Source organism: Cydia strobilella, chromosome 2 (genome assembly GCF_947568885.1).
Source record: "Cydia strobilella chromosome 2, ilCydStro3.1, whole genome shotgun sequence".
In the NCBI taxonomy this organism is placed as follows: Eukaryota; Metazoa; Arthropoda; class Insecta; order Lepidoptera; family Tortricidae; genus Cydia; species Cydia strobilella.
In genome coordinates, this window is record NC_086042.1 from 3,053,286 (window position 1) to 3,175,496 (window position 122,211).

The 122,211-nt window shown below is 38.4% G+C and overlaps 4 protein-coding genes and 1 long non-coding RNA gene across 7 annotated transcripts; 4 read left to right on the forward strand and 1 right to left on the reverse strand.

The window, feature by feature from the left end:
• The first annotated feature begins 1,123 nt into the window (after window positions 1-1,123).
• LOC134755365 (fatty acid 2-hydroxylase) lies at window positions 1,124-54,339 on the forward strand. Of its 2 annotated transcripts, none has more exons than XM_063691907.1 (6): window positions 1,124-1,439; window positions 40,020-40,239; window positions 40,609-40,778; window positions 48,120-48,246; window positions 53,068-53,187; window positions 53,611-54,339. In XM_063691907.1, exons 1-6 carry the CDS (start codon window positions 1,155-1,157, stop codon window positions 53,697-53,699), a joined length of 1,011 nt encoding a protein of 336 aa, XP_063547977.1. In that variant the 5' UTR covers window positions 1,124-1,154; the 3' UTR covers window positions 53,700-54,339. The 2 variants fall into 2 exon arrangements, with proteins under 2 accessions (XP_063547977.1, XP_063547976.1); XM_063691906.1 differs by lacking the exon at window positions 48,120-48,246 and adding an exon at window positions 47,979-48,105 and having other exon boundaries at window positions 53,611-54,050.
• A 5,504-nt stretch (window positions 54,340-59,843) lies between these two features.
• On the forward strand, window positions 59,844-79,388 carry LOC134750011 (peroxidase-like). The gene is made up of 13 exons (XM_063685074.1): window positions 59,844-60,332; window positions 62,830-63,073; window positions 65,781-65,894; window positions 66,774-66,868; window positions 72,689-72,862; window positions 73,307-73,500; window positions 74,061-74,262; window positions 74,561-74,758; window positions 74,975-75,158; window positions 75,934-76,152; window positions 76,388-76,451; window positions 78,400-78,598; window positions 79,179-79,388. The coding sequence occupies exons 1-13, from the start codon at window positions 60,128-60,130 to the stop codon at window positions 79,370-79,372; spliced, it is 2,286 nt and encodes a 761-aa protein (XP_063541144.1). The 5' UTR covers window positions 59,844-60,127; the 3' UTR covers window positions 79,373-79,388.
• A 7,196-nt stretch (window positions 79,389-86,584) lies between these two features.
• On the reverse strand, window positions 86,585-97,892 carry LOC134755376 (leucine-rich melanocyte differentiation-associated protein-like). Of its 2 annotated transcripts, XM_063691923.1 has the most exons (5): window positions 97,702-97,891; window positions 91,847-91,990; window positions 89,991-90,101; window positions 88,719-88,868; window positions 86,585-86,872 (listed from the first exon to the last, which is right to left on the reverse strand). In XM_063691923.1, coding segments are annotated over exons 1-5 (642 nt in total). In that variant the 5' UTR covers window positions 97,704-97,891; the 3' UTR covers window positions 86,585-86,637. The 2 variants fall into 2 exon arrangements, with proteins under 2 accessions (XP_063547993.1, XP_063547994.1); XM_063691924.1 differs by lacking the exon at window positions 89,991-90,101 and having other exon boundaries at window positions 97,702-97,892.
• Window positions 97,893-99,333: 1,441 nt separating this feature from the next.
• Window positions 99,334-107,786, forward strand: LOC134750017 (CDK5 regulatory subunit-associated protein 3). The gene is made up of 9 exons (XM_063685085.1): window positions 99,334-99,423; window positions 99,506-99,919; window positions 100,822-100,974; window positions 102,375-102,599; window positions 103,181-103,306; window positions 104,992-105,147; window positions 105,671-105,852; window positions 106,164-106,335; window positions 107,637-107,786. Exons 1-9 carry the CDS (start codon window positions 99,418-99,420, stop codon window positions 107,706-107,708), a joined length of 1,506 nt encoding a protein of 501 aa, XP_063541155.1. The 5' UTR covers window positions 99,334-99,417; the 3' UTR covers window positions 107,709-107,786.
• A 7,426-nt stretch (window positions 107,787-115,212) lies between these two features.
• LOC134755408 (uncharacterized) lies at window positions 115,213-115,760 on the forward strand. Its single transcript, XR_010129037.1, has 3 exons — window positions 115,213-115,361; window positions 115,467-115,634; window positions 115,668-115,760. It is a non-coding gene; the product is annotated as an uncharacterized LOC134755408 (long non-coding RNA).
• Window positions 115,761-122,211: the final 6,451 nt, after the last annotated feature.

The following is a 122,211-nucleotide window of genomic DNA, read 5'->3' on the forward strand; positions in this document are numbered from 1 at the left end:
TGACAAAAATAAATTTAAGCGAACATTTATAGTCCAAGTAAAACATTTGGGAAAAAACAGTTGGTCTTATAAAAGTTCCTAAGTAATAGTTTAGGAAATGATCATTTGTCGGATTGTAAGTTTGTCAAATGTTTATATGGGAAAGATTGTGTTGACAAAACGAGCAGTTGGTAAAACTTGCTTGGAAAACGAAATTTGGTCAAAAAAAAATCGGTAAAGTAAAAAGATCCCGAGTGACAGAGATAGTTGATGATCGCGGTTATTAGCGCGAGCCAGGAACAGATTTCCATGACCAATCGCCTCCCGGGCGATAACTCATATAGTGGTTATGGTTAACGGCTATGTGATGAACCCTCATGGACGTCAGCTGCCGCTCCGTTGGTGGGTTGAGGAATGGCAGCCACCGAAACAGACAATTTTTTTTGTAGTCGCCTCCCGTTTGATACTTTGTCAGATGGTAGTTTAGATGCTATTGTGAATTTTAAAAATCGTCAGTTAGTCGCAGTGGTTGCATAAACATGTAATAATTAAGCGATTTACCTTTTTATGATAGTGATAACAAAATCATGAAACTTTGCATGTAGCATTCCAACAGGCGTTTCAATAAACGCCTTACGGAATACGCATACTCTGCAGACATATATGGTAAGGCGCGTATACATGTTCATGCGACCAGCTGACGGTCTTTCCACCGCTATACAACCGGCTGACAGTTTTCTTTATTTATAATCTAAACTATCATCTGACACAGTCACAGTATCAACCTGGAGGCGATGACTGACGATATATGCTCCTGGATCGCGGTCTACCTGTAACGGAGAAGCTTTGCTCACGTTTTGAGCTCACTTGGTCAATAATAAAATGGCGCGAAGGGCTATCGCCCCACAGAAAATTTAAATTTCGCGCCTTTTTCTACTGACAAAGTACGGTGTATTTTACTGCATATTTTTAGACACCATATTATTTTAAGTGCCTACTTTTAACTGACATTTTAGCATTTTTATAACATATTTCAAAAAACTTTAGCATATAAAATAAATATTTTTTTGGCACATTCTAGACATTAGTCTAGCATTTTTTCAAAATCCGAGTTGGCAACACTGATGTCTAGTCTTCAGTCGGCATTCGCTCGCGGTGGTCGGGCCGCTTATACCATGGAGTTCCCTATAAAACTCGACGATAAAAACTATGACATAAAAAAATTCTTACGCGACCACCCCGGCGGTACAAACACACTTGTAAATTACAAAGGGAAAAATATCTTACAGGCTATGGAAAAATTTGGACACAGTGTTAATGCTTATCATATGTTAAATGATTTTAAGGTGGAGAGTGAGAAAGATAGTTACTTATGTGGTGTAAGTGAGAATGGTAGGATTATCACTAAAGAAGAGGATAGCAGGGATAAAGAGGAGATCGCGTATTTAGAGGAACTGGAGGTCAGTTAGACACAAATATGTTTTTCTCAAACGCAATGAAATGTTGACATTGACACTTCAAATTAGGTTTAACCTTGGCGTGCATTTTGGTGATTGGCGCGCATACGACTCATTTCGCATGCTGCGCATCGCATATACTTTAATCAGCGTGCGCGATTTTCAAGGGCGTATCAAAATAAGATCAACAGTATCAACACCGTAACAAGGCAACAAGTTGTTAAATTTGAATTGGGCTCTAGATAACAGTTCTATTTTTGAAATAGTGACAACGGCCCGTACACACTTATGCAGCTTGCTGTTCTTAATTTGAACATCATTTTGTACTTATGGTGTCACACAACACAAACACCGGCCAAGTGCGAGTCGGACTCGCGCACGAAGGGTTCCTTACCATTACGCAAAAAAACGGCAAAAAAATCACGTTTGTTGTATGGGAGCCCCATTTAAATATTTAATTTATTATGTTTTTAGTATTTGTTGTTATAGCGGCAACATAAATTCATCATCTGTGTAAATTTCAACTGTCTAGCTATCACGGTTCATGAGATACAGCCTGGTGACGGATAGACAGACAGACAGACGGACAGAGGAGTCTTAGGGTCCCGTTTTTACCCTTTGGGTACGGAACCCTAAAAAGTGTCTACTTGTGTGTACTTACTTAACCAAAATAATACGAGTCTAATTTAGTAATTTCTGTGATTGGTACCAGTATATTCGCCAATACCACCTCCAACGTAGATTTGGCGTGTACCTAGGGTACAGGGTACATATACATATATGTATAGAAATTGAGGGCATTCTTTTTGAAAAATATAAGTTCCAAATTTAAGGTCCCAGCTTTACCTGTAATCTGGGGGCACGGTAGTGCGCGGTAGTGCCCCCGCCAAGACGAGCAAAGCGAAGCGCAAGGGCACAACTCGTTTTTAAGGGTTCCGTAGCCAAAGGTTAAAACGGGACCCTATTACTAAGACTCCGCTGCCCGCCCGTCTGTCTGTCGGTCCGTCTGTCACCAGGCTGTATCTCATGAACCGTGATAGCTAGACAGTTGAAATTTTCACAGATGATGTATTTCTGTTGCCGCTATAACAACAAATACTAAAAAAAATATATTTAAAGCCCATACAACAAACATGATTTTTTTTGCCGTTTTTTGCGTAATATATATTCTGTGGTCATGGCACGGAAGACGGAAGTCACGGAACCCTTCGTGCGCGAGTCTGATGGCTCGCACTTGGCCGGTTTTTTTTTATTATACAGTTCTTGTAGTAACGAAACGGCCAAGCCATAAATTTTGACTAAGGTCACAGAATAAGTAATAGTATTATCATACAGAACGGCCACGCACCGCCCCACCCCGACTCGAATTACCTCGCCCCGCGACAGCAGATTGACGGCTGTTTGCCGGCCGCTCAGTACTGTTTTTAAGCAACTTACTCACACAATGACGCATGACGCGTGTACAGACGTGCCGTTCACACATAGAAACGCAAGTGATTTTTGATGTATAGCGTGTCCGCCCCGTGCTAAGGTGTAGAGTGTGTGAAGTTAGGGCTTGTAGAGTTAGAAGCTTGGCTCTACAAGAGATCTGATAACTTTTTGACAGTGCGAGCCTTATGGTTTCGTCTTGGCAACATTTTACATGAAAATGTTTTTGGTGGGATTTCACTTCTTTTTGTAAGTATTACGATACAAGTGCGAAAAGAAGGAAATTCGCAACGAGAGGCGATAAATTGAAACACGACCAAAGGGAGTGTTTTAAATCTACACGAGTTGCGAATTACCTTTTCGCACGTGTATTGTACAACGTTTTACAGTACATATGGCCCTTTAAATTTTCGAGATAGGCACGTATTGTACTAATTACCGCACTAGGACGGTAAAGTAGGCATCACATGTACTGTAAATGACGACCGGTCGGGCCTAGTGGGAGGGTTCCGTACTTTTTAGTACTTGTTTTTATAGCGGCAACAGAAATACATCATCTGTGAAAATTTCAACTGTCTAGCAAAGACTTATATAACTCCGTACAAGGCGTATTAAGATAGCCTCGGAAATCAAGAAAATTTGATTCTCGAACGGCGCCACCACGTTTTACCGCCTTTGGCCTATTCTCAACTAGATGGCGCGAAACAATTCAGGAAAATAGGCAAAAAAAATACATTCCCCCCCCACCCTTTATATCCGAAACTACTAGGTCAAACTTACATGAATTCGAACCCAGGACCTCTTGATTCGTAGGCATGGTCACTATCGACTAGGTTAGGAGGCCGTTTGTTATAGATTTCAGATCACACACATTCAGGCTCTGAATGCCACCAGAGTGCAGCACTAGCCTTTTTAGTAAACCATAGAGTAACTTATACATACTGTACATTTAACAGGTTTTTGACAAGTTTTCAGAGATAATAAAATATGACATTGATGCATCAATGTTTACAGAGGATCTACCGGGAAACACAAATCCGAAATTTCGCTATCTGCCTCTTTATCGCTCTTATATGCAAGAGTGACCGAGATGTTAGAAAACGAAATTTAGATTTTCTTGTTTCGCGATAGACCCTCAGATTGTGGTAATGGCGCCCCCTACGCAGAGTTTCGCGTAATAATCCCTGACGTGTTTGTGTTGGCTACGTGTTGCTACGATTAAAAGTGAACACGATAGGTGGCAGTCCCATCCCTAGAGCAGGCGATACAGACGGTCGCGTGATCTTTTATGATCATATTACCTTAATTGAAGTGGTGATGAGGGTGTATCCGGGGGTGGTGCTGTGAAATACCTGTAAAGCGCAGTCGGCATTGTCAGAGCTGCAAGAGATTTTCCAATGTTACATTCGCCTTTTGTCAATAGGCAATATTACGCGAAACTGCGTAGGGGGCGCCACTACCACAATCTGAAACTATCGTGACACAAGAAAATTTCTTTATCTAACATCTCTCACTCTTGCATATTCAAGCGAAAAAGATAGCGAAATTTCGGATTTGCGTTTTCCGCTAGGTCCTCTGTAAACAAACTGCCTTGGTGCATCAATGTAATGTTTTATTATCTCTGAAAACTTGTCAAAAACCTGTTAAAGGTACAGTATGTATAAGTTACTCCATGGTTTACTAAAAAGGCTAGTCCTGATGCACTCTGGTGGCAGAACATTGCAGTAATATGCCCTATTACTAGCGACCCGCCCCGGCTTCGCACGAATAGTTCAACTAATTTACACAAAACGTTTACAAATTATACATATAAACCTTCCTCTTGAATCACTATCTACACTCGGCGTCACGGAAATCGCACACCCACGGATTTTTGTTTCAAGCCGTTATAAACCGTATGTTGTTGAAGGTAAAGTATGAGTGTGTGGGTTCATTTTAAAGATAATTTAACCCTTCATTTAAAAACAATGCAAAAGTTACTAAAGAGTTAAAAAAAAGGCATTTTTTCAATAAGAAATAAAAATCGTATATTCATGCAAAAAATCAACAAATTAAAACACAATAAAATCAACAGATATTGGAATACAAATGCCTAAAACTAAACTTTAAAACCTAGTGTTGCCTCCTTTGGCCTTAATTACTGCCTCACGAGAGTCACGATGTGCTCTTGAGGAATAGCATCCCACTCCTCAATGACGGCATCTCGAAGCTGTTCCAGGGTCGCAGGTGTAGGATCACGTGACCGCACCTTCCGTTTTAGCTGATCCCAAAGGTGTTCTATGGGATTCAGGTCCGGACTCCTTGCTGGCCACTGCATAGCTGTGATCCCAACCTGATCAAGGTAGTCCCGTACAATCAACGCTGTGTGGGAGCGGGCGTTATCCTGCATGAATGTGAATCCAGGACCGACAAATTCGGCGTATGGAACCACATGGTCCTCCAGGATCTCTGTGATGTACCGATGAGCAGTCATGGATCCCTGGCCTCGACCACCACCAGTGCGGGAAACACAAACGAGCTCGGTTTCGCCGGCGAGGGAAATGCGACCCCAGAACATGCAGGATCCTCCTCCGTATCCGACGGTTTCTTCAAGACAGGCCTGTGAATAACGTTCCCCTTGCCTCCTGTACACTCTTCTGCGCCTATCGTTGCTGAAAAGACACACCCTGGTCTCATCGGAGAAGAGAACAGCCTTCCATTGGTCGACCGTCCAATCCTTGTGTTCGCGAGCAAACTCACGTCTGATTCGCCGATGCTCTGCCGTCAATTTGGGACCCGTAGCCGCTCTATGGGGCATGATCTTCTTCTCCCGCAACCTTCTCCTTACTGTAGAGACGCTCACCACCGTCCTCCGAACTGCTCGTAGCTGCTGCTGCAGCTGGACAGCATTGGAGAAACGGTCCCGTAAAGACGTCGACACAATAAAGCGGTCGTCTCTCTCGGAAGTGCAGCGTTGTCCTCCGGATCCAGGCTTCCTGGTGAAGTTTCCAGTCCTTCGGAATCGATGAACTGCTCGAAGAACTCGGAAACGGCTTATGTTGAGCTGCCGAGTAACCGCAGACTGCGTCATTCCTGCTTCCACCAGGGCTACTGCTTGAGCTGATGCTGCTTCCGTGGTATCCATTTTCTTGGGGTCTCCAGCTGTTCCGGTGTGACCTCTGTGAACCCTGGATGCCGAATGACCCATATCTCACTTTTACCCCCCCTTTTATACCTATCCAAGGTAACGCAAATAGCGACCCTTACAACGCGTATTCTAGGTGTTCTTTCAGAACGCCATAATTTCGTGATTATTATTATTTATTCCAAAAATGCTTTATTCATGCTTTAAAGCTTATTAATTGTACTTTTTAATGATATTAATATTGATAGGGGTATATACATATGATAAGAGCTGTGTTCGCTTGAAACAAAAATCGGTGGGTGTGCGATTTCCGTGACGCCGAGTGTATTACAAAAAAATCGCATCAAAATCCGTTGCGTAGTTTAAAAGATCTAAGCATACATAGGGGTAGACGGACAGACAGCGGAAAGCGACTGTTTTATACTATGCAGTGATTTATCTACTCAACTCGCCACTGATGATTTTTACCATTTTTACTGATTTGTATGTCAGGCAATTCATATTCATATTCATATTTATTTATTGCATCCATGGTACACAGGTGTTACACATATAATAGTTTCACATGGGCCCTGGTAGGGCAAGGCAATTATCTTAAATCTAAAGATTAATTTATATATGTACAATATATTTGACAGTCTTATTTAACTTTTAATAATTTCATAGTTGTATTACTACGTAGTCATAGTATCCATGTGCGAGTAGGTATCATAATAATATGGTAGCTTGATTTAATCAGAGAAAAAAATTATAATACACCTATTTTATTAGGTACCTAAAGAAAAATCTCCACTAGAAAGTAAAAGCGGATTCAGGAAGAAGATACAGGAAGGGACTTAAAGTAAAATTCAGGTAACATTTAATATGTACCTAAAGAAAAATCTACTAGAAAGTAAAAGCGGATTCAGGAAGAATATACAGGTAGGGACTTAAAGTAAAATTCAGGTAACATTTATTATTTATTACATTATGTATGTTGGCAGCGAGCCTAGCCCTACGTAGTGACGTCATTTGATTGTAGATTGGCGCCAAAATAGTTGGCACTCAAGGTAAATTATTGTCATAAGCTTATAAAACCTCCGGACATACTTTCGCGCTACTTTTTATGAAAACGTAAAAGGAACTGAAGTTCCGTGTTCCGTAGCTAAATAATCTTCTTCTTCTTCCCATCGCTTGTACCACGATTATTGCCACGGCTCGTGGGAGCCTGGAGTCCGCTTGGCAACTAATCCCAAGAATAGGCTATTCTGCATTTTTTTCAAATACACATATTTACAAATGTTCGTATAGCTTTGTTAGTCAACTGGTATTTTTATTTAATGTGCAAAAAAATTTTTAAAATTTAAACGATAAAAGTTTGCGTTCGCGCCAAAAAGGCAGCCACCATTCTTGTGGCCTTGTGACGTCATAATAGTAGCAGTGTCATAAAGAACCGTCAAATGTAAAGTGCAAATTGAACATATTTTGTTTTTGCTATAGTAACGTCACTCACGAGAAGGAATGGTGGGCGGTGTTTGTGGTCATGTGATATAAAGATAAGATAAAGATAGTTTATTATTCAAGTAGGCATCATATTAACAATGCGTTTTTTGAACGTCAAATTAAAGCTACGCCGGCTCTAACCCTACACCTCGCCTAGAGAAGACTTACAGATAATAAAACTACGATTTTAATTTTGAAATGAAAAATAAATCTCATGTTTTTATAACATAATAGTATTAAACTCAACTCATTTCTGTTCATAGTGTTCGTTTGTCTATCTTGATCTGTTTATTGTTTCATTCTCAATTGCTCAAAGGTTGACTGGAAGAGATCCCTTATAGGGATAAGTCCGCCTTTGTACATTGTATATATTTATGTTCTTTTATTGTGTTTGTAATCTGTCTTATGTACAATAAAGTGTTTACATACATACATACATAAACTCGTAATATCTATACTTTCATAATTTAATTTTGATACATGAAAACAAAGATTTAATATATACGCTAGATGACGCAAAAATCACGATTTGTATTGTAACCAAGCGTGCCGACTTCCAAACCGATTCAAAGACACCGATGCCCGATGCCCCTCCGCCCCGCTACGATTCAACTGTCTCGCTCATACCATAGATTAATAAATAGTTACTAGTAGTTACTAATAGATTTTATATCTGCGGTCTCGCTCGCTCACTCCCCGCTGCCCCGCGAACCACGCCAAAAATTACAAATCGACTAACATGAATGACATAGATTTTCTGACAGACGAATGATAAAGACAGACGAATGATGTTTTTTCTAACTTTTCCCATAAATGAAACTGATATTTTCAAAATTTATGGAACAAAATAGTACAGTACTGTATATAGGTATCTACACATTTAGCATCGTCGCCTCCCCTGCCACTATATTTCATGGATAGGGAGCGGCTTCCATGATAATCTATCTTATCATCCATACCTGTAGTGTGCCAAGCCATACAAATTTGACAACGCGACCGATATCTAGAGATAGTAAACATAGACATATGACTAGGACTAGGGCAGATACGACGTGTAAACAGTAACAAATTACTGATTATCTGTGGACTTTATCTGGTTGTAATAGAGTGTAAAATGGGCAGTAATTGATAAAACTATGTCATCCAACAACTAGGTATCCGGGTATCGTTAACGGTCTAATTACAAATTAATTTTGACCGGCATTCGTATAAGTTAACTAGTGCCTCTGCGACGTTTTCAATCAAAAGGTACCACATTGTCGCTTACCATAAGGACGAAAATTGCTTGTATCTTTATACGAAAAACTGTCAGAGCGTCCTTATGGCAAGCGACAATGTGGTACCTTTTGCTTGAAAACGACACATTTGGTGACACGCCTAATTCGGTGATACAAGTTTTGAAGCATGAAACCCAGTGAATTAGGGCCTTTTAAATGGGACCTCACGGCTTCGGCGGCTTTGCCGTGAGGCCCATTTAAAAGGCCCTAATTCACTAGCTTTCCTCGGTGTCATGCTTCAAAATTCAATGTTGTCATGTATCACTGAATTAGGCCTGTCACCAAATAATGCGAGTTTTCCCTAGAGCTCACGAGCACAATTTAAAACTGGAAAAATTTATGGCTCCGCCATTTTCTCGAAAAATTTAATCGACAAAAAATGTATTTTAACATCGAACCTGCTCACAAAATGTCACGAGAATGTTGAGAATTACGACATGTAGAGAAGAACATCCGGACATACGAAAGCATTTGGCCATTTACATAGGGTACATTGTCGGTTGTCAATAAGGCGCTATTCCCATATAGCTTCAATTTGAAATCAACCTTATCGACAAGCGACAATGTGGTACCTTTTGGTTGAAAACGTCACATTTTCCAAGCTCAAGCGGAGACTAACGCTCGGTCAATAATTTGGTGTTGGCAGTGACATACCTACGTATCAGATTAGCCGAATAAAATGAGGTGAAAACATGTTCTGCACGGATACGTTGAGCTATTATTGTCTATCGTACCTATCATACGTCACTGTCGCACATATTAGAACATGACAACCACGATGCCAGACGATGTAGATGTAGATTTAGACCATCATAAGTAGATACGTCCAAGACTATACAAGGTAATCGTAGTCTTGTGATAAGATCTATGTCGGACCTGGATTAGTTATGTAGCCTTTTATTGTTGTAAAATACCTAATCAAACTTACTTTAATTCGATATTTCCATTAATAGGTAACGTAACTTTTCAACATCTACACCTTATTTTTTAATTTTTAGCAAAAAACCGCCTTTAGGAAACTTGTTTTAATGTCAATATTTCGGGCAGACCTTAGCTTATCCACCGATAACCTAACCGCCGGTATCACCATAGCTACTTGGTAATTCGGTGATACTGCGTTATTATCTGTTATTGTCTGTTGTTTATCTGTTATCTTACGCTGAACTCACGATTTTGTGTTACTCGGTAGCAAAAATTGTTTAACCGTTGTGCCTTAATTGAAACCCTATATTAGTATATATAGCAACGCTCACAAGATTCCACTTTTCAACCCAGTCCAGACGAGTCAAGTTTTTGCCAATCTGATTAAATTGTCCAATCAAATCAGGCCGTGCAAACGCCAATTTGGCTCGCCTATTTCGACCGCCGATTATGACCGATATTACCGATAGAATGGAGGTGCGGACGCAAAAATAGCAATTATTTTCGTTTGGGGACATTTTTTTCATTTAGACGGCTCAAATCAATGTCTTGTTTGTTTGTGCTTACGAAAAAAAATACCACCATAAATCTAAAATTGGTGATTAAACTGGAGATTCACGCCAATTTCATTTCTGATCAAATCGGTCGATTCCGGAAGAATCCGTCCCGTTATCCCGTCTGGACTCCAATTTCAACCCACTCACTACTCTCGTGGTTAAATTTTTGGGTCTTTCGCTTCCTCGGATCTATCCTTTAGCGATAAGACCGCCTGTTGTTACCTATGTGATGTGTGTTCTTTTTCTGTATTATTTTTCATAATGTGATGCACAATAAAGAATATATTATCATTATTATGTATCTCCGTTTTAAAACTCTCGGGTCTTTCGAGCCCGGTCATATATAAGGCGTGCGAGGGGATATAGATCCAACACGTACAGGCCGTTTGGACAGATTTGATGTCATGTAGAACGCCTCCTGGAACCCATCACTCACGCGGGTACATCAATAGATACCCGTGAACCGGTTTCAGCAGGCATTGAAAGCTATTGTAGAGAATATGGACAGAGGAATACTGGTCTATGGTTTAAGTTTGGGTGGAAAAAAGACTGAGCTACTGCAAAGAAGTCCGGACACCTGCCATAACATTGCTTGCATAAGTTTTCGAGGCAGGCTGTGACTCGCCACGCGTTAGATGGGCACCTGATGCGCCATCGTAAAGACAGCCAGGCGCAACACCGGCGTGAGCGGCTCAGGGGTGTCGAGAGGTGTGCTGCGCTTTCTCCGAAGTTACTCGCGCCGTTATGCCCTTTAACACTTCCACCCTTGCAGCATATATAGCTCTTACGACTCCCCTCTGGACGGCCAATTAAGGCAAACCAGAGCCGAGAGCCCTGTGGGGACCTTGGGGTTTCCGCTCCGACCGACGAAGACACGCCGGAGACGGAGACCCTGACCGAATCTCTGGAGCACTCGGGTCCGTGGGGTCGTCGCTCCCCAACAGCTCGCCACAAGCTGCCCTACGGGCTTATTATTATCTTTATTTATCTTTCATCTTAGGCTAAGTTTTTATAATATGGATATATTTAAAAGTAAAACACAAAAAACCTAACCTAATCTAGGGTGCCGCCCAAGGCCAGCGGGGCTAGGCCCAAGCTGCCGGTGGTCAGGGCCGCAGAGAAAAACCGGCAGTAAATCCGCGCCGTGTCCAAGATCCCCGCCTTCTGCATCTGACCCCTGATCCAACCCCCTAGCGACTGAGGGCCAATGAAGGCTAGCCAGAGCTGAGAGTCCTGCGGGTCCCCTTGGGGTCCACTCCGACCGACGAAGACACGCCGAAGACGGAGACCCTGACCGACTCTCTGGAGCGCTCGGGTCCGTGGGGTCGTCACTCCTTATTAAACAACTGCTGTGTCCCCGCTTGTAAAACAAATAACTATTTTCATCATCATCATCATCATAAATTACACGATACACTTTATTCATGGAATGTAATAGATTAACAGGCCAATTCGAGTTTTAGTCATTCGATCTGTTTCCGATATGATACTGATCTGTCAGTGTCATCAAGTGACGTGTTTGGTTGAAGAAATGTCAGTTTTGACACTGACAGATCATCAGTATCACATCGGAGACAGATCTAATAACTAAAACTCGAATTGGCCAGTAAATCATAGGATAGGCTAGCCTCGAAATGGCAATTAGACGCGGCGCCTGTTTTTAACCAATTTGGTCGCGGCTGTTAAAGTAGGCTAATATTTATTATAGTTTTTTAATGGGCCTTTATTTCAGCATATATGTAGGTACTATGAATAATGGCAGGAGTAAAACTTCACACTTAGCTAAACTTATACTCTACGTTAAGTTGGCAGACACGGGTCGGGTCACAGGCCCTATATCTCTTGTCCGTTGGTTCTTTGCAGAACGAGCTTTTGGGTATCCACTTATCCAGGCATAATTTAGCAATTAAACGACTGAAGTGCTGTGAGGTCGCATGCAGCAACAAGTACAGCAGCCAAAAAGGTTGTTGCTCGTTTAGCGTCACCCAGGGGACACGTGTAGGTCGTACGTGTATCTCCAGGAGCTAGAAGCGTAGCTAGAGGATATGGAAAGTTTCCCTGCTGCTGCCTTTTGTCCCCCCCCCCCCAGTTACGCCACTGTGTATCTCTGATAAGTGGGAAGGGGAATGGAACGAAAACCCACCCGAAAGGAACCACCTGGCTTCTCATTAAAAAAAAAATTAAGAACCGGCCGCTCACGAGCGTTCCTCACTAATGTGGATGAATAGACTCTCCAAAGTGCGATTTCGGGGCTCCGGTGGAGGACATCGAGGGACATCGAGCACATTATTCGGTACTGGGCTATAACCGCGAAAATCGAAGTTCGCAAATTGCGGGCATCTTTCTCTGTCACTCTAGTTACGCCTTCATTGGAGTAAAAGAGAAAGATCCCCGCAATTTGCGAGTTTCCGTTTTCGCGGTAGGCAAATACGACGGAAACTCGGCAGACTTGTTTACCCTCGACAGTGACGTAATCCAATGGATACAGAGTCTTAAAATGTTTTTTATAAACGACTGAACTATTATGCCATACGAATAAATAAATGGCAAGTGAAACATGTTAGGTACCGTAAAATGGGGTGAGTAGGAGCAAAACTGACATTCAAACCTCGATAACATTTTATTTTTACATATGCAAACTGAATGGTGTATATAATAAGTGTTCCGGACAATCCGGACGTTTGTATTTTAGTTTTTATTTTATTTTGGGTAGTTCCATTTCATAACTTTGACGATAAACAGGAAAAACCACCTCACCCCGTAGTCCCTCGTAATTGGGGTGAGATGGGTTTTCATACAAAGGTGATTTTGGAAGATTGTTGGATCGTTTTTTTTTTATTATGAGTATAACTATAGCTCCATTTTAAATGGGAATACATTATTTTTGTAGCAGTAGCCCTAAAAGTCAACCCATCTCACCCCCCTTTGTTTATTTATTTATTTTGTTTATTTGTTTATTAGGATCACCAACAGAAGATACAATTTACATACTAGTATTAACTTACAAAAAGGGCCCATTTTTTATTGATCCCCCACTTACAGGCAATCACAGCATGCATTATTATATTAATTTAAACATTAAGTCAACAGTAACACCTAGAAAAAGACTTAGTATACATTACAAAAATCTAGAATAAATATATAATACCAATTAACAAGACACCTAATAGTTGATATTAACAATAATTAAGGTAAGTTAGCCGAGCTAGCTGAGGTTGTCAACAGACAATAATTTGTTTTTAAATAAGACTTCACTATCGTGAAACACATCCAAAGAAGGTACATTATTAGCATGCTTGTTGTATAGGCGAGCCAGACGAGGCAAAGGGGAATGAGCTAATAGGTTAGTTCGACTACGACGCACATAGAGTAAGGCACAAGGGTAACGTGGCAAACGAGACGGCACTTTCAGCCCTATCTGACTAACCATATGCATGCAATCAATCTTGTCGTTTAGAAGTTTGTGCAAGAACATTAGGTCCAGCAAAATACGCCTACTACTAAGAGAAATCAGTTTAAATTGTTTAAGTCTTGTGTTATATACTTGGCAGCCTGTTCCATAGCGATACGCAAGATGTCTAGTGAACCGTTTTTGCAATCGTTCAATCCTTTCAATATGTATTTTGTAACTTGGGTTCCAGATAACGCTACAGTATTCTAATTTACTCCTTACATAACAGTTAAAAAGGGTCACCATTGTAGAACATTCTTTGAACTCCCTAGCACATCTTAACACGAACCCTAGAGATTTAGAGGCAGCATTTATTGTCTTATCTATGTGACTCACAAAGCGTAATTTCAAACCTTCTCTCCCCATTCATAACCCAACTCTCCCCGCGAACCCTAATCACCCCATTTTACGGTAATGTATTTATTTTTTTCTACTCCAGCACTCTTACCTACTTATTTTGTAGTTTAAAATGACTGCCAGTGAGATTGAAATTTTCGAAATCAACTTCATAAAGGGGCCCACTGACTATCAGTCCACCTGACGATTTCGGCCTGTCAGTTAGAACAAAAATTGGACAGTTCCGAACAACTGACAGGCCGATATCGTCCGGCGCACTGATAGTGGGCCGCTTAAGAAGTGCGGCGCGCCCCGCTATCAGCTGTGTTCTTAGGAATATTCATACAATATTATGCAACTGCTTTTTTTTTAATTCTGACTTCTAGGTTGCTTGTAGGCAAAGATCTACAATTAATTATTTACTTTGATTTTATTTATAATTTTAGGTGTTTGAGGCTGTCTTAGAATAAGTATTGTGTGCAACGGTACATAAATTAGGTCTTAAAATTCAAGGGCCGAAGTTGACTAGTTAGAGGAGTTTTGTAAAGACAGGCCCAAGAACCCTTATTATGTACCTGTTGCACAAAATACTATTTCTCAAAAATGGACGGCAAAGTCGACGTTGCCGGTTAAAAAGTAGGTCGCGAAGTGCGTTGTTTATGGTCAGTCAAAAAATTAAAAAGTTAAAAACATTGCAGTCTCGATTTCGGGACTGCAATGTTGCATACAAATTCCATTATTTGTCGAGTTCCAAACTTTTTAAAAGTTGAAGTGGCTATATCAAATGCAGGCATAGGTCCATTAAACAGCCAAACAGATGATCAGTACTTATAATTATAATGTTGGTACCGCGACTATTTAGGTGTCTCAAATAGGTTGGCGTATTTTCAGCAGAAAAATACACTTCTATTTTTAATTAAAAAAATAAAACGGCGGCAAAGCAAATCTTATTACTTTTTTCTGTGAAAATATTTACATAAGAACGTTACTTCTGTAAAATATTTCTATTATATTTGTATTTATTGCGCCATTTTTGAGAAAAGCACTATATATGACTCGGCTGGAAGGCTACTTGCTGGCTTCGGATTCAATTAAACGGACTCCCAAGGTCGTCCGTTTAAAACGAATCCTCAGCCAGCAAGTAGCTACTTCCGAGCCTCGACAATAATGTACTATTGCAGTATTATATGGCGCTACTTTACCGCACTAGAGCGATAATTAGCACATTACGTGACTATGTCGAAAATTTAAAGGTCCATAAATATGAATAAGAATAAGAAAACATTTATTGCCACACAAAAAAAAAGAGTTATTACAGGAATATATTAAAAAATTTAAAAATACAATTGGCATGCGCGACATTTCATTAAGAGGCACACTATCAGTCGCGCGGACTATATCGGCCTGTCAGTTAGAACAAAAATTTGACAGTTCCGAACAACTGACAGGCCGATATCGTCCGGCGGACTGATAGTCAGTGGGGCCCTCTACAATTTGACAGCGTAGCGCCGATTTTCAGTCTGCCCCCTTACTGAACCACATTGATATGTATGCGGGATATTTTTTTTACAGAAATATTATGTAGATTAATTTTAGAATAACTAAATTAAATGAAAAATTACAAAGTTAAACTAGCATAAGTATTGAAATAAAACTATGAAAACGGATTATATCGCGTATATTGAATTTATAATACATCCCGCATCATCATTATTTTTATCGCGTATATATATATCTTTACTTGAAAATAATTGTAGTGTATAACTAGATGCTCGTGAAGTTGACCACCCCATTTCGTTTGCCCGCAAATGGCATATCTATATCGTTAGTTCATCGTTAGTTCACGTTTGTTCAGTAGGTAAAATCGTTAGGACCCGATTCCAAAGTCGATTTTTTTTTAAAAAAAAAGGGGGTGGCTGTCTTCACGCTAGCCACCCCAAACCACTTTTTGTTAGTTTTTTTGGTCTAGATAGCAAGATATTCGTTAGTTCATGATTGTTCAGGCATTGGAATCGTTAGGACCCGATTCCTTCATTTTTTATTTTTTTTTAAAGTGGGGTGGCTGTCTTCACGCTAACCACCCCACCCAGAAATCAGTCAAACTAACCATGTGAATCCATCGGGCGACGTTAGTTCACGTTTGTTCAGGCATTAAAATCGTTAGGATCTCAATAGATTTGCTATAAAAAAATAAAATCAAAAAATTCATATTGGCCGGCCGAGATAGTTCAGCAGGGGGGGCGTAACAAGCAATCGACACAGATACTAACGATTCTATGCCCTAAATAAGCATCTATAGACGATATATAACCGATACAGTACGGTAACTTGCGGGTATTCAGAACAGATTAAAAGATTTTCGTGGTTTTATATTTTTTTTATTCTATGGTGGTGGCTGTCTTCACGCTAGCCACCCCAAACCACTTTTTGTTAGTTTTTTTGGTCTAGATAGCAAGATATTCGTTAGTTCATGATTGTTCAGGCATTGGTAGCGTTAGGACCCGATTCCTTCATTTTTTTTTTTTTAAGTGGGGTGGCTGTCTTCACGCTAACCACCCCACCCAGAAATCAGTCAAACTAACCATGTGAATCCATCGGGCGACGTTAGTTCACGTTTGTTCAGGCATTAAAATCGTTAGGATCTCAATAGATTTGCTATAAAAAAATAAAATCAAAAAATTCATATTGGCCGGCCGAGATAGTTCAGCAGGGGGGGCGTAACAAGCAATCGACACATACTAACGATTCTATGCCCTAAATAAGCATCTATAGACGATATACAACCGATACAGTACGGTAACTTGCGGGTATTCAAAACAGATTAAAAGATTTTCGTGGTTTTATATATTTTTTATTCTATGGTGGTGACTGACTTCACGCTAGCCACCCCAAACCATTTATTGTTAGTTTTTTTGGTCTAGATAGCAAGATATTCGTTAGTTCATGATTGTTCAAGCATTGAAATCGTTAGGACCCGATTCCTTCATTTTTTTTTAAAGTGGGGTGGCTGTCTTCACGCTAACCACCCCACCCCGAAATCAGTCAAACTAACTATGTGAATCCATCGGGCGACGTTAGTTCACGTTTGTTCAGACATTAAAATCGTTAGGATCTCAATAGATAAAAACATAAAATCGAAAAATTCATATTGGCCGGCCGAGATAGTTCAGTAGGGAGGGTGTAACAAGCAATCGACACAGATACTAACGATTCTAAGCCCTACATAAGCCCGATATAACACCGACACAGTACAGTAATTTGGCGGCATTAAATAAGGTTAGACAGGCAATAATAAAATGCAAAAACTTTAACTTATGCTCCTAAGTCGACGGCTGAAAAAAATACTCAGAATCGGGTCCTTACGATGCCACTTGCAGAATAACATCATCAGACTATGCTAATTCACGATAGGTAGGTCATTTGCGGGCGATGAAAACAAATTTGCCGAAAAAAAAAAAACTTGAAAATTTTAATAACCCAACTTATGCTCCTAAGTCGACGGCTGAAAAAAATACTCAGAATCGGGTCCTTACGATGTCACTTGCAGAATAACATCAGCCGACCATGCTGATTTAAGATAGGTAGGTCATTTGCGGGCGATCAAAGCAGGTTTTGCGGTAAAAAATAAAATTTGAAAATTTTAATAACCCAACTTATGCTCCTAATTCAACGGCTGAAAAAAATACTCAGAATCGGGTCCTTACGATGCCACTTGCAGAATAACATCAGCCGGCCATGCTGATTCAAGATAGGTAGGTCATTTGCGGGCGATCATAGTAGATTTTGCGGAAAAAAATAAAACTTGAAAATTTGGATAACTCAACTTATGCTCCTAAGTCGACGGCTGAAAAAATACTCAGAATCGGGTCCTTACGATGCCACTTGCAGAATAACATCAGCTGACCATGCTGATTCAAGATAGGTAGGCCATTTGCGGGCGATCAAAGCAGGTTTTGCGGAAATAAAATTGAAAATTTTAATAACCCAACTTAAGCTCCTAAGTCAACGGCTCAAAAAAATACTCAGAATCGGGTCCTTACGATGCCACTTGCAGAATAACATCAACCGACCATGCTGATTCAAGATAGGTAGGTCATTTGCGGGCGATCATAGCAGATTTTGCGAAAAAAAATAAAACTTGAAAATTTGAATAACCCAACTTATGCTCCTTAGTCAACGGCTGAAAAAAATACTCAGAATCGGGTCCTTACGATGCCACTTGCAAAATAACATCAGCCGACCATGCTGATTCAAGATAGGTAGGTCATTTGCGGGCTATCAAAGCAGATTTTGCGGAAAAAAATAAAACTTGAAAATTTGAATAACCCAACTTATGCTCTTAAGTCGACGGCTGAAAAAAAAAACTCAGAATCGGGTCCTTACGTTGCCACTTGCAGAATAACATGAGCAGATCATGCTGATTCAAGATAGGTAGGTCATTTGCGGGCGATCAATGCAGATTTTGCGGAAAAAAATAAAACTTAAATACTCGTATTTTAATAACCCAACTTATGCTCCTACGTAGACGGCTGAAAAAAATACTCAGAATCGGGTCCTTACGATGCCACTTGCAGAATAACATCAGCCGACCATGCTGATTCAAGATAGGTAGGTCATTTGCGGGCAATCAAGGCAGATTTTGCGGAAAAAATAAAACTTTTAAATTTGAATAACCCAACTTATGCTCCTAAGTAGACGGCTGAAAAAAATACTCAGAATCGGGTCTTTACGATGCCACTTGCAGAATAACATCAGCCGACCATGCTGAATTAAGAAAGGTAGGTCATTTGCGGGCGATCAATGCAGATTTTGCGGAAAAAAATAAAACAAATACTCGTATTTGAATAACCCAACTTATGCTCCTAAGTCGACGGCTGAAAAAAATACTCAGAATCGGGTCCTTACGATGCCACTTGCAGAATAACATCAGCAGACCATGCTGATTCAAGATAGGTAGGTCATTTGTGGGCGATCAAAACACATTTTTCGGAAAAAAATAAAACTTGAAAATTTAAATAACCTAACTTAAGCTTTTAAGTCGACGGTTGAAAAAAATACTCAGAATCGGGTCCTTACGATGCCACTTGCAGAATAACATCAGCCGACCATACTGATTCAAGATAGGTAGGTCATTTGCGGGCGCTCAAAGCAGATTTTGCGGAAAAAAATAAAACTTGAAAATTTGAATAACCCAACTTATGCTCCTAAGTAGACGGCTGAAAAAAATTGGCTGGAGTTTATCGGTTTGAGTTACTGGAGGTTTCTTATGGAGGCTGATGGATGAGCTGTAGGGGTTGTTGTGGAGGCTCGTCGGGGACCACATGGTTCCCACCTCAGTACTCATCGGATGAGGTTGAGAAGAGTATACCTATGAGATGCGGGATGCACGATGAGTTCTCTTGTCGAGATTCAGTTGTGCCGCGCATCCACTGATACAAGCCACGGGACTTGGGGCCCTTCTAATCTCCCTGAGAGTGTTGAGGTTACATTCATAACAAGAGAATAGAGGTATGAGATTGAGAGCAGATGGAATTGTGCGCCCATCGAGTGTTGATTCCTGGTCAGTGCAATAGCTATTTTATACTGTGCTTTGTATACATAGAGATCCATGTAGCGAGGTTATCATTACATCCCCCTTGGAGTAAAACTCCGCTACAACTTTGCTGAAGGGTACAAGAAATGAATTTCAACGGCGACTAATTTTGTGTAGCCGGAACGAGGGGGCTCATTTCAAACAATTTATCAGTTAAATAATTTAAGTGTAACAAATTGATAGTAAAATAAAATTAATGTTAGATTTAACGATCATTTTTATTTTTAAGACCAAATGTTGGTTAGAGAAATTTTATCCTGAATAATAATACTATCGATTAGTATAATAAAATAGGGTGTTTGTTTTTTTTTTATTTTAGTTGGTTCGAGTCCCGTGCGAGGCAAGCGAGTTTAAAAAAATCTTTGAATGCAGTTTTGTTTCTTTTTAAAAATAAAGGAATGTCTCCTTTAAGTAAAATGAGCCAGCTTAAGGATTTAAGGTAGTTTCCCTCCAGGGCCCGACTTATCTTTCCACGCTGTATAATGATTTCAAATAAAAAAATAAAAATAGCGTCAAATACATCATGCCCAGAGCCCAGTCCATCATCTGATTAAATGTATTGCTGCAGGCGACTTTGACTTATAAATAGTTTTCTTACGGAGTAGTTGTATTTTGTACTAAGCATGATATCTTAAGCTGCATTATCAGCAACTGACCAGCAAGATGATTATTATCAGTGCGCTTTTTTCTGGAAATTATTTTTCATGGTTGCCTCCACTGGGTATAGGTGAAAAAAAATCTGTTGTTACCACTGTTACCAATTTGGTGGTACCTAGTGGGAATAATCATTTGAAACCCCATCACTGATTGATCTTCCTATGCCACCAATCAAAAATTGTTAGTGACAAGAAAGGGCTGTTTCCGTTAAAACTTCTTTGTTCTTTACTATACTATGCCAAGTCTTGAAATAAACAGGTTGCAGGCGTCCATAGGCTACGGTGACTGCTTGCCATCAGGCGGGCCGTATGCTTGTTTGCCACCGACGTAGTATAAAAAAATAACACCAAAACTTGTCACTACGCATTTTGTACTGATTATTATCAAAATATATTGAGACATTAAGTAGTATGATAGGCAATTTATAATAATTATTATAACATAACAAAAGTATATCCGACCCGGGTATGTACTTAAACTACGTCCAAAAGAGAGGTATGGGCACTGTGAATAACATCTCGCTTTGTGTGGTAGGGCACAGGACAGCGGATGTCATTCCAGATCTAGAGCAGAGCCCAACTGGGGAGGTACCTCCACCTTACAGAAAACCGCAGCCAAATAACACTAGACCCTACTAATAGTGTTGTGTTCCTGCCGGTGAGTAAGGTTGCCAGAGCTCGAGGGAGAGGAGTGTTAGGGTCGGCAACGCGCATGTAACTCCTCTGGAGTTGCAGGCGTACATAGCTATGGAGACTGCTTAACATCAGGCGGGCCGTATGCTTGTTTGCCACCGACGTAGTATTAAAAAAAAGTCAATGTAATATCGCACATATTTGGCACTAGTTGTAGTTCATTTTGATCTTAAATTGTACATTGTATTTTTTAACCTATGTTGACAGTGTATATGATCAGTAAATTCAGTACCTATAAATAAATCTATATGTTTCGCTATATTTATAATTCTATATCCTCCTATTGTCAGTAGGCAGGAGGGTTGTTATCTAAAAGGTATGCTATCAGTGCCGGATAAACCAGTGATCAAATAAAGCAGTTGCTTGGGGCTTTATGTATAGAAGGCACCAACATTTCAGGGAATTGGAGAGAGGAGCAAACTGTGGTGCGCAGATGATTAGAACTTATCATCTTCCTCGCGTTATCCCGCCATTTTGCCACAGCTCATGGGAGCCTGGGGTCCGCTTGACAACTAATCCTAAGAATTGACGTAGGCACTAGTTTTTACGAAAGCGACTGCCATCTGACCTTCCAACCCAGAGGGGGAACTAGGCCTTGTTAGGATTAGTCCGGTTTCCTCCCGATGTGTTCCTTCAGCGAAAAGCGACTGGTAAATATCAAATGATATTTCGTACATAAGTTCTGAAAAACTCATTGGTACGAGCCGGGGTTTGAACCCGCGACCTCCGGATTGAAAGTGCAGATGATTAGGACTAAAGGCATAAAAAAATTAAATGTATTGAATGATAAATAAAGTGAAACAAAATAGGTAAATAACTAATTATGTTCTATTGTCATAATTAGAATTTTTTTTTTAGTACTACAATAAAATTATAGAATAATAAACACTTGTCACTTTAAGTAAGTTAAATCTTGCAAGCAGATCTTGTCAGTAGAAAAAGGCGGCAAATTTTAAAAATGTAGGCGCGAATTGATATCGTACCAAAGAAAATTTGAATTTCGCGCCTTTTTCTACTGACAAGATTTGCTTGAACAACTATATGTTAAAATTGGAAATTGTACCAAAATATATATCGCTCTCTGTTTAGCACCTACATTATTATTATTATTACTATATACGAATGCACAGGCAGCTTAAAATAGCTGATACGTGCATATCAATGTCCTGCACTTGTGTTTTGTCCATTCGTAAAATGTTTGTAGAGTCTGTTTTTAAAGGAGTTCACTGAAGGCGCACTGATTACGGATTCGGGCAAACTGTTCCACACTTTCACTACACGGTTAGACAGGAAGTGTCGTCTTGGGTTGCTACTACTCTGCGTCCGTGCCAGCTTCAGAGAATGTCCTCTCAGTCTGTCATTCATATTCCGAGTGAAAATGTCACTTAACCCGGGTACGTTGTAGTGTCCTGTGAGTATTTTGTATGTTTCTATTAAGTCACCACGTTGCTTTCGCTGCTCCAAGGTTGTCACTGTTGTCAGGCCCAATTCCTTTAACCTATCTTCGTAAGATCGGTTGCGAAGAGATGGCGCCAATTTTGTTGCTCTTCTTTGGACTCTTTCAATAAGGTTGATGTCCTTTCGGAAATATGGATTCCAAATTTGGAACGCATATTCCAATAAGGATCTTACAACCCGGTCACAATATCTGTGCACCTGACCTCGTGACGTCATATCGGCGGTCTGGGTACGGTGTGAAAAAAAGTTTTTTCGAGAAATGTGGAGGTGTAGCGGCAACGAAGATGCTAACCGTACTGTCGCACCGGGGAGTGCGCGGAGAGGTGACAGGGGAAGCGGGAGAGGCGCCACATTCCAGCGAGGTGCACAGATATTGTGACCGGGTTGTACGTATGTTTTATAGAGTTTAATTAAAATATTCTTTTCCCCTCACTAGCTCGGAAAGTTGTCTTTTATCCTTTAAAACTAGCAGGGAAAAACGCATTTTATCCACTAGTGGGGAAAGTAATTTGACCTTGGATGGAGCGTGTTTAAGTAGCTTGACAGATAACAAAACGTAAAACGCTCATAATAATGATTCGTTTGATATTAATTATCATTAAACAAATGGTTTGAGAATCTAATAAAAAATACCAAATTTAGCTTTATTTAATGATTTTATGTCATAGACCTTAAAGTTCCATAAGAAACGTTTGTTTTTTAATAATGATGTTAAATATAATTCTGAACGCACAAGTTGAGTCAATGCAATTTCAAAACGCATCATTGACATTTCATACGTCAGAATTTCAACATTGTCAACAAACTTTTTACTTACAAACTTCTCACGTAAAATACAGAATTTCCAGTTTTTTGTTATAATATCGTAAAAAAAATAGTGATTCCAGTGACGAAGATGATCTAACGCCTGTGGATGTTGTACTTTCCTCGCTATGGTGAGGGGAAAAGTTTTGTGTTACACACGGGTGCAAATGTATTTTACTTCTCGTGTGTTGAAACACTCGCTACGCTCAGGATTCTATTTTAGAACCACTCGCTACGCTCGTGGTTCAACTATAGAATCATTTCGCTTGCTCGTGTATCAATTCCACACTCGCGGGTAAAATACAACTTTGCACCCTTGTATAACAAATAACTATATCCATATAACGGAAAGCTTTCTTAATCATATATAAAACAGAGTTAGCCTTTTTGGTAAAACCCAAAATGTGTTCCTCCCAATGTTAAGTTATCAGCTATAACGACACCAAGATCTCGCTGGGAAGCAACACTGCAAATTGTGAGAGAAACGAAATATACAGACCGATACATCGCAATTCATCTGCAGATGCCTCGCGGAGCGAAGCCGCGAACGCGAGTGTGGTCGATTTCGCAGATCAGCGAACTCGACTCCACTCTCGCGTTCGCGGCTTCGCTCCGCGATTCGCCCACGAGTGTGGAGGGATCTTAAAAGATATCGGCAGATGCCGTATCTGTGATGGGCTTTATTTGTTACCCACCATAAACCATACTATGTGCACCATACTCCTACTGAAATATACATGTATCTTCAAGTATCTTTCAGTAGGTGTAGCAGAGAAAGCGTCTTCTAGTATAAGACTGTCCCGTTCGGTCCATTCCCCCCACCGCACATGTATAAAGCCCCCTCCACACACGAGTGGCTTAAGACTGTCTTGTACGAGCAAAGAGAATCCATGACTGATCCACTTATATACTAAGCCCCCTCCACACTCGTGCGGGAATCGGGGCGCGAAGCCGCGAACGCGAGTGTGGAGTCTAGTTCGCTAATCAGCAACTTATAACCTTCTTATTTTATTTTAAAGCCTGGCAACCCTTATTTGTGACCGGATTTTTGCAGGCAACCCTATACCATTGTATTCGCAATAAAATTACCATTATTTTGATATACAATTCAAGCGTCAGACAGATGGGTGCAATTATCGATTTTAACTCACCCGTTTAAACACGGCAACCTCATAATAGTGACCGGAAAAACATAGGCAACCTAATTTATTCATGTTGTACAAGTTGTATACTTTCCATTGGAACTTATTTTGTTCGTCAGACAAATCGGTGAAATTTAAAGAAAAAAATATATTTTCAAAAATTTATTTAAAATAGCCTTGACCATATTTCTTTAGGCAACCCTATTTATTTATGTTTAGGAACATATTTTCTTTCATAAAATATAAGTTTCATCCGTCAGACGTATGGGTGAAGGTCGACCATATAAGCCGTATCTCCTACTAGTAGGACTTTCGGGATAAAATGTATCCTATGACACTCCCGTGATCAAGACGAATCTAACGATACCTCATACATCAAAATCCATCAAGCCGTTTAGGCTACAGGAGGCCACTAAGAAACAGGCATACATACATACATACTTACATACACTCGAAAAACATTACCCTCCTCCTTTGGCAGTCGGGTAAAAACCGAATGACGTCATCCCGAATACAGCTAGTGCCTACGTATATTTAATTTGACTCGCCGCACACGGACAGAATATTCGGTTTCCGTACGGAATGACAGGTGTGAACGGGACGTCGCTATACACATGCATAATGGCTTGCAACTGTCATTCCGTACGGAAACCGATCGAAAATTCCGTATGTTTGCCCTGAGGCCAGGATTACACTTGTAAGTTTTACTTACGTAAGTAGGGGCACAGCTATACTACAGAATGAGATATGAATATCGTTATCTCATTCTAGCAAATAGCTTTGTCCCTACTTACGTAAGTAAAACTTACAAGTGTAATCCTGGCCTAAGGCCCCATCACACGAGGGCTTTTTCAACGCGCGTTAAACAAACGCTTGAAATTGCCCGCACGCTAAATTCGATTTAACTACCAAGGCTTAAAGTTGAAATCCAACAACGCTTCATAAAACGCGCTACCGCTATCGTGTGAATAAATACACATGTTTCCATTAGTGTCATTCAAACGCTTTTTTAACGCGCGTTGAAAAAGCGCTCGTGAGTATGAGACCTAACGCAAATAATCGAATGTGTGCGCTATGGTTACAAAATTCCGAATCTGTATTCCCAATGAGGGCTAACGCGTATGAATTCGCCGCTAGGGGCGCTAGTGTGGATGGTGGTCTTCGCCAAGTTCGAAATGTCAAATGTCACTTGTCACTTCAATGACACCCGTTTTGACGACCGGTCTGGCTTAGTGGGTAGTGACCCTGCCTGTGAAGCCGATGGTCCTGGGTTCGAATGCCGGTAATGGCATTTATTTGTGTGATGAGCACAGATATTTGTTCCTGAGTCATAGGTGTTTTCTATGTATTTAAGTATTTATATATTATATATATCGTTGTCTGTGTCTCGTCATGTGACGAGAAAGGTATTAAGAATGAATGTGGAGGGAAGTACGAGGAGAGGAAAACCGAGGAAAAGGTGGATGGACTGTGTGAAAGATGATATGAAACTAACGCAAGTGAATGATGAGATGACGGGTGACAGAGATGTATGGAAGAAAAAGACATGCTGCGCCGACCCCAAGTGAATGGGACAAGGGCAAGCGAATGATGATATATCGTTGTCTGAGTACCCATAACACAAGCCTCCTTGGGCTTACCGTGGGACTTTAGTCAATCTGTGTAAGAATGTCCTATAATATTTATTTATTTATTTATGACTTACAGCTGTTCTTTAGTCTTTTGGACCACCATCAACAGAGGCGCCAACTGGTGAGCAAAAAAACGATAGCCCTCATTCGGATTCCTGATCAGGAAACCGAACGTCTGAGGCCAGCCTTACCGCAGACGTTCGGAATTTTCATTCGGTTTCCATACGGAATGACAGGTGGGAACGAGACGACGCTCTACAAATGCAAAGCGCTGTCTCGCTTGCACCTGTCATTCCATACGGAAACCGAATGACAGGTGGAAACAAATGCATAGTGCTGTCTCGCTTGTACATGTGATTCCGTACGGAAAATTTTGCGAAACGTCTGCGAGCAGGCTTAATCGATGATCGCATGAGATTTGCGTTACATTGCCACATTTGATCGATCAATTAAATTTGCTGCACCGTCCAACAATCGAACATGTCTCAAACCACACCAGCGTCGTAAGGAGAAAGCCATGTTGCCATCTCGTTCCGGCCCACCGCATAAACTCCTTTAATTAATCTGTGTTGGCCCAATACATATGTGTCCTAAAACATGAAGCGAAACCGTAATTAAATTTAAAATGCTCTGGTACACCGACTTTGTCAGTAGAAAAACGCGGCAAATTTAAAAAAAATGTAGGCACCAAGAGTTGACTTCCCATAGAAAATTTTAATTTCGCGCCTTTTTCTACTGGCAAATAAGCCCAGTACAGACGATATGATAAAATCGACCGATTTGATGATGAAAAATTGGCGTCATGGTGATATGATATTTGAGCGCTCTAAAACAAAATAAATAACTTCTAAACTGTCTATCCTAAAATTATAAAACCGGACAAGTGCGAGTCGGACTCGCCCACCGAGGGTTCCGTACTTTTTAGTATTTGTTGTTATAGCGGCAACAGAAATACATAATCTGTGAAAATTTCAACTGTCTAGGTACCACGGTTCATGAGATACAGCCTGGTGACAGACAGACGGACAGTGGAGTCTTAGTAATAGGGTCCCGTTTTTACCCTTTGGGTACGGAACTCTTAAACTAACAAGTGCTAGTCCGCCTCCGAATTGACCGAATCGAGCCAAATTGGCGTTTGCGTCCACCATCTGATTTGATCAGACAATTTAATTCCATCAAAAACATTACTCGTACATGTAAAATGATGCCCGTCTCGCAACCCAAAACTTCTACTACAAAAAAGTTTAAGGTCCCTCCACACTCATGCGCGAATCACGGCGCGAAGCCGCAATTCGCGCATGAATGTGGATGGCCCTTTAGAGATGTAATATGATACCGAGTCGGTTATTTTAGTCAGTGCCAGGGGCGTTAAAACGGCATTAATATTAGATATCTTAAATTTTTAATACGTATAATGACTTGGCCATCGCACGGCTGCATAATGACACAAGGATCATCAACTATTAAAAATAATTCTAATTGAACATAACGCTAGCGCTAATCACATGCAGCTTGAGCATTAATAGTACATTACTACAGAGGCCGGGAAGAAAGGGGTTGCCGGCCGAATAGAATATAGTTATGAGGCCGACAACCCGTTTTCACGCCGATGTATGTATAGTGCTTTTCTCAAACGTTTAATATAGGTCTATAGTTTGTCAAAGGACTGTCTTATTTCAAACATAGACAGAGAGAATCATCATACTATCTTTGTCTTACACTAGTACTAACACCCAAAAGACAAGGATGAGTAGTTTTTTTTGTTCTTATTTACTGACAAGATTTGCTTGACCAACTATATATAGGTATAATCAAATATCGTTTATTGTTTTTTTAAAATCTTTAGGAGTATTCCAGCGTAGCAAAACCGTCTCGTGTGATGCGGAAGGGTCCTGGATTTTCCCCAGGCTACCATCCCCCCACACAGTCCTACCGCTCTAATGGCCATAGTGCCATAGAGCCCGTCAGGTTAAAAAAAAAACACAAACAAAATGTTTTTTTTTTAATAGGCGTATTGGCAGAATGTCATAAACGAACCAAAAAGCAAATATTGTTTATAGTTTTTTTTAAATGGCTGAATGCCATGATACTGTGCCACAATTATATGTGAAATAGAAATTAAAAAAAGCCACTTCCCGGCCTAGGCCTGCCACTGTATGAAATTTCATTAGTTTCATTACAGACCTCTCGTCTAGCCGCGCCTGAAACGTGATACTTCCCAGCCTAATATAAAGAACGTAATATCAATATTATATAGCATGTTTGAGAAAATAGTATTTTATACAATCGTGATATAATAGAGAGCTTTTCAGTCGAGTACCGTGTTTAAGCAACGAAGCTTGCTGAGTAGCTTAAGTTAAGGTACGAGATTGAAAAGCTTGATTATATCACTATTGTATACAATACTTTTTCTACGAGACAAAAAAATAATAGTTTCAACTAGTACCTATAGAATCATATACGTAAGTAAACAAACCAAAAGTATACAGCTAAGATACGCGAGCTGCCGCGACCCGCGATACCTTTATACTCGTACGCGCACCGGCCGCCGGGCCCGGCGCCCCCGGCGGGTTGGTCAACGACACCTCCTCGTAACTCATGAGACCCTGGTACCTGCTCCGCGCTTCATAAGTCATAAACGCGCATGTGACACCCTTCATATAGCAACATCCATACCCTACGGAAACCGCTTAGCGTTGCTTGTTAGTCTCCATAGGCTACGGTGGCCAAAATCGAGAAAAAAACTGTCTTAAAACTGAATTTAGCAAGGAGCAGGTACAGTTACGAGGAGGTGTCGTTGACCAACCCGCCGGGGGCGCCGGACCCGGCGGCCGGGGCGCGAGGTATCGCGGGCTGCGGCAGCTCGCGTATCTTAGCTGTATACTTTTGGTTTGTTTACTTATATGATTCTACTAGTTGAAAGTATTATTTTTTTGTCTCGTAGAAAAAAGTATTGTATACAATAGTGGTATAATCAAGCTTTTCAATCTCGTACCTTAAGCAACTCAGCAAGCTTCGTTGCTTAAACACGGTACTCGACTGAAAAGCTCTCTATTATATCACGATTGTATAAAATACTATAGGAGTACGGTACGAGTAAAGCATTATATTGTGCGATTGCCAAGTCATTATATGTATTAAAAATTAAAGTTATCTAATGTTGATGCGGTTTTAACACCCCCCGGCACTGACTAAAATAACAGACTTGGTATCATATTACATCTCTAAACTTTTTTGTTGTAGAAGTTTTGGGATCTCATCTCTTTTTGTAGGCAGTCCGTCTTTTCGGGTACTACTTCTTGTACGTCAGCTACCACTTTTCTGAAAGCTCATACTCATACCCGTCTCACACTATACCTGTTACTCGTACTCGTACTCATACCTGTACAATACTCATAGTCATACCAAGCTATACTTGTATTCATCCAATACTCATACCCAAGTCCCCATCCCACACCATACCCGCACACTAGTGCCATATGTATGGTATGAACCTATACCATATTCATATTCTTACCATACTCATAGCCATACCATACTCATACCACAGAATAACTAATAGTACTACCATACAGAAAATTCACTTCTTCACAAAAGCCAGATTTAGGTATAAAATTATACCTACACTCGCCGCCTGCAAGCAAAATTGAAACTTATAACCGCGCACGAACCGTGAATATTCTTTGCGCGCCGCAGTTTTATGACCGAGCAGCGAGTGTCGGCACGGGGTTGTCACTTGACAAGTTTCTGCACCTATACCTACTGATTTATTATTTTTAAGATAAATATGTAGGAATTACAAACGTAGATTCTGTAAACATACAATTTTTAGCCGGAGATAGTATGTCTGATTCTCACGGAAGTAGGTATGCCACAGAAGTACTTATTCCTTTGAAAATATGTCGGTCAATATAGTCCGGAATTAAAAAAAAATGTTTTTTCTGCTTCCTTGTTCTTCCGTTTATTCAGACATCCGTAAACAGAACATTATCTTTTATACAGATTAGATCGCGATTTAGGTTTCGAAGCCATTGCGTATTTTCAATTTTGCGCGAGCGCCACGTGACACCACTATCGTGCGAGCCGAGCGGCAGCCCATACACCTGCCCGGGCGGTGCGCCGGCCAAATATACCTAAACTGCGCAGTGACACCCCCCTGCTCATACTATACACATCTTTATACACACATCGTACATCTTAGACCTTTACCTACTATTTGTTGGAACTGCAAAAGTAACTTTTTAATAGAATATATTCATATGGGAATACAAACTTACTTATGCAGTTCCTAAATATTTAAAACGAGACTGATATTGCTATATTCTTAGGTTTTTTATGGCTTGTTAAGCTAAAAACTACTTATGTTTAAAATTTGAAGCGTGTTGGTTGGCTAGAAGTACCTTAGAATTATGATGATCAGTGAGTGAGTGTGTCAGTGACAAAAATAAGGAACTTTGACGTGCAATAATTCTTAAACTACAAGTTCAAATTGAATGTTCTTGGGAATATATGTAAGCCATATTATGCCCTATATGTCACTGAAAATTCAGGGCTCCAGCTTTAGCCAGCACAAGATTACAGGACGTTGAAAATGGCCTGAATGGCTTCGAGAAAAGGATGGTACGGCCGTGCTTCTTTGTTTTGCTCGACTTGGCGGGGGCACTGCCGTGCCCCCAGATCAGATTGCCGATAGGTTTTATAATGTACAGAGTCCTTAGGAGCATGGGCTGCTGATGTTATTCTGCAAGTGGCATCGTAAGGACCCGATTCTGAGTATTTTTTTCGGCCGCCGACTTAGGAGCATAAGTTGGGTTATTAAAATTTTCAAGTTTTATTTTTTTCGGCAAATTTGTTTTGATCGCCCGCAAATGACATACCTATCTTGAATCAGCATGGTCTGCTGATGTTATTCTGCAAGTGGCATCGTAAGGACCCGATTCTGAGTATTTTTTTCAGCCGTCGACTTAGGAGCATAAGTTGGGTTATTAAAATACGAGTATTTAAGTTTTATTTTTTTCCGCAAAATCTGCATTGATCGCCCGCAAATGACCTACCTTTTTTAATTCAGCATGGTCGGCTGATGTTATTCTGCAAGTGGCATCGTAAGGACCCGATTCTGAGTATTTTTTTCAGCCGTCGACTTAGGAGCATAAGTTGGGTTATTCAAATTATCAAGTTATTTTTTCCGCAAAATCTGCTTCGATCGCCCGCAAATGACCTACCTATCTTGAATCAGCATGATCGGCTAATGTTATTCTGCAAGTGGCATCGTAAGGACCCGATTCTGAGTATTTTTTTCAGCCGTTGACTTAGGAGCATAAGTCGGGTTATTAAAATTTTCAAATTTTATTTTTTTCCGCAAAATCTGCTTTGATCGCCCGCAAATGACATACCTATCTTGAATCAGCATGGTCTGCTGATGTTATTCTGCACGTGGCATCGTAAGGACCCGATTCTGAGTATTTTTTGAGCCGTTGACTTAGGAGCATAAGTTGGGTTATTCAAATTTTCAAATTTTATTTTTTTCCGCAAAACCTGCTTTGATCGCCCGCAAATGACCTACCTACCTTGAATAAGCATGGTCGGCTGATGTTATTCTGCAAGTGGCATCGTTAGGACCCGATTCTGAGTATTTTTTTCAGCCGTCGACTTAGAAGCATAAGTTGGGTTATTAAAATATGAGTATTTAAGTTTTTTTTTTCCCGGAAAATATGCTTTGATCGCCCGCAAATGACCTACCTATCTTGAATCAGCATGGTCGGCTGATGTTATTCTGCAAGTGGCATCGTAAGGACCCGATTCTGAGTATTTTTTTCAGCCGTTGACATAGGAGCATAAGTTGGGTTATTCAAATTTTCAAATTTTATTTGTTTCCTCAAAACCTGCTTTGATCGCCCGCAAATGACCTACCTATCTTGAATCAGCATGGTCGGCTGATATTATTCTGCAAGTGGCATCGTTAGGACCCGATTCTGAGTATTATTTTCAGCCGTCGACTTAGGAGCATAAGTTGGGTTATAAAATTTTTTTTCCGGCAAATCTGTTTTGATCGCCCGCAAATGACCTACCTATCTTGAATCAGCATGTTCGGCTGATGTTATTCTGCAAGTGTCATCGTAAGGACCCGATTCTGAGTATTTTTTTTAGCCGTCGACTTAGGAGGATAAGTTGTGTTATATTAAAATACGAGTATTTAAGTTTAATTTTTTTCCGCAGTATGCTTTGATCGCCCGCAAATGACCTCACTATCTTGAATCAGCATGGTCTGCTGATGTTATTCTGCAAGTGGCATCGTAAGGACCCGATTCTGAGTATTTTTTTTAGCCGTCGACTTAGGAGGATAAGTTGTGTTATATTAAAATACGAGTATTTAAGTTTAATTTTTTTCCGCAGTATGCTTTGATCGCCCGCAAATGACCTCACTATCTTGAATCAGCATGGTCTGCTGATGTTATTCTGCAAGTGGCATCGTAAGGAACCGATTCTGAGTATTTTTTTTAGCCGTTGACTTAGGAGCATAAGTTGGGTTATTCAAATTTTCAAGTTATTTTTTTCCGCAAAATCTGCTTTGATCGCCCGCAAATGACCTACCTATCTTGAATCAGCATGGTCGGCTGATGTTATTCGGCAAGTGGCATCGTAAGGACCCGATTCTGAGTATTTTTTTTCAGCCGTCGACTTAGGAGGATAAGTTGGGTTATTAAAATACGAGTTATTAAGTTTTATTTTTATCCGCAGTCTGCTTTGATCGCCCGCAAATGACCTTACTATCTTGAATCAGCATGGTCTGCTGATGTTATTCTGCAAGTGGCATCGTAAGGACCCGATTCTGAGTATTTTTTTCAGCTGTCGCCTTAAAAGCTTAAGTTGGGTTATTTAAATTTTCAAGTTTTATTTTTTTCCGGAAAATCTGCATTGATCGCCCGCAAATAACCTACCTATCTTGAATCAGCATGGTCTGCTGATGTTATTCTGCACGTGGCATCGTAAGGACCCGATTCTGAGTATTTTTTTGAGCCGTTGACTTAGGAGCATAAGTTGGGTTATTCAAATTTTCAAATTTTATTTTTTTCCGCAAAACCTGCTTTGATCGCCCGCAAATGACCTACCTACCTTGAATAAGCATGGTCGGCTGATGTTATTCTGCAAGTGGCATCGTTAGGACCCGAATCTGAGTATTTTTTTCAGCCGTCGACTTAGAAGCATACGTTGGGTTATTAAAATATGAGTATTTAAGTTTTTTTTTTCCCGCAAAATATGCTTTGATCGCCCGCAAATGACCTACCTATCTTGAATCAGCATGGTCGGCTGATGTTATTCTGCAAGTGGCATCGTAAGGACCCGATTCTGAGTATTTTTTTCAGCCGTTGACATAGGAGCATAAGTTGGGTTATTCAAATTTTCAAATTTTATTTGTTTCCGCAAAACCTGCTTTGATCGCCCGCAAATGACCTACCTATCTTGAATCAGCATGGTCGGCTGATATTATTCTGCAAGTGGCATCGTTAGGACCCGATTCTGAGTATTTTTTTCAGCCGTCGACTTAGGAGCATAAGTTGGGTTATTAATTTTTTTTTCCGGCAAATCTGTTTTGATCGCCCGCAAATGACCTACCTATCTTGAATCAGCATAGTCTGCTGATGTTATTCTGCAAGTGGCATCGTAAGGACCCGATTCTGAGTATTTTTTTCAGCCGTCGACTTAGGAGCATAAGTTGGGTTATTAAAATACGAGTATTTAAGTTTTATTTTTTTCCGCAAAATATGCTTTGATCGTCCGCAAATGACCTACCTATGTTGAATCAGCATGGTCGGCTGATATTATTCTGCATGTGGCATCGTAAAGACCCGATTCTGAGTATTGTATTCAGCCGTTGACTTAGGAGCATAAGTTGGGTTATTAAAATTTTCAAATTTTATTTTTTTCCGCAAAACCTGCTTTGATCGCCCGCAAATGACCTACCTATCTTGAATCAGCATGGTCGGCTGATGTTATTCTGCAAGTGGCATCGTAAGGACCCGATTCTGAGTATTTTTTTCAGCCGCCGACTTAGGAGCATAAGTTGGGTTATTAAAATACGAGTATTTAAGTTTTATTTTTTTCCGCAAAATATTCTTTGATTGCCCGCAAATGACCTACCTATCTTGAATCAGCATGGTCGGCTGATGTTATTCTGCAAGTGGCATCGTAAGGACCCGATTCTGAGTGTTTTTTTCAGCCGTTGACTTAGGAGCATAAGTTGGGTTATTCAAATGTTCAAGTTTTTTTTTTTTGCGCAAAATCTGCTTTGATCGCCCGCAAATGACCTACCTATCTTGAATCAGCATGGTCGGCTGATGTTATTCTGCAAGTAGCATCGTAAGGACCCGATTCTGAGTATTGTTTTCAGCCGTTGACTTAGGAGCATAAGTTGGGTTATTCAAATGTTCAAGTTTTTTTTTGCGCAAAATCTGCTTTGATCGCCCGCAAATGACCTACCTATCTTGAATCAGCATGGTCTGCTGATGTTATTCTGCCAGTGGCATCGTAAGGACCCGATTCTGAGAATTTTTTTCAGCCGTTGACTTAGGAGCATAAGTTGGGTTATTAAAATTTTCAAATTTTATTTTTTCCGCAAAACCTGCTTTGATCGCCCGCAAATGACCTACCTATCTTGAATCAGCATGGTCTGCTGATGTTATTCTGTAAGGGGCATCGTAAGGACCCGATTCCGAGTATTTTTTTCAACCGTCGACTTAGGAGCATAAGTTGGGTTATTCAAATTTTCAAGTTTTATTTTTTTCCGCAAAATCTGCTTTGATCGCCCGCAAATGACCTACCTATCTTGAATCAGCATGGTCTGCTGATATTATTCTGCAAGTGGCATCGTATGGACCCGATTCTGAGTATTTTTTTCAGCCGTCGACTTAGGAGCATAAGTTAAAGTTTTTGCATTTTATTATTGCCTGTCTAACCTTATTTAATGCCGCCAAATTACCGTACTGTGTCGGTGTTATATCGTCTATAGATGCTTATGTAGGGCTTAGATCGTTAGTATCTGTCTCGATTGCTTGTTACACCCTCCCTACTGAACTATCTCGGCCGGCCAATATGAATTTTTCGATTTTATTTTTTTATCTATTGAGATCCTAACGATTTTAATGTCTGAACAAACGTGAACTAACGTCGCCCGATGGATTCACATGGTTATTTTGACTGATTTCGGGGTGGGGTGGTTAGCGTGAAGACAGCCACCCCACTTTTAAAAAAAAAATGAAGGAATCGGGTCCTAACGATTCCAATGCCTGAACAATCATGAACTAACGAATATCTTGCTATCTAGACCAAAAAAACTAACAAAAAGTGGTTTGGGGTGGCTAGCGTGAAGACAGCCACCACCATAGAATAAAAAATATATAAAACCACGAAAATCTTTTAATCTGTTCTGAATACCCGCAAGTTACCGTACTGTATCGGTTATATATCGTCTATAGATGCTTATTTAGGGCATAGAATCGTTAGTATCTGTGTCGATTGCTTGTTACGCCCCCCCTGCTGAACTATCTCGGCCGGCCAATATGAATTTTTTGATTTTATTTTTTTATAGCAAATCTATTGAGATCCTAACGATTTTAATGCCTGAACAAACGTGAACTAACGTCGCCCGATGGATTCACATGGTTAGTTTGACTGATTTCTGGGTGGGGTGGTTAACGTGAAGACAGCCACCCCACTTTTAAAAAAAAAAATTAAGGAATCGGGTCCTAACGCTACCAATGCCTGAACAATCATGAACTAACGAATATCTTGCTATCTAGACCAAAAAAACTAACAAAAAGTGGTTTGGGGTGGCTAGCGTGAAGACAGCCACCACCATAGAATAAAAAAAATATAAAACCACGAAAATCTTTTAATCTGTTCTGAATACCCGCAAGTTACCGTACTGTATCGGTTATATATCGTCTATAGATGCTTATTTAGGGCATAGAATCGTTAGTATCTGTGTCGATTGCTTGTTACGCCCCCCCTGCTGAACTATCTCGGCCGGCCAATATGAATTTTTTGATTTTATTTTTTTATAGCAAATCTATTGAGATCCTAACGATTTTAATGCCTGAACAAACGTGAACTAACGTCGCCCGATGGATTCACATGGTTAGTTTGACTGATTTCTGGGTGGGGTGGTTAGCGTGAAGACAGCCACCCCACTTTAAAAAAAAATAAAAAATGAAGGAATCGGGTCCTAACGATTCCAATGCCTGAACAATCATGAACTAACGAATATCTTGCTATCTAGACCAAAAAAACTAACAAAAAGTGGTTTGGGGTGGCTAGCGTGAAGACAGCCACCCCCTTTTTTTTAAAAAAATATCGACTTTGGAATCGGGTCCTAACGATTTTACCTACTGAACAAACGTGAACTAACGATGAACTAACGATATAGATATGCCATTTGCGGGCAAACGAAATGGGGTGGTCAACTTCACGAGGGTTATAACTAGCCTTATGAACCGATTTTGCATGTACAACCAGCCTTAAAGTTTGTAGTCTATGATTGTTCATTATTTTAGTATGTGGGTATTTTTGCACTTTGTAATTTTTCCTCAGTCACCCGTTGACCACGAACGCTGTAAAGGGTTCGAAACGTCGGGATGTATTATAAATTCAATATACGCGATATAATCCGTTTTCATAGTTTTATTTCATGAGTAACTATCGCGGTAACCGAAGACAATATTAGCATAAGTATTATTACGGTTTTATACAGTTTACAAAACTTCATACTATTCACATGTCTCAGCCAAAAAAAGTGTTTACATTAAATTACACGGTGTACTGTCGCTACTACATTGACAGTTACAAAAAGCGACATGGTTATTAGAAGTATAGGTTAGTAAATCCGACTTGCGAGACTATTTTTCATAACAATCGAATTAATTAGGTAGGTACTTGACATTGACATTAACAACTGGTTAAATAAATGAAGTACTTTACTGAATAGTAATAGATATTTTTTACAAATTTTCGTTCATTTAAACGTGCAGAAAAAATAACAAAAGTACTTTTTGTATGATAGAATACTTATAATATTTTTCACAAATTATAAAATATAAAACATATGCAGTGTCCTAAGCACAGCATTTAAATAATTATATCCTTTGTGGCAATTTGGTACTTTAATAATAAACTAAGTAGGCTTAATTTGCGTTTAAAGGTTGGAAGGGACAATTTAGCGCGCAAAGGCGGGGGCAGGTTGTTCCAGATCTTAGACGCCGAATATTAGAAACAGTCACGATAACCAGCTGTTTTGTGTTGCGGGGCACTCATTTTGTTTAGACGCTTACTGCGTTTCGTCCGTGAACGTCTTTCATCCAACGAAACTTATTATAAAGATATTCTGATTTTTGACTAGAAACTACATTGCATTTTAATGTATTATTATGGCATGCTTATCTGGGGCCTGTTTCTCAAAAGCTTGTAACTTGTTATACAAGCGGATGTCACTTATTGACAGCTTTTGTTAGAAAGGGACTTCCACTTGTGTCCTTTTTCTCTAGGTACAGTCAGCTGCAGAGAAAAGGCACCCCCCCTGCATACAAAGTTCTGTAAATTAGTATGGACGTGGGGTACCTTTTCTCTGCAGCTGACTGCTGGCCTCTAAATTCCATCTTACTTTCTAATAAGCACCAATTAGCTGTGCTTATGCTTTTTCGTCAGGAGTTTCTTTGGCTATCTGATGAGTACATCGTCGGCTCAATACAATAGAATAGGCTAGATAGGTATCTAACTAGCTAACTAATTACTGGTACCTATCAGTCGATCAGGTTTTTCTAAGGATCAAAAGTGGCTTTCCATTACAGGAGGGTCCTTATGCTTCAAGTGCAATAAGGTCGTTTTTATCTGAAATTCTGATAGAAAGTTATTGCACATGAAGCATAAAGGACCCTTCTCTGACGGAAAGCTATCAATGTATATGGCGGTGGGTTCGTGTGGCTTAAAATTGAATCGAATTGAATTATGCGTTCTAGGCGACCAAAGGGTGGGAACGATATGAAAGTGATACTATGTGTTCATATATTATGTATGCATAGTTTCTTCAGGCAGTATGGCACCATCGATTGCGCCTTGTTAAATATTTACCGCGGAAAACGGCAGCTGCGCCTGACCTTGCGCATCGATAATTGCGAGATTGCGGGAACTTTAGCGGCCCGCGATTACCCGCGCACCACCTGAGGGCCTACCGCGAACCACGTTCGACGTGTTGTCTCTCTGTCGCACTTGTTAATTCGTACGTAAGTGTGACAGGGAGGCAACACATCGAACGTTTCGCGGTAGACCTCGGAGTCACAGTCACAGTCCCTATACGAACGAGTATATCTGATACTCGTATAGGGACCGTGCGCGTTGGAGGTTCTGCCATCTTGGGGTCTCTATTGTTTGAGATAAATATTAGTCATAATTTGGTTTTTCTCAGAAACTCGTAACTTTTCAGTAAGTATTGCCATAAAACAAACCTAACCTAACCTATCTATAGGATAACCCGAGGAAAATCCTAAAAAGTTAACGGTTTCAGAATTATGACTAATGATAATATGACAATCATTACATTATGACTTTCAATCATTATGTCAAACACAGGGACCCCGCCATCTTGTGGGCTACGTCGGAAGCATATACTTCACAGTTATATAATTGGTAGAGTTAGACCAAGATAAGTCTACAGCGATTCTGATAGCCCAGCCTGAGCAAGTGTTATTTTAAATGTCAAACTTCTATGAAACTACGAGTATGACGTACAAATAACATTTGCACAGTGTGTACTATCAAAATCGTTGCAGACTTATCATGGTCTAATTTTAAACATTTTCGGATCACTAATTATCTAATTATACTCGTAATAGTTTTATGAATAGGTACTTTCCTAAAGTCTAAACATGATGAACTTGCCTCATTTTAATTTCATAGTTTATAGATATTTATAATGTCTCATCTCTTCTAATAACCACTACGTTATTGCCTAGTTTGTGACTCGGCGAGGTTGTACTCGTATCATGATGTCCCAAATATTAATTTATTTAAACGTCCTCCATCCAAAGTTTGATTGTAATTAAACGTGGCGACGCGGCTAGAGTTGCCATATGTCAGGATTTACTTAGGACACGTCAGGATTTTTGGTCCTTTCAGGTCCTGTCAGGATTGCGGAGAGACTTGGCGTGTGTCAAGGTTTTTTAGAATCCTCTAATAACCACTAGAAGCTAGCTAAAAGTTTGAAGTTGGGCAGAGGAAAGAGAAGGTGTATACTGTAGCTACAGTAGTAGAGTGAGACAAAGACAAGTCTGCAACAATATTGATAGCACACGCAGTGCAAGTGTTATTTTAAACGTCAAACTTCTATAAAATTATGATGACCATTTATGATGTATAAATATTACTTGCACTGCGTATGCTATCAAAATCGTTGCAGACTTTTCTCGGTCTAACTCTAGCTATGCTGTGGCGAATTAAAGGGCCAGTAAAGGATGACTCACGTTAGACCGGGCCGTGTCCGGGCCGGAGCTTCCGGCGCTTACTTTTCTATGACATGACAGGTGATCACGTGATGCTTTCCATAGAAAACGAAGCGCCGGAAGCTCCGGCCCGGACATGGCCCGGTCTAATGTGAGTCATCCTTAATCCACGAATGTTTAAAGAAATGACTGAAGGTGATGTCCGGACTTTTATCAGGATATTCCATTTTTTCACATGAGAACCCTAAACGCGGCTAGTGTAGACACTTGCACTTGGAGAATCGCAAGGCGAGTTTTGAGAATTGGAGTTTTTTATTTGTTATTGGACCGACCCTTGGTTAAATTATTTATTTAGTTATTACATATATACAAAACCGTTGTAGGTAAGTATTATTATGTTAAATGGAACTGTCGACCAAAATCATTAAATCACTGGCGCTGGTGGTTTTTAAGTTTGTTTTTTCTTTTAAAAATAACTGTTCATTCTTAACCTTAACCATTAAACCTATAAACCTTATTCATAATTAGTAATTTTGTCCCCAGGCTCGACTGGACTGGTCAAAGCCCCTCCTCTCCCAACTGGATGCCATTGCTCCAGACTACGAGAAGTGGGTGAACAGCGCCGTATACCGGCACTGTCGGCTTTTCAGCAGCTCGCTGCTGGAGGCGCTGACTTACACGCCCTGGTACCTGGTGCCGGCGTGCTGGCTCCCCGCTATACTGTGGCTGGGGCTCGGGGAGTACACGAAACATGTGGGCAGTGGTAATACCTAGTCTAAATTACGGTCTTAAACGAGTAGCTTGCTTATCAATGTCCCATTGAATATTGTATGGGGTATATAAATAATACTCCAAGCTTATGACACTTGTAGATCAAAATATAATATATGTCCGTCAGATATGTCTGGCTGAGGTATCTAACGGGGAAATTTGTCAACGTGTGACAGGATTAGGCACAAATGTGTATAGGGACAAGGCTCAATAGGGATATAGATTTTGTGCAGATCTCCATATAACTATATAGTCCTAATAATTTTTTTTTTTTTTATATTTTCGATTTGTGGAATATGCCCAGCAAAACTAACTAACTAACTAGTCCTAATAATTCTTATTTTGAAAAGTTTATTTCCAGATAGCAGCGATGCGTTGTCAATTCTTCAGTTCTTCTGGCACCTCGCGCTAGGCCTATTCCTGTGGTCAATCATAGAATACTCGCTACACAGATGGGTGTTCCACTTAGACCCAGGGAAGAACCTTACCATGATCAAGATACATTTCCTGATACATGGGCTACATCATAAGGTAAGAAGTTCCTGTGATGTTGTTATGTCCATGGGCGACGATGACTGCTTCCCATCAGGCGGCTCGTCTGCTCGTTTGCTGACTATCACATAAAAAAAAAAGTATTTTTGTTCGAAATCTCATAGGTTCTCATAGGGTCTCCTCCCGTGGACCATATATATAAAGGATGATCACGTTAGACCGGGCCGTGTCCGGGCCGGAGCTTCCGGCGCTTACTTTTCTATGACATGACAGGTGATCACGTGATGCTTTCCATTGAAAACGAAGCGCCGGAAGCTCCGGCCCCGACACGGCCCGGTCTAACGTGAGTCATCCTTAACAGAGTGAGTGAGAATATAACATGATGAAGATAACTTTGTATGGGCTACATAGAAAGGTCGAATTCTCATGGGACTCAGCTCTGAAGCTAACGACCTCCTAGTCTAGTCGGTCGTGACTTTTTTATTTAATATTAATGAAACTGTTGTTGTCGTATACCGTTTGCCGTCTAGACGTTTTATTCGTATAAATATATTTCTTATCGGTACAATCGTCCACCATCCAAACATTAAACTAAAGCCCATTGCTACACGATTGTTGACAAAGCTTCCTGTCAAGGTTACCTTGGTGATTTGCCACCAAATTGTACTGCGCCTCAACCAAGATCAGGAATTCAGGATGACCAGACCGTCGGAAGCTTGTCACTCTTGTCAGGAGCGTCCTTTATCAAATGTTTACACATTTATCCAAAAATTAGCGTTTCACCTACTCCTAGTAATAGGTAGGTAGATCTATATGTACATAGGTACCAACTATACTAACTAATACCAATACCTTTATTAATAGCAATAAATAAGATATATATATCTGGATAAACTCAATTTAAGAGTTCTATTCATAGACCGATTAAAATTAGATTGCCGCCAAGCGTTCGAACTTCGCATAGATTTTGATTTACTACCTAAATTCAAAACGTTAGAATAATCATTTATGTGGGTCAAACACATTTTAGAAAAAGGCACTTCTGTAGATAATATTATAAAACAACGACTCTGGTAGGTACATAAAATATGTTTTTCTGATTTGAGTTTCAACTGCTAAAAAAATAATCACCTTTGAAGGTGCAGCGTATAAATTGGCTTTTTATTCCCTTAACTTTGCAATGTCTACAGGAAAGACGCGAACGAGTTGAGCATACAAATACATACTATAAAATGTGTATACATAATTTTGACATTGGTGCAAAATTATAGTGTAATTTTAACCGTGAAACAGTCGTGAAATAAAGAAATCTAATCTAATCTAATGTATGAGTATCACCTATGTTGGATAATGGTGGAAACGTGAACTATAAAGATATAGGTCTGTATCTTGGGGCGTTGTTTTATACCTAAGATACTCGAATAATGGTTGACTCACGTTAGACCGGGCCGTGTCCGGGCCGGAGCTTCCGGCGCTTAATTTTCTATGACATGACAGGTGATCACGTGATGCTTTACCACGTTATCACCGATCAGCCGTCAAAGAAAATGACGTGTCGGACGCCACGGTCCGGGCCCGGCCACTTAATAAATAGTGCCCGGCCCGGTCTAGCGTGAGTCATTCTTAAGACTGAGACTCATGAGAGGTCCGCTCATGTTACATTACAATAATTTCTTTCATTGTTTAGGCACGAACGAAACCATAATAAAATAAGTAGAAGTAGTACAAGTACATAGTATTAAAAGTCTACATAGGCCATGAAATGAATGCCCATAAAAAGTTATACCTAGAGGGATTTCTTGGAACACACTTTTTGACTTCGTAGCTTTGTTTGGACTAGTTAGGAAGTGAACATATCAAAAGTCCTCGGCCGTAACCCTGGTGCTGGGGGGGAGAAAAACTTGACTTAATAAATTTGTATAAGTGGGCATGTCGCTCAGACGCATAGTTTCCAAGATGTAATCGAAAAACCGAAAAATAGAACCTTCAAACCCCGCTCCCCCCCCCCCCCAGCACCAGGGTAACAGCCGGGGACTTGATATGTTCACCTCCTAACTAGTCCAAACAAAGCTACGAAGTCAAAAATTGTGTTCCTAGCTTTTCCCCTATACCTTCTTATTGCTTGGCCTAACAGCGCAGACGCTTTTCTGTGGGCTTCGAAAACACGTGCTTTGAAAACGATTAGGTAATTATTGTTAATACTGTAACTTCTTTGTGCCCTATGGTATTTCACGAATAAACATTAGGTAGGGTAATTATTATCGGGCTATTATTATTCGCGACAGAACAGAAAGTCTCTGTTACGTGGTTCGTGGTAAAGGGTATATAGGTCGGTGCCAGTGTCATGCTTACAGCTAATAGGTATTTGTCAGTCTGAGTACTGACGTATTGGTACTGTTAATTTTTAAAATAAAGAAAAAATTGAAAAATTTACACCTCCGACAGGACTCGAACCTGCGACCATTGGAAAACCGGTCCAATCGCTCCTGTCAACAGCCACGGAGGCCTACCAGATGTGTGCGAATTCTTCCATCCCTTTCGTCAACGCCTTAAGGGTGGTTTCATTTTTCCTGTAATTAAAAAAATGAAGAGTAACGCTCACAGACGTTTCGGCTTGTGTTTATTAAGTGCGCTGGTGGCCTAGTGGTAAGAGCTTGCGACTTGCAATCCGGAGGTCGCGGGTTCAAACCCCGGCTCGTACCAGTCAATGAGTTTTTCAGTTTTTTTTATACTACGTCGGTGGCAAACAAGCATACGGCCCGCCTGATGTTAAGCAGTCTCCATAGCCTATGTACGCCTGCAACTCCAGAGGAGTTACATGCGCGTTGCCGACCCTAACACTCCGCACCCTCGAGCTCATGTACGAATGTTTATGTACGAAATATCATTTGATATTTACCAGTCGCTTTTCGGTGAAGGAAAACATCGTGAGGAAACCGGACTAATCCCAATAAGGCCTAGTTTACCCTCTGGGTTGGAAAGGAAGGTCAGATGGCAGTCGCTTTCGTAAAAACTAGTGCCTACGCCAATTCTTGGGATTAGTTGCCAAGCGTGAGCCGTGGCAAAATGCCGGGACAACGCGAGGAAAAAGGTGTTTATTAAGTCTAGATAAAGATAGGTACAGTCAAGTGTAAAAATATGGGTGCACACATCATACTCAAAAATATGTCCCATAGCTCTTATGTCAGCGAATTAAGAACTATGTGACATATTTTTGAGTAAGTTATATGCACTCACATTTTTACACTTGACTGTACTGTACCTATATTTTGCAACGCAAGCAAAAAAGTCAAGCTGTGGTAATAAACTGGGTACTACTGGGTAGGGGTAAATATTCTTATTTACTTTCAAAATATTATTTTGATTTGACTACTCTCATTGTATCGCGCTCGCTCTAATGTAAATGTGCATAAATGCATTCTAAGTAATGTAAAATCGAAATCAAACTTTTGTAGTGGTAATGCTATTCTAAGAAGTGAGTCATCAATAAATAGTATCAATACCATCGATTTTGTGTCTGGCTATGCATACTTGCATAGAGCACTATTGAATGTTGACGTCATACCTACTGTGTTAGGCAAAAATACGTATTTACTTCCTACTCTACTAATCAAAATTAGCAATAAAATTTGAAATTACGTTAAAATGTAAACAAGAGACTGTTAATTCTCTATAAGTAAATGTCACTCAAACTCACTCAAATGATTTATTTGTAAACATAAGTAGTGTTGGTACAAAAAGTATGTGAGAACGCTAGTTCATAGTACTTTTCATAGTGTTTCGCCGACACATTCCAATTAATAGTTATTTGTTATACAAGGGTGCAAAGTTGTATTTTACCCGCGAGTGTGGAATTGATACACGAGAAGTAAAATACATTTGCACCCGTGTGTAACACAAAACTTTTCCCCTCACTATAGCGAGGAAAGTGCAACATTTACAGGCGTTAAATCATCTTCATCACTGGAATCACTAATTTTTTTACAATAATACGATATTATAACAGAAAACTGGAAGTTGTGCATTTTTACGTGTCGGAGCCGGTGAGAAAATTTTTGTTGACAATGTTGACATTTCTGACGATGCGTTTTGAAATTGCATCGACTCAACTTGTGCGTTCAGAATTACATTCAACATCATTTAAAAAAACAAATGTTTCTTATGGAATTTAAGGTTTATGACTTAAAATCATTAAATAAAGCCAAATTTGGTATTTTTTATTAAATTCTCAAACCATTTATTTAATGATAATTAATATCGAACGAACCATTATTATGAGCGTTTTACGTTTTGTTATCTGTCAAAAGCTACTTAAACACGCTCCATCGAAGGTCAAATTACTTTCCCCACTAGTGGATAAAATGCGTTTTTCCCCGCTTGTTTTAAAGGATAAAAGACGGCTTTCCGAGCTAGTGAGGGGAAAAATACATTGTTGCATGCAAATACACTGAACTAAAAAAGAACATTTTATATTAATAAGTTATATAGTTAAAATCATATCAAGTTCATAATTATTTATTAAAATCAATTAATATTTTTATGTCAATTAGTCATGTATATTATATATAATATACTTACTTACAAGCTAATTTAAAGTGTCACGAAGAATCTGGCAACGAATAATAGCACTTAGAAATTAATAATTTATTCAAGTAATTTTCAAACAAGTGCAATGGTTTCATTCTTAGAGATATAGGAATTTTGTTAAAAATCTTGCTCGCCAGACAAAACACACTTTTCCGCGGGTCCATATTGGCTCACATAACATTACTTGTCATATTATTTTTCATAATAACGCTTTTTGATCATAATAATCATTTGTCATAATTTTTGTGCGTACAAATTTGTTGTATATAAATTTGTATTACCAAAATCATTGCTCATAATTATCTGTAGGCAGATTTTTTTAACAACATAATGTCATTTCCAACTATTCGTCACGACTCATAATGGTTTTTATAATAAACTTATTAATTATAAACTTAAATTGTATAAGTATTTGAAAGCATAACATATAAAGTATGGGTGTATTGGAACGTACACAGAGATTTTTAGAAAATTAAAAGTAATAAATAAAGCCAATTACATGTAAAGTTATTATTTCATAACTCATTTAATTTAATTATTATTATTAATTTTTATTAGTCATGTCCCCGCAACTTTTTTATTTTTCATGTACCTAGCCTATTAAGCTATTTCGGCCCGCTAAGGAGTCGACGAAGCCCCGCTTCGCGGGGCTCCTTTTTCCGCTCTGAGGAACACAAGAAACCTAACACTCCTCCTCGCTTCGCTCGTCGTCGTACCTATCCCGACTGGGACTGTATTTCTTTTTTGATAGCAAGTTGAATGTTGTGTGGATGCAAGATACCTGACAGTTTATAAATAAAACCAGATAAAGTTTAAAATAAATATTATATAAAATTTTGTTACTTAAAATCGTTATGTTAAAAAATTAATATGATATAAAATTTTATTATTTAAAATCGTTATATTAAAAGAATATATGAAAATTAACATTAGTATTACAGATATTTATTATGATTGACATTATTAACATGAATGATTTGGTGTTACGCTAGTTATGCGCAAAGACAAGTTATAAGTAATGATCATTATGATATAAAATTATATAACAAACATTTTCGGACTTCCAATAATCGAAGTCGCAATTTTATGTGAACTTTGGCGCACCCCTTTTCCGCATTAGTGCGCTGCTAAAAATACTGTACAAAGGTTGTCGGCGCGGTAGGTAATCTCTGTTACATATTTGTGACACTTGTTTAAATAAATTCTGTTTTTTTTTACAAATACAGCAGTTTCAAATATGAAGAGGCACGGTAGAGTCAACAGATTAAGTTTTTTTTTTAAATATGGAACACAGACCACAGCTATCCAATTGATGCAGACCACACATTGATCTTATACATCGTTTTTGTGCTTTGAATACGGTCTCCCTGTTGGTCAAATTCCCCCAATATATAAGACCATAGCGGAGGGTTGACCCAACATAGCCATGATATGCGGCAATTACTGATTAAATGCTTACTAGCTTAGATAATCTGTAAAGCGCGTATGCATATTTACTTAGCTATGTACAAATTTCCTCCGTATGTGGTTTCCAAGATAACTTGCTATCAATAGTTAGTCCCAAAAATTTAGTTTCTTCAACCGGTTCAATACTACGTCCTTGATAATTACAATTTATAGGCAGCACTTAATAGGCAACAATTTAATTCCTTTGGAAATCCATTTAGGTTTCTTGATTATTCTAACTTTAATAGTTTTATATGGGAAACACAAAGAATATAGTAGTTGAATGATATCTAGAAAGTCATTGTATGCTAAATTCGGGTCAGTACAACTAAATATATCCGTAAACGACAGGCAATTCATACTTTCTTCGAATCGTATTAAGTTTTGTGGACTCAAGTCACGCCTCTTGATTCGCCAGTATTTCAGAATGCAGCTCTTTTTTGCCGGGCATTTTAAAATTTGAGCAGTGTGATCAGACAGACCCAGCTCTACGACTTTGCCCTTACATCCTTTTATATTATGAGATGAGCAAAGTTGTCCGGGTATTAGTACTCTTTCGGGTTGATTCTTTAATTTCCAAGTGTAAGTCGGTTTAATTAAGGGTCATGTTGTTTCTATTTAGGACATTAATATTAAAATCGCCGCACAAAATAATTAGTTTTCTAGTATTATCACATACACTAGAAAGTATGAGAAAACTCCGCTTCTGTGGACCGGATTGCGGTTTTGTCAAAGTAAAAATCATCGGCTACAGACGTGGTGCCATATATATCACGAGGGTCTTCTTTTACATCGATCGACGGACTGTCCGTGAACGTGTTAAATATCAGGGATATTTAAAAAAATTAGCCAATAATTCTGCTTTTCTACTTACTGTACAAACTTGTACTACAACTAATGGCTCCATGACCTGTAGACCACACGGCTCTCCATGTCTCCACTATTTTGAAAAAAATCCATGAGTCGACAAAAAATTCATAATAATCATCAAAGCTGCTTACAAAATTTGAGAAATGTGACTTTTAGAGGACAACCTCGACAGCTATATATCTATATAATTTAGGTATGAATTTATGATAGCATTTTAGCCCAAGCTGTAATGGAAATCGCGCGCATTTCACGATTGCTCGATCAAGATCGTTGACTTTAGGATCTGGGAAATAAAAACAAGGCATCTCATTTCACGTTGTGTAATTTGTTTCGCAGATGCCATTTGACGGTCTTCGGCAAGTGTTCCCGCCGGTGCCTGCTCTTATGCTGGCTTCCATCATTTACCAACCAGTGTCCTGGTTCCTGAGTTACCCACTTATCAAGCTGACTGGTGGACTCATAGGTATGTGTTCACAGACGCCATTTGACGGTCTTCGGCAAGTGTTCCCGCCGGTGCCTGCTCTTATGCTGGCTTCCATCGTTTACCAACCTGTGTCCTGGTTCCTGAGTTTCCCACTTATCAAGCTGACTGGTGGACTCATAGGTATGTGTTCACAGATTTCATTTGACGGTCTTCGGCAAGTGTTCCCGCCGGTGCCTGCTCTTATGCTGGCTTCCATCATACCAACCAGTGTTCTGGTTCCTCAGTTACCCACTTATCAAGCTTACTGGTGGACTCATAGGTATGTGTTCACAGACGCCATTTGACGGTCTTATTCGGCAAGGGTTCCCGCCGGTGCCTGCCAGTTTCGTGTTTCCTGAGTTACTCATCATGTTCACTGGTGGACTCATAGGTATGTGATATCACATGGAACGAAATTTCCGTATTCAAAATAGACTCTTTCTTTATCACTCGTAAAATTTTCCTGAATTTCTGAGAACTTTAATGTACGATTCCCACCGAACGGGCGGCGTCGGCGCACATTTCACATTTGTACATCCGCAAGCCGGTCGGCTGCTCGCGGACGCGGACGACTCCGGTCGGATTCCATCGCTTCTGCTATGCTATGTATAGGCACATTGAAAATGCGCTCCGGCACGGCCACAGAAAACCGCCTGGTCTGTGGGCACGGCCCACCAGCCGGTCGGCGGGAATCGTACATAAGAATGCGCATCTTGATATGTCACCTGTAATAATTGTTTCACTAGCTACTGGAGCAAGGTGCAGCATTTGAAACGTAGTCCCATGTGCTTATTACTGATATTTCGAATTATTTAGATACCGCACCGCACTTGCCTCCGTTCTGCAACTTTGTTTGCGTATGTCTTTAAAAACTTTCAAACCCATTTTCACCCCCTCAAGCTCCATAGCTCTCAATCGCGATCCATAGATCATTATTGGACTCCTTATTACCTAGGTACTAACTCAGTTAGTACCTAGAAGTAACTACCAGATACTTAGTACTACTAAGTATTTGGTAGTTACTTCTTATCATCTATAAAAGTATAAGTATATTACGGCACTTAATATTCAGACTTGCGTGCAAATGGCCACGTTTTACTTTAGCTTCCAATTAACAAAGTGTCCAAATTGGTCTGCACTGACCTATTTTATTAGTTAGGGGATGATTTAATACTTATATTCAGTCAGGGTCAGGGTTGTTTTTACATATCAGACTATTTAGAGGTTTTGTGTAAAATCCTCACTGATATGCGTGTTTCTCCAGAAACATCCTGCCTTGCACAGTTAAACTGTAGAAGGAACTGTCGCCTGCGGTATTTCCGGACCGAAACGGCCTTTAAACTTTCAAGAAAAGAGCGTACTCTCATCTTAAAGGCTGGCAACGTACTTGCAACCCCTCTGGTGTTACAGGTGTCCAGGATGTCACAAAATTAGCATTGTATATATTATGTTATAGACGTCATGACATACTTTAGATATTTTTTAATAATAGTTACACTATTGTCTTAGGTTTACCTGTAAAAATAGTTGTAAGTGTGGAAATTAAATAAAATAAAATAAAATAAGTAATAATATTATTATACAGAACGGCCACGCACCGCCCCGCCCCGATTCGAATTACCTCGCCCCGCGACGGCCGCGACAGCAGATTGATGACCTTTTGCAAAAACAGTACTGAGCGGTCGCGCTCAGTACTGTTTTTAAGCCACTTTATCACACAATGACGCATACCGTGCGCCCTGTAACGGTGGCGATTGGTCTGCTCGTTTACCTCCCACATATATCATACGCGGAAATAAAAAAATAAGAGTTCTATTTGACAAATCGTTTAACGTAATTTCTGATTAACTAATTAACAATGTTGATTAGTTAATCAGAGATCGGCTATCAATTTACAGCGGAACTGAATCAGTTAGTTATCGATTTAATCAATGTCGTTTTTGGTGTAAGGTTATTTTAAAAGTCGTCCGTAGTATCACATTTTACTATTAATGCTGTAGATATTGAGTTAAAAAAAAATTAAACTGTTTATGTCTATAAAAAAACACATCACTACATAGTATACAACAAAGTCGCTTTCCGCTGTCTGTATGTCTGTCCTTATATTTATAAAACTACGCAACGGATTTTGATGCGATTTTTTTTAATAGATAGAGTGATTCAAAAGGAAGGTTTATACCTATGTATAATTTGTAAAGGTTTTGTGTAAATTTGTTGAACTACCCGTGCCAAGCCGGGGCGGGTCGCTAGTTACTTATATAATATTAAACTTAACTACTAATCTTAATATTGTCTTCGGTTACCGCGATAGTTACTCATGAAATAAAACTATGAAAACGGATTCTGCTGGACATTCTGATGTTTTGAAAAGATGTGTCCCGCCGAGTTTGTTGCCGGTCCCATATTGGGATACCCTCCTACAATTTAGGAGGGAATTAAATCTTCTCGGGTCCGTGGTGTAGGGTTGGAGCCGGCGTAGTTTTTATCGCGTATATATATATATCTTTACTTAAAATAATTGTAGTGTATAACTAGCCTTATGAACCGATTTTGCATGTACAACCAGCCTTAAAGTTTGTAGTCTATGATTGTTCATTATTTTAGTATGTGGGTATTTTTGCACTTTGTAATTTTTCCTCAGTCACCCGTTGACCACGAACGCTGTAAAGAGTTCGAAACGTCGGGATGTATTATAAATTCAATATACGCGATATAATCCGTTTTCATAGTTTTATTTTACTAATCTTAAATTAAAAAGATTTGTTGACTTAAGGAGTCTTATATTAAATATTTATACATATTTTCTTTAGGTTCATTAGGTCATATAATTAAGCGATTTCGGTAGACTGCCCTCTTGTTTTAATTAAGTATTATTTAATAAATTTAAATATTTCCTGCTTGTCCACTCGTTCTTCCTTCTATACGTGTTAATAATTCCTTTAAAAATCTATCCAAGGTACTCAGGATTATGCACTTCCACACTCTTTGCCGGTATGCCCGTATAAATACATTGTTTGTTTTTGCAACTTCAAATGTCGTCGGAAGGTTGGCTAAGTTACGTAATCGCGCGGGTCGTGTTTTTTTCCTTTAATTCTGTTATCTGATTGATTACAGTACTGGGTAACAATGGCTAAATCAACCTTTTAAAACACAGTTAACACTGCAGTATTTGAATATATTTATCTTTAGTTTAGTTATCTTTATGGTTCCGTACCTGAAAAGGAAAAAAACGGAACCCTTATAGGATCAAGCCCGGTTCACATTTGTCTGACGTGTCGTGTTGTGTTGTGTCGTGACGCATATCGGGTTCATACATTTAATATGGTTGCGTTCACATTTGTCTGATGCACGCTGCGTCAGACAAATGTGAACCGGGTTTCACTCGTGCGTCTGGCTGTCCGTCTGTCACAGCCTATTGCTCCGCAACTACTAAACCAATTAAGTTTAAATATGGTACATCTGTGACCTAAAGATGGACATGTAACGTTAACAAATGAATTTTAAACATAGGGACCACTTTTGGAGAGGTAAATGAGAAAATTAAAAAACAATGTTTTGCAACCTGTATCTAATGAAAAATATTATGTGAATTTCAAATATATTTTTTTTATAATTTTAAAATAAACAATTTAGAAGCTATTAAAGAAAATAGTCAAAAAATGACCATTTCCGCCCTCCCCTTTTTATCTCTACGCGAAACTACTGTAAAATTTTGAAAAAAAAAAACCATAAAATCGTACCTACCTTACATAAGCCTTAGTAACTGTGGTATAGCAATCTATGCCACAGTTACTAAGGCTTATGTAGATACTAGATGACGACATGTACATTGATTAGATCTGAAGATAAATATGTAAAAACATTCATGTGTTTCTTCACATCATACGTTGGATAATATGTCCGAAGAATCTAAGAGCTCACCCATGGCATGTTGTAAAGAACCGAGTGGCGATATTGAGCTCTCTGAGAATTGAGGGGTTTGTTCGTTTAGCTGTCCAAGGTATAATCTTCGTTACCACCACATCTCAAGAGCGCCAACCATTGCCACTTCACACTTTTCGAGGCTCCAGGTGTAATATGGCAATTAGCCACTTTCACTGTTTAGCAGTAACTTAATGGTTTACTGCGACATAAACGCATATTGCTTGTGTCAGCGCAACCTAACATGTGTATATAGGCAGGTATTTAGAGAATATACGTTCTTATACTATCACGCTTAAGGTGTCTCACGCCATACTCCCTGCCACTGCTCGAGACGATATATAACAAGAACAATCATGTTATTTGACAGGCTCCACGTTTCGGCACCATATATATATGTATATATATAGTCGTCCATGTCGTGTCCGACAACGGCGACCTTTACAAACTCCTCTGATGAGCACGTATATGGCTCGCAAAACCGAACTTTGTTTTAAATATCCGGTCGCACTGTGTACAATAAAGCTTCCCTTGTTCATTATAAGTATATGAGTAGGACGGCTTAGGTCGAGACTTCCGTTGAAGGCGCTTTTGGTTCAGGTGTTCAAGTCGAGTTTCTTCGAAAGTAGCTACACCTTCTCTTACCTTATTGCGCCATTCCGGTCTCTTAACCGCAAGCTCCTCCCAACGCTCAGATGGGATGTCGCAAGCTTTGAGATGGCGCTTGAGAACGTCTTTATACCGCAGAAACTGCCCCCCGTGCCGTTCGGCACCATACTGCAGTATTAAAAAGACGAGAGCTCGTACCAAGCGCACTCGCGCGTATGTATAAATATTTTGTATAAGCCTAAAACATTACACACCGATTTTACATTTAACTAATCCGTTTAGAAAGTAGCTAAGGATCACTTGCATCATCCCACTAACCCGAAGTTACCATGGTTGCCAGTACAATTTGACACCGGGTTAACGGTTTAACCGGTTAACCACGGGATGGCGCAAGTGGCGCTAAGTAATGTTTAACTATTTCTTCTATTTCAGGTTACTTAACGTACGACATGATACACTACTACGTGCACCACGGCTCGCCCGCCGACGGCACTTACCTCTACGCGATGAAGCGCTACCATTCCAACCACCACTTCGTCAACCACGACAGAGGTAACAACCGCTAGGCGCTAACCTAACCTAACGTACGACATGATATTAAACACTACTATATACGTGCACCACGGCTCGCCCGCCGACGGCACTTACCTCTACGCGATAAAGCGCTACCATTCCAACCACCACTTCGTCAACCACGACAGAGGTAACAACCGCTAACCTAACAAACGAAATGATACACTACGATATACGTGCACCACGGCTCGCTGCCAACGGCACTTACCTCTACGCGATGAAGCGCTACCATTTTGTCTTCTCAAACAATATTTTCTTTTTTTTCTTTTTTGACTTAAAATACGTGAGTGACTCGTTATTAATATACTTAATATGTCCGTGTCTCACGGAAGTTTTGGAAGTTCTTTATGAACATCATCGATAAGATGTGAATTACATCGTTCGTACTCTTTTATATTCCAGCTTTCGGCATTAGCAGCGAGATCTGGGACCACGTGTTCAAAACCTTCGTGAAGCTACGGACGCTTGGATTCAGTTTGCGTTGGGACTGATCCTTTTGAAACCTCTCAAGTTATATTCAGAATTAGATAGGGTATCTAACGCGGTACTTAACTAACCTTATTAAAGGCACTAACACAAATGTTCACTCTGCCTTATTCTGAATACCCGTAGTATTCGTCCCTCCTAAAGTTACTCATAAAATTTGTGTCTTGAGCCGATATGTTACATATACACGGTGGCCAAACAATAAGTGCATTCCCGTTGCCAGGGAGGTTTTGGGATTATACTGAGCAACTTTTACTATGGGACCAAACCTGAAATCGCGAAAAAAAATTTGACTGTTTCATACATTTTGGCTGGTCCATTTTCTATGGGAGGGTAAATTTTTTTTCGCGATTTCGTGGTTGGTTCCATAGTCAAAATTGCTAAGTATAATTCCTAAGCGTCCCTGGCAACAGGAATGCACTTATTTTTTAGCCACCCTGTATAATGGATAAAAGAACAAAACATTTGCATTTGCGAACAAGAAAATCTTTAAAAAAATCATTGAGACCGTTAGGAGGAAAGAAATCTGCATTTATTATTTTAGTCATAGGTGCTAAGTAAAAAATGTAAATATGTAACTATATGTTATTTGAATTTCTACAAGTACAAACAAATTTTAAATGTAAAGCCTCATTTCCACACGTGTATACGTCTAGGTATTTTGAAAAAAAAAATAGAGAAGGCTATGAAAGAGTGGGAGCACAATTCTGCTAAGTGTGAGGTCATTAAAGAATAAAATCTGTATCAAGTAGAAACTCCACTGATATTTCTTTTACATAGTTGATTTAAGCCGCAAGCCCGGTTCACATTTGTTTGACCTGTCGTGTTGTGTTGTGTCGTGATGCATATCGGTTTCATACGTTTAATGTGATTGCGTGCACATTTGTCTGACGCAGCGTGCATCAGACAAATGTGAAAACCGATATGCGTCACGACACAACACAACACGACACGTCAGACAAATGTGAACCGGGCTGCATTCACATTTGTCTGTCGTGTTGTGTCTCTGATGCATCAGGCATCAGACAAATGTGAACGCAACTATATTAAATGTATGAAACCGATTACCGTCACAACACAACACGACAGACTAATGAGAATGCGGCTTTACACTCATCTTAATGTGCCGATAATTAAGTACCTAGAGAATAATCAATTATGTCGTTTCACAAGTCAATTTTTTTAGTCCATATTAAAAAGCCAGATATTTAACTTTAACTGAATATACAATTTTTTTTGTAGGTACCTATGCAGAAGAGATACCAGAAAGCATAGCGTAAAGATAAAAAGATTAGGTTATCATGTGATACCACAAAAATTCTGCCTATAGATGATACAATACATTTATGTTACGATATAAAATATAGCTTTAACAACACACAGTCTACAGTACCGTAAAATGGGGTGAGTAGGGATCAAACAGATATTCAATCCTCGATAAAAAATATTTTTTACATTATATTTACATATAAAATTGTCTGGCCGTGAACATTTAGGTTTTTTAATAATTATCTGTCGTTTAATTACATAATTGTAACGATAAGCACAAAGTAGTGCGAAATCCCAACTCACCCCGTATTTGGGGTTATTAGGGGATAGCAATGGGGTGAGCTGGGAAAATGTATGAGGTAAACCATTCGAGTTGTGCATTTCGGATTAGCTAGCCTTGATCCGCTCTCCGTCCCACTCTATTACGTTCATCCTTATCGCTGATTCTGATCCCGGCCCCATATCTTAAACCATCTCACTTCTACAGATTCCAGTTTTTTTAACGTTATAATTTGACTACTCAGTGTTGCCACAAGAAAAAGAAATATGTCTAAAATTACTCTTAGAGCAACCTGAACCAGAAAATCAAAGTAGTAACTGAAAACATTTGCGTCCCTTCTACCCCCTTAATCCCTTCTCATTCTCGCCCCATTTTACGGTATGTGTGCTTATTGCGGTACATGGAGTATATTATACAGTTACAATATTTTCCCTTCACTAGCTCGGAAAGCCGTCTTTTATCCTTTAAAACAAGCGGGGAAAAACGCATTTTATCCACTAGTGGGGAAAGTAAATTGACCTTGGATGGGGCGTGTAGCTTGACAGATAACAAAACGTAAAACGCTAATAATAATGGTTCGTTCGATATTAATTATCATTAAATAAATGGTTTGAGAATCTAATAAAAAATACCAGATTTAGCTTTATTTAATGTTTTGAAGTCATAAACCTTAAAATTGCATAATAAACGTTTGTTTTTTAATAATTATGTTAAATATAATTCTGAACGCACAAGTTAAGTCGATGCAATTTCAAAACGCATCATTGACATTTCATACGTCAGAAATGTCATCATTGTCAACAAAAATTTTACTTAAAAACTTCTCACGTAAAAGTACAGAATTTCCAGAGTTTTTTGTTATAGTATCGTACAAAATGAGTGATTGCAGTTGATGAAGATGATCTAACGCCTGTGGATGTTGCACTTTCCTCGCTATAGTGAGGGGAAAAGTTTTGTGTTACACACGGGTGCAAATGTATTTTACTTCTTGTGTGTTAAAAAACTCGCTACGCTCAGGATTCTATTTTAGAACCACTCGCTTCGCTCGTGGTTCAACTATAGAATCCTTTCGCTTGCTCGTATTTCAATTCCACACTCGCAGGTAAAATACAACTTTGCACCCTTGTATAACAAATAACTATTAAAGTCCACAGCATTTATATACCTACATTGACACCGCAACGTTTGTGCCATTTTAAAAATGATAACATTACTTAGTTGAGTGAATTGCAAAAAAAATTGTAAATAAATTGCTAAAGACCTGTAATTAGTCTAAAGTTAATGAATTCCATTGTGTAACGACAATTAAGCCATTAAGTTATATGTATGGAAGTGTGTTAGCGTATGCTATGGACTTATATGTGTATTACAATTACAATTTACAATTTTCATAGTTAATTTTCGTAGGTAACACAATGATATTATATAACTATTGATAGATACGTTATACTCATACATAAACATAAGGAACACTAAAAATACCTCCATATTTATTTCTATACCTACGAAGAAATCTGTTTTTTTTTGCATTCCATTCATCTTTGTCATACTCATTGTTATACATGAGCTTGTCTCTTTCTCTTTCGGTGAGTGGGAGCTCGTTAGCGCGTGCACATTTCTCGCTTGCCCAGGTGCGACTAAAGGAAACTTGTACAATTTGTCACAAGGTAAGCGGTTTAATTTTGGAACGCCTATTATCTTGAGTTATAAATAAATCATTGACGTAACATAAATGAATCAATTAAAGGTACCACATTGTCGCTTGTTGATAAGGTTGATTTCTAATTGAAGCTATATGGAAATAGCGCCTTACTGACAAGCGACAATAAGTACCCTTTTGGTTGAAAATGGCACAAATTAAAACATCACAGCTTCTTAACTACGTACAATTTTTTTTTGTAATTCACTCAGTTGTTTTTATGTGCACCTTCACGTACCAGAATTAGAACAATAAGTGACATGTTATTTTTTGCTTGTTATAAATAGTCTAGTCTAGGCTTTTGTTATGATAAAAACATTTTGCTGTTAGAATAAGGGATGTTACGGAGCTCCGGTTCCGGTTACGTTAAGTTGGAACTTCCGATTAATATTACACATCCGCTTCGGTTCCGGTTCCGTTACTTTTGAATCGGAAGTTATAGTTGGTCAAGCAAATCTTGTCAGTAGAAAAAGGCGCGAAATTCAAATTTTCTACGGGACGATAACCCTTCGCGCCTACATATTTTAAATTTGCCGCCTTTTTCTACTGACAAGATTTGCTCGACCCACTATATATCGGATGTCAAAGAGCAGTGCGGCGGCGGGACATGAGCGGCGTACCTACATCAAAAACAAGCAGGTATATAGCTGTCATTCGCTCATCTCCCCGCTTGCCACGTGCTGTATGTACTAATTGGGTAGTTGTTTTGTTTTATTCGTGTTATTGAATTGAAAATACTACTACTATTTATTACATAAATTCATGAGTTTAATGTGTACTGACAGTATTGTCTCAGGCAATCCAATTCCGGTTCCGTTTTCGGTTCCGGTTCCGTTTCTGGTTCTAATAAATTAAAGTTAAAACATCTGGTTCCAGTTTCGGTTCCGATAAAACCACATCCGTTACATCCCTGTTAGAATCTAAGTAGGTGGGTTAAGGATTGAGCCAAGGCCTAGTCAAGATAACAATCGTACAGTATATCGGAGCGGCCAAGGTGCTCACAAATATCTGAACACGCCTTTATTGTCAAGGCGTTAGAGTGCGTGTTCAGTTATTGTGAACACCTCGGCCGCTCCGATATATCTGATGGCGACTGTACATCGACAAACGAGAATAAAAAATGTATCGGGATGACAGATGATACGAAAAGACTAATTCCATATATTATTTAAGTTTTGATTAACCTAATTATCTTTGTTAAATTGTCATTTTTAAAATTTGATTATCAAATAATAATAATCTTGGCCAAGCCCCCAGAACTTTTAGCTCCGCTTTACCCACCCGGTGACTACAGAATTGTAAAAAAACGAATATTGTTATATTTGTCGTATAAAATTGTTATTCACATTGTGATATCTGTTGATAAGGATATAAATTTAATAAATATATTTTGTGACTAAATGTTTCTTAATATACAGTGAAATTTTAACTACCGTTCATACTCTAGGTACGTAGTGACTTTATAGGTCATACCACAGAATAAAAATTCACTTCTTCACAAAAGTCAGATTTAGGTATAACATTATACCTATGCTCGCCGCCTGCAAGCAAAATTGAAACTTATAACCGCGCACGAACCGTGAATCTTCTTTGCGCGCCGCAATTTTATGACCGAGCTGTGTGTTAATGTCAATACTGAACAACTTTTATTATGGGACCAATGCCGAAATCGCGAAAAAAAAATTTGGCTGTTTCATACGTTCCGGCAGATGTGATGCTGCTGATTTATATGGGACAGCCAACCTTTTTTCGCGATTTCGGCATTGGTCCCATAATAAAAGTTGCTCGGTATGACCTATAAAGTCACTAAGCAAAGTATGAATGGTGGGTGAAATTTCACCCTGTATATACGGGTGATAAGTATTTAATAATACATAAGAATTTGTATTTAGTATGTCATCAAATGGTTTTGATTATATTTTTTTAGTTTTATACGTCTTTTATCATAGCCTTCCTTACCAATCCATGAATTTGCAAACAGTGCATCTTTTGGGGCGATTTTTAGGGTTCCGTAACCTCAAAAGGAAAAAACGGAACTCTGTCCATCTGTCACAGCCCATTTTCTTCGGCCCGAAACCTCCCGAAAAGGCGTGCCTGATGCCCACGGCTGAGGCCGAAGGTTAGTGGTTAGTGCTCAGACGAAGAATAATAGTGCAAGTGTCTGAATATGACTTATATTATGAAAATACCATACGTTTTCGTAACTGAGGTAGATTTTGTAGGACATGCGCTGATGGTGTTATTGCGCTTATATTTTACATAATAGGGAACTCTATCTATCCACTATCCAACCATCACTATCCACTTTTATCGAAATCTGCGGCGGTAGCACGGTCACATTTTTATCGCTTGTCACCATGCCTGTCACCATCTAACAAGTATGTAAGTGTGAAAGTGACGGGCATAGTGATAGGCAGGCGATAAAAATGGAACAAATGCGACGAAAATAAAAATTCGTCAATAAAAAAATATCGGCCCTATAGCAATGTCAGTACATACTTATTGCTGACACAGCTGATTTTATTAAATCAGTGTCGTGTGTAAAAATATATCTTATACTACAAATGTCAACTGGAATACCTACGTCAATTTAAGAGTTCTTTTTCATAACATGCCTACCATATTTTTACTACACTAATGATTAAAAAAAAGATATATAATCATAAAAGGTAGATATAAAGGCAGGTATGTGCCTACTTATCTTTTGTCACGTATTTTTTATCATATCTATGATGAAACATTTTTAAGGTGTTATTTGTGAATGATTTATAAACAAATGGATGCATTTACTTTATGCGAATCACAAAGTAAATATTAATGAGCAAGCAATAGGTTAAAATGAGAAAGGTAATCAAATATCATAAGACTAAATTGGCCGATAATAATTATGTAACAAAAATGATAATCGAGATACATGCTGTTGAGCAAATATGGTGTAAAGGATATGAGGAAATGCCCTATCCCCTAACAAATGGCTTACGAAACATACGTGACTTGATTACAACCTGTAAATGGCACTAACTCAATACGAAACCATTACTTTAACTTGATTACTGTAAACATAAAGACATCAGTCTAAAACACTGGCTTAAAACAAAATTAAAAAAGTGACGTTCCATTTTCGAATCCATTAGCGATTAAATGTGCGCGACCTATTTTTTTTTAAACGAAGGAACTCGATCGTTATGCCAAACATGAATACGAAAAACCTTTTTGGTGATTGCGGGTGTGTTTTTATTAGTGTAATTGCTTGTTTAGTGATAAGTGGTGCGAATGGGTGTTATTACACAGGGTGGGGGCTGCTGGCGAACGACTGGTGCCCCGACCTGTGCCCCGTGTTAGACAAAATTGGGTCGGAGTTTACGGATTTGTTTAAAACTCATTCTATGAGTAAGTACTAATTTTAAACTAAGAAAAACTTTATCTAAAAGGCAGTTCGTGATAATTACTATTGATCACTAACAAATCTAAAATTAGGAAGAGTAAATTGACAGCAATTTTTATTTAAAAATATAATTGAGAAGGTAATATAACTGATTAATTAGCTATGTAAAAAGTAAGTTTATAGTCATAAAAATTTATATGATAACGCGGCTATCTCTTTAATATACTTGCCTACACCTTTGCTTTTTCTAATCCTAGGCACGTGTAGATAGATACCTTCAACCGTCATACAGATTTTTGTTTTTTATCTATACTAGGTACTAGGTATCTCAGCTCATGTAATGAAATAAAATAACAGCTACGTAATTTAGGAGGGATTGCACGAAGGAAGCACCTTAGAATTTTAAAGGGCCCTCCACACTCGTGCGCGAATTGCGGCGCGAAGCCTCGAACGTGGGAACGTGTGGAGTCTAGTTCGCTAATCAGCGAAATCGACTCCACACTCGCGTTCGCGGCTTCGCGCCGCGTAGTCTGGAGCGAGCTTAATAGTTTTACCCTGAAAAAATATATATGCATAAGTGTAAAAAAGAAAGCCAAGTTCACTTACAAAAGAAACTGAAATGTTACCTACCTAGGTAACCAACCAACCAACTTTCGTAGACAATCAAAGCAAATAAATTACCTTAAATTAAAGACCAAGACTGGAGTTACCTACATAGCTTACCAGAAACCTTGAATTATAGAAGTGTAGATAATGTATTTGGTATATATATATGCAGTAACTTGACTAACATGCGAATAATACCGAAATAAGATAAGTAAGTAGATTAGCCAAATAAGGTGTGTGTAAAATCTAACACAATCAAATATTGAGCTCAGCTTATCCTTCAGTCTAGCCTAAAGTTTTCGTAGTTTATGTAGTTGGAATAAAACATAGGTATGACATAAATGAATAAAAAATAAATAAATAAAATTTTTGGTTACTTACCTAAGCGATTACCTTACATGCTTGAAATGGTTTACCCTTGTTTTGCAGAAAATTGTTTCATAGAATGTCGTTTTGCTGGATTTTCATTTCATAGAAAACATAATTTTTCATAAAGGGTCGCAGTTCCAACCTAACCTAACCTAATTTTCTGTTAGACCTAATAAGTTCTACGTTCTACACAATGACCTTTTAGCTGTACCTAAAAAGTTAACGGTAAAAAAAAAGTTTCTATTAAATGAAAATTCTGCGAAACATTACATTCTATGAAACAATTGTCGATGAAAGAAGAGGTCATCTATGCTAAATAATGCTGGCTTGAAAAACTATTTCTCCATCAAACAACGGTCAAATAATATGAAAAAAAAAAACCGGCCAAGTGCGAGTCGGACTCGCGCACCGAGGGTTCCGTACTTTTTAGTATTTGTTGTTATAGCGGCAACAGAAATACATCATCTGTGAAAATTTCAATTGTCTAGCTATCACGGTTCATGAAATACAGCCTGGTGAAAGACAGACGGACAGCGGAGTCTTAGTAATAGGGTCCCGTTTTTACCCTTTGGGCGTACCCAAAGGGTAAAAACGATACGGTACGGTACCGTAGAACCCTAAAGACAAACCAAGGAAGGAGCTTTACGAGAGTAGGCAGTGGCGCCATCTGTTCGAGAATCAAATCTTCTTGATTTTCGAGGCACGTTTTTTCCTTAAACTGTATCCATCTATTACGGAGTTATATAACTTTCCAGCAAACTCATTATATTTATTTCAAAATTTTCTAGAAAAGAAAACCATATCTATCCTTGTAGCACCTGTACACCTGTACCTACGCAAGTACGCACCATTATTACCCAACAGAGGTGTCAGCATGGTTGCATTTTTATCACCTGTCACTTTCGCACTTACATACTTGTTAGAACGTGACAGGCATGGTGACAAGCGATAAAAATGCGACCGTGCTAACCCCCGTCTCGGTCAATAACACGTGCGTTTACGCACGTGACGTTGCCGCCGATCATGCGTGCGCGGAAATATGCTTTATTGTTAATAGACTTAATAGACCAAAAGACGAGTGTTGCTTGGGAAATAATTTGAGATATGACCTTGGCAGAGAGCTCTGTCTACAGCGTGTCTAATAGGTATTGTCAATATACCTACCTATTAATCCTATTATATTTTTTTCGTGAATAAACAATGGGTCGAATGTGAATTGAGAAATAATATGAGATATGATGTTTTGTAGCACCGATCACCGTCTTTTTAGGGTTCCGTACCCAAAGGGTAAAAACGGGACCCTATTACTAAGACTCCGCTGTCTGTCACCAGGCTGTATCTCATGAACCGTGATAGCTAGACAGTTGAAATTTTCACAGATGATGTATTTCTGTTGCCGCTATAACAACAAATACTAAAAAAGTACGGAACCATCGGTGCGCGAGTCAGCAAGACGCAACGTATCAGCAAGTTTTCATGTTGTTATATGACCCTGATGTTATCTAATCCAAAATCTCGCACTTTCAGACGAACAAGGCCCAATCACCTCCGAAATGGTTGCCGAATCCCTCCGCTGCGGCCGCGAACTCTCCCGCGCCTCAGCCCGCCGGGGCAACGAGTTAGTCAAGAACGGTATAACCCTGGAAGCCTGCACGCCCTCGATGCTGCATTTCTTCACGGGCAAGCAGAACGCGGAGACGAAGGCTGCTGCTGAATTGTCCCATGAGATCCTGACGGCTACCAAGTTGCTGCAGCTTAAAGTTTGCTCTTCGTGAGTTTCTTCTTACAAGCTTTTATTTAACTTGCGATGTAGAGTCGCCATCAGATATATCGGAGCGGCCAAGGCGCTCAGAAATATCTGAACACGCCTCTATTGTCAGGGCGTTAGAGTTCGTGTTCAGATATTGTGAACACCTCGGCCGCTCCGATATATCTGATGGCGACTGTACTTAACTAGGTATGTACGTATGTACGTATCTACGGGTCAATTCTTGCGAGTTAAATTTGACCCACTTCCCGACATCCATAGAAGCTGAATATTTGCATACATATGTAAGTCAGGTGACAATGCAATATTATGGTACCATCGAGCTGATGTGATGATGGAGACAGGAGGTGGCCATGCGAACTCTGTGATAAAAGAACGCAACAAGAGTGCTTGGGGTTTTTAGTATTGTCTCGATGAGTGTTAGTTGCCTGTGGAAAGAAAAGTACAGTCAGCGATAAAAGCTTGTACCTTACCAAAAATATTTTTTTGAAAGAAACTTATTTTTTAATACAGTTGCTCAAAAAGTGCTACTTTACGTAGCTGTTTAGCGTGCGGAAAGTTGGTTTTCGCGAACTAGTGCTTTTTACTTTTCCATTTTTTTTAAATTTATACTTGTTCCAATTCATGACTACTTATTGATGAGTGTTGAGATGAGTTAATATTAGTTTCCTTTAAACGACGTAATCAACATAAAACCTTTTGTTAATGTAAGAATACGAAAAATATACATATTTTATAATTTAATTACTTACCTCATCATCATTATAACACGTTTATTTTTTAATATTGAAAAACCGTTCTTAATAAGTTGTCTGAATGGAACGGAATAGCTGCCGAAACGCCTGTCAAAGAAGAGGCGTTTTAAGTTTCCAAAGTTTTCATTCCTTACTTGTTGTTTTTATTATTTTTTCGCTACTGTATTAAAAAACGTCTTTCGATACACGTGCGGAAATGTCATTCTTCACTCGTCCTCGTGGCAAGATATCTCGGTACTCGTGAAGTAATGACATACTTTCCGCACTAGAATCGAAATGTACTATTTTGTTACTATTATTGTATGGTCTTTAAAACTGTCAAGCGGGCTCAGGGCTTTCCAAGTGCGTGACAAAATGCCGGGATAACGCTAGGAAATTGATGAAATTAACCGGCTCGGCAAGTCAGAACTTTGTGTTACAGAATTGCTGGATAAGGTGCTCAGTTAGGAATCTCTAAATAGACAAGCCAGTGGGAATCGAGCTTTATGAATGTCACTGGCGTCCCGTTTAGTTCATCGTTAATTCGTTAGATAGTTGAGGTCGGCCCTCCTCGTTTGTAGGAGCTAACATAAGTTAGTTAATGCCTAGAGTAGGCGCTGTTACCCTGTGACCGAACTCTGAACTGTGATTATTGCTGATCTGTTGAGATCGCCGCCTCCTACAATTCTCAGTCTCGTTTTCCCACTTCGTTTACACGCAGCACTTTTTGACGTCCTTAAGATAAATTACAGCTTTTAAAGTTTCGTATAGGTACTAACATTAACATGTAATACGACTGACTACGGATGACTACTGTGACCCCATGTGTAGTAAACTGCCCTAATGCCAATGTGCAGTGAAACGAAGTTCCTTGGCTTTATGTTGAATTCGAATCTTAACTGAAAGTGCCATGTTGACTGGCTAGGCAAAAGATTGAGTAGTGCAGTCTTTGCGTTGCGGAAGTTGAACCCCTTATTTCGTACGTTTCATTAAAATCGGTTTACTACGCTCACTAATGACGCATGGTATGAACTCATTTGGGGAAACTCGACGGATGCCAATCGAGTGTTTATTATGCAAAACAGGCAATGCGAACGCTAGCGGGTGTGAAGCCTAGACATTCATGCAGACGTTTTTGTGACGCACAAAATAATGACATAATATTTATTCGAAATTATTATGTATGTTAGAAATAACTTATTTGTTTAAACGCGTTGAGGTATCTGGTATAAACATTAGAACTAGGTCGATTACGAACAGTTCCGCGTCGCATGGCACTTGCAGCAAAGAACCCGCGTGTCATCGGTCCGATTTATTATGAGCGATTACTATACCTGCAGAAATAAGGACGGAAACATCCGAAACAACATTCAAGCATCGATTGAGAAACTTTATTACTGGACAACCCATTATATTCAATAAGTGAATTTATTGACATAACTATATCATTTATAATCGTATACCTATTTTTGTCATTGTGGTTGTTTATTATTGTTATTATTTGACGATCCTTCTCAGCTGAAATTTTTCATAGTATGTATAATTAAATAATGTGAATTTATTTGGATTATCTTGCTATTATTTCTGACGATCACAATATGTGTAGGTTTCATAATCTATTTGGTTTAAGAGCGTGCAAGTAGCCCACAGCGTCCCGGTCACGAAGATGGGGCTGCCATCTTTGCGTCCGTGCCCGCAAAGCCAGAATTTTAGGGGGTTCTCTAAGACTTCTGGTAGCCTGAATGGTTTCATACGGAGTGACCTCCGGCCTCCGCGGGAACTATTTTATTTCATTCCTACCCTGCTACTGAGAAGTAGACGGGCATGCCCCTATCCGCCACCTGGGGACGCGTCTCCTAGGAGTGAGGCTATCCCGAATCACAATATAGATTGTTATAAATTGACATTAATGTAATTTGTACTGTAATCGTATGTTCTGAAATAAATAAATCTAATCTAATTTATATTTTCCGCAGCTCCAACGTCACCCCAAACACCTTCATGGCCTTCCTGGAGCACCAAGTGATCAGGATCCACGACCCGCGCTACTGCAAGCCGGTCAAACTTAGCTGCACAGATTCGAAATACAGGTAAAGCGGTAGGTAATGTTGTGTTGAAGGGTTGAAATGCGAAAATAGTACATTGTTTACCAAGGGATGAGGCACTTATATCTGCCGAGGCAGTTTGGCGCTCGATGCAGTGAGAGCGCCAATAGTCCGAGGCTGAAATGATGCCTTTCACCAGAGTTAAACACTACTTTTCATTTCGAATACGAGGAAAGTAAAATACATAGTATTTTCATGAGGGTACTTTCAATTAACAATTTACGCAAAAGTATCTTTATTTATGGATTGGGGAATTAATTTTCAGAATTGAAATTGTACAACAAATCCATTAAAAACCAAATTTTAATTGCTTATCGTAAAAAATAAGAAAAAAACTTACTTGGAAAGTAAAATGCTCTAGTGCAGAAACGTATCTGCACACTTCTTAGAACAACAACCACTTTCAAAGCATGAGAAATGAAAAGGAGTTTTTTATATGCTCCCGCGCATTTTGTAGGTATAACGCGCATAGGTACATTGCCAGTGATTTTATCAAATCTCGAAGCAATAACATTAATGAGACCCCTTGATCTGTACCTCACCTCATTTGAAGTAGTACACTGTACCACCTCATTTTTAGGATACTCATATAAACTCGTCTTATTTTAAATCTGTGTCCTACCCAACACTACTTGTTTTCGGAATAGGGACATTTTTCCTTAGTGAAACGGTTTTATTGAAGCAATGCGTAGCTAGGCATGGGCGAAGTGGGCCGTCGCCCACGGCCTTGCGCCCAAAGGGGGGCCTCGCGCGAGGCCCCTTCGGGCACAGTGAAAGAAAAGGGATTCGCAGATGCGCTTTCGCCCACGACTACATTAGTTCACGCTAGGCCACTGTCAATAATATTGATCTATTTATTACCAGGACCATAGACGGCACCTGCAACAACCTCATGCGGCCATATTGGGGCAAGAAAGCTTCTCCATTCACGAGGGTGGCCCCTCCGCGATATGCTGATGGTGAGTAAACTTTCCTTAGGCGGTTATCACTGATAGTGTTACTGTTGGTCCTCTGAGTCTTCTGCATCAAGATTCGACTCAGTTTTTCTGACTTTATAATAAATAAATAATAAAATCTGGGGGCACGGCCGTGCCCCCGCCAAGACGAGACAAAGGGCAAAAGGCAGTGCATATCTTTTCTCGGCACGTTTCGCCGTATTTTCGAACCCTCGTAGCTTCGTCTTGGACAATGCTAGAGAGCTGTAATTTTTTGTATATCATGTACTCAGTAGACTTATCAAAAACACCAAGTTTTATTAAGCTACCTATTATACTTAAAATTTTATAGTACCTTAATTTTCACTGTTCGAAACACATGAAATTCGCGTCATAAAAAATACAGACTACTTCCTGAAGTCTTAGAAGGCTGAAATTTGGCATGAAGGGATGGGTCTGTATGCAGACACATATGGTGACCAGACATCTGTAACTTTCGCCCTGCAACCCCTTAAAATGGGGGTACCTAAAAATACCTCTAAACCTGAAAACATTGGTTCCTGAAGTACTAGAATCGTGAAATTTTGTGTGGTAGCAGTGATCGGAATGCTAATACAAAAACAACAATAAAAAAGAACAAAAAGTTTTCGAAGTACAGATTTGAACCAGGTTCACGTGAACCAGCCAAATAGCGCCCTCTATATTGGCACTGTTTCTTGTCGTAAACTTTTCAAAACCATACTTCAAACACAAGCGCTGGTGGCCTAGCGGTAAGAGCGTGTGACTTTCAATCCGGAGGTCGCGGGTTCAAACCCCGGCCCGGCTTAATGTTAACAGAAGGCTGGTTGGAAAAAGTGATCGTATCTACATACATGTAGAAGCTTATATAGCTAAGTGCAGTGCCACACTATGAAACTACGGATTGGTTATGAACTATTACATATAATGACATAGCTAAACTAAGCTTAGAGTACATCTGCAAGTACACAAGTGTTTCGGTAGATGTCACCTTCATTAGTTTAATTATTATATCATAGAATTAAATAACTCTTTATTTACATACAAGATATAGACAGTGGTACTACGTAAACGAAATTAATAACTAGCTATCTAAAATAGGCCCTTGAGGCATTGTACCAAGGATGCTGGCGGCATTTCCTCGCTGTATCGCAATGCTGATACGTTGTGCGAGGAAGCCGCCAGCTCATCTATCTATATTAGGTAAGTAGGTATTTGCAAAGATAGATATAACTCCGTAATAGATGGATACAGTCCAAGGAAAAAACGGTGCCTCGAAAATCACGAAAATTTGATTCTCGATCAGATGACGCCACTACCTTTGGCCTACTCTCGTATAGAGGGCGTTGACATTTTCGTTTATTATTTAACTATTTTAACGCATATCAGTGAAAGAAATGGGTCAAAATCATACAATAATAATTAATGCAAGTAAAAAAAATCATTTATCTATATTTAAATACATTTTATCGTACTTTTATAAATCTACATTTTTAGTTTTAAAGTGTGTCGATAGATGGCAGTGAATTTACTGTGGTTACAAAATTTAACTTCTTACTTCGGCCAAACCGTCCGCCATGAAGATACTTGGAGACGTTGCGGGTAGCGTGTACCTGTCATACGCTCCGGGCATTCGGCCTTCAGTAGCCAAAATGGCAAAAACGGAATTTTTACAGTTTTGTTTAGTCCGTCTATCCGTCCGGTCTTCCGTCTGTCTGTCCATATGTGACAGCCATTTTGGAACATGTGTGTATTTTGTGAGCAGACTATGATCAGTTGTTTTATAAATTACATTACATACTCGACTGACGACGTTCATGTGACTCGTATTCTCACGTAACAAAATATTGTTAATTAAATTAGATTTGCCGTATTGTGCTGCACAATTTATTTGTGCAGTATTCAGCGAAAGGTGAATATATGTAGTCATATCATAATAGGAAGTTTGCAGGCACATACGACTTTTTGTTTTCGGATGTCACAGTACCATCAAACAGTTCCCAACGATTTAGAAACTCGCATGCGTGTAGAGATCTCGAAACACCAGAGTAACGCGACCGTAAGATCCGTAACAATATCTATGCATATTCGGAGAGCTCATTTATATACCGGTTTCTTTACCTCTTGATTCGCGTGTGATAAGTGGGCTATTTTAATATTTTTTAAATAAATTCTGCTCACAAAATTTACCGAAAATAAGTTGAGTAATACGAACGACTTATACAAAAGAACAGCCGGAGACTAGAAAATATTTTTGCCCAACTGTAACGAATACCTACGCTTAGCTCGCACTTCGCACTCGCTAAATTCTAATTTTATTTAAAAAAATACATGTCTGGGGATCAAACTCGAATCGTCGCACTACAAAGCCGCGGTTTTCCAACAGCACTGCGATAGCACGTAGGTATGTACCCACACCAAGGTATCTATATCTCTAGGTGAAATTTAGCTACTTATTCTCCATTAAGAATTAAATATCTAAATAGATGAAATTTCTGCATTAAGTACATGTCTCAAAAAGAAAAAAATGCCTAATGATATCAAAACCGCTACTTTTCTAGGCGCTGATCTACAATGACGCCGTGATGTTGTATATTCTCCAAATATATGTACTTAGTCGAAAAACATGTGAACACAAAATTCACAAAAATCGGTTGAGTGAGCTGAATCGGAGACCTTAACTAACGCTTAGGTCATTAAAACAATTCCGATTATGATAATAATGCTTTAAAATTTCTAGAAACTTACAATTTATAATACATAAAATTCCTGACTTATAATTTATATAGGCTCTACATAGATGGCGCTAGCAATACGTAACTTTTATAAAATCTAATGTTAAAATATTTTAGAATTATGCCTGCTTATATATGATCCTGTATTATCGTAGATTCTATAAACGAATAAGTAATTTCTAGCTGGTATATCAACTCTTACAAAAATGAATGAGATCCCACCAAAAACATTTCATGTAAAGTGTTGCCAAGACTAGGCGCATAAAGCTTTTACACTCAAAAGCTATCAGATCCCGTAGTAGGTACCAAGACTTTTACTCTGTAAGTCCTAACTTTATTAGCTCTAACTGTATAAAACCAACATCTTGGTCAAACGTACAGTACGGCTTGGCCGTTTCGTTGCAGTCACATAAACACTCAATCGGTGGACTTTTTGTACCAAGTAGTTACACAACACAAGTCTTTCAAATTCTGAGTGTCATTAAGGGACTGTCCAATTTGTCCATTTGACAGCAACGAAACGGCCAAGCCGTACTGTACGTTTGACCAAGATGTTGGCTTTATACAGTTAGAGCTAATAAAGTTAGGACTTACAGAGTAAAAGTCTTGGTACCTACTACGGGATCTGATAGCTTTTGAGTGTAAAAGCTTTATGCGCCTAGTCTTGGCAACACTTTACATGAAATGTTTTTGGTGGGATCATTTATTTCGACCAACTTAGGATAATGAAATCGAAGCTCAAGTCCTTTTTAACTTGTTAGAGAGCCGAGTTTTATGTAGACTTGAGTCTTTTTTCTTGCGAGTGTTTATTTTGAGTCCCGAGAAAGCGAAAGATTCATTATAAATCACGAGCGAAGCGAGTCATTTTAAGTTAGAATTTTGAGCGTAGCGAGGGACTCAAAAACACGAGATGTAATAGTACATTACTACAGAGGCCGGGAAGTAAGGGGTTGCCGGCCGAATGCATATATACGGCCGAACGTAGTGAGGCCGGATAGTTATGAGGCCGACAACCCCTTTTCACGCCGATGTATGTATAGTGCTTTTCTCAAACATGCAATGAAATAAATAAAGAAATCTCCACGAAATCAAAGTTTTAATTCTAAAGAAACTAAAAGTAAACTAGGCACAAAATATAACTACCACTTGTACCTATCTTTATCACACGTGTCGTATATTTTACACATGTAGTTAATCAATTTATTACACAAATGTTCAAAGGTATATTTATGTATCTTTGATTTTTCGCCTTGCATCCTTCTGACTGTAGTTTTAGCCACATAACTAAGATTACATCGTTTTTTATGTTGATATTATGCTTCACATACATCGTTGCCTTAAACATGGAGTATAATTAACAGGTATTCATTTAATATTTTCGTCGGAACTCATATTAAATAACACAATAAACAACGCACAATAAATCCAATAAAATAGAATTACAGATACACAATGAAAAATGTTCAACTTTACCTCCAAAACGATTCAAAAAACACCAACGCGTGGTTGAGTAGACATTTTTACCGCTAATATTTAAATGAAATATGTTTGTCAAAGGACTGTCTCATTTCAAACATAGACAGAGATAATCATACTATCTTTGTCTTACACTGGTACTAGCACCCAAAAGAAAAGGATGAGTATAGTTTTTTTGTTCTTATTTACTGACAAACTGGTTTGACCAACTATATTTTAAATCTGTATTTGTAGGTAAATTTGCAAGTCAATATTATTGGAATTTGTTAATAATGTTTTATTTATATATTTTTTGTAAATTCGATACAAATAAAACTGCAAAATATATTAATTATCGTTTATTGTTTTTTTTAAGGGGTATTGGCAGAATGTCATTCCGAACCATAAGCAAATATTGGTTATAGTTTTTTTTTGGCTGAATGTCATGATGCTGTGTCACAAATATATGTGAAATGGAATTTAAAAAAGAGCCACTTCCCGGCCTAGGCCTGCAACTTTGTATGAAATTTCATTACAGGCCCCTCGTCTAGCCGCGCCGGAGTCGTGATACTTCCCAGCCTAATATAAAGAACGTAATATCAATATTACATAGCATGTTTGAGAAAAATAACTTTGCTCTCGTGTTGCACATATAATTTTTCACCTCAGTAGTGAGAACATATTAAAGGGTAATAGTTATTTGTTATACAAGGGTGCAAAGTTGTATTTTACCCGCGAGTGTAGAATTGAAACACGAGCAAGCGAAAGGATTCTATAGGTGAACCACGAGCGAAGCGAGTGGTTCTAAAATAGAATCCTGAGCGTAGCGAGTGTTTCAACACACGAGAAGTAAAATACATTTGCGCCCGTGTGTAACACAAAACTTTTCACCTCACTATAGCGAGGAAAGTGCAACATCCACAGGCGTTAGATCATCTTCATCACTGGAATCACTCATTTCTTTACGATATTATAACAGAAAACTCTGGAAGTTGTGTATTTTTACGCGAGTCGGTGAGAAAAGGTTTTAAGTAAAAAAATTGTTGACAATGTTGACATTTTTGATGTATGAAATGTCAACGATGCGTTTTGAAATTGCATCGACTCAACTTGTGCGTTCAGAATTATATTTAACATCATTATAAAAAAAAGCGTTTCTTATGGAATTTTAAGGTTTATGACTTAAAATCATTAAATAAAGCTAAATTTGGTATTTTTTATTATATTCTCAAACCATTTATTTAATGATAATTAATATCGAACGAACCATTATCATGAGCGTTTTACGTTTTGTTATCTGTCAAGCTACTTAAACACGCTCCATCCAAGGTCAAATTACTTTCCCCACTAGTGGATAAAACGCGTTTTTCCCCGCTTGTATTGAAGGATAAACGACAACTTTCCGAGCTAGTGAGGGGAAAAATGTATTTCGAATTACACAGAATAATACAGAGAAACAAAAAAAAATTGTAATAGAAGTACGAAGTGGCAGTTCATGGCCTTCACTAAATTAAAAAAAATTGTTTCACTCCCTGGAGTGAGGAAAGTCGCACTTTCCTCACTCCAGGGAGTGACGAAAGTAGGCTTGTTCGAGCTGCTGAGGTGAAAAATAAATGATTTACTTTACTATGTACAGGTATCTACGCAATGCCGGTGGCCAAGAGCGGCGCTCAACTGCCAAGTCCTCGGGTGTTGTCCACTCGGCTGTTCGCGGACTACGCGGTCAACAGTCGCGTGTTTTCCTTCATGAATATGCAGTGGGGGCAGTTCATTACGCATGACTTGCTGATACATAGCTTGGAGATGACTGGTGAGTCAGCATGTCCAATATAAACTGTAATCGTGATTTACCAAAGCATCACGCAAAAAACCGAGAAAGTCACCTGTGTTGCGACGACCGAGGTATTTAGGTTCTTGCTCCATCATCCATAGGCACCTTACGGACTATTTATTACTCGAGCAAAGTAAACGAGATACGGTGAAGAAAAGCATCTGAGCATCAAATATATAGGAAGGTAATGGCATATAGTCAGCGGCAGAAGTGGCAAAGCGAGCGAGATATTATTGTTGTTAAGAGAAGAACACCTTGTTTAGACTTTTGTAGGTGACTGTACATCTGACGATCACGTCAGCTGATGTTACTACTAAATTGCAACTTTATTTGGTTAAAAAAATATCAGGACCATTTTAACATATACTGGCGAATCACGTCGGTATTTCAATAAATACCTTCTTCCATCTACCATATTTCTAGACGAAGGCGGCATCCAATGCTGCGTCGGCGACGGCGTCGACGTGTTGTCCCCCGACTTGCAGAACGACAAGTGCATACCCATCTGCGTGCCTGACGACGACCCCTTCTACAGAAATTATGGGATCCGGTGTCTCAACTTCGTGAGGAGTGTCACGACACCACGAGAGGACTGCAGGCTGGGACCTGCGGAGCAAGTAAGTTAACGGTCTGGTGGTGAGAGTCCAGTGAAACGTTTTGCGTGGTGAACACTTTAAATGTCACGGTCAATACGCGCAGCGTAACGTTGTACTATAAGTGCATAATTGCATGTACATCTGCCTGCCAGACGACAATACTTTTTATCCGGTGCCTGAACTTCGTGAAGAGTGTCATGACGCCGAGAGAGCATTGGAGGCTTGGACCAGCTGAGCAAGTAAGTGAACGGCCAGAGTAGCGAGCATCCAGGGGTTTGACGTGCTTTTCTCTGAATGGCAGAACAACAAGTGCATACTCACCTGCGTGCCTGACGACGATCCCATCCACATAATTTTTTGGGATCCGGTGTCTCAACTTCGTGAGGAGTGTTACGACGCCGACAAGAGAGGACTGCAGGCTAGGATCTGCTGAGCAAGTAAGTAAACGGACTGAGAAGTGAGCATCCAGCGGAACGTTCGGCTGCTTCCAAATTCTGAATGTTGTCTAATCTAGGTAATTCAATCCGGCTGTCATGTCTGGGGCAGTACAACGTTTATGATATATTTTTTTCTTTTTTCAGCTAAACGGTGCGACCAGTTTCTTAGATGGCTCTCAAGTCTACGGTTCAGATCCAGTTTTAGCCAAGAAGCTGCGCACCATGAGTGGAGGGAGGCTGAAGGAGGAAAAAAGGCCGTACAACAAAAGAGGCTTCCCGCCTTCGGTGGATAAGAAGATGGAGGTCTGTGACTTGAGGAACTCTTCCGAGCCTTGTTACATGGCTGGTTAGTATGGTATTTGTCGTGGTGGAAATATAACTGTAATGGGTAGCTCCATATATAGCAGAACTGGCAGTATTATATTTCTCGCACACAAGAAGAAAAAGCGGGCATTTCATATTTCTCGCTCGACTACATGTTTAATACTGTTCCTTTTGAAACGCTCTGTAGCTAGTAGCCCCATACTGGTAAGCATTATTATAACAATGAAAATATGTTACTTCATCAAGTTTTTAATTTTATTGCATCTTTGCATGATAGCTGTGTTTTTATGCCATTTTGTAAACTCAAATGATGTCAACAGGTGACGGCAGGATTAACCAGACCCCAACGCTCGCCATGATGCACACGATATTGATACGCGAACACAATCGCATCGCCGACATTCTGGGCTCCCTGAACCCCATGTGGAGCGACGAGAAGATCTACCAGGAGGCCAGGAGGATAGTCATCGCTGAGCTCGAACATATCACTTATCAGGAGTGGCTGCCGTTAAATTTTGGTGAGTATAATTTTAACACAAGTAGATTAAGCATTCTGGGACACATTATATATCTTAACTTTCGGCTACTTAAGGTGAATTTGGAATAGAAAGAAGTAAACACTCAGAGGTACTCATCATAGGACAGACAGTGCGAAAACTTTTTAATGCCATTGGAGCTGAGCGATCCAAACACAAGTGGATTAAGGAATCTGGAATTTACCCTTCCTTTTCCAGGTGAAAACTATTTCCGCTACTACCGGATATCACCGTCCAGCCTGTACAGCCGCGACTACAGCGACGCCGTGCATCCGGGGTGCATTAACAGCTTCGGGGCGGCCGCCTTCCGGTTCCTGCACTCTATGGTGCCGGAGTCGTTTATGACGTGTCCGGCCAGCTATCAGACTGGTTATGCTTACAAGTTAGTTATTTTCAACACAAACCTATCTTATTTTATTACTATTTCGGAGGCCCCACTGATCCATCGGGACCCTTTGTTCAATCGCCTTCTCAAGAGCAACTGCACACCGTATTTGAAAGCGTGTAGGAAGAGTGTGACCAGTTGACTTCACTTGCTCAGTGACCGAAAGAGGATCTGGGACTCCGACACAAGAGAATAGTTATTTACGATACAAGTGCGGAAAAGAGAAAATTCGAAACGAGTGGCGATAAATTAAAACACGACCGCAGGGAGAGTTTTAAATCGACACGAGTTGCGAATTACCTTTTCGCACGTGTATCGTACAACGTTTTACAGTACATATGGCCCTTTAAACTTTCGACATATGGACGAAAAGTGCTCTTTACGCACTAGTGCGAGAAAGTGCACCATATGTACTGTAAAGACCTTTTTCACTTTCTACAACAACGAAGGTGGTCACACATGGTGGTGGCACTACATGACCACCTTCGTTGTCATACTTGTTGTTATGACACAAATATAAAGGCTGCCGCAGAACAGTTCCTCATGCGGACGGTGTGAAAAATGGAAAATTCGGAACTCCTATTAGGACGGAAACAGCTAACTTGTGATTACAAGTAGTAGGACTACTCGTTCCTATACTTCGTTTTTAAGATGTCCGAATTGTAGGAAGAGCTCTTAACACGGATTCTGACACCTTAAAAAGTTCAGCAAGTCAAACATAACTAACAAAAATGTCTACAGCTTTTCATAAAAACGAGCTTTCCTTTTGCAGGATCAGCGACCACTTCCAAAACCCAGCCCTGCTAGAGATCTCCTTCGACGACCTAATGCGCGGAGCCCTAGCATATGCATCCTCGGAGTCGGACCCCTACGTGACCGGGGAGCTGACCAACAAGCTGTTCAAGTCCTGTAACAGCTGGGGCATGGACCTCATCGCCATGGACATACAGAGGGGCCGGGATCATGGGCTGGCGAGCTATAACGACTTCAGGTACTTTTAGACCACGATGGTGGAAAACAAGCATGGTCGTTGCTTGATCTTAAAACTCCATAGGTGTCACAAGTTCGCTGCAGGCATTTATCTAAGTACCTATAATATAATTCGCTGCGTAGGTACACTCGGCAGCTTTTTCGCCAAACACGACCCGACGGTTAGTTGGTTTTATAAAGGAATGCATGAGTGCCTGTTATCTATTCTAAAATTATTAAAATTTTTAATATTCCAGAGAGGTCTGCGGGTTAAGAAGAGCCAGGAACTTCCAAGATTTTGCTGGAGAAATGTCCCAAGACGTGAGTAAATAATCTTGACATACCTTGGTTACCTACTTAGAAAGGAGGCCTTTGAAATTTGTAGCAGTAGTAGTAAACTCTTTATTGTACAAAAATACATATTAAAAATTACATGGTAGGTACAAATAATAAGATGTACAAAGGCGAACTTATCCCTTTGAGGGATCTGTTCCAGTTAGCCTTTGAGTAGATGAGAGGAGAAAGTGAAAAGAGGGTGACAAATGTAGCAAAATGTACAACAAGGTACCAGAAAGACAAAGGATATAAATACATACAAAATTAATAGGATAAACATATAATATTACACAACATGGAATGGGGAAAATACACTAAAAATTGGAAAAAAGTAGGAAAACATGTGCCATTTTCAATCAAAAGGCTTCATACAGCTTCAATTTGAAATCAACCTTATTGACAAGCGACAATGTGGTACCTTTTGGCTGAAAATGTCACATATAAAGCAACATACAATACAAATATAGGCACATTAATCAATCAGATTTGAAATAGGTAATTAGTATTTGAATGTTGTTCAGCTCAAACAAAAAAGTTTTTTTTTAACTCGACCGAAGGGATGAAGTTGGGGTTGAAAGTTTTCTTAACTTCTATTCGAACTAAATCGCGGGCAATGTTAAGCTAGGCTCACTTGCACCATCCCACTAACCCTGGGTTAGTGGTTAAACCGTTAACCCAGTGTTAAATTGTACTGGTAACCATGGTAACTCCAGGTTTAACCGGTTAACCCGGGTTAGTGAAATGGTGCAAGTTGGCCCTAGGCAATAAGTTAAAACCATGTACCTCAGTAGTCCAAAGCAAATGAAGCCAATAATTTGACGACTGAAATAGATGATGCTACTCGTCGTCACAAGTTTTGTCACGTTTCCGCTGTATCGTCCATACAGTGCTATCTATCTACTTCAGCTGTCAAAACCACAAAGTTGTAATTACTATGGGGAAAGAACACTACATTATATAACTCCTAGAATCTATAACAACATACGATTTCTGTCTGTAAATGAAAATATTACCAAAGCAGCGTTTAAAAGAAAATTAAAAATCGAGATGTTGGAAACATACTTACCTAAAAATGTATAAGATCAGTGTACAAACCTAACATGTGCGTATTAAAATATATTAACAACAAACGTACATAAAATGTAAAATTATTCTAACATAAATAAATGCATGCTTTCTTTTCCTTCTCTTCTACTAACAATAGAATAAGTCACAAATGTAAACATTTAAGTAAGTAAGAATTGAGCGCGGCGCGCCAACAAACTGGTTACTCCAGTTTGGCGCATTTATAGTATATGTGTAACTGTGTAACTGTATTATATGAATAAATTCATTAAAAAAAAAAAACCCTGACTTCAATATTTATAAGTATTACAAAAAATAAGAATAATAATAAATAGAAATGAGTACATGTAGAGTAATATATACCAATTTAAAACTTTCGCGGTTTGAACACATATTAAATCACATTTAGAGACGGGTCTATCGCGAATTTATTTTGTTACCTTTATTTACTGACGTTTCGACACAGGTAAATAAAGGTAACAAAATAAATTCGCGATAGACCCGTCTCTAAATGTGATTTAATATATACCAGTTCATGGATCTCTATTGTTTGACATAATTATTAAAAGTCATAATGTAATGATTGTCATATTATCATTAGTCATAATTTGGTTTTTCTCAGAAACGCGTAACTTTTCAGGATTGCCATAAAACAAACCTAACCTATCTATTCTATAGGATAACCCGAGGAAAATCCTGAAAGTTTCAGAATTATGACTAATGATAATATGACAATCATTGCATTATGACTTTTAATAATTATGTCAAACAATTAATATCTCCTTGACGTGTAAATACGTCATAGCTTCTGGGGCCCTTTCCTATGACGTTTTTCGAAGTCTTGGCGTTCAATTGTTTTTTTTTTCAGCGCATCAATGCCCTTGCTTCGTTATACGAATGCGTAGACGACGTAGACCTGTTCGTTGGAGGAATAATGGAGAAGGACGTCCAGGGTTCGATTCTCGGGCACACCTTCCAGTGTATTGTCGCCGAGCAGTTTTATCGGACCCGGATTGGCGACAGATACTTTTATGATAACAGCGAACAGCCCTATCCCTTTACGACTGGTAAGCTCATTATTTGTGTCGTTTTCAAGCAAAAAGGTACCACATTGTCGCTTGCCATAAGGACGCTATGACAGGTTTTTCGTATAAAGATACAAGCAATTTTCGTCCTTATGGTAAGCGACAATGTGGTACTTAAGGAAAAAACGTGTCTCGGAAATAAAGAAAATTTGATTCTCGCACAGATGGCGCTACCACTAATACCAACTTTTGGCCTATTCTCGTTTAGATGGCGTTGACGGTTTCGTTTGTTATTTAACAATTTTAACACACATCAGTGAAAGAACATGGGGCAAAATCATATAAAAATAATAAATACAAATAAAAAAAAAACATTTTTCCATATGCAGTACAAGCGCGTATTCGACCCTTAAAATGTTCGCGGCTTTATTTTCTTTTTTATAATTAAATATGTACTTAACACTTTCAACGCCACGCCTATCGCGTGCGGCGCGTCATCGTAAGCCTTATCAAAATGCACGAAGGTTGATATTGGGCTGTAGATGCGCATCAGTGTCAAAAGAACGCGCGATAGGCTGACGTCTTTGGCGGTCAGAGTTTAATCTATATACTTTTTCCACAGAGCAATTATCAGAAATAAAGAAATCATCCATGGCGCGTCTGATCTGCGACAACACGGATCTAACGTACGTGCAGCGTTCACCGTTCGAAATCGAGTCCATTTACAATCCGAAATACAGCTGCCAGGACTATTCGGCGATCCCCTACGTCAATTTGGCGGCGTGGAAAAGACCTAATTGCTTTGACTGTGATTGATTAAACTACAAAATGCCGTCGACTATTTCATTCCTTTTACCCAATTATAGTCTGGCAACTTTCTCAGTTAAAAATGTACCAAATTTTAAAGTTATAGAAACAAATAACCGATCTTGGCACATTTCTATCACTTTTTCCTACTAACGAATTGCCAGACAATAAAAACAAATCCCTAAGGTATTTGAATTTTAAACGATTTGTAGGTACCTACATTATTGGATAGTTATAGTGGCCTTCTGGATGCCAAGAGCCACTAAATAGGTCGTGTGCACGAGCCTGCCACGCTAGCGACCACTAAAGTGGTCATGGCGGACGCTGTCAAAGCAATCGTTCTGCTGACAGATAAGGTTTATATTTGTCTACTAGTCGACTAGTCGAGATATTGGCGTGTAGGCCAGGTCTTGACGCTTGAGGAAAAGCGTACAAAAGGTTAACGCATTCACTGCCAGAGGGCGTGGCCTAGGAACAAACTTGTATGACGGTGAACGCACATATGCGTCAGGGGCAGTAAATGTGTTAACACCGTTAATTCCGTACACGGCGGGAAGAAGTTGATAACTCGAGATATAAAATTGAAGAAATTTGAACCTCATGTAATTCTATTTAAGAAATATTAGATTTCTAAGATCTATTATTCTATTTCAAGTTCAAATTTCTTCAATTTTATATCTCGAGTTATCAACTTATTCCCGCCGTGTAACGAATTATAGGACAATATCTAGACCTTACTGCAACGAGATAAGATCGACCAAAGGTCAATAAATGATTGCTGTTTAGTATGTGATTTGATTACTAAGCGCCACTTGCCCCATCCCACTAACCCGCGGTTAACCGGTTAAATAAACCGTTAACCCAGTGTCAAATTGTATTGGTAACCATTGTAACTCCAGGTTTAACCGGTTAACCCCGGGTTAGTGGAATGGTGCAAGTGGTGCTAAATGGTATACCTAGAGGATAATGTAGCCTGTTTTGAATAAAATAACCTTTATTTCATTATTTTATTTATTACTGTAAATAAATAAACAATAAATACCTGTATAAACGTTTTCCTTAATCTAATTAAATTGTAAATAGTAACACTTAGAGAAAATGGACGAAAGACAGTTTCGTATTATTGTAAGATAGTTTAGGTTAGGGTTAGGATTTCTAAACAATAGAGATTAGGGTAAAAATCTACTTTTAATATCTTTAAAATTTAGAAATTTTGTTTATTCGCATGTAGCAATTTTCATCTATTTTTATGAAACTAGATAAAATTGTCTTCATGAATAACCTTTATTAGTATATTATTAATACCTTTACTATAATAAATATTACATTATAAAGACAAATATTAAACATGCCGATCTAATTCAGAATATATCAAAATTTTAGAACATGAATACTAATCAGTCATTGAAATTATACAAGATTGAGAATTGCGTTATAGATATATTATTATCTCTAAGAACAAATTAAATTATTTTCTATGAAAATATTTTAATTTGTGGTTTTTCAAGTAGACACACTACTATTTAAACTATAAACTGAAATAAATGTCATATACGAAGGAAAAAATGACCAAAGCCTCCAGTGTCCAGAGCTGGAATCGAACCATATGACATTTATTCCTTCGTATATGACATTTATTTCAGTTTATATTATTATCATGGTTGTTTATGGATATTATTCATAATTAGTTTTTTACTTTGTTACAAAAGTTCCGTTTTTCGACGTCTATATTGAGTCTATATCTAGTTTTGTGATTTTTAAAGATTACGGGTATATTAAATATATTAATAACGGGTCACTCACGTATTTTAAGTCGAAAAACGTTCAAACATGTCGAGCGTTTTTCGACTTAAAAAACGTGAGTGACCCGTTATTAATATATTTAATATGTCTGTGTCTCACGGAAGTTTTGTTATTAAAATTACGGGTATAGGCGGTAAATAAGTTAAAAGCATAGCTCTTTCGAAGATGACCGACTACTTAGTGTAAATTCGCTCTGATTCGCTAATAACTGGCTCGCTTGTAGCAAAGTTACCCTAGAACAATAATAATGGACGATAGCAAAATAGGCCTAAAGCACATTATGATAAAACACAAATTTATGTGGGTTTAATGGATTGCTCTTGTAACATATAATCCAACATTGTTATTTATCAGAACATTCACTCTTTATTAGCAGTGGTGTAGCGTGAACTAATCTAGCCGTGGGCGAAATCGCATCTGCGAGGCCCTTTTCTTTCACTGTGCCCGGAGGGGCCTCGCTCGAGCCCCCCCCCCCCCCCTGGGGCGCGAGGCCGTGGTCGACGGCCCACTTCGCCCACGCCTAGCTACGCCACTGTTTATTAGGGTGCGATACATTTGAGATCAAAACGTGTGGTTTCCTTGACTTACCCAAATGAGGCAATGTTTTTGAGCTTACGTTTATATATGTCTTTGGCACATTATACTCGTAAGTCGTCGCGTCGAGCGCTTGTCAGAAGTATCAAAAACAGTTTGCGAATGGCTAGAAAACCACAATTTAGAGATAAATCTTAGCAAAACCAAAATAATACAATTTAAACCCATACAGAAAGCCGCATTAGAAATGACATTACAGATAAACAAAACGATTATTGAAGAAGTAACTGAATTTAAATTATTAGGAATAACAATTGATTCAGGAATAAATTGGAAATATCATATTCAATCCGTCAAAAGTAAATTGAGTAGCTTCATATATGCATTAAGTGTGCTCAAGGTCAATACAAATCAGAAAACCGCGTTATCAGCCTATTTTGCCTTCGCCCATGCATGGCTCCAATACGGTGTAATATTATGGGGAGCCAGCACTGATGTACACCAATTACTCATATTACAAAAGAAATGTATCCGCATTCTATCAAATACCCGGGTACCAGATAGCTGTCGTCCGCATTTCATTAAACTTGAAATCCTTACGTTACCCTCTATTTATATTTATATTCTGGAAGCAGCTCTATTTGTTAGGAAGAACATGAATTTATTTAAACAAAAAGTAATAAAATCACAGAGACGAAATAAAATAAACCAGCTAGAATTACCAACTTCAACGTTAGCAATGTTCAGAAATGGTCCGTATTACCGATGTATACTAATAGCAAATAAAATACCCGAAGAAATAAAAAACGAAACCAAAGATGAATTGTTCAAACGAAAACTTAAAGATCCGCTAATTAAAAGGTGCTATTACTCTATTGATGATTTTTTTAATGATACAACCTTATCGAATTAAAATATATATATGTAAATGTTAATAAAATGTAAATCATATTTTCTTGTACATTGAATCAATTTAGATTTTAAGCAATTATGTAAAATATTAAAAATGAAATTTTATTATTATATATGAATTTAATCATTTTACTGTCGACGTTAAATTTAATGGTTCCTAATCTAGTTAAAATGAAAAATATGTATTTTTGACGTGTCATGTTGCATGCAATATATATAAAAATAAATGTTGAAATGTTATTGCTTTAGTATTTAGTATTAAGTTTTAGTTAATAAGTACATTGCTATATACCCTAACAGGGTTCATGTGAACACTTTAGCTGTAAAATGCTCTTTGTAAGACCTTCTGTAAACACATGATTATAAATGCAATAAATGAATTATGAATTATGAATTAATATACGGGTTGGCTTGCCAAGTTGCCAGTTGCACCGAGCACGAGCTCACTCAACGAACAGATCAACGTTCAATATGGCGGCGGTATCAACTGTCATCCCATCTTTCAAATTTTTTTACTGGCCCAGTCAATTTAAGGCTCGGAATGAGAGCTAATAAGCTGGAAACTTATTATCGGCCAGAAAACGGTCCATCTCATGAAATGATTGGTACCTAACTTGTCGCAAATTTTATGCTCTACAACTCTTACCTAAGGTCTGTTTTTTTATTCCGTAGACTAAAATGACGTTTCATGTGTAAGACATGACATTTCTTAGTACCACATGAAATGTCATTTTAGAATAGAATAGAAGATGCTTTATTCAAAAACGCTTAATTTAAAACTTAACTAATAACACTGACATAGATTGCTGGTTATAAAGCGTTCCTGAAATGGTCTCCACTCAGCTTCATGTCAAGGAACCTATGAGGACCCCGACGCTGGTCTTCCGTGGAAACCCTTCCGAGAGAGCGCAACAAATACAACTTAAATATAATTACAACAGCTATACGAATCAAATATAAAATAAATAAATAAATATATAATACTACAGCTATACAAATTAAATATAATTTTAGTTGAATTATTATAACTATTGATCCACATTAAAATATAAAAACTATTGACCAGTACAGTAGCAGTCATACTTCTTTTATTTGTATATTTGTGTATTAGTCTACGGAAAAAAAAAAAACAGAATATACATATGTAAATAACATCGGAGCTATATAAATTTTGATATCCGCGAAAAACCGATTTGTATGACATTTAAACTTGAATAACTTCTGACATCAACAAACGTGATTTTTGACCGAAGCAACGTCGGGCGGGGTCAGTACTTGGATGGGTGGCCATTTTTATAGATACCCCTACGTGGGTACGGAACCCTTCGTGCGCGAGTCCGACTCGCACTTGGCCAGTTTTTAGGCTTAAGATGACTGGCCCATACAAGACATTGACGTTGAAGAACTGTGATGACAGTGGGTGCAACCAGCTATAAGGCTTTCTCTTTGTTTGAAACACAACAGAGAATGAAATTGTCATTCTGTACCACTTTCATTCGATTTATAAGACTTATAAAAGGGTATTAAACAGTACTTAAAATAAATTGTTTCACACCATGCATGAAATAAAGCACTAAATAATTATTAGAAAAACATAGGTAGCAGTTAGTTTTAGACATAATTTTTATTTAATCAATCGGATTAAAGTATAAAAAGTAGGTGAGTTGACCGTGACGTCATTGTGTAATGTTTCATATAAATTCAATATTAGCAAATCGTTTTGACAGTTCTAAAAAAGAAACTGATTTGACTAGTAGGAGACTACCCTAACATATGCAGGTATGATATGGCAAGATTTCCATCAGCGTTTGGCATTTTTATCGACATTGTTGTGTTTGCTGATAAGGTATATTATGTGTCGAAATTACGAGATAAGCTATCTATAGATTTTGCGTCACGATTGAATGCGACAATTTGATCAAATATGAGTATGCCTCATGACTCATGCTCAAGAGTTGATATGAAAATGTAACGTACATCATAACGATACTAAGTTGTACTACATTATTTGGCATTTCCTTTTAAAAATGGGGAAACATTAAATCACAACCATTTGTCGATCAGTTCTCAGATCAGTTCCGAATTAAAATGGCAGTTATTGCTTTTTGGAATGTAAGAAGTCTTTATCTACTATTCAATATTATAAGTCCTTGCATTTTCTACTACATTCTTCCATATTTTAGAAATAAAATGCAGTATTTTTATTTAAACGATTGCCACGCATATTTTTTGTAAGCCAGTTCCACGGCAATCGGATAGAGAGCAATGAGTGACTTATACAGTCGAAAAATGATTAAATTTTAATTAATTATCATGCCGCGGTTTTAATTTTGCTCATAATCTCTATTCATATTATAAAAGAAGGAATCAACGGATTTATTTTGCGATAGTTTTTTTTATATATACCACGTCGGCGGCAAAAACATACGGCCCGCCTGATGGTAAGCAGTCACCGTAGCCTATGGACGCCTGCCACTCTAGAGGTGTTCCTCTAAAAGTAGATGGAGAGGTTATGTTGATATCACGTTGCTATGTAAATTCCTTCGTATTTAAGCCATCTCTCCCATTCCATTCGCCCTTCTTTGTTTAGACTTTGGGCCTCAGTTTTGGTCCTTGGTAACTGTGGTCAATATAAGATAATAAAAGAGCACCTAAATCAACAAGTTTTTCTCCTTACTTGACCACTTAGAGCTAATATTAGTCTGCCACCTGCTACATTTTACCGTGGTTAGGTCGAACTTTCTTCTCAAAAGGACCTCTGTTTTTGGTCCCCGACGACGACGAAATAAATAAAAAAGATTTTTAAATCAACAAATTTCTCTCCTCTTTACCTGCTGACGAAGAGCTGATCTTATTCTGAATGCTGCTTCATTTTACCGGTGTGTGTATTTTAATTGCATGTTGTATTAGCGACCCGCCCCGGCTTCCCACGGGTTACACAAAACCTTAACAAATTATACACCTGGACCTTCCTCAAAAATCACTATATTCATATGTGAAAACCGCATGAAAATCCGTTCAGTAGTTTTTGAGTTTATCGCGAACATACAGACAGACAGACGCGGCGGTAGACTTTGTTTTATAAGGTTTAGTGATAATACAAATTGTAATTTGATACCTCCAGAGCTGGGCTTCACAATCCTTTCGAACAGTTCAGACCTTGGGCCTCGGTTTGGTCCTTGGTGACTTTGCAGCATATAGTTAAGTAAAAAATGTGCTTAAATCAACAAATTCCTCTCCTCTTTACCTGCTCACAACGAGGTGATCTTATTCTGAAAGCTGCTCCATTTTCCCGGTATATGTATGTTGCGCGATAGCTTCTGAGCTGGGCTTCACATTTTTTTCGGAGAACGCCATCTTGAATAGACTTTGGGCCTCGGTGACTTTGCAGCATATAAAATTAAATAAAACATTTGCTTAAATCAACAAATTCCTCTCCTCTTTACCTGCCCACAACGAGGTGATTTTATTCTGAAAGCTGCTCCATTTTACCGGTATATGTATAAGTTGCGCGATAGCTCCTAAGCTGGGCTTCACATTTTTTTCTTGGCATCTTGAACAGACTTTTGGCCTCGGTTTAGTCCTCGGTGACTTTGCAACATATAAAATTAAATAAAACACTTGCTTAAATCATTCCTATCCTCTTTACCTGCCCACAACGAGGTGATCTTATTCTGAAAGCTGCCCCATTTTACCGGTATAAGTTGTGCGATAGCTCCTGAGCTGGGCTTCACATTTTTATCGGAGAACGCCATCTTGAATAGACTTTGGGCCTCGATGACTTTGCAGCAAATAAAATTAAATAAAACATTTGCTTAAATCAACAAATTCCTCTCCTCTTTACCTGCCCACAACGAGGTGATTTTATTCTGAAAGCTGCTCCATTTTACCGGTATATGTGTATAAGTTGCGCGATAGCTCCTGAGCTGGGCTTCACATTTTTTTCTTGGCATCTTGAACAGACTTTGGGCCTCGGTTTAGTCCTCGGTGACTTTGCAACATATAAGATTAAATAAAACATTTGATTAAATCAACAAATTCCTCTCCTCTTTACCTGCCCACAACGAGGTGATCTTATTCTGAAAGCTGCTCCATTTCACGGGTGCGTGTATGAGTTGAGAGATACCTCCAGAGCTGGGTTTGACGATCCTTTCGAAGAAAGGCCTCTTGTAGAGACGTTGGGCCTCTGCTCGTTGGTCCTCGGTGACTTTCCGATCGTCCAGGTGGTTGAGGGACGGGAATTGGGAGATTACGAATAGCCTGGAAATACATTTTAAACCTCGTACATTTTCGTTACTTCTTTTTCATGTTTTTTTTTACATTTCATTTTTTACCTACTAATCATAATAATCCCGTGATTATTATAATCCGTGATTATTAAGAAATCCGTATTTCTTATATACGAATTAGTATTTGATAGCTTATAAAGCAACTTAATTCGTTTGTCAAGGTAAAAAATCAAATGGCAAAATTTAAAAACTGGAAATAATTTAATACGCGTAATCGGTTCGAGATATGATTGATATGATTGCTATTGGAAAGTTATATTCAAGATTGTTGTATTTAAGGCTGCTGGACGTGTACATAAGTACACGTACATGTATAAACATGCTATGGTGCTGAAGGCTCAGTTTTCCGTGCGCGTGTACGGGCGTCCTTGGCGGTCAAAGGTTAAAACTAGTTACTAGCAGTTAGTGTCACGGGGAAAAACAGTCTTGAAAGGCTGCTTGTTTCTCCCAGTTTTGGGATTTGGAACCCTCCCACTCAATATGAAATCATCAATATTATTAAATTCAATTTAAGACTGAAAATTGAACTAAATTTTGTAAACATCTAGGTAAGTACCTGCCGATAGTAGTTTATTTATAACGTCAATCAAAACATAACTGATATCAACATTATCAGTCTAGACGGGTCATAGCAAAGTTCGTGCGCTAATTGGCCGTTACTAATGAGCATAACATAGTAATGCATCTAATGATGCCTTGAAAATAAAGCATCTAATGGGGGCAATTCCACGAGAATGTCCCTTATAAAATGCTTCCGCCTTTTATGGCAGCTAATTCAATCAAATCCGTAAAGCTCGAGAATATACTGCCAATTTGTTAGCAAAGTCATGAAATATTACCAGACCCAATATCATTTTCTCAGCTTTTTCAGAACCATTAGAAGATCGGCGTTTCGTAAGGGACATTCTCGTGGAATGCACCTAATGAAAAATGTCGTGCAATTAAGACAATAAATTACTATCGCGATTAAACAATACCTTCCTCTGATTTTTTTTTAATTATTTTTCTTGTCAACCTACAATACAAACATCCAGTGTCGACTTAGGACTTAATACGAACTTTTTTTATAGATGTATGCAGGTATGCTCACGAATTTAATTCCCGACGTGCAACAAGGTCAAAATTATTTTTGTTGTTTTGTTTTCTCACTCCAACAAATGTGTCGAGTTTTAATGGGATAAAGATACGCTTTTAATTTATCCCGCAAAAAATATTATTTTCAGCAAGGGAGACATAAAACAACACCATGCTTTTTTTATTTGGTAGTATGTACAAAACTAAAATGCGTCTAATAATATAATTGTCAAAAACATAATAACGAAAATCAATTTAGATCAAAATGTCAAATGATATTTTCACATCACCAATTCGAAAAAGGGCTTTTTCTTCCCTGCTAGGAGGGATCAAAGTGGCACTTTTCTTCCCTACTAGGAGGGATCAAAGTAACACTTTTCTGATCTAGGAGGACACAATTTTTTAATTTTTTTCACATTATTTTTTTTAGCTTAAATAATAGTTTTAAACATTATAATTACCTCATAGTTGATGTGAAAAGCAATATGTGTCACATGGTAGCAAAATTATTTTCACCTTGGGCGTTAACACTTGAATCCCTCACTACGCTCAGGATTCTATTATAGAATCCTTCGCTTCGTTTAGGATTCAATTGTATGCCCTCGCCGTAAATATGTCATTTTGCTCCCTTGTGACACAATCTACTATTGTTTCACACGTGCCAAGTAATTCCTTGAGACAAACAGTAGTTTTAACCCTCTTGGGCTAAAACCACCATTCAACCATTCGAAAGGTTTCCTTACCTGTACTGTAGGTAGTCATAGAAGTTCCCGCCGTTGAGATAACTCGGTGCCGCTGGGTTGCCCATGAGACATAGATACTGCAAGTTGGGGCAGGATTCTTTCAGCTTAGCCACCCATGGGTATAGGGAGCCGATCTTGCAATAGTTGACCCTGGGGAAATTTGAACTTTATGACTTAGTTTATAAGGTCCAGTTTTAATTGTATTTTGACCAACCCTTGGGGTAAGTTAAATTAAATCTTATGCTTCACTACTCAACGTGCATTTTTAGTTATAGACAAAGTTGTCATACGTTAAAATGTACAGGTCTAGTAAGTAGGTATTTTTATTTGTTTATAAATAAATATTATGGGACATTCTTACATAGATGACCAAGTCCCACAGTAAGCTCAAGAAGGCTTGTGTTGCGGGTACTCAGACAACGATATAATATATAATATACAAATACATAGAAAAAACCCAAGACTCAGGAACAAATATCTGTGTTCATCACACAAATTAATGCCCTTACCGGGATTCGAACCCAGGACCATCGGCTTCACAGGCAGGGTCACTACCCACCAGGACAGACTAGTCTTCGATTTGTTTGCTATCAGACAATGGTCACCTTTGGAGTGTGATTTCGATGGATTTCAATTTGCTGTCTGAGAACACAAGAATTTTATGTACATACCTAAGTAGACTTGGTAGAAAAGCTGTGGTAACCTAGCAGAGGAAACCAGACTAATTCCAATAAGACCTAGTTTCCCCTCTGGGTTCGAATCGAAGGTCAGATGCAGTCGCAATTATAGAAACTAGTACTTACCTAAGCCAATTATTCTCGGGGTTAGTTGCCAAAGCAGACCCTAAGCTCCAATGAGCCGTGGCAAAAAAGCCAGGACAACACTAGGAAGATGATGATGATTATTAATCACCTAGTGTTTTTTGTAGCTCATCTTGGATAGCCATAGGATAGCCATAGTTTTGACGACCGGGCTGGCCTAGTGGGTAGTGACCCTGCCTGTGAAGCCGATGGTCCTGGGTTCGAATCCCGGTAAGGGCATCTATTTTGTGTGATGAGCACAGATATTTGTGCCCGAGTCATGGGTGTTTTCTATGTATTTAAGTATTTATACATATATTATATATATCGTTGTCTGAGTACCCATAACACAAGCCTCCTTGGGCTAACCATGGGACTTAGTCAATCTGTGTAAGAATGTCCTATAAAATTTATTTATTTAGTTCGGCCTGAAATACTGATTCAGAAATATATAGTCAGTGGTTATCCTTACCATAACAGCTGCAGTTTGGGTAATGGCGGCAGCACACAGTTTTCTGTGATGGGGTTGTCATCCGCAATCAGTGATGTGAGGTGCTTGAAGTGAACCAGGGGGTCCAGGTTCCTATAAAATTATAATAAGAGCGATCTAATCTAGAGAGTTGGAAAAATATGGGGATGCAATTCAATATGTGAAGTTCTTAAACCTTGGTTGTTCAAACAAACTTGTACAGTGATATTCTCCTCACCAAAGGTCCTTCCAATCCATTTATTACTGTAAATCACAAACTAAAGGTAATTTACTAATTTACTTGTAATTTTTTTTTAATGTATAAATATTTATTTACATACAAGATATATACAGTGGTACTACGTAAACGAAATTAATAACTAGCTTAAATCTAAAATAGGCCCTTGAGGCATTGTACCAAGGATGCCGGCGGCATTTCCCTGCTGTATCGCAATGCTGATACGTTGTGCGAGAAAGCCGCCAGCTCTTTGGTCACCAGTTACGTCAACCAGACGCTTCGCGATTTCTGCAAACAACTTGTGCGCGCTGGGACCCCATGGACCTAGAGTTTCAACTCCAAGTGGAACGAAATGATACTCTCTACCGAGGCTCTTATATTTATTACGTTTTAAAATTTCGGCGCTTTTCGCCGCTCCGCCCGCTTTTACATTAGTCCGTTGGAGGTGGGACGGTGCCAGTGTGTCTACGCAGGTAGCATCCCAACAAATTTTTAATTAAATTAAATTAAATTTATTTATTTGAGAGTCAACATATGGTCCATAAATTTGTTAGTTATAGCTTATACCTTATGTTAGTAAGAACAACAACAGTAACCTAATAATGTTATGTTGTTATGTTTTAATGTTATTTAGTCAAGTTTGTTTAACCCTAACCCAAAAGTGTCCACCCATAATAATTTTTCTGTTTTTTTCTTATCCATACCACAGTACTAGCTACAGAAGAATCACTCTCTAACAAAACGTGTCTATTAGGACAAATATGACCACTAGGTAAATTTAAATTTGGCATAGAGATAGTTTGAGACCCGGGGAAGCATATAGGATAGAAGCAGATAGTGAGTGATAGAAACACATTCGAAAATAGTTAAAACAATCGTGATCAGTTAAGCCGTTTTTGAGTTATCGCTAAATGTCTTTCCTTCTTATTTTCTTTAAAAGCCTGGCAACCCATATTTGTGACCGGATTTTTGGAGGCAACCCTATACCATTGTATTCGCAATAAAATTACCATTATTTTGATATATAATTCAAGCGTCAGACAGATGGGTGCAATTATCGATTTTAACTCACCTGTTTAAACACGGCAACCTCATAATAATGACCGGAAAAACATAGGCAAACTAATTTATTCATGTTGTAGAAGTTTTATACTTTACATTGGAACTTATTCCGTTCGTCAGACAAATCGGTGAAATTTGAAGAAAAAAAATTATTTTCAAAAATTTATTAAAAATAGCCTTGACCATATTTCATTAGGCAACCCTAATTATTTATGTTCAGGAACATATTTTCTTTCATAAAATATAAGTTTCATCCGTCAGACGTATGGGTGAAGGTCGACCATATATAACGTATCTTAGTCTAGATGTGGAAATGAGAAAATTAATAAATTGCCCGTTAATCGGTGTAAGCAATTAAGCATATTATGGTCAAAATTATTGCCATTAGATTTTATCCAGGCACTATAGGTACTCACTCTAACTGCTGGTACTAATTCCATGCAGATGAAGTCGCGGGTAAAAGCTAGTATTATATTTTTAGGATGGAATAGCATTGAGGCTTTACATGGATTTTTTTGAATCTAGTTCATTAAAGAGTACCACCACCACTACCACTTACGTGATTTTGTTGTGGCTGATGTCCAGATGCCAGACATGGTCCGCAAACCGTTCAACGATGGTGCGTGGGATTTCATACAGTCTTTCATATGCCAGAGTCAGTCTTGTTGGGTCCTCTCCATTTTCTACATTTCCCTCAGTAGTCCTGGAACAACCAAACATTTCACATTTTTCTGTTAGTGCTAACAGACGGGCATAGCAATCTTGGTCCGGTCATTGTATCTCTTTCTTCGCTCTCACTTATGGCTGCGTCCTTAACGGATGTACGACGAACCACCTTCCACTCAATCGAATAGGCCTCGGACCGTACTAACGTCTGTTACAGATTTTAGAGAGAGAGAGAGAGAGAGAGAGAGAGAGAGAAAATTTATTTAACATCACAAAACATGAAACATAAAATATGTAGGTTAATAGTTTACTAATGTACCTAACTAGATACATTACTTCTTAACTAAATTAATTGACATTGGCATTAAAGACAGCGTGATGTTAAAAAGGAGTCTCGACTCAGCATAATGTTGCAGTAAATTTACTGCAACGCTGGTTTTCAGTCGGATCCTATAAACAAAAAGAAACACTAAGTACCTATTACATAATAAAAGGAATAAAGACAAAAAAAGTTTTAAGTGATAAAAGAAAAAAAAAGAAACCTTAAGTATTAAGAACATTAAATGAGAAAAAGAAAGATAAAGAATAGGTATATGGAAGGTGTATGAAATGAAAGTGTGCATTGTGTTGTTGAGTGTGTAGTATTATTATAAGTACTTATAAAATTATAAAGGATTTTTTGTGTTTTTGTTGGTTAAGATATATATTTATACGTAGGTAAGACTGATACTGAAGTGTAAAGTGTGAATGTGCGTATTTGTAAATAATATTATATTTAATCTCATTATTGTATGTATTATATGGCTGGGCTATAATCAAAGATAAGAGGGTATTGCTCTACCGCCAAGAGGTAGTTCATTTTGAATCTGAAGAAGGTGTCGCTTAAGCTGTGTTTTAAAACTTTTAAGAGAATTTAATATCTTTAATGGCGGAGGTATATTATTCCAGCACTTAGTTGCTGTGTATTTAAAACTACCTCGAAATGCGGAGGTGCAGTAATGAAAAGTTACTAATTTGTTGTTGACCGATCTAAGACCATATTTCATAGAAGTGTTTGAACGCCAGGTGAACTTTTGGAAGAGGTACTCGGGTTTTGAAAACTTTAATACTCCAAACAACAAGGAAGATAGATGAAGTTCTCTTCTGTAAGTCATTTTAAGAATGCCTGATGAATTTAAGTAAGGTGTCACGTGCGTTCGTGGAGGGATTCTAAAACAGTAACGTGCACATGCATTCTGGACTCTTTGTATAATGCGTTCAGTTCTAGCTAACAACCGTGGTCCATAAACCACGTCCGCGTAATCAAACTTTGAGAGTATTAGCGTATCACAAAGGTTGACTCGAAGGTCTACGCTAAGAAAATCACGGATTCTATAGAGGACCTTAAGTCTATAAAATGAGTTTCGGGCAATATCTGCTATGTGACTTTCAAAACGAAGACATTCATCCATTATAACACCTAGATTACGCGATTCAGAAACACGATCTATTTCTTCGCCTGAAATGGAAATGATAGGTTTATGGTTATCTATTTGTATTATTTGATGCTTGGAGCCAAAAATCATAACTTTTGATTTATTAGGATTAAGTACTAAAGAGTTCGATGATGACCAAGTTGTTATGTTATCTAAGTCTTCATTTATTTTGGCAACTGCTACAGCCACATTAGCAGGATCACATGGGATGTAGATTTGGATATCGTCTGCGTATATGTGGAAGTTACTATGTTTTATTACATCACGGACATCAGCTGTATATAGGATAAATAAAAGCGGGCCTAAGATCGACCCCTGTGGCACTCCTCTAGATAAAATAGATGGTTTGGATTTCAAAAACATACCGTTATTATCTGTAAGTTTGATAACTTGCGTTCGACGATTAAGATAACTCGAAAACCATTTAATTGAGTCTGGTTCAACGCCATAATATTTCATTTTGGATAACAATAATTTTGTATTAATAGCATCAAAGGCACGTGAGAAATCAAGAAGTGTCATTATAGTTCCCCTGCCCATATCCTGTGCAGATAGTATATTGTCTACTACATCAAGAAGTGCAGTTGCCGTACTACGCGATTTACGAAACCCAGATTGTTGAATAGGAAGAATTTGATTTCTTTCAAGAAAAGCATATAACTGTGTGTATACAATGCGTTCCAATATTTTAGATATACAAGGAAGAATGCTTATTGGTCGCAAATCTTTAAAACTAGTGATATTATTTTTTTTAGGAAGAGGCGTTACCAAAGCCACTTTCCAGGCATCGGGGAAGACTGATGATGTTATGGATTTATTTATTATTACAGTTATTGTACTAAGTGAACGAGGAAGAGTTAGAAGTAGCATATCTAAGTTAATACCGTCATCACCCAGAGCAGAGGATTTAAGTGATCTGATTATTTTAAGCACAGAGATCTCATCTACTGGCTCTAACCTAAATGATGAAGTATGATAGTGGTTGGATTCAAAGTAAGCCTGATATGGTTGTGGAGCTACAGGACTGCCTGGAACTTGGAGGAAATGTGAATTAATAAGATCTGGGTCACGTAAATGAGTAGGAATTTCATGGTTCTGAGAGTTATGAGTTATTTTCACGGTACGTTTAAGATTGTTCCATAGAGACCGAGAGTTACTAGCATTATGGTTAATATTTTGGTTGAAATAAGCCCGTGTTTCATTAAATAGAGCTTTGTTGACGCAGCTTTTTAAATCAGTGTAGTATTTTTTATGTTCATCTAATCCAGATGCCCTAAACCTATTATGAGCCTGATCACGCAGGCGCATCATTTCCCTAATCGTATATGTTATCCAAGGATAGCTTCTTTCTCTGATAATAACCAGTTTTTGAGGTGCATATAAGTCGAACAGAGATAAAACTATGCTATTAAAAGAATTGACCATATCATTTACGGTTGATAGTGAAATGATATTGTCCCATTGAATATATTCAAGAGATTTGTTAAATATTAGTAAATCAATATCTTTTAGTGGTCTTAGAATAACTTGCTGAGGCACAGGTTTAATTTTCTTTATATTTAGTTCACAAGTTAGGAATGCATGGTGACCAAGAGTAGGTATATAGTCTACTTGAGTGTTTAAAACGGCAATGTTGCTACAAATCAAATCTATCAATGTACTGCTATGACTTGTAAAGTGAGTTGGCTCATTAACATATTGTGTAAAATTTAAATAGTTTAAAAATTGAGTGAGTTTAGTACAATTTCGGTCTTTATTTAACAAATTAACATTAAAATCTCCCATTAACGTAATATAGTCATAACTAGAGAATGAGGAAATAGTTTCAGTTAGTGAATCTATAAAAGTATCAATGTCTAACCATGGTGGCCGGTAAGCTGTTCCTAGAAGTAAAACTACACCTTTAATAGATAACTTAAGCCACATTTGTTCAACTACGGAGTCAGAGGGATGAGCACAGCGCCGCGCAGTAATGCCTTTCCTGATGTAAAAGCCGACGCCGCCACCGCGTTCGCGCACCGAGCGAGGCCGTGGGACGTGGCGCAGGCTATAGTTCGGCAAGATAGGTGCCCGCCCCTCTTCCCCTTCCCGAAGCCAGGATTCATTTATAGCCATTATGTCTATATTACGCTCTTGAACTGCAACTATAAATTCGTTATGATTAGTCCCTAGAGAGCCTGCATTGAGAAGTCCTAATTTTAAATTTATTTTTTTGGTCATTTATAAATAGAACTAGGTTCGTATAGGACTAGGTTAAAAACATTTAGCGTGATAAGTATAAAAAATGTGTGTGTTATGTATGACATCGAGTAAAAAATAGCAACAAACATACAACTAGTTAAAAAGTAAAGGCTTAGTGTAACAAAAAGTTTCCACAGAAACAGACTACTATGATAAAGTATTGCACGAGACAGATATTTTTGAGATCCATAAGAAAGAAACCTAGTATTTATATAAAAATCTAAATTATAATTAATAATATGTAAAAAAGTGGCGTACATTAGGGTTAAACATATTATCAAACCGCAATCAATTAGGCAGCCCTTGAAACGGCGCGTGTTGACTATTAGATGCAGGTCCCTTGTATAGTTTTTTCAACACTGCTTCCGATGAAATTCGTACTATTGAGCTAATTTCGGAGCGACGCATATAAATGGTACCGTTTGAGGTCCAAGTGAATTTAAAGTTTAGTTGAGCTCCTGCGGCTCGGGCTTTACTGAAAAGAACCCTGTTAGCCTTTGTGAGGTGTTCGTTTATGTACACGCGACGAGAGCTTCCCGGAACTTCCAGCATATCAGTGGTGAGCCCGCGGCGTACTCTGGCGGCGCGCAGGATCTGGTCACGCGGGGCGCGCCGCGTCAGCGTCAGCACGACGGGTCGTGGCCGCTCGACGCTGCCCACGCCACCGCCGCGAAGGCCCACGCGCCGCACGTCGTCCACGTCACGAGGGTCCAGTTCGACACCCAACTTGGCGCACATTGTGTGAATTACTTGTTGTAAGTTTTCGCTATTGTGTTCTGTTAGACCTAAAATTTCGACATCCTTCAGTAGATGGCGCTGTTCCTTGTATTCTATTTCTTGGCGCAGCTCGACCACTTCAGTGCGAAGATTTTTTACTTCAGATTTACAAAAATCTAGCTCTTTCAGCTGGCTTTTCATTTCTGAGATTTCATTTCGAAAAGATGCCACGTCCTCAGAGGTGTTGTTGAGCGATGTAGTGAACGCGGTCATCTCTCGTGTCATTGTGTCGAAGACGCGTTGCAGTTGCTGGAGGGCTGTTGTAAATGAAGAGAGAACCTCATTGGGAACAGTCATTGATGCTAGGTTTTGAGCAGAGTTTAAGAACTCCCTAGTAGCACTTTCATCATCTGATTTTGAGCCAGACGTCGGCGCCGGCCGTTTTTGGGGTGGTAAAACTGACTTACAACTAGAAACTGATTGGTTTTGTGTTATTGTAAAGTCTGGAGGAGAACATAAAGTGTCGCCAAGTACAGTGCAAATACTGTCTGTAGATGAGTGGGTTAAAGACAAGTCATCTGGGCGTCGCTTTTGTAATTTTTTGCAGGCTGTGTTATTTGACGATGGAAAGACTGAGCACGGGAGTTTTGATATATCAGGCTTGGGCAATGGAGTACTTGCTGATGTTGGTAAGTCTTTTTCATGGCACCTTCGGCATTTCCAGGTTTTTTTATTGTCCACAGACATTAGGGTATAACGTTTGCTACCAACACCGATGCGTTCTAGGCAATCTAAGCAGTATCCCACGTTACAAGAGGAACAATCCAGTGAATGCCTGCTGTTGATTCTTTTATCGCAATTTCCACACTTGGCTGGAGGACTCATTGTGTTAGTACTTAAGGCTTTGTATTATTTATTCTTTAGACAATAGTACACTCTATTTTCTATTTGCCAATGGTAAAATGCAAATCGACCGGCTACTACTAAACGTCATCGACCATTAACCATTTGTATACGAACCGATCGAAGGTATTTTTATTTTATGTTGTATAATCACTCGTAACACAATTTACTATAAAAATTCAGCGCAGTTTATATTAATTATTATGTTTTTATAAATTATTTATTTTATATTATACGCTTTGGCAGTTGTCGTGTTGTTGTTGCCACGCTTTTTAGATTGTACTATTCATACGTATCCCGATCTTAAGCAGCTTCCAGTCTTTGACAAAGGCGACAAGCTCGTCCTGCTATTCCCGATGAGATATACCAGTGTTAACTTAAGATTATTAAGTTAGTTTATATGACAACTTACATGATTAAGTCTGGTGGAACTTCTGTGATGGAGTCTACGAGTACCTCGCTCGTAACATCTACGGAGATCACTCCGTCGTCATTCTTCGAAGTGCTTGGTTCGCATCTAATTTACAAAACAATTATATTACAGTCAAACGGCCTGTAGGAAAATTATAAGTATGCTTGCGCTATGATTTAATGGAAAATTTGGAAAAACACGTTCACAATAATATCAATAAAAGAAAAGAATAACACAACATTAAGCTGTCAAATTAGCCGTTTGAGATATATTTTTTTTTGTATGAATTTTTGATGCTGTTCTCAAAATAAAAATAAATAAGTTAATGATATATAAAATGTAGTTTATTCTTTGTGAACACTTAAATATATATTATTTATTAAAAGTATTATATAGTTTGTCAAAGAACGGTCTCATTTCGAATATAGACAGAGAGAATCATACTATCTTTATCTTACACTAGTACTAGCACCCAAAAGAAAAGGATGAGTGTAGTTTTTTTTTGTTCTTATTTACTGATAATTTGGTTTGACCAACTATAATTTAAAAGTAGCAGTGATTTGAATAGCTTTTGGGAATGTTACAAGTAAAAAAAATATAAGTTTTATCGGTGTTTTTTATCAATCACATTTATTGTTTTAAATTTAAAATATTAATACAAGTATTTGTAAACAAACAACCCATTTAAACATTATTCGTCGAAATAGTTTCATTTCTTTTGTTTTGTGTAATTTCATAACAAAAGAAATTCTATCATATACTTGGTCAAACCAAATTATCAGTAAATAAGAACAAAAAAAACTATACTCATTCTTTTCTTTTGGGTGCTAGTACTAGTGTAAGACAAAGATAGTATGATTGAGGTAGACTTTAAAAGACTTGAGAATGAGAAGTCTTGTTTAATTAAAACTCAGTTTGGTTAATATTAATTTTAAAACATAATGCTGTTTTAAATTATAATTATTACAATCAGACCGTTGTGCTCCAATCATAGCTCAGTGGTGTCTTGGTACTTAATTTAGAAAATATAAGTAGTTCGCTTTTTCTATGATTTAAGCTGAAGGTATCTCATATCTGTATATGTCGAATAATAGTATGTATCAAGTTATTACATTTAAACCGTTTACTATTAGTTCAGTAAGTATATAATAAATACTTACGGGTTCTCTGTGTGTTCAATAAAATCCATAATATAAGCAAAGTATTATATTTAAAAACTGATTTTATAAAGTGCACTTGAAGCTAAGCAGCAGTTTCAATATTTATGACTAATGAATATTATGATACAACATTGACACTACCTTGATAAGAATTATACTTATCTAATTTGAATCGAGGACGCAATACAGAAAACATGATAAGGAATCTAGTCTTTGCTATAGTGCTGTGTATTTGTGTTAATAGACCTTGTACTTAGACGATTTATTAAAAAATAATATTAAATATAAATAATTCAAAACACGCGCAATTCATTGATATAAATATTACGAGTATATTTTTAAATCGTGACCATGATTTAAGTATGGCGGAAATAATAATTATAACATGGTAACATTTTCAATATGTCAATTGTCAAAACTTTCTTAACACGTCACGTCACGTCAAAACGTCACCACAACCACATCAACATCACAATATTCACAATAACACCAGATTCACAAGTATTTATCCCGTAAAATTGTTTATTTTATGAAGCAACAGTAACAACGTAGTATCATGGACGTAAGTTACAAGCATCACTATTCTCTAAGATACCGATTATCTTATTTCCCTTTCACTTATTAATCTTTTAAAATGTTTATAGGAAAGTAACATACCTATCGACATAAATATAGGAAAATTGCAAGACTGGCTAGTCAGCCGTCGGCACGTAAACAAGGAATGGCAGAAGAACATCATAGCGGTTAGAGAAAAAATAAATAATGCCATACAGGACATGCCAGCACACCAAGACATAACAGCTTTACTTTCAGGCAGTTATATCAATTATTTTCATTGCCAGAAGATCATAGAGATTTTAAAAGAAACTGAGGCCGATACTAAGAACCTCTTCGGAAGGTATGGTTCTCAGAGGATGAAGGACTGGCTGGATGTGGTGAAGAGTTATGAAAAAGAAAACTTGTACTTGGCGGAGGCAGCACAGATGTTGGTTAGGAATATTAACTACGAGATTCCAAGTTTGAAGAAACAAATAGCTAAGGAGGAGCAATTGCAAGTTGTAAGTGTTTATGTATACTTGTTAAAGGTATAATAAACAATAAGACTAAAAGGTTAACAGATGGACCTATATTTATTGTGCTTATTTTTTTTTTGTATGTCAAGTCAAGATGCAGCTGTGTCTGAATATTATTCAAACATCAAACATTTATTCAGCAAATACGCCACTGGGGCACTTTTACATGTCAATTTTTACAAGCAATAAAATTAACCAAAAATTATAAAAATCAATTACACATATGGAATCAATAAAATATTAGATACTTTGTCAGAGATGTATCCAGTCTAAATGTCAAATTACACAAAAAACTAATAAAAAATATACAAACAACAGGCAAGTACTAAAATTGTTTAGAGATGTAAAAGTCTCTAGGTGTCAGAGATTTTTATTTTATTTTATTTAAAAGGCACACTAAACAGACAACATTCAACATAGTTACAAAGAGTACATGAGTGGTAGGTATTGCATAAGAATGCCATCCAAAGCAAGCATGCACAGCAAGAAAGAAATATAAGGAGCAAAAACTATCCTAAAACTATAAAAAAGTATCCTAAAACTACTCAGATAAAATATATGTGGTGTTTTCTATAAAAAGGGATCCCATTGTCATGCGTTTCGTGTATCGCTCACTTCTTCTTCTCTTCTCTTCTTCTTTTCCTGTTACCCCCTGCTGGGGTGTAGGGCTCGAATCTTGTTTTTCCATTACCATTATTATTGTTTTATCGCTCACTTTTTTAAATAAAAAGTATAAGTTTAGCTCAGAACTGATTGAATTATTAAAATTATTAATAAAATAAATGAATAGCCTTTTGATTTATTGGAAATAAATCTTTACTATAGTTGGTCAAGCAAATCTTTGTACAACAGAATTGTGTTCATCATACTTTCATTCTACATTTAAGGAATACGAAAAGAAGAATGCAGACCACCTCAAAAATGAGGCATCAATGAAGTCCGAGTTCCTGGCGCAGTGCCGGCAGCTTGGGATCCAGGGAGACAAGATCAAGAGGGAGCTGGTGGAGCGGCTGAAGGAACTACCAGAGATATATGAAGATGTATGTATTGCAATTTTCATCTTTAGGCATGTAGGTTCATTTTTTAATGCCAATAAAAATTATTATAATTTTACTGCGAAAAACTAAAATCGGAATTTCATCATTATGATATTCGTTTTTTGTGGTAGGTCCTCCGAGATGAGAATAAAATAAAACGAAAAGCTTTATAAAATCTATTTAAAATAAAATTTATTTAACAAAATGTCAAAATGCAAAGCAATACATTAACTTCAAGGCTCCAGCCTGAATTTGGCCTGAATTTCATGTTATTAAATGGATGAAATATAGATTTAAATTGTTTGAGGGTGAAAACGTGGTAAGTCTCCAGCTGCGCAGGGAGCAAAAAGATCAAATCTTTCTGTTTAAACTATTAAATAATCTAATCGAGTCGCAATATCTTATTAGCAATATTTCATATAGATGTCCTAATTTCCGAACTAGATCAAAAACTTTATTTGCCATTCCACTCTGTCGTACAAAGTATCTCAAAAACTCATATCTAGGTAGAGCATGCTTAATGTATAATTCTAAATATTCCAATTTCGATGTGTTCAATATGAAGCTGGGTAAATTTGTTAACTTAATAAAAATAAAAACAACCCCAAAATTAGCACTTAATAACTAGTTACCTAGCATACTTATGTAAGTTTTGTATTGTACCTTTTATTTTATTTTTTTCTCTCAAGCATAAGTTTCAGCTATAATTCAAGTTAATAGCTTTTGGTTTGCCTGATTGCTTTGAATAATTACTTTTCTACATTTTGAATTTCATTAAGTTAGTTCCCTTTGAGCTTTTCTGCCTTAATTAATTAGTGGAAACTGTTTTGGCTTGTGTTTTATTAATATTAATTCATATTGTGTAAGATTGTAAGCTGTTTGTTTCCCAATAAAAAAAAAAAAAAAAATCTTACATTTAAACTTTAGTGCTTACGCAAACTAGCACCAAAACATCTGTCACCAGCATTTGCAAAATTTTATTGTATAGGAAGTTTCATATATCTTTTCTGCGTGATGTTGATCAGTGGACCTGTTAACTGATGTTGGTGCAACTGGCCTTAAATCTGTATTTTTAGTATTGTATAGTCGACTTCAAAGAGAGTTTGACAACTGTACAGTTTGTACAACATCTGTCTGGGCCATTTGTGGCTTTCCATGAGAGAAGGGTCCGTATGCTTCATGTGCAGGACCTTTCTAACAGAATTTCTTTTGGAATTTTAGATAAAAAGGACTTTATTGCACTTGAAGTATAAGGACCCTTCTGCAATGGAAAACCACATTTTTCTACTTGTGTCAAGTGGTATGATGTGTTTAGACATCTTACAATTAATATCATTGACATTATGTGTTTCATGCAAATGTGTTATTCTTAAATTAAATCCATTTTCATATCTCAATTTCAGATTGGCAAATCTCTAAAACCTATTCAGCCCGGCATAGATCTCTACTCCGCCTTCACCAAATATGCCCTTGGAGACAAGGCTCCTGAAGTGCTACCGATACTACAGTTTGTGGTGAACCACGGTAATGTGACAGTGTATGAGTGGAGCTACGGGGAGCCGCCGCTGGCTGTGGAGCCTGACCCGGTGCATATTGAGCTGGATGATGGAGACTGTGCTGGTGATAAGGTATTTGTTTATTATTTTAAAGATTCAAATTGATTTCAAAATTGAAAGAAAGATTGGGTGAGTCTTTTTAAACATCACTACATAGTATAAGATAAAGTCGCTTCCTGCTGTCTGGATGGATGTCTGTCCCTATGTATGCTTAGATCTTTAAAATGACGCAACGGATTTTGATGCGGTTTTTTTACTAGATAGAGTGATTCAAGAGGAAGGTTTATATGTATAATACATCAGCATTGCACCCGTGCGAGGCCGGGGCGGGTCGATAGTATGCTAAAAATGTGATATTCTATGAGATTTTTAAGTTCTACTCTTATTTTATCTTATGATTTTCGGGGGCCCTTGGGGATACACTTCGACCCATAGGGATCTTTTGTGCAAATACCCCCTTCTACTCAGAATCACGAGCTCTTTCCATCTCAAAAATATCCCAACCTTTTCCAGATATGTTTTTACTTGATATGTTTGATTTTAAGGTTAAATATTTTTAGTACAATCTAAAATCAGTCGTTTTTAGGAGTTATGGAATAAAAAGGTTTTTTATTTTATTTTATTTTTATTATATATATATGTTTGATTTTCAGATTGATTTCGGTGGTGGCGGCGGCATTGACTTTGGAGCCGACGCGGGCGCCGACATCGATTTCGGGGATGGCGATACAGCGGAGATCGACTGGGGCAACATTGACAGCGCACCGGCTATTGACCTGGCAAGTTATCATTAATCATGGTTACAGGTTCAATAATAATTCGTAACTCATACTGAATTCATTAAAAAAGCTCGGCATTAGCAAAACCTGTGTATAAAAGACTAATTCGTTTATTGATTTTGTGTCAATCGAGTCAAAGGCGACAATTATTTTGTCCTAAAACATACATGACTTAAACAACAACAACTAATCCAAGTAAGAGGATAATAATGAATAATGGAAAAAAAAATCTTTTTGTTTTTATTTCACATGGCTTGTTACATTAGGTATGTAAGTGTATCCGGTGAACGACCTTAAAGGCAAAAAAGGTTTGCTCAGGTAAAGCTCATTGCCGCCGGCGGGGTCTCGGAGGTCTGCAAAGTTGTTCCCGTAACCCCGCCCAAAAGCGAGCGTCGGAACACCCCAGGGGTTTTAGTCCGTGTGAGTCGTACATCATACCCACTCGGCTTCTCCCGGGCCGGGTGGGATCCCTAACCGGATTTCCCCTGGGTAAAAAAATAAAAATAAAGGTAAAGTTTATTGCCGTTCATTGTTTTTGTGACGGCCGGCATTTGCAAACTAAGATAAGGAATCCAAAATGCATCCTAATTGGTTATCTTTATGGGGAGGCGAAGCTTAGCCTAAACAATAACAACTAATAATCTGTCCTTACTACCTGTTGTTTGTCTCCTTGCTTTTACCCTTTCCATTATTAAGATAAAGAATCCTAAAATGGGAGGCGGAGTAATCTCGCTTGGAAGGATCGAGGTAAATTTTTTAAATGGTTCACCGGGAATGTCCCTGGCCTTACTTAGGGTCGGTTGCACCAAACTGTTTGTCATCGTTAAAGAGTTTGCTAAATGTTTATTGTATGGAAACTTTCATAGTAAACCACCGCGGCGCGCCGGGTGACGTTGATCAGTCTGCCAAGTGCAGATGATGCAACTGGCACTGAAGAGGCCGGTGTCGATTTTGGAGCAAAAATATAAAATTGATAGATTTAGTCGTTGAAATTATACACGTTTTGTTACGTAATAACTAAATAACAAGTATTGGTTTCTATTAGCACGTAATCTCATCTTGCCTTTTAATAATGAGGTCGCGAGCGAGCGTCACCGGTAATATATGAAGAGAAGGGGCAGTTTTTAAAAATTCATCAAAAAATTATGGTGGTAAATTATACAAATTGATGTATAAGAATAGTTTCAGCAAATGTTGTAGATTGTTCAAGTATCCAAATTACGTTGAAATTAAGTCGATTTTCAGAGAAATTGTTACTTGTTTTGAAGTAATTTCTGGAGAAAATTGAATTCGTTTAACTTTAATTTCCTCGAACTCTAAGTCATATAACAAAAATGTAATCTGATAAAGGTCAAGTACAGAATATGTGTAATACAAGTTTACCATTTTTCGCAGTCCAAACTTTACGAAAATTACAAATAAGAGCGACAAAATCAGTGCTATATGCGCATTTACCTAAACGTCCATCAGAAAAAAAATCATTACTATATCTAGTGAGTCTGTTTTCAAAAAATTGATGTGATAAAAGGCAAGATAAGAAGACGTGCTAATAGAAACCAGTACTTGTTATGTCAATTAGGTAACAAAAGGTGTACAATTTCACTGACTAAATCAATTTTACATTTTTGCGACTAAAATCGACACCGGCCTCTTAATATATTCTTATAAGATTAGTTTATTGACAGGATCTGTCAAGCGATTTAGCAGCCGTGGCCCTAGAGGAATCCGGTATAGTGGTGGAGTCGGCCGGCGTGGCGGGCGGCACCGCGCGCGGACGAGACGCTCTGACGCTGCTCGACAACCCTAGCACCAGAAATCAAATCATAGACCAACTAGTCGAGGTCAGTATAGTATTTAGTTTTGACTAATCCACTTAAAGAAACAATGATATTTGAGGGGACCAGAAAACTTGATAATGACCACCAAGGTTCTTATTGTTCTCTGTCTTGCATTTAAAACTCCGAGGCTTATAGCACGTCTTATGAATAGCGCCATAAATAAATGGCCATAATTATGTTATATACACGGTGGCTAAAAAATAAGTGCGTTCCCGTTGCCAGAGAGGTTCTTGGATTATACTGAGCAACTTTTACTAATTTGGCTGTTTCATACATTTTGGCTGGTCCATTTTCTATGGGAGGGTAATTTTTTTTTCGTTCTAAAACCTCCCTGGCAACAGGAATGCACTTATTTTTTAGCCACCGTGTATATAGCAACTTACTTTTATCTGAATTGCTAATAAAGGTGTTTTTTTCATAATTCTTGCCACCTCTACGCTAGATGCCCCCAGGCACCTTACACTAATCAGTGTGTAAAGATACTAGACTACCTATCATAAAGGCACTACCTTTTTTTTGTTCACAGCTCGAATCCTTCCTCAAGATGCGCCTCTACGAGACGAGCACCGACACACAGTCCTTCTCGCTCTTCCAGCAGCTGCCGACGGAGAGCCCGGACGCGCTGGCCGCCATGTTGTCGACCGCTCAAGCCAGCACCGCGCGCCTCACCGCCACCAACCATTTGCACAACGTTAAACATTCTCCAAGGTAAAGTGGATAACGTCAGCTGCCGCTCCGTCGGCCAGCTAGTATTGTAAGTCTTACCGCCATCAACCATTTGCACAACGTTAAACATTCTGCAAGGTAATGTGGTGAGATGTGCAAAGGTGTATTGAGATCGTCAGCTGCCGCTCCCATCCAATTCCCATAAAGATTTCATGTTTGGTTGTCGTTATAAAACTGACAGCGATTAACTTTTCCTAATTACTCACGCTAATTGGGTACACTATTTGCTGAAAACTCCCTAACTTCTCCTTAAATCTTACAAACTGGATCTTTATGTTGACATTTCTTCGCAGATACGTGGACATGCTGACAGAACAACTGAAACAGAAGCTGGTGGTGTGCGACAAGCTAGCTGGTCTCGCGGCGCGCGTCATACAGCAGCGCGAGGCGGCCATAGCGCGCGCACAGAGCTTGCGGCCCGAGGTCTCCGCCCTCATCACACGCAGCCGGACATTACAGGAACAGGTACTGTAGTGCTCCTAAAATACAGTCTAGAATAATGAGGGCTACCGCGTTTAATTTCGCCGCTAGGAGCGCTAGTGCAGCTGGAGGTCTTTCAAAAATGTCAAGTTATGGGGGTTTCAAGCTTTTTTATCGGGAATTTTCACTCCTTATTTATAATTGTGGTAAATCTTTGTCCATATTTGATTAATCATGGTAAACAATGTATATAAGCTCAATAAATGTTAGTGGTTTAAAAAACGTGCTAAATAAAATATATGCAAAATTAAACAGGTTGAAAAAATGGCAGATTTAGACGTTAAAATACCTTTGTGTATATTAGAACGTATTGATTAAAAAATAACAAGCATAGAAGAATTTTGTGATCTGTTTTTCTGGACCTACATCTACAGTGGCGCCAACTGGTGAGCACAAAAACGGTAGCCCTCATTAAAACAGAAGCTGGTGGTGTGCGACAAGCTAGCCGGGCTCGCGGCGCGTGTCATACAGCAGCGCGAGGCGGCCATAGCGCGCGCACAGAGCTTGCGGCCCGAGGTCGAGGAACATTTGCAATATATAAACGTCGATACTGAGATGGTCGATAAAAAACCATTCACGCTCTATTGAAAAGCAATGTCAGTGCGACAAGATAACGGAGTCTAATCATCGCCGATAGTGTGAAGGAGCCATTACCTCAGTCCCGTAATTATCTCAGTAGATAAAAAGATAGTACAAAAGACATCAACGCACTTCTTATTCATTAAATGGAAGCGCGTTGATGTCTTTTGTTCTATCCTTCGGTTTTTTCCTCTTGACGGCGGCGGCACGTGATTGGTCGAATTAAATACAGTTGACTAAACCGTTTCGTTAGTTGAGTTGTTGAGCCATAGTGAAAAGTATAGGCTGGTGGCCTAGCGGTAAGAGCGTGCGACTTTCAATCCGGAGGTCGCGGGTTCAAACCCCGGCTCGTACCAATGAGTTTTTCGGAACTTATGTACGAAATATCATTTGATATTTACCAGCCGCTTTACGGTGAAGGAAGAAGCAAGGCCTAGTTACCGCTCTGGGTTGGAAGGTCAGATGGCAGTCGCTTTCGTAAAAACTAGTGCCTACGTCAATTCTTAGGATTAGTTGTCAAGCGGACCCCAGGCTCGCATGAGCCGTGGCAAAATGCCGGGATAACGCGAGGAAGATGATGATGGGAGCCATAGTGAAAAGTATGCGATTACAGTTTGATATACGAAGTCTTTATTCCATTTTTATTTTATTTTATAGATTTGTTTTCTTTCCAAGCTCAAGTAGTTAGAATTGTATTTGTTTTGCAGATCGAAGCGGACATATCTAAGAAGTACAAGGGCCGTCCGGTGAACATCATTGGCGGCGTCAAATTCTTATGAGCACCCAGTACAAATGCTAAATGACACTGTTTTCCACTGTTGACCTCTGTATTTAATATATGGCAAAGTTTATTTACATTCTCATCGTTTCATTCAGAGTATCTCTCTCTGCTTAGCCTTATCCCACTTCACTTCTCTCCTCGTCCTTGTTCGCCAGACACGGTTCTGGGTCGTCGAGTCATTTACTTGGGCTATCTACAGGTCACTGTATCATTTAAAGAGTATCAATTACTAGGTAATGTATAGGACTCTGCCACCCCGGCGGTGATGGGAACTTTCGGGGGAGGTGTAATGGCAATTAGCCACTTTCAGTGTTTAGCAGTAACACATTGGATTACTGCGACATAAACTCATATTGCTTGTGTCAACGTAACGTGTATATATAGACAGGTTTTTAGAGAATATACGTTCTTATACTATCATGATATAAGGTGTTTCACTTCTCCCTGTCACTGCTCGAGATGATATAACAAGATCACTCTTGTTATTTGATGGCGATCCAGACCAGCGAACCAAGGAACTGAATCCAACATTCCTAGCAACCACCAAGATACCAAGAAAGAAGAGAAAGAAGAAAAAACCGGCCAAGTGCGAGTCGGACTTGCGCACCGAGGGTTCCGTATTTTTTAGTATTTGTTGTTATAGCGGCAACAGAAATACATCATCTGTGAAAATTTCAACTGTCTAGCTATCACGGATCATGAGATAACGCCTGGTGACAGACAGACGGACAGCGGAGTCTTAGTAATAGGGTCCCGTTTTTATCCTTTGGGTACGGAACCCTAAAAATCACTTTCAAAACACCAATCCACGCAGTCAGACCAACCAGCATCAAGAACCAAGAAACAACCCAAGAAGAACCAACCAACATCAAAAATCGGAAACAGAGTTATGAAGAGAAATTAAGAAGAGCGAAGATCGAAGAGCGTTGTCCAGGGTTTCCCGGCTCGCAAATCAAGAGGTGTCTAAGTTTATCCCGGCCCATTTCAAGAGGAGTCCAGGGTTATCCCGGCCAACCATCATCATCATCGGAAGCAGAGCCAGCCATATGCAGCGTCAAGCGAGCGCCACATGGAGGTGCCAGCTCGCCAGGCCGCGCCAGCAGCAGCCAGGAATGCCGGTCGCGATTACGCACCTAATCGGACGAGGACGGCCAGCCACGCAGCAATAGGATGTAATTCCTAATCCTATAGTTGGTCAAACCAAATCGTCAGTAAATAAGAACAAAAAAACTATATTCATCCTTTTCTTTCGGGTGCTAGTACTAGTGTAAGACAAAGATAGTATGATTCTCTGTCTATGTTTGATATAAGACAGTATTTTGACAAACTGTACATGTAATTTTTTTTTCTCTAAAAGCCAGCATTTTCCAAAACAGTTATTAAATCATTCATAAATATGAATGGTTGTCGCTAAACTCAATTTCGTTTCGAGCATAAATAGTTTTCAAAACATAAGAAGTCATAATTTAATATAAGAATTGGAAATGTCGAATGGGGTCCACAATCATGTACATATGTCGCCATTTGTAGCGCGGGCCACAAGTTGTGCGCACGTCGACAGAAAACTTAACTAGGCCGCGAGTTAGAATATTTTAATAAGCGATGAATGAAAATTGATACGTCGCATAACGATTAAATAATTAACAACTCCATTCAATAATAGTACATTACGATACAAGTGCGAAAAATAGGAAATTCGCAACCAGTGGTGATAAATTAAAACACAACTGAAGGGAGTGTTTTAAATCGACACAAGTTGCGAAATTACCTAGTCCGATACCGTCTGGCGGACTGGTAATCAGTGGGCCCCTTTACAAGCCAATTCGAACGTACGGCTCCTCGTCCTCCTAGAATTAAATAAAATGTAAAAGTGTAACATATGAAACACAAATGGGGCATTTTTTATGAAAAGGGGCCTTGTTGTCGATGACGCTTACGCCGCACAGCGTCGCGCGGCATTGTATTTATATCGGAGCATCGTTTATAATGGCGCAAGCGCCATCGACAATAAGGTCCCTTTTTATAGGAAATACCACAAATAGGTACTAATACTAACATCTTCAACTCATCACTTGTGACACGACACCTTCAGCTTACACAGATCTTTTCTAGACACAAGTTAGTTGAATCCTGCGGGAACTGAAAGATGTAAACACTAATAGGTAATAAATGATTTCTGATTCAGATTCAGATCAGAATAATACGTTAATTATGTCATTCAGTTATCACGTATTCCGCTCGTACTTGCCCCTAAATGTATTGGCGCGAGTAAGAGGTACGATAACTACATGACATTATCAGGCCTATAATAAGTCTGATTTCACTTGTTTCGAATATGGGATATTACTGCAATGTTCTGCCACCAGAGTGCAGCACTAGCCTTTTTAATAAACCATAGAGTAACTTATACATACTGTGCCTTTAACAGGTTTTTGACAAGTTTTCAGAGACAATAAAATATGACACTGATGCACCAAGGCGGTTTGTTTACAGAGGACCTACCGGGAAACGCGAATCCGAAATTTCGCTGTCTGCCTCTTTATCGCTCGAATATGCAAGCTGTCACAGAGATGTTAGATAACGAAACTTCGATTTTTTTGTTTCGCGATAGACCCTCAGATTGTGGTAGTGGCGCCCCCTACGCAGAGTTTCGCCTAATATTCCCTATTGACCTGCAAGTAATTTTACGTTACAACAATATTCGCTAGTTACCTTCCGTCAATGTTTATTGACATGTTAAAAAGCCCCCGAAGCCTAGCAGAACAAATATATTTGTATTTCAATTATTTACCTAAACATGATTGCTCAACCAGCTATACCGTGATTTGTCTCTTTCATAGTTCCCACTGCACTTGAGAATTGCTTCACTTTACACTTAACACACTGCCGCGTATTAACAACAGTTAATTAACCAATAATATACCTTAACACTTCGAAATAAGGTGCACGAATCTGGTACAGTCGCCTTCAGATATATCGGAGAAACCAAGGTGCTCACAAATATCTGAACACGCCTCTATTGTCAAGGCGCTAGTGCGTGTTCAGATATTTTTGAGCACCTCGGCCGCTCCGATATATCTGAGGGGGACTGTACTATTGACGATAGTATTTACTCGCCAGGTGTCAGTTTACATAGTTTGTTTACTTGCAGAATTGGCCTTACACTATGTTTGATGTTTGTAAGATTATTGCGTTACGACCCTGAACTAGTAGGTTCATCTTATAGAGAGCGATCATGTGCAAGAGATATTAGTAAACATTCATTGATTGTAATAGATGTGTTGTCTTAGATAAATTCTTGCTTCTAATTTGACAGCCAATGTAGATACGAAAGATATGACCGTTGGCGCAAGCGAGCAGCGCGGCAACTATTATGGCTAGACACCTAAATTGGTGTGGGCCGCATGTACTTGTAGCGACGAGACGAAATCGCGGAGTGAGCCACGCCTGGTAACGGCGGCAAAACGGGCAAATCATAGGTATGACTTTGTACAACACCATCTTGTTCAGCTGTTACACTCGACTCGAGGGTACGAATCACGATTTTTTTTGAAGATGTCTCTATACCTCTCTATTACAATCAATCTCTTTGCGTGTCAGATTATATAACGCCTACAAAATTATTTGAAATATTTCGTTATAATTATTCACAAATTTAAATGTATAAGAAAACGATTAATTGAAGAAATAAATAAAATAATTGTTCAAATGCGCATTTTTCCTTCAAACTGAAATTAATGATATTTCAGATCTTTCTTCTTAAAATTAAACCTTTAAGGAATCGAGGTAATGATGACTAGTGATTATGATTATGTTTCGGTATATAAGTACCTAAGCTCCTAGACCAAAATAATCTAATTACTTCATATTTTCATATACTTTTGTATTAAAATAAGTACCTAATAGGTGCCCTAAAATAAAAGTTAACATAACAACAATTCGTCAATTTGTTTTGTTTGTTGTTTGTGTTGAATAACAGTGTTTCTATTCTGTTCTATACTATTCTATAGGCGTAATAGGATAGGCTATGACCTATTTATATTGTAGATCTAGGGACTACCTACGTATTATGAACTGAAATAAATGTCATATACTAAGAAAAAATGACCAAGGCCTCCAGTGCCCCAGGCTGGAAAGTATTTTCTGTAAATAATTTAATTTGTTCTAATACTTCTCAGTACCTAGGTATTGGTAAGGACTAAGGTGCATATTGCGATAACAAAACTTCCACAGCGGATAATTTTGGAAATGGATAATATCTACCTACTAAAACTAGAAGTATTTTCTATACTGTAGGATCAGTTGATTTATTTTATTTTATTAGGTCCTTACCTGTGAAATTGGCGTTTTTTTTCAAAGATATTATTTTGTACGTTATTTATTTATTTCAATTGCAACATTTGCAACTTCCAAATTTTTCTTTACTTTCAATAGTAGGTAGATTAGTAGACTATGTAACAAAGGTTTAAATACAAATAATAGGCTTTTATTTTTTATTTAGTGTTTCAAATTAAAGCTTGAAAACCACCCTTTTCATGTGCTGCCGGTTCAAGTGTTTCAATTACCTATAGTTTTACGATGCTAACTATTTTTAAGTAATTAAGATATGTGTAATGTTTTTAATATTCCTAACAAAATTTTGATTAGTTTATATTATTGTTTTAATCTTTGAAACAAAAAAAATAAAAATTCTCATAAATACTTTGTGCCAACCTTTGCAACAGGTCAAAGAAAGTTATAATAAGTAACCAGCAGCACAAAGTGAGATAACATTATATTCACACGAGAGAAAATTTCTTCTAAGCATCTAAGAATGTCCTGTTACGTCGTGTCTAGATAACTGCGGGTTATTATGTGACAACTTGACAAGTCTTAATTGACGCAGCTTTCATTAGTCACGCTGCGATGCCAAGAACCTTGTGGAAGGGGTTATTCCCACTAGTTACCATCAGTCGTTACCATAGTGGTAACAACTGAGATTTTTTTTTCTCACCTTTTGTTACCGTAAAACGGGGTGGCTTTCAGATGCAGGGGCGACTTTGAAATTTTAGTTTTTAAGCCAAAATATATTTTTATGCGAGATTTTTTACAGTAGATGAACATAACTAACTAGTTACACGAAGAGTTTCAGTAAATAATGAATAATGGTAATTTTATGGCCATTTTAAAACTATCAAAGTAACCCCGAATTTTCCTAAACTTCGTTTTACGGTACTGGGAACAACTAAGAAGAAATAATTATTTTTCTCAGTTGGACTGGGGACTGGTGAGAATAAAATTCTCATTTGTTACCACTGGTAACAACCTGGTGGTTAACGGCTTATTAGCCTAGTACGTAGTGACCCTGCCTACGAAACATGAGGTTCCGGGCTCGGGTTCGAATCCCGGTAAGGGCATTTATTTGTGTGTATCACGAATATTTTTTCTTGAGTTAAGGATGTTATCTATGTATTTACGTATGTTTTATTGTCGCCCAAAGTAAGCTTTGCTTAGTTTAGGGCTAGTTCGATCTGTATAAGATTGTCTCCAAATATTATTTATATTCAACTATTTTATTTTATTTTGTGGGAATAACCCTGTGGAAGTGGTGAAGCAATCACTCGTTTATGGGAAAAACATTGTTGCGAACGCAACTTTTTATTTATGTAAACATGTGACATTTTCAACCAAAAGGTACCGCATTGTCGCTTGTCGATAAGGTTGATTTTAAATTGAAGCTGTATGGAAATACCGCCTTATTGACAACCGACAATATGTACCCTTTTGATTGAAAATGGCACAAATATTCCTTATGCAGTAGCTAAACGCAGCCGTCGGGCTCGGCTAGCATTCGGAGGCTTTTCTAAAGCTCCAATAGCAGCGCTCCACACATCTTGTATCGCGGTCAATCAGAGGCACCTACCTATATTGAAAACCATTTTTGTACTGTTCAAATTATGCAAATTAACTCTTTCATCAACCTCCATAAGCCCGCTCCAGACTACGCGCACGAGTGTGGAGGGCCCTATACAATCTCAAACACTTCTACATTTAACCGTTTTGGCAGGAACCCTTCACTAAGAATTGAAGCAGGTCAGGATCACGGCGACTACAAACATTGATAATAAAATCGAGGTAACGGTATAGGAACTGCCATAAAATTTTGCCCCCTAGAATCTGATATACTTGATTATTTCACTACCAAACAGAGCATTATTTCCTACGTTATTATTTTAGAACACCCATCATAGTATTCGAGAAAACTATTCAATTACCTTACTTACCAGTCTTGTTAGTTATATGTAGCCAGTAGTAAGCTCAAGAGAACTCTTAGTCTTGTGACCTAAGTTAGTCAAGAAACAGCTACAACTTATAATTAATATCTCTTAATTACATCTAGGGATTATTTAACAAGTTTTAGCTCATTTTGGGAACTGGGCATTTCTATTTCGTTGTACCAAAAAATTTTGTGTTAGAATTGGGAATTTTTATAATATTATTTTTACTAGAATTACGAGCTTTTTCCATTTTTACTGAGAAAAAGGTCCAATAATTTTGGGGACAAATTTTTGGTCCGTTTGGTTACGGTTGACCTTCGATGACCGTAACAAAACGGACAAAAAAAATTGTATGAAGTTTTGAGGACACTTTTTTCTCGTGTTAGGATCTAAAGAGCTCGTGATTCTGAGTGGAATAAATATAAAAATTCCAAAATATAAAATGCAAGTTCACTGACTCATGTAACTATAAACAGAAGTTTTTGCATAAAAAGTTACTAAATAATTAGTTATACTAGAACCCAGAATAAGGTAGAGTAAACTGACAGTTGCGGGCTTGCATTTCATGAGATTATAAACATGTTGAAACTACATATTTTTTTATGGCCAAGTTTTTTTTACAGCCAACCTGTTGGCCCAAAAATATGTTGACATGATACTGCGCCATATTGTTGATAATTTTAACAAATGTTTTCTTTATAAGGAGAATATTTTGAAGACAATACGTTTTATTTTTGTAAGTTTTATTTTGAATGACATTCAAGAAAAGAAAATATTCCTAAAAAATTTTTGTCAACGTAGTTTTGGGCCACCATTTGGGCTGTACCCTGTACCTTCTCTTGTATAGGTATTTTATACTTAATATGTTTGATTTTTTTATTGTAAGTAGAGATACTAGGATCTAGGTGTACATAGGTATTTAAAGCATACTCGGAAAAATAAAACTTTTTTTTTAGTTATATGATAAATTCATAAATTAACGACGTCCCCAGTAATATGGATAGTAATACGGATAGTAATACGGGTAGTAATATGGGTAGTAATATGCTGGATAATAGTAGTAAGGATACATATAGCATTCGGTACTGGTTCCATTCTTATCTTGTCTTCTGGTGCCACAACGACCTACGCGGGTGGTGGTTTTTGTGCCAGTATGCAGTGAAAACAACTTTTCCATAACCTTTGATTGAAATCTATTCCATATATCATATAATGTTTTTTCTTTGGATCTGACTTCTGGCAGACCTGAAAATGAATATTTCTTTTGGTGCTTTGAAATTGTTTCTTGGTGTGACTCTTTTAATAAACTTAAAATGTTTTGTATTTTGCTTGCTGTATTATTTCCTATAGGACTTAGGTTATGTAAGTATAATGATTCTTTATTCATTGGGTAGGTATTTAGCAACTTTTCTTTTCGTTCACTTTCCAAGTTGTTTGCTGTATATTTTTCAACAGGACTTAGGTTATGTAAGTATATAGATTCTTTATTCATCGGGTAGTGATTTAGTAACTTTTCTAAGCCCACATTTCGTTCAGTTTCCAAGTTGTTTTCTGTATATTTTTCTACAGGACTTAGGTTATGTAAGTATATTGATTCTTTATTCATCGGGTAGTGATTTAGTAACTTTTCTAAGCCCACATTTCGTTCAGTTTCCAAGTTGTTTGCTGTATATGTTTCTACAGGACTTAGGTTAAGTAAGTATAATGATTCTTTATTCATCGGGTAGGTATTTAGCAAGTTTTCTAAGGCCACATTTCGTTCAGTTTTCAAGTTGTTTGCTGTATATTTTTCTACATGACTTAGGTTGTGTAAAACTATTGATTCTTTATTCATAGGATATGTATTTAGCAACTTTTCATTTCGTTCAGTTTCCAAGTTTTGCGAATTTTGCGACAGTTGCGGTGTCTTTGAGCTTATAATTTTTTTTAAATAGTTTTTTATCTTTTGTTGTGATCGGCATTTTTTTAATATACTTGGCTTTAGTGAATCAGGAAATAAAAGTGCCCTAATAAAATCATTATTTGCGAACTGTCGCTTCAGTGGCTCCCTCGCGTGTCTTGCCGTAAGTACATCAAGAAAGGAAAGCGTTTTTTTCTTGATTTCGGTTAATTTTTGTGACGGTGGCGTGCAATCAGCGATGATAAATAAAAATGATACTATAAGGAGTTGCTTCCATAGAATTCGAGGCATCTGGAATCAATGATTGTTAAAATGGGAAGTATATTGAATATGCTAATTACATATTTATGTTGGTTGTGAGGTAACATGCTCCTAGGTATATATTTACTAGTTACAACTGATTACCCCTAATGTACCTACAAAAGATCAGTAAAATTACCTTTTCCTTCCTCAAGATGTCTTTATCGGTGTTAAAACTTGTCTATGCGAAAACTGACTGATATAGTAGGCGAGTAAATTGGTAAATACTTCAGACCGAATGATTGCTTTTTAATTTGTCAAGTTAGTGTAATTACTAAATTGGTCATAGTTTAGGATACGCTAAGCTTATCTAACCCAAAATCGAGTGTGACGATAGTGTGATAGCAACTGCAGCTGCAGGTACCGTTCGAATTCAAACTACCGACTGCAATACTGATGCAAATGTCAGAATCGATGTTGCTGCCCGTATTCTTGACATTTTCGGCAGAAATGTCACGCTACAGTGATGCTGGGTAGTCTGAATCCAAACGGTACCTTTACTGTTGCGCCCTTTTTGCTGCGGCGTTGACGCAGGCGCTATCATTGTCAATTCCCTTGTGACATATTGCACGTTTCAGTCGCGACAGTAATGCGGCTCAGAGCGTCAGTCACTTTATTAAGGAAATTGACAGTGACAGCATCATCTTTCTCGCGTTGTCCCAGCATTTTGCCACGGCTCATGGGAGCCTGGGGTCGAATTGACAGTGACAGCGAATAGGTATAGGAAATAAATATTTACCTAGTAATATTGTGTAACTACAACTTATCTCTGTTTCTGCTATGTATATTAAATTGACTGCTTTGTATAATTTCACCCTTTCCTTGGCCATCGTAAGTTGCTGAGCATATCAACCAGCTCTCCCAATTCTTCCGCCTGCTCCTTATAAGGATTATGTTCCATCTCATGTTCTTTCAACGCTTTAAGCATTTTTAGCATACTAGTGGGAATACTCTGTTTTCCATCGTCTTTGGTAGTTTTTTTGGATGTTGGTTGGTTGGTAGTTGGTTGGTAGTTCTCTGTAGTAATGGAGTTTGTGTCCATGTCAGGAAATATTTGACGGCTTGCGTGGGTTGTGGATAAGAAAAGTAGGAAATATGTTATGTGGGCTATTGCCATCTGGAATGAGGAAATATTATTCGAAGGATCAATCTATTATGTCTTATGTAACTGATATATAATATTTAAGACTGCGGCCGATCGTAAAATAAGCTAGATCATGAAATTCCTAGGCATATCATTCCCCTCAGCGACCTGGCACATTATGATATACCAAATCTTAGGTATACCACGGCGGCGTTTCATCAAATGCCTAAGAATTTCCTGATCTTGTGGATTTTACGATCGGTGACTTAAATATTTAAGGCCAGTACACCGGCTGCGTGTGCGGCGCATGCGCTAAAATGTTGGAGTCACTCACGCACACGTCACGCAAGCGGTGTGTCGTCTCTCATAAGGAACTGTATCTTACAACGCGCACGTACAACGTCTACGCACACGCACCCGGTGTGCACAGGCCTTTATATTTATATATCAGTATTTAAATATACATAAGCTTACGTTTTCGGGAATAATGAGGTTTGTGAATGATATTGATTGATGGTTCGGAATATTTATGGTAAGTACCTAAACACTTGTGATTTGCGAGTGATTTTCTGGCGACATTAGTCACCTCGAATCGTAGAGGATATAACCACGATATAACCATAGAGTAACTTATACTAGAGCGGTACTGTCATAGTAAATTTTGTAACCACAGTAAATTCACTGCCATCTATCGACACACTTTAAAATTAAAAATGAAGATTTATAAAAATACGACAAATTGTATTTAAATATGGATAAATGATTTTTTTTATTTGCATTAATTATTTTTATGATTTTGACCCATGTTCTTTCACTGATATGCGTAAAAATTGTTAAATAACAAACGAAACCGTCAACGCCATCTATACGACAGTAGGCCAAAGCTAGTAGCGCCCTCTGCTCGAGAGTCAAATTTTCTTGATTTTCAAAGCACGTTTTTTCCTTAGACTGTATCCATCTATTACGGAGTTATATCTATCTTTGATATAACCAAACAGAGTAGTCATTAACAGGCGTTCCCCTCTGTCGAAAATAGGCGGCCAATGGTCATACACAATCTATGCACTGACGTTTATCTGATATGGCTATTTTTAGGGTTCCGTACCCAAAGGGTAAAAACGGGACCCTATTACTCAGACTCCTCTGTCCGTCTGTCCATCTGTCTGTCACCAGGCTGTATCTCATCAACCTGGATAGCTAGACAGTTGACATTTTCACAGATGATGTATTTATGTTGCCGCTATAACAACAAATACTAAAAAGTACGGAACTCCGGTGGGCAAGTCCGACTCGCACTTGTCCGGTTTTTACGTTACGTATACATTTGACGTGCCCCTCCCCCGCAAAAATCGGCAGAAGGTTTTGTACAGAAAATTACAGACAAGGCGTCTCCGTTTGGTTATATCCTCTAAGCCTCGAATCTCGAATTCGGTTTAGTTGGTAGTTGATATATGATAAGGGTTCGATTTCAGTTTATAGCAAACATAAAACAAAACTATGTTTACAAAAGTAGGTAAGTACCCAAGTACTGTAAGTGTGTTCACATGATGAAGTGCTCAAAATGGTCTGCTCAGATTTTTCTACTATATAGCAATCAATATATGTTCAAGTTATTTTGAACACCATGCCCGTTTAGTAAATTCTTGCTGCTTTTGATTGGAATCTTAAGTCCGCCCGGCAAGCTCGGCCGAATTTCACCTTCCTATACAAACGGAATTTCGTTCTCATTTTAAAACTACGTGTTGGATTATAACAAAACTTTGCATATACAATGATATGAGGTATATCTTGTTAGTTTATATAGATCCATATTAAATCACATTTAGAAACGGGTCTATCGCGAATTTCTTTGTTACCTTTATTTACCGACGTTTCGACACAGGTTTCACTGGTCGTGGTCGCGGCTAACTGACGTCCCAGCAAAATGTCAAAACAGAGATTTGTGTGACTACCCCACGAAAAGTGCATTTAAAGTTCGAGGTAGACATCACATTTTCAAACCACCCACTACACATAAAAGTTAATTATTGTCAATAGTCCGACACACAACACTCACAACATCCGCGCACACATCCGAAGATAGATCCCTTGGCTTTAACTTCTGGATCACTGGTCCCCAAGTTGCCGATAAGTTAAAACCATCTTCCCTATTAAAATTTCTGGGGTGCTTCTTGATTTCAATCGCTTCTCGCACAACTCGAGGATAATAATGGCGTTCAGTGGAGACAACTTTTGGTTTATGAAGCTCAATCCAGTGATTTGCGCCGCATGTAAGTAGATGTTCGGCGATCGCGGACTTGTTTACTTGGCGATTTTTTACTGCCGCTATGTGTTCTTTCACTCTCTCTTGCACACTTCGTTTGGTTTGGTTTCTAAATGTGATTTAATATGTGTTCAAACCGCGATAGTTTTAAATGTTATATATAGATCCAGTTTATAAAACAAACGAAATACAGCAAAAACAAGTTTTGTATGAAAAATTTAAATTCGCTGTATTCTTTTTACTACGGTATCTAAAGCTACATAAACTAATTACAGACCTAGATATACTTTATCTTATTGTAAGTACAAAGTTTCTGAGCAATCTAGCTAGTCGTTTTAAATTGAGAGCGTAACTACGTTTGTATGGAGAACCGAGCTTGTCGGGGACTTAAGTAGAATTTTGATAAGAAACTAATTTTAAAGACTAGGCCAACATGATTTTTCATTGTTGCTTTACCCGGTTATCACACTGATGCGAATTCGCACGTCGGTGTATGAGGGTGACAGCGCTATGCAAGTATAATAACGATGCGCTCGCACACCGGAGCGACGTGCGAAGACCGCCAGTTACTTACGCTTAATTACCTACTGCCAAGCACTTGCGTGGAGTAAAAACAGCAAATATAACATATAACAGCCTTATATTAGAGCCATAACTTATTTTCTTTTATCTTTCTATCAATAAATCTATTTGTTAGCTAAGAGTTTCTTGTATAAATGTCACATCACACAAGTCGTGGGACATAAGACCTATAATTGAATGAACAATGCACCCGACGATCGAGAGATAGGTTAACGACAAGCACCACTGGAGCATGGGATAATCGTCCTTACGCAATGTCTTCGTAATGCATAACGCATAACATAACTTTAAAAGTCATGCGATATAATCTTTGCTAATGAGTCACTCACAGTAAGTAAAATGAATTAGTTCCAAAACAAGTGTTAATTGTTGGTCATAAATATTGTAATTTTTATTAAATTTCTCTCGTGGATTGTCTTAAAAATTTAAAAATAATAGGGTTGCCTGACTAGTCAAATCAGTTTCTTTTTTTGAATTGTTAAAACGATTAAATAAATAAATAAAAATCATTTAATTCAGACTAAAAGGTGCATACATGGTTAGTAACATTACAATCTTATTACTAGTATTAGTAGCGCATAAAAACTAAAACTAAACACTAGACGGCGAGTGCATGCAGCCTCTGCCAACGGTTGAGCATGGGGCCAGTTTCGGGATTAACTACTATTGAAATTTATATGAAATCAGGCCCGGGGCAGTTTGTTTTTCGATTTAAAATGTTCTTCATCGTCGTCATCACAATTCCTTTAGGATGAAACCGTAAAAGTAGTCTCTTTTTTAAATCTGACATAATTCTATTTTTGTACCGCTTTCGATTTTTCCGCCGAGTATTAAGATACCTAATGGCTACCTATCACATTGAAAATCTAATAAGGTACCTAAGAAGTAGCACAGAAATCAAGTTACCTTGGCTATTACATACATTACAGAAGTAAAGGGTTCTATGGATATCCATTAACCTACAATACCATTGTTTTTCCGTACAATAGATGTAGTACAGATGCAAGATGGTGATCAGTCGTGCGTTTAGAGAAGTTATTTAACGAAACATTTAGGCCGATTGCGGCTAAAGATTACCGCAAATACAAAAAAAGATACGTGTGGTCGACATTTTCGTAACGTCAATTTTGTATGCCAAAAATTGAGGGACATGTTGGAACGAGACCTATCAAATAGTTGATTTTGATTACCTACATTATCATTGTAAACAGTGACTATGTTCTGGGGTTTTTAATGTTGTTAAAGTAAATTACCTAGTACTCGACACTTCACCTGGCACCTTTAAAATCTTGAGCTCTTTAGCGTCTGACAACCTGCCTCCTACACATTACTACACGTAGTAGGTACATAGGCCTCAGTGAAATTTTGAGTATTTGTCAATTTGACAGAGATTTATACTGGCAAATTTTGATACCCTACATCCATCAGGAGGTAAGGGTAAAGCCCTTTGATGTGGGTTGTCAATACAATATCGATATAATAGATACAATAAGTGTTTCTTCTTGTTTGGTGTGGAGATGATTTAGTGCTAAGTCAGGCAAAGACCTTAGGAAGTAGAGTCGGAGCGGAGTAGTTAGCATGGTCAGAGTCTATATATGGTTGCACAAAATGAAACAAAGTAGGTAGTTGTATTTATTTATTTACAATATTAATTTATCTCCAAAAATAATTATGCACAATACCTACTGCATACATACGTGGTATATTGGTTCGCAACATCTTTCTAAATATAGTTACTAATCACAGGCACTTGATACATCTGCTAGAACGTCTATGCTAAGTCGCCCGTTAAGCTGTACGTCATGTATGGCGCGGCCATACATTTTGGCAGTGGCCAAGAGTGTCTAGTCACTATTATAGGAAAAATCTTACACTAATAGACCTAGCCCCACAGTGAACTCGACTAGGCTTTTGATGTAGGAGCTAGTGCAAACTTAGCGTATACGGATTGTAATATTTGTAATCATTTTACCAATTTTCTACATTTATTCTGATTTCTCGCACAAAACCGCAATGGCGGGGTAGATAGGCATAGAGTTCGACACCTCCGGCTTACCTATCTTAAGCTTAACTTGCAAGTAGAAATAAGCGGTTTTGACTTATTTACAATATTAG

What these genes read in the sequence shown, in the direction of transcription:
- LOC134755365 (XM_063691907.1), top strand. Translation starts at nt 1,155, where the DNA reads ATGGAGTTCCCTATAAAACTCGACGATAAAAACTATGACATAAAAAAA. An exon ending in CGTATTTAGAGGAACTGGAG is followed by an intron (nt 1,440 to 40,019) that starts GTCAGTTAGACA and finishes TTTTGTCCCCAG; the next exon opens with GCTCGACTGGACTGGTCAAA. An exon ending in TACATGGGCTACATCATAAG is followed by an intron (nt 40,779 to 48,119) that starts GTAAGAAGTTCC and finishes ATGTGTTCACAG; the next exon opens with ACGCCATTTGACGGTCTTCG.
- LOC134750011 (XM_063685074.1), top strand. Translation starts at nt 60,128, where the DNA reads ATGCCAAACATGAATACGAAAAACCTTTTTGGTGATTGCGGGTGTGTT. An exon ending in GTTTAAAACTCATTCTATGA is followed by an intron (nt 60,333 to 62,829) that starts GTAAGTACTAAT and finishes TCGCACTTTCAG; the next exon opens with ACGAACAAGGCCCAATCACC. An exon ending in GTGGCTGCCGTTAAATTTTG is followed by an intron (nt 74,759 to 74,974) that starts GTGAGTATAATT and finishes TTCCTTTTCCAG; the next exon opens with GTGAAAACTATTTCCGCTAC.
- LOC134755376 (XM_063691923.1), bottom strand. An exon ending in ATCAGCCACAACAAAATCAC is followed by an intron (nt 90,102 to 91,846) that starts GTAAGTGGTAGT and finishes ATAATTTTATAG; the next exon opens with GAACCTGGACCCCCTGGTTC. An exon ending in CCCAAACTGCAGCTGTTATG is followed by an intron (nt 88,869 to 89,990) that starts GTAAGGATAACC and finishes AAATTTCCCCAG; the next exon opens with GGTCAACTATTGCAAGATCG.
- LOC134750017 (XM_063685085.1), top strand. An exon ending in TACCAGAGATATATGAAGAT is followed by an intron (nt 100,975 to 102,374) that starts GTATGTATTGCA and finishes TCTCAATTTCAG; the next exon opens with ATTGGCAAATCTCTAAAACC. An exon ending in AACGTTAAACATTCTCCAAG is followed by an intron (nt 105,853 to 106,163) that starts GTAAAGTGGATA and finishes ATTTCTTCGCAG; the next exon opens with ATACGTGGACATGCTGACAG.